The following is a 141,348-nucleotide window of genomic DNA, read 5'->3' as shown; positions in this document are numbered from 1 at the left end:
GAAGCATTGGTCATGGTTTTGGCATGCAATTATAAAATAATAAAGCAGTTAAACAACCTGAAAATCACCATACTGGTACTCTGGGTGATGTAGAATAATAATCTGGTGGAGTTTTCAGAAAACAGTTTGATTTTAGGTTTTTATTAATTTTTAAAACTTGTCTGAATAGCAGTTATAATATAGCACTGGTCATGGTTTTGGCATGCAATTTTTAAATAATAAAACAGTTAAACAACCTGAAAATCACCATACTGGTACTCTGGGTGATGTAGAACAATAATCTGTTGGAGATTTCAGAAAACAGTTTGATTTTAGGCTTTGATGAATTTTTAAATCTTGTCTGAATAGAAGTTATAATAAAGCATTGGTCATGGTTTGGGCATGCAATTATTAAATAATAAAACAGTTAAACAACGTGAAAATCACCATACTGGTACTCTGGGTGATGTAAAACAATAATCTGGTGGAGTTTGCAGAAAACAGTTTGATTTTAGGCTTTTCTTAAATTTTAAAACTTGTCTGAATAGCAGTTATAATATAGCGTTTGTCATGGTTTTGGCATGCAATTATTAAATGATAAAACAGTTAAACAAACTAAAAATCATCACAGTGGTACTCTGGGAGGTGATTAACAAGAATTTGGTGGAGTTTGCAGAAAACAGTTTGATTTTAGGTTTTTATTAATTTTTAAAACTTGTCTGAATAGCAGTTATAATATAGCACTGGTCATGGTTTTGGCATGCAATTATTAAATGATAAAACAGTTAAACAAACTAAAAATCATCACAGTGGTACTCTGGGAGGTGATTAACAAGAATGTGGTGGAGTTTTCAGAAAACAGTTTGATTTTAGGTTTTTATTAATTTTTAAAACTTGTCTGAATAGCAGTTATAATATAGCACTGGTCATGGTTTTGGCATGCAATTATTAAATAATAAAACAGTTAAACAAACTAAAAATCAGCATACTGGTACTCTGGGTGATGTAGAACAATAATCTGGTGGAGTTTGCAGAAAACAGTTTGATTTTAAGTTGTTATTAAAATTTAAATCTTGTCTGAATAGCAGTTATAATATAGCGTTTGTCATGGTTGTGACATGCAATTATTAAATAATAAAACAGTTAAACAACCTGAAAATCACCATACTGGTACTCTGTGTGATGTAGAACAATAATCTGGTGGAGTTTGCAGAAAACAGTTTGATTTTAGGTTTTTATTAAATTTTAAAACTTGTCTGAATAGCAGTTATAATATAGCGTTTGTCATGGTTGTGACATGCAATTATTAAATTATAAAACAGTTAAACAAACTAAAAATCATCACAGTGGTACTCTGGGAGGTGATTAACAAGAATGTGGTGGAGTTCTCAGAAAACAGTTTGATTTGAGGTTTTTATTAATTTTTTTAACTTGTCTGAATAGCAGTTATAATATAGCACTGGTCATGGTTTTGGCATGCAATTATTAAATAATAAAAACGTTAAACAACCTGACAATCACCATACTGGTACTCTGGGTGATGTAGAACAATAATCTGGTGGAGTTTGCAGAAAACAGTTTGATTTTAGGCTTTTATGAATTTTTAAATATTGTCTGAATAGAAGTTATAATAAAGCATTGGTCATGGTTTTGGCATGCAATTATTAAATAATAAAACAGTTAAACAACCTGAAAATCACCACAGTGGTACTCTTGGAGGTGATAAACCAGAATGTTTTGGAGTTTGCAAAAAACACTTTGATTTTCTTAATGTTTTAATTTGTCTGAGCGAGGTTCATATGCTAATATTAAACTCGAATAAAAGTATTGACAAAGATCCTTGTAGATAGTGTTTTCAACCATTTACTCGAATTTTCAAGAACAATAATTGCAGTCCTTGAGATGCTTTTCTGTTTCTTATCCTCGCAAAAGGAGCAAAAGTTAAAATCCAGTCCCCTATCTGTTCTTACAGCGCCGCCTGAAGTCGCACACGTTTGTTACCGTAAAAAGCCATATAGACGCGCAACGCAATTTAAAGCGGAGATGGCGTGACCGTGCTTTTCAGAAGCGCAGATGGCGTGACTGCAGTGAAGAACTGCTAAGGTGGTTGCGCAGAACTCACATAAACAAAAATAGTTAATACGAAAATTCTTAATATGGCTACATATTAGGGGTAGAAACATAGGCTGGTGTTTATTTGTGTATCTATCAATTGTTAAATGTGCATAATTTTTGCATGCAAAAAAACTGGTATAAAACATATCTAGCAATAGCATAAAAAGTATAAAATCTGTTTTTGAAAAATGTCAAAGTCAAATACCTTTAACAATGCAGAGAAAGGTAAATCCCAAATCTGCGCATGTTCCTGTGTCCAGCCGAGCGGTGAAATGTTGCGCACGACGCAAATAATAACCTGCAATTAATCATCTGATGTACAATAAGATGCGTGAACCACACATTACTGATCTATTTGCACACAAACTGTAACAATCCACTGCAGTCAATTATCAAATATCAATCCGACTGTTACCAAGGGCTTTCCAAACCACCCAATACCCATTCTCAATGCGCGCAACTCCTCTCTCTCTCTCTCTCTCTCTCTCTCTCTCTCTCTCTCTCTCTCTCTCTCTCTCTCTCCCTCTCTCTCTCTCTTTCTCATATCTTTCCACCTTGAACATCTCATCACGACAGTCTTCCTCGAACCAAAAACCGTGGGAATAATTTGGAGGTCTTTGGGGGTCTTTTCATCAGCTGTTCATCCTGCCAGGCGTGAGAAAACTGTTTCAATTATTTTCTTGCTAAAGCTGTGAGACATTGATGCGCAATGTACAGTAAGACAAATATATGACTGCGTTAGAGCATTAGAAAGATTTACAAGGTGTGTCCTTAACTCTAAATTTACAAATGTATTTAATTCAGTATACAATATGTGCTTTTATTGAGGAGTAAAGACAAGACATTATTTCAGTTTGATAGATATGCAGTTGTGGCCTTATTTACCGTCTAATTATCACGTGGTGTGATCATTTGATTAAAAAAGACTGTAATTTGTCAACAATATTCTTAAAACACCTAAAACAGTTATTGTTTCAAAGCATAGATGTAATGCATGTAATGCATAGCAGTGCATCCTTAAAAAGATATTACAAGGATTATGTAAACCAACCTAATTACGCACAAAAACAAATACGAATTTTTTGTGTATTGATTCCATTTAAATAAATAACTATTAAAAATAAATGTAACATAACAGACTGTTATAATTGTTGTTTATATGAATCATTTGATTGTGCCTTGTGGTTTAAAAAAAAAAAACATAAACAATTAAAAAGACATTATCACTGAGACTTTTCTCTATATGTGTTTGCTTTTAAAGAAATGTCCAGTTCACTGGAGAGGGTGGTAGCCCAGAAGAAAGAGGCCATTGAAGCACTAATGGAGATGTTTGAAAGGGGAGCTGAGGTTCTGGCCAGTGCTGTCGGAGAGCTGTGTCCTCTTTTTGAAGTTGCTGCCCCAGTTTTGAGGTTGGTCCTGGAAAATGTGGAAAGCAAGGAGGTCATTTATGTGAAAGATCAGTTTCTAGCTGTCAGGAGCAAACTGGATGTGATCTCGTCGCAGTTAACAGACATCGATTGTGAGATTAGGAGGAGACGTTTGGATTCCCAGTACTTCTCTGTGGAGGAAAATCTGCGGAACCAATTCAGAAAATACATAGACATTCTGGAAGCCAAACCCGAGTACAAAGAAGTCAAAAAACGCTTGTTCTTGGAGCATTTCTTAATAACAGGAGGAGAGAAAAACCTCTGTGTGCTTCATGATGCTTTGATGGGAAACGGCACATTTGGGGAGCCGATTCTGGATGTTGTGGAAGAATACGAGGCTAGAAACAGAAGGGTGCTGGAAGACTTCTGTGTTAGGCTGAAGGAGCTTCTCTGCCTGGGAATAATCGCTTTACTGGGATATTACTTTCTTTCTCAGGGTGAAGAGGTGGAGCAGGAGAAGGTTCGAGAGTGGAGCAGGAAGATCCAAGAAATTGAGATGAAGATGAAGGAGACCATCGAGAGATGTGTGAATTTATTTCCAGAGCAAGCTGAACTGGACATCAAGAGACTTGTGAAGGAGAGAGAAGATGCAAACCTCCAGGATTTGCTTAAAGAGCTTCTGGATTTCCTGGTGAAGAAGTACGACTGGGTCAGCTGGTCCATCAGAGTCATTACTAAAGAGAGTAAATTTAGCAACCTGAGAGCCGGACAAAACTTCCAGTGTGTGGCCGGACAGAAATATTTTGAAGTTTCTCAAGGAAGTGACACCAACCTGGTGGTCTCCTACTGCAGCGACCCACAGCCTGTACCTGATGAAAACATTAAACAGATGATGGAAGGTCCTGTGAAGAAAGGCGATCCCAAAACTGCAGTGGAGCTTCTGGAGAAGCAGTTATCTGGGTTTTTGGTTCATGCCATCAGTCGTCACAAAGAGAGCTTTGCTGTGTCGAGTTTTCCTGAAGAATGTCACTACTGGGAAAAACATAAGAATGTAAATCTGTGTGTGCATTCAGAATAAATGCATACAATTATTATTCAATTATAAAAACATGTTTAATGCAAATACAACTACTCTTAAAAAAAAAAAAAATGCATGCATTGCTTTTTGTTGTAAAGTCCATGAACTAAAATGGCAAGATTAGTTAAGTAGTAAATAACAATGCTAATTGTTTTACATTATAGAAATAAAAAATACTGTCAAAGAAGAGTACTTTTCCATTTAGCCTGTATGATAACCTGCTTTAGCTTAACCAGAACTGACAGAATCTGTTCCCCATCAGCCATATAAAACCCCCACGGGTTCTCAGGAAACTAATGCAGTCAAAGAGCCCATCTTGATGCTAAACCAAAACATACCCTTATTCGTGTCAGTTCAATTCATGTCAGTTCAAAGTTCAATGTGGCCAAGAATAATTCAGCTACAAAGTGGTTTACCGGTTTAGTGTCGTTTAAAGATTACAACCATTATTTTATCTAATATTTGTTTCCTGTTTGTAAGATATGTTTCACATTAACATGACTCACAAGCAATTGTTGACATTTATTGCTATTAAACTCGCTGAAGTGGACACATATAGCACTTAAAGTCTGGTCTAATTAAATTACTGTATTTGTACGATGCTCAGCGTTTTCTGTCCAGGGTCTGCCGTGATAGATGGTGAGTACCGTTTTGCTCTGTTAATAGTGCACTGTGATCAGCTCTTTAGCTCTTCAGATTCAGTTTGGTCAACAAATCGTCATTTTGCTCACAAAAGGATCTTATGTTACAGTATGTGGTTTTGCCGAAATAACTAATGATCTCATTATGAACTCATTAACCTGCTTTGACAGATTTTGAAGTTGACATTTTCTTTTTGGAGAAAAAATCAAAATGGACTACATTTTAATAAATGGTTTTGGACTTATTGTGAATGATTCAAGTAACATGAAGAGATTCCCAAATGTCATTATTACAACTTTGTAGAAATATAAATCATCTTCTGCTTTTTTTAACTATGCTTTGAGTTTAGCAAAGTGTCTTTGTGCACAATTTTAACTGGATTGTTGCCATGCGTTATAGTGAAAAAAATCTAAAATTACTTAAAGAGCACCTATTTCATTGCAAAAAAATGACGTTATTTTGTGTATTCGGTATAGTGTTCGTGTGGTTTATGGTTCAAAAACACATTATTTTCCACGTATCATATTTTTGTAGCTCCAGATTTCCCTCTTGTTTCCTGAAACGCACGGATTTGTACAAATCACATCGATTTGAAAAGCGCTGTGTCCCTGATTGACCAGCTAATCTGTACGTTGTGATTGGTCTGAATACCTCTGACGTCAGAAGGAAATGTGACGCTCCTTACCACAGACTGTAAAAAAAGATGGACGACGGGCGTTCGCTCTCTTCCATTGGTGAAAAGTGAAGCCGCCAGTATCCCGGTACAGTGCTGACATCTTGGGTCTTGAGTCTGCGCAGTAGTGATTTCGGGACCAGTGCTGCGCAGTAGTGAGCAGGAAGTAAAGCCGTGAAATCAAGACCCCGCCCTCGCTCTTGCAGAATGCGAATATCACACGATATCACAGCTGTCAATCATGACGTGACACCACCGTTTTTATATCATTAAATAACTAACTAAACACAAACTTATTTCGAAAAAAACATTTGAATTTACATCAGCGTGATAAAACTACAGTAAATGACAGAAACCAGCTTCGGAAAATAGATAATTGAAGTGTAATTAATTTTTTTAGTTGGTCTCAAGTCCCATTGAATAACGTGGGGAGGCGGCTTTACGACCTATACTGGGACCAGTCACTGGGGGGCGATCGAGACGTTTTGGCTTCACTTTTCAGGGCTTGTGTGGCACGCTTGCTCCTTACCATGTTTGAAACCCAGTCTCACCCCATGTCGTCAATATTTGACGACACTTGACCATTCATCAATATGTGACGCGGAGGGTATACCTTTCGCGTCATTTTTTGACGAACTGGGGACTTCAATACTATTACGTCCGTTGCATTCTCTTCTCCTATTTTCTTACCAATTTCGCGTCGGTTTAGGGTTAGATTTACATAATGACATCCCTACCCAAACCTAACTCTAACCCCAACGCCAGGTGACAACTGTTTCTAACCCCAACGCCAGGTGACAACTGTTTAATTTCGCGTACACTGTTTAATTTCGTGTACACTGTTTAATTTTGCGTAATGTAACCCTAAACCGACGCGAAAATGGTAAGAAAATAGGAGAAGAGAATGCAACGGACGTAATAGTATTGAAGTCCCCAGTTCGTCAAAAAATGACGCGAAAGGTATACCCTCCGCGTCACATATTGACGAATGGTCAAGTGTCGTCAAATATTGACGACATGGGGTGAGACTGTGTTAAAGATTCGGTCACAATGCAATGCTAAAAGGAGTTAACTTACAGCCTGAGTCCAAAGCGGGAGGAATTATGATAATGTTGGCCTTGTCTACATCACCAATCCCAGGAAGTAAACTAAAAAGAGATTATTGTTGGAGATGATAACTCGCGTCATCGTTTACTTTGGGTTTTGTACCTTCTGCTTACTGTTAACATGTACTAATACACGTTTATACCAAGCCCCTAAGGAGAAATTGGAGTAAAAAATCTAACGTTTAGTTTCATGTGCTCACGTGAAACTTTCGCGTGCTCACAAGAAACCTTCATGTGCAAAATTTTTGTTAATAGTTTCACGTGCACGTGCGATAGTTTCACGTGTGCGCACGATAGTTTCACGTGCGCAAGCTAAACTAAAAGCGATAGTTTCACGTGCGGACGCAAAATTAAACTTTATTTAATTTTTTCTCCATGTTCCCTTAGGGGCTCCGTACGTTTACAGAACAAAGGAAATGAAAGATTGTGAATCGGACAATATGTGCCCTTTAAATTGCAAGTGGTAACACTTTACCAGAGGCGTATAATAGATTTACATAAAAGTCAATTTTCAATTATTCATACTTTATTAGTGTTGTTCTTTGGAAAACATACATCCCAAAGCATATTATCATAATTTTTAATCCACTACATTTCATAATTTGAAGTTTTTGGTTTATATTTAATATTTCAGTACATTAAACATCTAGTAATTTTTTGTACTTTTACTTAAGTAAAAAGTACTTTCGTACATTTACTCAAGAAAGTAAAACTTCACAATTTTTATGTTATAGGTATTAAATAAATTTTAATATTCAATATTAAAGGAATACATAGTATGATTCTATGCTTGAATGAAGTGAACATTTTTAGTAAAGTATTTTTTCCCAAGACAAACACTCTGATAAAGCACAGATGCTTGGAAAATGTAACTAAAATACTTAAGTAGTATACATCTCTGCACTTTACAATAAGCTTGTACTTGTAAATATCAGTCAATATTAACAATAGCCAACAAAACATTTTTTATGCCCAAAATCATTTGGATATTAGCCTAAGAACATTTTCAATGAACATATTTTGTAAATTTCCTACCTTAAATATATAAATAAATGTCTTTATCATGTCAGATGTGTGGCTAAGGACTTTATCTGGACAACTTTAAAAACTATCTTCTCAATATTTAGATTTTTTTAGATTATTAAATATTGTCCCATCCTAGCCATATATCAGTGAAAGCTTATTATTCAGCTTTCAGATGATGTTTAAATCTCAATTTAAATGAAATGACCCTTGTGACAGGTGTTGTGGTCCAGGGTCACATATAGTGTTGGTGTCATATAGGTCGAAAACCAAAACTCTAATTCAGGTTGATAAATGGCGTCTTTATTTTTTTAAAGATTTTGTTATTTCATGTTAATTGTGAGTATTACCCCACACAGCAAAAAAGTTTATTTCATAATATACAAAAAATGGCCAAAAATATGCTGAAATATACTTTACAAAATATTATTTTTTACAAATTATTATATTTGTTATTATATATTATTATATTTACAAAAATTTATTTTTCACCAATATATTTTTTGATCCTTTTTGTATATTTTGAAATAAATTTTTTATAGTTAATTTGAATTTCTCAACCATTTCATTTTACTGTTACAGAGATTGAATGAGTCATTAAAAGAAGCTCTTATATATTTATTAGTGGTTGAGGCTTCTGACCTGGTTGGAGCTACAATATTGATCCATGTGGCTTCCAGCTCAAATAACAGTGGCTGAACCGTAAACCTGACTATTAACAGACCGAAACAAATATATATGATTCCAGTATGAGAAGTTATGCTTGAATTCAATAAGTCCCAAAAAATAAAAATATTTTATTGTTGTACACATTCTCTTGGCAGAGGGCGCTAACAACCTTTTTAACTGAGTGGATGCTGACATTACTGTAATGTATTGACTAATGTATTTTCCATGTACTAATGTCATGTATTCACAAATGGATGATGTTAAAATAGACACTGGGCTGGCAACAACTTTCCAAAAACGTTAATATTCGCTGTAATCCACAAACACTTATGGGAATATATTTAAAATCATAGTCTACAGCCTTTCTTTGTTATAAAATGAAAATAAAAATAGTCAAAGAAAGTCAATATCAATATTTAATAAACCAATAAGTGATTTTATAAAGCCCAATGCCAAAGGCAGACTATCAATCCCAGGATGCCTCACTCAGGCTGAATCTGCCAATCACAGGCTGAGTTAATAACATTACCTTTTCATCAGAGTGGACCATCGACCGCTCTCCTGCTTTTAAGTGGCCTGATCTGATAAAACGCATTAAAACATTTGTACTGTGACACACACCGGCTCACCCTCCGCATTAGATTTGTCCTTCTAAGGTAGATGCTCTGAATATTTAGCTTGCAGAAAGAACTTTGAAGCAGATTAATCTTCATCACAAAGTGATGATGATGATGATGATAAACATGCATTTCTGTCATTATAACTTGGGCATGTAAATGCAGAATAATTGTAAGCTGACTGAGAAGGAGAAATCCATCTGTCTTTGACTGTCTGCATGTAAGCACGCGTCAGCAGTCTGGAATCTCTCTGTCTCAATGTTTTCTTTCTCGTGGTGAGATAAGCTTAACTCTTCTGCTATGTTGACTTTAAACAGTGTGAGTGCCTCCTCAGCACTGTCAGTATATCTGCATCTCTTCTCTGCCTGCCATCTGCTTCCCTTCCAGTGTCACAATATTATAAACACCAAGAATTTAGCCAAAGTCTGCACATAAGAAAGAAGCGATGACCTGTATGAAAAAAATTACAGATCTATATTTATATATTAATTATCAAATAAATTAAGTTATTAATTATATTATATATGTATGTTATAGATTTAGGGCAGAAGGGCCACAGAAAAGGACACTTTGACACTTGGTCCGGTGGAGCTGGGGATTGAACCACCAACCTTCCGGTTTGTAGACAACCTACATGAACCACTAGGCCACTACCCTATGGCTTATTTAAAACCCAACTGTTGGGTTTGTATACCCAACAATGGATTAAAACAACCCTGTATTTTCTGTAGCATAATATACACTTTGGGTTGCCACACCTTATTTAACTTCAAATTCAAGGACCTTTCAAGGACTTTCCAGGTCAAATACCCTCAAATTCAAGGACTAAATGTGGACACATTTCAAGTGAGAGCAAGGTTACATCGTGTTACCTTTGAAGATACATTGTTACAGTTTCCTTTCGAGGGAACTTGCGCTGCGTCACTGCGGTGACACTTTGGGGACGCCTCCAGGGGTAAGTGCGTCTGAATGTGTATATCAAATTCAACCAATGGTGAGGCTTAATGACAAAGACAGGGTGACGCAGGAGCCAGGAAGTATATCGCTATCTGAAATATTGCCAAAGACGGCGTTTCAGGGAAGCAAAAAGTATGGCAAGGGAGACGCAGTGTCTCATTCCCTTCTCAGTGTACAACAGTTACATACGTAACCCGAGACGTTTTCATGTGTCAAACACAATTATGCAAAAAAGCATTTTGGTATGAATCAACATTCACATACAGAAGATATAAGCATTTAAAGCTAACAGTTTAGCACGTGTACTTAAAAGTATAAAAAGAATAAAAGTTCTTCTTGCATAAAATAGATTCAAGCACTTTCTATGACCTGTATCTAAATATGTTTTCAAAAACTTCCCAGGACCTTGAATTAATTTTTTTCCCTCAGATTCACAAACTTTTAAGGATTTCAAGGACATGTGGGAACCCTGTTGTGAAGAACCTTTTCAAGCACCTTTATCTTTAAGAATATAGTTTATAATATTGTACTCTATATCTTATTTTTGGTTTATTAGAAATTATTTTCTAGAATAGACATACTATTTTGTAGAAGAATAAATATCCCATCATAAACATAAAAATAATTCAATAAAAAATTGAATATATGTCACTAATTGTCTCTGCTGCCATCTGGCGGGTCTATAAAGAACAGCACCCAACGTCAGCATCACTTTTGATTGAAGGAAATACTTTGACAGATTGCACAATGAGTACTAATTGTTTTATTTTGTTACATAATATCTAATTATATGTAAGTGTGTGATGAGTTATTTGTTACATAAAAACACTTTGCCACGTTGCACTCTTAACCCGTTGGGGCGTTTCCCAGACAGGGCTGAAGTCTAGTCCCAGACTAATATGCATGTTTGAGCTAATATGCATGTCTTAAATAAAAATATCTTAAATATATCAGTGCTGTTGTTTTGACTCCAGATGCACACCAATGTTTTTTTAAAGGTATGTTTGTAAAAAACACTTAAATAACTAAGGTTTTATTTTTTTTGTTGCATAACCTGCAGATGTCATGAATTATTTTGTAAGTATTGTTTTTATTAAACATAAAGATATCAGTAGCTACATCAGTAGTCTACCTCCCTTTGTTCTACTTATTTTTGGATGAGAGTTTAACTGTCTGGAGGTGAAGGGCAGAGAGACGAAGTGTGAGAAAGCACAGGAAGGAAATAAACTTCAACACAGTTCATTGTAAAACACAGAAAGTTATTGCTATAGGAAAAATACTGATATCCAATGAATATGTGTGAGAAATAAACAAATATAAAGTTATAACAGCACAGACTGTAGTGATGATGTGAGACCCAGAAAGACTTTGCATTTTTGCTTTAAGTTTATAAACTAAACAGTTAAATATTACTTATAAGAGAAGATAATTTAAATTGATGCAATTGTGCATAAATTTGTTTAGGCATCTTTCAGTGCTTTAATGCTTTCAAAAAATGTATTTTTATTATGGGATGTAAATTAAGTTAACGTTAAAGTCGTTAACATCTATTGATGCTGCTTGTTAGCTTTAAGAAGGTGTTTTGCGTCATAGCTTTTACTATATTGTGTATTATATGACTGATGGGACACCTCATTCATTAAGTAAATATTTAACGTTCATAAGCAAGTATAACCTGAATGCCGAGGATGCTTCTGTTTTTCATTAACCACAAAAACCGTCAGTAAACACAGCCTTTCCTCCAGTCCCTTATCTATCTGTGGCAGTATGGTTCTTGGCGTGATGTTATTTTCATGGTGGAAAATCACGTGATCACCAAAGTGACCCTGGATTGAAAACCCAAACAGATGAGCAAAAATGTCCTTCAGACGAAAACTGAATGCAATGTGGGTGCACGTGCTTAGACACCTTATTTTAACTCTCAACAATGAATCATCCATGGTAATGAAATGAAACATGAAATGACAAACTAAGGTTAAATGACAACTGATCATTAATTCCCTTCTGCTGCCTTCACAGAACAACACAATCCAATGCAGTGACCTTCAGCTTTCATCACCGTCTGGCTTGTAATCACATTTTCAATTTGCAAAGGACTCAAGGGTTGAGGTTTTTAAAGGGCAGAGAGGCCTGAATGCAATTAATAGAGACATGGATCCACATTACAGCTAAACATTGAGGGTGAAGATGGGAACTACAACACACCTTTTGACTCAGGGATTATATTATACAAAGATTTTATTACATAATGAAATGACCACAAAACAAGTCGCATGGGTTTATTGCAGTCAAAATTATCGATATTAAGTAAACATATTTTGTAAATTTCCAACCGTAAATATATAAACACTTTATTTATCATTAGTAATATGTGTTGCTAAGGTGATTTTATAAATATTTTGATATTTTGCACCCACAGAGTCCAAATTTTTATTTATTACCTTTATGGTTTTGTGAGTCACAAATGTGTTTAACATGTTTAAGAGGGTTATTTTTAAAAAGGGGGGTTTTGCTGTTTGCTGCCCCTGATGATGTCACAGCACATGCAGCCCCCATAATAAAAGTCTAAAATACAGGGTATACTAAAAATATACCATATAAACTTTTATGCATTTTAGTATTAAATGCATTGTGTTTTAAATGCATGCAAAGGATAATTCACAAAGAAAATACATGTGATTATATATTTAATCATTGTAAATTCCTCTGAAGCTGGCTATAGAAAACACAGATATTACATCTGTCATTATAACAGACTTTGGCAAAGCGACATTTCTGCATAGTTCACTAAAACCTCACTGATGTCTGTGATCTGGAGGCAGATGTTCACTGACACAGCATGTTAAAGGAGGAAACGATCTGACCGCATAACTTTTCCTGACATTTTCATTAAAATAATACTCAAATCAATTTAGATTATTACAATTTCTAAAGAAAATGCAAGTGCATGTGCAAAACTCACCACCACAATGCTGTGATAGATGGTTTCTATGGCTGTTATTTCTTAAATATGGTATTGTGATATTTTTATTTATTTTTTGCTATCAATATGATGACATGTTGGGGCAGATTTAATATTTAATTTATTTAATATTTATTATTCTACTGCAGACCTTTGAAATCATCTTGTTTATTTTTTGCATTTTATCTCAGTGTTATTTTCAACAACTTTATTCAACAATACTGACACAATCAAATGACAGCACGTGGGCAGACTTTTAACCGATTAATCCTTTAAAACAACACAGTAATAATAAGCAAAATCCCTTATTGAAAGATACAACAGATCTGGTTTCCCTTTCATGTCAAAAGTTGCTTGTTGACACATTTAAATGAGGCGTGCGTTGAACCTGCACAACTGCGACGGTGTGCCAAAGCGCATTTTAGTACCCACGTGATGCAATTCCTAAGCAAGGCCCACCTAAATCATCGTTTTTTTCGGTTAAGAGGACAAACCTGTCTGAATAATCTCAATTTTACGGTTAGTCAACATAGCCTGAAGCCAATTCCCACAAAAATTAATTCACAACATTTATCCTAAAACTTTCCAAGCGACTTGCCGATGCTTGAATTTCGTAAAAAAAAAAAACAGGACCGAGTTCACTGACGTTCATTGTCTTCTGAAGAGATTCATAAAATAAATGTCTTGCACATCAGATTTTGCTTATCTAATGATGGCATCTATTTGAACCAAAGTGACCTCTTGTGGCAGATCTGTGTGCAGCCATGGTGACACACTTGGCAATGGCAAACTAAAGTATGCATTAATATTCTGAGCATGCTGGACATGCACCGTCCTTAAACAATTAACAAAGGTTAGTGGTTTATCTCATCCATTGCAACAATAAAACACCATGTACAATACATTGTGCACAAATATATCATTACCAAATTGTTTCGAGATACAGTTGCAGGTCTGCAAATAATGTATAAATAATCCAAATAATAATACAATAATGACGATAGTGCTGTGAATTCAACTTAAGATGTTAGGTAAGTATTGTTTTTATTAAACATAAAGATATCAGTACATCAGTAGTCTACCTCCCCTTGTTCTACTCTCAGTTATTTATTTTTGGATGAGAGTTTAACTGTCTGCAGGTGAAGGGCAAAGAGACGAAGTGTGAGAAAGCACAGGAAGGAAATAAACTTCAACACAGTTCATTCTGAAACACAGAAAGTAATAGCTATAGGAAAGAAACTGATATCCACTGAATATGTGTGAGAGATATACAAATCTAAATTTGTAGTGATTCATAGTGATGGTGTGAGACCCAGAAAGATTTTGCATTTTTGATTTAAGTTTATAAAATGCACAGTTAAATATTACTCATATAAGAGAAAATAATTTAAATTTATGCAATTGTGCATAAAGTTATCTGGGCATCTTTCAGTGCTTTAATGCTTTCAAAAAATATTTTTTTTATTATGGGAAGTAAATTAATTATTAAATTAATTACTAGTATTTAATGTATGTGTAAAGTCGTAAACATCTATTGATGCTGCCTGTTAGCTTTTAACAGGTGTGGTGCGTCATAGCTTTTACTATATTGTTTATTTTATGACTGATGGGACACCTCATTCATTAAGTAAATATTTAACCTTAAGATAAAAAAAAAAACATTTCTGTAAATAAAATGTCGATGGCACCGCAAGGCTGTTTATGGTAATGGGCTCTTTATGGAAATGTTTCCTGATCCATGCTCGCTTACTGATTATTATGCTCCAGCTCCACAGTGTTGTGCTATTTTGAGCACATTTGTTTAAAACCTGACTGATTTGCATAGTGCAACATGTAACAGTGACATAAGGAATTAAAATGTAGAAGTACCAGAGTCTCTGTAGTCCACGACAGGCTCCTACTGTTCCTCCACAGACGAGTCATTGCATGCCAGCGTGTCACAGCGATTGCTGCAGCACAAAGGAGCTGCATTTGACCGCCTGCCACGCCGGGGATGCACAAACAGTGAAGTCTTTCTCTGCGATGTGACGGAAATGACCTCGAAGAACCGTCCCTCCCTAAGGGCAGTACATGCAAATTTGTGTTGCTCCCCAAGGTCCCCTAAAAAGACAAAAAAAGGGAGAATTTTACAAACATGGAAGTTTTGATGTGAATAAAGTTATGATTGAAAACATTTAAAAAGTATATTGTTGTAAAGATGATCCGTAGCAGGGAACACCAAGCAGGATTTTTTCAAGGAAAGGTTGGAATTAAACACCATCATGTCATTAAATTAAATGCTGAGTTTAGAAGCAACTGTTTACAGGATGTTATCTGCCTCCATGTCTGTCCTTCATCTCTCCGAGTGGGCTCTGAGGAATGCTGGCAGGGGATGGAGTTAATCCAAAGTGGGAGGGTCACAGGGAAAAGTCTATATATACATGTGGACCATGAGAAGCTGGTGCTTTAGACACAGTTGGACTGCATGTGCTGGAACATTAGAAAACACATTTGTATACTTCAACACTAACGGTAAGTCTTTTTTCTTCCTTTTTAATCCTAATAAATATGTTCTCTTTATTTTTTTTATTTCACAATTTAAAAAAAAACTTTATGGTGCCAAGGCAAAGTCTTTTTTTTACAAAGGCAAAAAGATAATACTAATAAAACGTTTTGTTCACAATTTTGATGAACATTTGATGAGGACATTTTATGGTAATCATTTTATTAGCAGGATGTTGTGCTTAAGTCAATATTGGCTTTCATGGATCTCTGAGTTACAGAGGATTACAAATAAGGGATGTGGCTTTCAGCTTTTTAAAGAGCAGTTGATAGTTTCCCTTCCTCTTTTTCAGAACCAGTTGTTGGTTCTTTTTATTTTCATGTTAAAACCATCAAAGCACTGAGTTTCTACACCTAGTATTAGCTTGAATTTCTCTTTCCTTTGAAGTCATTTTTGTCTTAAATCGAAAACGCCCTGGAGTTTTAATTTCAAAATCATCATAATTGAAAAGGAGGACTTCGTTGTATTGTTCAGTAAGTATTTTTTTTTTTGCTCCTAATTCCTCTAAGATCCGCAAGCTCTCATGAAAGATGCATTGTTGAGCCTCCATGATTTTCATTTTAAATCCTATTGAATTCTCCTAATCCCTATTTTCACCATCTCTAATCTTATTATATAAAAGAGCTAAATTGAGTCTTTGATCATGACTAACATCTTTATGAAATCTAAAGTTTACCCTTGTAGATTAATTTTTTTCTATTTTTTTAATGTAAAAGATCTTTTTGTTGAAAAATATATAGTTTCACTAGAGAAACAAGTGCATTGGTTAAAAATCTCAGTCTCAGATCTGGGTGTGCCTTTTTCTGTATATTGAGTCTTAGGAAATTAGATATCAGTGTGAGATCATCTCCCTTGTGTAATCAAAGTGCCCAGAAACGTCCTGAAATGCTTAAACAGCCAGAGAAATATATTTTCTCAGCAACCTCCCCTGAAAACATCTGCCTTACAACCGGGGTTTACTGTAAATGCTGAATTATTTTCCAACTAGAAAGAAACTCTCATATATTCACAATGACTGTGTGCTCATTATATTTTAATGTGCACTTTGAACCATTGTACACATTAGTGTTTGCTTTTTATTCTTACTTAGCAGACACCTGATCCTACTGATCTGCTTTTATTGTTGTATAATTTGCCGAGACTTTACGGGCGGGGTGTAATGTGGCTCAGGACAAGCCTGAACAAGACCAGAAATTTTTCCTTTTTTCTTCGTTTGATGGCTCAGGTCCATGGAAAACATGTTAAAAACAAGCACAAGTAACTTCACGGATATCTTTCCTCCCCCCTTGTGGTCTAACTGTCCAATTCATCTCGGGTTACTCTAAAGGTCTCGTTTTAGGAAAACAAATATGACCCTTGCAAAAGGCTGCATTGATTTTGGTATTGATTTGATGCTGTGGCTTCCAGTTTATGATATATCTGCCTCGATCTGTTACAGACAAGGATAGGAAGGACTTTCTCCTTTGATTCAGAATGAGTCGGGTGGAAGAATGGGTGCTGGAGAACAGGAGCAAGATCGAGAAAGGAGTGGAAATCATGGGGCAGGGGTGTGAGGTTTTAGCAGCCACCGTGGGACAGCTGCACCCCATCCTGGAGGCCGTGTTCGTGGCCTCGGCCGAGCTCCTGAGCAACCCGGAGGGTAAAGAGGCCAAGTACATCACTGAGCAATTCGAGAAGATCAACCAGAAACTCGAAGGCATCCAAGACGAAATCGACAAAATAGCTTTGGAGCTGCAGCGGACGTCCATGAACAAGCAAAACTTTGACAGCGAGGCGCAGATGGTCAGCCAGTACGAGAAGTTTCAAGACTTTGTCAATGCTAAGCCCAAGTTCAAGGAGAAAAAGAAGGAGAAGTTTTTGAGCCAATACGAGAATACGGGTGCAGATCTGAACATCGATTCCTTGTACAACGCAGTAATCGGAGAAAACACCTCTGGAGATCCCATGCTTGACACGGTGGTCGCCACTGAGCAGCGGAGCAGAAGGCCGGTGGAGGAGTTTTGCGCCAGGCTAAAGAAGCTGTTCGTTGTGGGAATTATAGCAGTCATGGGTCACGCTGCCCTGAAGGAGGGAGCTGTAGGCGAAGCCATGGTCAAGAAATGGCAGGATCGCATGGAAGAGGTCGAGAAACGCATGAAGGCAGCCGTGGACGAATGCATCGAGAATTTCCCAGAGCAGGCTAAGATGGATGTGGAGCGGCAACTTGTGGATCGCCAAGGCTCGGTTGACCCAGAGTTCACTTCATTTATACTCGACCTCCTCGCCAAGAAATACGACTGGGTGTGTTGGTCGGTTCGGGTCTTCAACCACAGTGGCCTGTTCTTCTGGAACTGGCTTGCCGGCAAAACGTACCAGGGAAGGGGAGGAGGTGGCAACTTTTTTGATCTTCTGACCCCAAACAACATCAGAATCGTTGTGTCGTTCAGTGCAGACCCGAAACCGATCAACAAGAACCAGGTGCTGGAACAGATTGAAACTCAGAAGTTAAAGGGTAACATGATGTCTGTGGCTCAGACCCTGTGCGACTCTCTTCCCAACACCGTGGTGCACGCTGTAAGCCGCTATAAGAACGTAGAGGAGAAAAACAACTTTCAGCCAGAATGCTACTACTTTGCGAGTCACAAAAAGGCGTATTTCTGCATTCATTCTGAATAGATGTGTGAAGACTGGAAACATACAAATGGCTATCAGTCTTCAATATATTTCTGTTATCAAAAGTATGATTGTATTAAACTGCACAGCATTAGATAAGACAAAGATCCTGGGAATTCTCGCCGAAACTTTATTTTGTTGCATACCTGTATAACATGTCTATGACCAAACATTAACGCACTCATCATATATAAATGATGTAAAATTATCATTAGACGGTTTTGTTATCAGTTGGTCTACAACGGATTTGAAAAAGCCATTTGTGGCTAACAAGAAAGTGGCTGGGTGCATTATAATGGCATTTATTGTTAGCCGTGGTGTTTACAATCAGAAAGCATATCAGTTAAACTTGAGAATGTAGTGAAATGTCTTAAAAGGGGCAGAGGGCTTTACTGAAAAGATGTTATTTTATATTAAATATACATATAGTCTCTGTAATCCATGATATGTAATCACAAAATAAAAGAAATGATCTAGGAATTTGTTTCAAACAATCACTAGCGACCCAAATATCATGGGGACTTCATAAATGTACCATATGACCATAGTTTCTGCATACTAGTTAGCCTACTACATTAATTGTAACTACAATGAGAAACATAATTTGGTATTATCCTACTGACACAAAAGACTCAAATTCGACAAAACGATAGTTATTTTCTGCAGTTCGGTCCCTACTGAAAAATCCAGCAAAGACCAGCATAAGCTGGAAGCTGGTTTTAGCTGGTTTAAGGTGGAAATAGCTGGTCTAAGCTGGTCTTTCCAGCCTGGCAAACCTGGTGGGTCAATTGGTCTTCCAGCATGACCAGCTAGCTAGACCAGCTTAAAAAGTGTCTTAAACACAGCAAGACCAGCTTGCTACACCAGCAAGTTCAGCTAAACCAAGCTGGGAGACCAGCTAAAACCAGCTGGTATTAGTTGGATTTTTCAGTAGGGATACTATACAGCAGTAACAATAGCACCCTTACGGAAATTAACCATGGTTACTGTAGTACAACCATGGTTTTGCTATTACGAATAGTAATAAATACATCAAAAACTATCGTTACTACACTTTTACCACAAAAAACATGGTTAATTTTCGTAAGGGCACCCTTATGAACAATAACTAGTTGTATTATGGTAAAAGACAAGTAGTCTACCATGTTTTGGAGTACTGATTATTGTGTGTATTTTCATACCTGTAGCTTTACCACACGTCATGGTTAAAGTGGTAAAACTGTAGTAAAGTGGTGTATTGAATGATTACTACTAGCAAAACCATGGTTTTACTATGTTTTTTAAACCATGGATATTTTGTGGCAACCATTATTTTACTACAGTAACCATGGTTCATTTTCGTAAGGGTAAAATATGATTCCTGTAATTCTTTGAAAATTAACCATTATACTACAGTTAAAAAAAACATGGTTACTGTAGTAAAACCATGGTAACCACAAAATAACCATGGTTTTGACAACCATAGTTTTCAAAAAACATAGTTAAACCATGGTTAGTGTAGTTAAACCATGGTTTTGCTGATAGTAATCAATACACCAAAATACCATGGTTACTACAATTTTACCACAATAAAACCAAGGTTAATTTTTGTAAGGGAAGACCTTGTCGACCATGACTTAACTAGAAGTAGCTTTAAATTATTGTTACTGCAGCAAAACCGTGGTTAAATTAGAAAGTTACAATGATATTTTGGCGGAAGCTGACGTTACCATGGTAAATGTTCAGACTAGTTAAAAGCAATAGTTTAGATTCCTCCCGTATATCTGAAGGGTGTGTCGAGATAGAGAAGAACCGACACGTGATCAGAAGTTACTGCACACAGATCAGCACAAACTTGTGTTTTCTTTCATTCTTTGCCATTTCTGGTCGATTTAAGGTGAGTTTGGTTCGTAACAGTAATATTACAAACTCTTAATCGTGAATATAATGTTTCAGTTTGTGTAGTTTATGCTCACGAGCGCTAAAGTTTCTGGGCGTTTCTCTTCAGACCATAATCGTCTTTTTCTTCTCCTGTCCCGTGTCCTTTCTCCAGCTCGTGACGTTTATATTCTTTAAAAACCTAAGTAGTTTGGTCAGTAACCGATTATTTACGCAAAAAACAAACTCTTTCGTTGTACTTCTACCGCATTATCGTATCTGTTCCCAAAAACTCTGAGGGTTTGTTTGATCGCTGCTGCGCCCTAAACCAGGAAGTGTTTCGTATGACAACACGCAATGTAACATTGTGTAACTTTACCGTCTAAAATATAAACTAAATGAACTTAAATGATGTGAATGATTAACTTTTTTGTGTTTGAGGGACACAGACGTACATTATCTTCGGCTTGTCGTGCACGCATCTCCATTAAATCGCAGGCCTGTGAATACATCCTGCTATGCAACTTTAATGCAGAGCTTTAACACAACTATTGTTTGAGATTCTCGTTAAAGCCAGTGATTAAAACATACAGCATATGGGAATTAGCAACACTAAAGACTTGTGGTTTATTATAAATATAAAGTGTTGAGAGAAGAAGCTGACACGATGCTGTTTTTCCTGGTCTTGTTGTCATGGTTACTGAAGTGCTTTGGAAAAACGTTCTTGCTTAGCTAGTTGAGCTACCTTGTTAATTTCCACCCCTACCAGAATGTTCACGGAAAACTAGGGCTGCACGATTCGGAGAAAAAATCTAATTGCGATTTTTCTGATCAAAATTGCGATTCGCGATTTAAAGTGCGATTCATTTGTATATAATAAAAGAGGTACATCCAGGTTTGTTGTGGTGGTTTTAATAGCACCAAAGAAAGATGCTGTGCTACTGTTTATTTAAAACCTCTTAAACATTGTACCAAGTTGTCTGCAGGACTTTGCTATTCTGCAGACACACTTTTTTTTAATCTAAGAACATTAAAAAAAATACAATTTAAATTTTTTTTTTTGAAAGTTTTATTTAAAATAACATATAGGCCAATGTATTTTGGCTGTCACTACAACAATGCATCTGACAAGCAAATGTTTAGTTTTTCTTTTAATCATAAGACTATACTCATCTTGTTTTACTTTTCAGGCATCTGTAATAAGTGTAAATATATTAGTTATTAGAATCTATGATTTAACATAAGCAAAAAATACAAATAAAAGACTGCACAGTCCTCACTGTAGGATTTTAAATGTGGAGCTGCAGAAGCTTGTTCAGTTAAGAGTAAGGACTGATTTTAATTTTTGGTGTGTAATAAACATTTCTGACACAGAAAGCACCAGGTTACTGTCACTTTAAGACACAAGACAGCTAAACTGCTCTGCTTCAATATAGCCTACTGATAAACATCCAGCTGTTTATGTTCACTTAGACAAGAAAGAAAACTTAAGTTTAGTGATCACGCGTGTGCTGACTGCTCTCTGTGTGCGCGCTTCATGAACCCTCATGCCTGTAAATATTCAAAGCGGTGCAGATGTGCGCGTGCAAGAAAGTATAATGTACCTGTTTCGTCTGCTGTGTTCCGGGCTTTAATGAAACCTGCTTATAGTCTGATGAGGCGCTTGCCATTGTTTGCGATGCATGACAAGAAACGGACGTATATACACCTTTCTTTAAGTCCAACATTACACAAAAGGGAAATGTTTTCGCGCATTTCTGTCCTTTCATTTGCCGGTTAATGAGTTATAATGCGTTTTTAAAATGACTGAATCCAAAATCTGCCAACTTCATGACATTCCGCGTTGTGCAGTTAATTCCATTTATATGCATTTCGCGATTCTGTCCGTGTTTTCCGCATCGCGGAAATCATATGGCCGTACACTTTGTTGAGGAGTTGAACTGCTGCTCGCGCTCATGTTTTCCAAATGGTGTGATGACGTGTAGTCAGCACCTCAGTGTTCATGCACTGTATTGGTCTAAACTGCATCAAACGTAAAATGCGCATGAAGCGAACTGTCAAAAACTGCGTACTAGATGATTGTTATATTTAATAGTTTTGAATCGAAATAATCGCATTTCTTGCGATTCGAAAATCGCATCCATTCACATCGCGATTTCGGTTTAAAAACGATTAATCGTGCAGCCCTACGGAAAACCTTAAGCAGTTTTGGCATATCCCATTATACTGTTGTGTATATGATAAAGGTGTATTTAGACTTTCTGATACTGTGTCAGATATACACAGCGTCTTTAGTATTGACTCTCTGATCTTTATTACCATAACAAAAACACATGAAGTATTTTCAGATGTGTGACTCTGCCTTTGAAAATCCAGTTAAAGTCATTTTTACTGTACATAAAATCATCATACATAATGTAAAGAACATTCTGTAAAAATATAAAATTGATATCTTTAACATTAACTGAGTAAGGTCATGTCCGTGTCACATATTCATTGTTATAGTTTACCGCATTTAAAGTGATGTGTGCAGAAACAAAACACACACACACACACACACACACACACATAACAAGTTCACTTCTGTGGTTTTCATTTACTATCCTGTCATTAAAACCATCCAAATAGTTAAGAAAAATAGTTTTGTAACAAGTAATTTAAACACATTTACAGCATTTAGGCATACAACTTTAGATCAAAAGATCTAAGAAACCTTTAGGGAAAACATACTTAGTTCTCCCTTTAAAAGTTTTGTTTTGTTTGGCTTGCTTTGCTGTGTGTTACATAAGGGAATCTCATTGAACTGGTCAAACTGTTTTCAATTGAAATGCCTTTGTGTTGCATTGCAATTCTTTACTATGACATGTTGTGTGGTAAGGTGAGTGTGTTTCTTTCAGTGTTTGAATGAACGCATCTGGCCCGTTTCTTGTGTATGGGTGTGGTTGTCAGACACTTAATACATCTCTCAGCATGTGTACATGCACCTGGCTACAGTATTGTTGTGCTTTGCTTTCCAGGAGCAGTTGTTTGGTTTATAATCTTTTTTTTATTTTCTGTACTTTATTAGGTGAACCCACCTGGATTCGAATTATCCACTATTATCCACTACAGGAAACCAAGACTGACACGCGTAAGTTCTGTTCATTCACTCAATGGAGAAAGAAACCCTGATTTACTGAAGATTTGAACGTGCACGTGCTAACATGATTTAGCAATGGCCGTCATTTAGGATAACTATAGACCGGCTGTATACTTGAATTTGGTTACATGTTGTTTTTGCCAAACATAACTTTTGAGATATATGATATTTCATAATGTAAGCAAAGTCGATGATGATTACAAGGTGCTTAGTTTAATTAATTAATTAATTTCATTTATTTTAGGCTATGTAGACGACTTTTAAATTTTCACTGAAAGGCTCTATTTAGCCATCTGGGCAGTGTTTGGACAGCTATTAGACGTCTTTAAAAAGGAAAAATTGAGTGTGCTTTCAGGTTTTGTGTGACCATGAAAGTACAAAGCATTTTAAAGATATCTAAAAGGCAAGCCTAGCCTATGGATTGTCACACTGCAAAAAATGACTTTCTTACTTAGTATTTTTGTCTTGTTTTCAGTCCAAATATCTAAAAATCCTTAAAGGTGCCATAGAACGTAAAACTGTATTTGGCTCAGTGACAAAGACGGTTTGGCAAGATGAGAAATTCAAAAATTTGCACATAGTGTATTTATGTTAATTTTATGCAATAAAAACTACATTTGCACCATTTTCATGAAAGTTAAGACTAAATTGACCTGAAAATGTCAAATGGTGTAACCGTCAATTGCGCCAAAGAATGAGAAATATCAAATATTTTATCCACCTTGATGGCATGTAAGCGTAATCATAAAAAATCATTTTAAAATATCATTTTATTAGTTCTTTCTAAATGAAAATTTTAACGCGTTTCTGTAATATTTGTCATGACATATGCTTAAAACCACTCTGTTTTCTAAATAATTTTGACAAATGATGCAAAAATGTCTGTAAAAAAATCATATTACACTAAACTAGATGATTATATTTGATTCCACCTTTTTTTAAAGAATATATTTATATTTTCAGTTAAAATCATACTAGTTACACCAATTGACACAGACCTGTTACACCACATTGACATTTTTGCAATTATCCCCAAATATTCTTTCAAAATGAAATAAAGTCAGAAATTTTAGACTTGGTCCTCTAAAAAGAGAGTGTATGCAAGTAATATGCAAATTTATTTTGAAATTTTAACCCTTTTACATTTAATTGAATCATATGGACACAAAATAATTGACGTCACGTCATTGACCCTTTTACTTATTTGAATAATACGAGCTCTGTACATGGTAATAACATATTGTGAGCCTCAAACGCATTTGTTTCCTCCTTCTTATGTAAACCTTGTGCATGCAAAAGACCACTGAAAAACAGGCCAATCTCAACATTACAGTCGATATGTATGCCACCAACATTAAATCACACATTAAATTAAGTACAATGTTGTTACAATGCTAGAAACAAAGTAGTGTCTGCTGAGTTTGCGCTATATGCTAGTTAATGCTAAATGCTAGCATTTAGGCTAAGTTGTACTATTACCTTTACAGTTGCGTTTTGCAGGAACCACAAACTTACCACTCAGAAACGTGCATTAACAATCTCCAAACAATTGATTATTCCTAAATTCAGTATTTTCGTCTGATACAGACTCAAACATAAGGTCTGTTTACACACACAGAGCTACTGAAGGAGCTGCTCTGTAAAACAGCCAATCAGAGCAGAGCTCAACATTATTATTCATGACCCTTTTAAATAAGGTAATAATACATCATTTCATTCTAAAGGGCAAATCCTAGGGTTGTAAATGGACATGTAAAACTGTCTCTGGATTATTTTTGCCCCATAAAAATTGAACATGTTACACTAGTCAACATTAAGAAAAAAGTTCAAGATTCTTTTGCTTGTTTTAAATTTTTAAATATTTGTACTGAAAACAAGACAAACATACTAAGTAGGCAAGTCATTTTTTGCAGTGTCATACTAGAAAGCCCTGGTATATGTCCAATGTGCTGCAGGGCCAACATTTGGCACAAAACCCTTCTCTAAATACGGGTGTGTCTAACTATTTGCACGTGTGGCTATTTGCACAATTATTCTTAGTAAATCGCCAGCATGCATGCAACTTGTTACGTTGGTATTCACGGTAATGCCTTTTTTTTTGTATATGTTATTAATTATGTACAATCCTAAAAATTAAACTGTGGTGTTTTAAGCTTACTCTTAATCATTTGTTTTCACAGATATTTTTGGCAATCAAACTTTTGAAGAATGGCCGAACAACTACAGAAAATTGCACAGAAGAAGGATGTCGTGGAGACCGTGATGGAAGTATTTGAGCAGGGAGCCGAAGTGATAGCCAGCGTCGCTGGAGATATTTTCCCTGTTTTTTCCATCGTGGCTCCTATTGTAAAGCTGGCGCTGGATAACGTAGAGAGCAAAGAGGCACAGTACATGACAGAACAGTTTCAGAAGGTACGAGATCGCCTCGAAGCCGTTTCCGAAGAGATCCAGCAGATCAACGATGAGATCAAAAGAAGCGGGATAGATGATACCTACTTCTCTGTGGAAGAGAACCTGCTCAACCAGTTCCGCAAATTTATGGAGGTCCTCAATGCCAAACCTAAATTCAGAGAAGTCAGAAAGAAGACTTTTCTGGAGCACTTTAAGAAGACAGGCGGTGACAACAACCTCCACAAACTGTATAATGCGGTAACAGGAGATAATTTCTCAGGAGAGTCTGTGCTGGAGATCACGCTAAACTATGAGCAGAAGAGCCGCAGACCGGTGGAGGAATTTTGTGCTATGCTAAAGCAACTGTTTTGCATCGGTTTGATAGCTTTAGTGGGACACGCAAGTCTGGAAGGCTATGGTGAGGAAGAGAAGTTGCTTCAAGAGTGGGGCGAGAAGATGAAAGTGGTCCAGTCTAAAATGATCGTTGTTATCGAAGACTGCATCAACAGCTTTCCCACGCAGGCTGAGCTGGACTCCAAACGTATCGTGAGAGACCACAGCGACAAAAGCAACCAGCAACTGGCTGACATGTTAATCGAACATTTGAAAAAGAAATACGACTGGGTGTGCTGGTCGGTCCGTGTCTTTAACTCTCCTACGGGCATGTTCACCAGTAAGAAAGACTTTCATGGTTTGACGGGAAAGAGTCGATTTCAGGTGCCGACATCTGATGACAAGTTAAACGTTGTGATCTCGTACAGCGCCTCACCTGAACCCGTACGTAAAGACCAGATACAGAATCTGATCTCGGAACAGAAGAAGCCCGCCATGACGGCGATGGCCGAACAGCTTTTTGAGACGATCCCTGTTTGTGTGGTTCATACGGTCAAGAGCTCATGTAAAGATTTGGGCTTCTCCTGTAGCTTCTCTGATGAGCTGCACTACTATGAAGAGTTTAAGAATTTCTGTGTTTTTCTTCATTCTGCCTAAAGCCAGCAGGAAAAAATAATGTCATGGTCAACAGCTAAACAGATGTTTGCAACATGATACTTTAGTAAACCTTAAAATGACAATACGTAACCATTATGTGGTTATGACTTAAGGGCCAAAACATATTTTTGTGACAACTGCGAGTTTAAAAGCTCTGAGTGATATACTATTCACTTTCTTTTTATACATTTTTAAATAGTCATGTTTCTATCCATGCTTCTCTAAAGTTGTAAATCAGTGGTTTTCAAACGTTTTGCCCTGCAAGCCCCCCTCCCACCGTGTATTCCTTTGCGCCCTACACAATTTATTATTTTAATAATTGTTAATTAATAATTCCTTTGAAATCTGGATTTATTATAAAAAAGTATTTTATAAAATGTCATAAACTGCCCCCGGCACCATCTTGCGCCTCCCGAGGGGGGCGCGCCCCATGGTTTGAGAACCACTGCTGTAAATAAATACTTTTATTATTTAAATTATGTAATTTTATATTTCCAAAATTCAAATCTTTGAAAGCTATTCAAAGTGCTCAACAATAGCATAAAGGTAATCTAGTTACTCATGAGAACAATTGAGAAGCTCAGATGCAAAACCGCTAAACGCAGCCCAGTCACACGAAATTACGTACCTATAGTCACGTATTTTTTGTTTAATTATTTTTCGTGATAATGTCACAAGTCTTTTTGTGATCGTATCACGAATTTCTGTTTATGTGTCATTGTCACGTATTGGTTACTCAACTGTTTGGTCCTATTTTCTTACCATTGTCGCTTCGGTTTAGGGTTAGATTGACATAAAATGACATCCTTACCCAAACCCAACTCTAACCCTAACGCCAGGCGACAATGTTTTGAAATTAAAAAATAAATCAGAAAAAATTGTATAAACCAATACTTAAAGTGACATCCTAACGCAAAAACCAAATCTAACCCTACATCGAAGCGAAAATGGTTTGAAAATAGGAAAAAGCAGTTGAGTAACCAATACGTGACAATGACTCATAAATAGAAATTCATGATTCGATCACGAAAAAACGTGAAAATTCGTGATCATATTCGTAAAAGAATCAATGCAAAATGACCATGGTCCCTTGTGACTATTTGAATGTAAATACCTAATATCTGGTTCAGTTTCTTCATTTTTACATTCTGTGAGGTTTTTGCCAAAAAAAGCTTGCACCACTTAGAGGGTTTTGCAGTGAAAGACAGTCAAATTTGTTAAATACAAATAAATTGACATTTGTGTAAATAAGGCCTTTCAATTTCTGACTAATAACCTTTTTATTGCCATTTAAGTGAACCTTAACATAAAAGCCTCATAAAAATGCTCATTTACAAAAAACATGCAGACGCACTTAAGGGTTTTACATCTGAAGTCTTCAATTGTGCATTTTGAGAAAAAAATATATGTGCTTTGTATGTTTGAACAGATTTTGGTCATAGTCACACATTTACCCTTATTTAAGGCTTTTTCAAAACTGACACATTACTTCATCTATTTCTGATCTAAACTAAACTGTTTTTGGCTGCTTTACACGTTGGTCAGATCTGTGGAAGTGGGGGTTTCTAGTATAGAATAAACTGCAAAGGGTTGTCGGGCTATGCAAGAGTGAGGTAGATGTATGAAGAGATGTATGCACATCATACAATCATGTGCTCTTTTATTTTAGTGCAGACCAGCTATATCTTTCCTGTAGTCTTGCAGTAAAATATCGAACATTAAAGTTATCTCGAAATTAAAACTGATGCTGATTACTGTCTTTTTTTACCATATTTAATATTATATAATTGTCCTCAATTCATTGATTAATATTATTTCAAATAAAAATAAATGTTGTGTTTGTAATCTTTTATCTTTCCCCTCAAGCCATCAGGCTCCATTCAGGTATCCAATATTACTTATCAATACAAAACCTACTATTATTATTATTATTGCTATTTTTTTAATAAAAATCTTTTATATGTGTGTGTGCCTGGTAATCCCTAAATTTTGGTTATGAAATGATATACAAGTATTTATTTTGACATTGTGGGGACGTTTTTTGTACCCAATAAGGAGACAAGCTTGTAAATCTTTTGGGTTAGGGAAAGGGGGTAAAATTGACAGTTTATAAAACAATTATGTCTATGGAGAGTGCCCCTAAAAATTGAAACTGTGTGTGTTAAACATTTTCCCTTTTCAAGCAGTCATTGCATTGATATAGAATCAGTCCATCGCATTATTGGATTTAGACACTTCAAAGATTCTGTTACAGACGGTTTCTGGTGAAATCTGATAACATGAGCTCTCAGGAAAAGTGAAAACATTTCCATAAATACTTTGTACCACACTTCTTACAAAGCAGCAGTATATTGATATTCCTCAAACATTCTGCTTAGGGGTTTATTTGTCTGTCTTTATATATCTCCACACTGAATTATAACCGCATATATTATTTTATTTATACCTAATTTCACTATAGTGAGGTTGATACCACTCAATTGGGAAGAAGATGTGTCTGTAGCCTGATCTCACGAAAATTTGTACGTTACTATGAAGGTAAATTAGCGCCTAAAATATTTGCATGCGCAGGATAAAATGTGTACGTGACATTGCAAGCATAAAATAAATTTGCACACTGTAAAAATACTTTGCTGCCTTAAAATTTTTTGTTGAATCAACTCGGATTTACAAGTCATTTCAACTTACTGTTATTTATCTTGACTATTGATGAGTTGTTATAACTACAGGTGAGTTGTTGTAACTTATAAAATTAAGTTGACTTTTCTCAACTATATTTTATAAGTTGTGACAACTCATCTCTGTTGAAATAACTTTAATTAGTTGATTTAACAAAAAATTTTAAGGCAGCAAAGTATTTTTACAGTGCATGCGCAAAAACAGTTTTGTAAAAGTGTAAATTAAGTTGCAAGCGTAAAAAACAAGTTTTGCATCATTGTACTTTTAATTGTAAGTGTAATTCATATCTTGTAAAACTGAAATTTCATATTTATGCTAAATAAGTATGAACTGTATGCCTCAGACCTCAGTTTTTCTGCGCTTACACTTTTGGCACTGTTTTTCTGAAATACTGCCAAAAGTACTGCAAGTCTGCAAACAGTGGTGTGCAATCAAAAATATTTGTTTTATGAACGGCAAATATTAATTATTTGTGCAGAATCTGTTTCTGTGTGTAAAATAAACCAGCTGTAAATGACTTGTTGCGTATGGAGGAAATAACCCGACATCTATTATTATACAAGATGTGTTAATGTTTTTTATAAAATCTTACATGATGTAAAAACAATTATGTAAAAAATCACCTTGATATATTTAATATTGACCGAGTACTCTTTAAAAAAATGCTGGGTAATTTTCAACCCAGCATTGAGTCAAAAAGGGACAAGTCCAGCACCTGGGTAGAAATGAACCCAGAAAATGTTTATATTTGACCCAACAAAGGCTTGAAATAACCCAGCATGGGTTAAACTACAACCCAGCGGGCTTGAAATCAAGATTGAAATCAAACTTTGATGCTCCTGATCTCATTATTAGATTATAAGACTTTAGCCTGGATTGCACAGAAAGAGTCACATAAAAATAACACTTTCATGTATGCGTTTTAGATGACAAACTTCATTTTCCTAAACAAGTGTATTGTACTTCCACCTTTTAACTCAGTGAATCACTGTATAAATAGATTTACTGTGGGCGAAACACCCATCATACTCTGTAATTATGCACAGAAACCACATATGCATCTATTATTATCCCAAAGATCCTCCCTATAGTGCAGCGGTCAAAACAAACCTGAAAACAAACTAGTATAAGAGTTTGTGTGACCTGAACACACTAGCCTATGAGCTAAAATCATGTACAGGTCTTGAAATGGGAAAAAACTTCTAACATATATTAAATAATTGTGGGACGAATTTTTTGAGCTCCTGTCGAGGGCATTAAGCCCCTAAACATGACTTGGTGCTAAACGAAATGTGATTGGTTGCTTTACGTGTCAGTTATATGGTCTCTTGAGAGGTCCTTGAAAGCGGCCATGGTTCCCAGACCTTCAGTATGTAGGTCTGGGTACACAAGACTACCCATAATGCTTCAAAGTTTAGCTATTAGCGTCTTCTCTTAAAAGATCATGGCTCCTTTGCAGTTTTCTGCTAAACCACGTCTTTGGAAATCACCTCTATAAGTTAGGGTTTTCCCAGTTTAAAAATACTGAGTTAACCCTGTGTGGGATGGGACTTTCAGACTCTATAGGGTATTTAACTGGACCAAAATTTGTGTAAAGCAAGATGAGTCTTAGTAATCGTGCATGATGTTGGCTTGTTTTATTATAGCCATGAAACATGATACAGAATGATCACTGATTTGTTTTTTAGCTATAACTAAAAACCAGTATAATGTTGTCACTGGTTTCTCTGGTAAGGGCCTGCTTTGATCTTTGGAAAAATGCAAAAAAATGGCAACAGTGTAACAAAAAGTGTCTAACGTATGTTAAGTAATTAGTAATTAAATACTTATTAGTTCTCATCAATAGAAATAAGGCCCACCAATAACAAAAAGCTTACCGACTGCATTCATTTTAAGCTTTGGGAAACGCAAGAAATTACTTTTTCATGATTATGATTTGGCCACAGAGCCTCACATTGAGTCCGGCCCATCAGGTGACCTCAGGAACGCAAAAAAACATCACGTGCATCGAGTCGGTTTCGCATGAGATGCAGAAATACACTGTGTTGCCATTTATCGCCTCAATGTTACCTTAGTTCTTCCCTAATGCGGTCTCTATTGAAATAATTTCATTTCGAACAATTTTATCTGGGAAAAATCTAATAAATGCAAGATGGTGATTGGCTCCAATGATGCACACAAGCTCATGATTTGATGCATACATGGAAATACTTTATAGGCTGAGGTTCTTCCTGGTCTAACAAGTTTAGTGCAGCGAGGAGAAAAGTTTGCATTGAAGGTAAGCACGGTTCTCACGAGAGGAACCCATGGCTTTTAAGGTCTGCATACTCAATTGATGATTGTCATGTGCCTAACCAAAAATAAAAATCAATGGTCTATAATGAGTCTTTAATGTATTTGGATTAAGTACTTTTGCTTAGCTCAGGGGTAAAGTACTGTATTGCCAAAAAAGTAGTGCAAAAGTCACAAGCAACACACATACTGATAAAATATTTATACCTTCTAATGCACTGTAAGTCATTAAAGCGTCTACCAAATGCATAAATGTAAAGTAAGTAAGGTAAACACATCTAAGACTAAAAATATCTGACTCTCATCATCCCCAAAATATGCAATTTTTAAAGATTTACAGATTTAAAAAAAGCAAATTATCAAAATAACAAACTTTTCTTTACAGACTTATTCCTCTTTTCTGTTTCATCTTTCTTCTGCTCTCAATATATAAACTCTAAATTAATATTGATTACATTTCTGCACATTCCGAGATTCTGTGCTTGCGGTTTTTACTGTGATTATTTTATTCTGTGTCAACCCAAGTACAAAATCTTCTGGAACCGACAAACCCCTTTGTGTGCACTAACATGCTTGGCCAATTGAACTGTTTCTGATTAACTGAGAGGCAAATAGTCTTTAAATCAACAAACAAAAACAACAAGTTTCTCAATACAAATCTTAAACAGCTTTCATTCTAATAGCAAACTCTCATAGCACATAAACCATACAGTATAAATCACATGATATAATCACATCATCACACAATGCGTCAGACAGCTGTTATGAAGTAAAAGTGAGAAGTGGTCATACGGTTAACAGGAACAAGATGCAGATCAAATGCAAATCTGTTCTCTTTTAAACAATGAAATATTGTAGTGTGTGTCAAATGGTTGTTGGCATCATTATTAATGTTTAAGGTTACTGGTGCATCTATAAAGTGTCTTAGTTTTCTTTTTGCATGCAGAAAATAGCAGCCGTGAGAAAATAGGCATACACAATACATGTTGTGCCCAAAATAGCTTTGTATCATATTACAGTTTCATCATGTGAGGAGAAAAAAACAGGGATTTCAACACCATTGTGATCCACTGAAGCATAACCACGGTGCTAAAAAAGCTATCTTGACATCTATTTTGTTTGAAAGTAGTTTTGTTTGTTTCTGGTAATGACATCTGAACAACCTTTATCAAAACGCATCGATGTGGGAGTACAAGGTACATTACAGTATGTCAGTTGGGGGGGGGGGTTCCTGTATTAAAGGTGAATGTGTAACTTTTAGATGTATCTCTTGACAGAAATATAATATACACTCACCTAAAGGATTATTAGGAACACCTGTTCAATTTCTCATTAATAATGGAATATCTTATCTACCAATCACATGACAGTTACTTCAATGCTTTTGGGTGTGGTCCTGGTCAAGACAATCTCCTGAACTCCAAACTGAACATCATAATGGTAAAGAAAGGTGATTTAAGCAATTTTGAGAGTGGCATGGTTGTTGGTGCCAGACGGGCCGGTCTGAGTATTTCACAATCTGCTCAGTTACTGGGATTTTCACGCACAACCATTTCTAGGGTTTACAAAGAATGGTGTGAAAAGGGAAAAACATCCAGTATGTGGCAGTCCTGTGGGTGAAAATGCCTTGTTGATGCTAGAGGTCAGAGGAGAATGGGCCGACTGATTCCAGCTGATAGAAGAGCAACTTTGACTGAAATAACCACTCGTTACAACCGAGGTATGCAGCAAAGCATTTGTGAAGCCACAACACACACAACCTTGAGGCTGATGGGCTACAACAGCAGAAGACCCCACCGGGTACCACTACTATCTCCACTACAAATAGGAGAAAGAGGCTACAATTTGCACAAGCTCACCAAAATTGGACAGTTGAAGACTGGAAGAATGTTGCCTGGTCTGATGAGTCTCGATTTCTGTTGAGACATTTAGATGGTAGACTTGTTACCACTGTGCAGGCTGGTGGTGTAATGGTGTGGGGGATGTTTTCTTGGCACACTTTAGGCCCCTTAGTGCCAATTGGGCATCGTTTAAATGCCCCGGCCGACCTGAGCATTGTTTCTGACCATGTCCATCCCTTTATGACCACCATGTACCCATCCTCTGATGGCTACTCCCAGCAGGATAATGCACCATGTCACAAAGCTCGAATCATTTCAAATTGGTTTCTTGAACATGACAATGAGTTCACTGTACTAAAATGGCCCCCAAAGTCACCAGATCTCAACCCAATAGTGCATCTTTGGGATGTGGTGGAACGGGAGCTTCGTGCCCTGGATGTGCATCCCACAAATCTCCATCAACTGCAAGATGCTATCCTATCAATATGGGCCAACATTTCTAAAGAATGCTTTCAGCACCTTGTTGAATCAATGCCACTTAGAATTAAGGCAGTTCTGAAGGCGAATGGGGGTCAAACACAGTATTAGTATGGTGTTCCTAATAATCCTTTAGGTGAGGTTGTATATGTATATACCGGTATAGGATACCGGAATACCATGATACCGGAAGTATTTTGCAATTGAGGCAGCCCTTAAAATGGAAGACTCCCTGATCAGTGCTTTGACTACTAAACAAGTCTGAGACGATGACGTGTTTGTCCTGTGGTCGCTACCATTTGCGTTTTGTAATTGAGGGGTGAGCTGTTGGTTGCAATTTGCAATCTCACCACTAGATGCCTCTAAAATTGACACACACCATCTTTAACATGCCAAAAAACTGTTGATTTGCAAGTGGTTTAATATTGATTTATTAATCCCTAAACTATTAAGTTAAATCTGATGGTACATTTTGCAGATAATTGACAGTCTTTTCTGAACATATAGGCTACTTTGTAAGTACCATATGGATTTATTTTTAAAGCATTACAAATATTTAGCCCTCAATATATTTTAATCTAAGGAATATATATTCACGTCGCATTGAAAGAAAAACTTTGTGATAAACCTGTATACATAAATGTATCGCATATATTTATAATTAAATGACAAGATGCAGATCAAAGGCAAATCTGTTCTTTAAAACAATGAAATATTGTAGTGTGTGTAAAATGGTTGTTGGCATCATGTTTAAGGTAACTGTTGGTACATATAAGGGTCTTAGGTTTTTTGTTTTGGATGCAGAAAATACCAGCCATGAGAAAATAGGCCTACAATACATGTTACGCCCAAAATAACTTTATATATTATTTTAGTATTATATTACAGTTTCATTGTGTGCGGAAACAGAGATTTCACCACTCCACTGAAGCATATACGTTGCAAAAAAAACGACATTGACATTTGTTTTATTTGTTTCTGAAAATGACATCTGAACTACCTCTACCAAAAACACATTGATGTGGGAGTGCACAGTACAGTTAGTTGGGGGCGTCCTGTATAATGTGGTTTAATCCTGATTTATCAATCCCTAAACTATTAAAGGGGACATCATGAAAATTTAAATATTTTTAAATCTTTTTAAATATTTAAGTGCTATAATTGATTCTATCAACCTAAAAATATATAAAAAAAAACAACCCAGTAGTTTTGGTAAACCATTCTCTGCAAGCATGTGAAGAAATAGGTCATTAAAAGTTGGCTCCCCTTGTGATGTCAGAAGGAGATAATACTGCCCCCTTAATCTGCACTATCCAACCACAGCACTGCCATATAGTGCAGAGATTTGCTCAAAAGGACACACATAAAAAGGGCTCATTTTTGCTCACACCTACAAAGTGGCAATTTTAATATGTTATAATAAATTATTCATATGATATTTTGAGCTACAACTTCACGTATGTACGGGACACCAAAGATTTATTTGACATTTTAAAAAGGTCTTGTGAAATGTCCCCTTTAAATTAAATCTGCTGGTGAATTTTTCTGTATACTCTTGCAGAAAATTTACAGTATTTCTATGCAATATAAACTTTTACTATGAGGAATCAGTTGTAAACACTGTAAAAAAAAATGCAGCATGAGGTTAAAACAACTTGGTTTTGCAAGTCAGTTCAACCTACTATTTTAAGTTTTGGTTTGTGAAAAGTTGACATAACTTATAAATAATTTTGCAATGGTTTAATTCCTTTTTTTAAGTTAACGTAACAAAAAAATATATGAATTTGACAAAAATGCTCCATTTTTTTAACTGTGTGGTAAAATGGCTTTTCCGAACATATACAGTATTTTGTATGTGCCATATACATACATTACATATAGGCCCTACTGGTCAACATTTAAAGTGGATTAAAAATGTTCATCAAAGTTGTCCTAAGATGACAACTTTTAAGAAAGGTTTTGATCCACTTCAAATGTTGACTAGTGTATATAGTGTGACCCAATCTGTGAAAACCCAGCTAAAGTCATTTTACAGTTGTCTACATAAAAGCATCCTACACTCTAAAAAAATATTGCTAAACAACAAAAAAGCTTGTTATCGAGGAACCATTATTATTGCTATATATTCAATTCAATTCAATTTTATTTATATAGCGCTTTTCACAATTGTTAATTGTTGCATATATCACCTATAAAGCCCCTTTGAAGAACCATACGGGGGTGATATAGTACCACTATAGCACAATATAGTTCTACACAGATGCTACATAGGTACTACATAGGTGCTGTATGGCACTTAAAATGGTTCCCCTATGATTATGAGCCAGTGAACCACTTTTAGTGCTATTTAGCACTGTTTGTTTTAAAGTGTACATAATGTAAAGAACATTCTGGAAATGAAAATATAACCTTGATATCTTTATATTGACTTAGTAGATCATGTCAAAGATTTAAATCAAACTTTGATGCTCATCTCATTTTAGATTATAAGACGTTAGCCTGGACGTCACACACAGATCATGTATTTATTTTACACGGCTATATTGAATACTTAATCCTGATTGGTGCTGGGGTCAAATTTTTGTGTAGCCTATTGAGTGTTGAACAACAAATTAAACTGTTTACATCTCTTGCATTCTGCAGTTTTTTCTTTTTAATTCGCGAGTTTGCATGAACATGTAATCAATAGGGAATGAGATAAAGCATATTTGGTATGCTGTCCAGAATATTAGCCCAAATCCAGAGTCCCCGCTCTGGGATAGATGTACCAGCAGAGAGTGAGGCGATGGGGTGTAAAACTGTCACAGGACAGAGGATTGCATGACCATGTTCCTCCCAAACTTAGTTAAATAAACTTTATATAAAATAATCAACAATATGTTGTCTATTTATTTATTGATTTGATAAAAAGTTTGTGCAGTAAGCAGGATAACATACAGTTTTCAAAAAATAAGTGCTTCACTTTGGGGATTTACTTTAAGATAATGACTGTCAGTATACTTTATAGACATCAACATATGCTAATATAGAGTAAAAGAAACTTCTTACAGGTACATAATGTAAATTAAAAAAACCAAATAGATGCACATTAAATGTTTTAGTTGCAGTCAAGGATTTCTTGTCGAAATCTTGTTTTCGGTCTCAAATCAAAGTTTTTTGATCGAAGTGACTGATAGTTAAAGTCATTTGAGCCCAAGCATAAACAAAGACTTGAATTTATAAAAATCAAATTAAACAACAAAGAGAAAAGTGTAAATGAGTACAGTAACAGAGTTTAGAGTTGATTCATTTGTATCAAAGCTTACAACTCTATACATCAAATGGGCTTATGGTGGAAGTTTTACCTTTTCTTAATGTTTATGTCAAATTTTGTTTGGTAAATAAAATTTAGCACTAAACATTTATCCTCTGACATTGACTGGGTGTCTAGTTATTCTTCCTCAATATCCTGTCGCCACCTAGTGGCCAAAAAAGTAATTTTAAAACAATGCCATTTTGTTTCTGAAATAATCATTACATGTCAGATGAATTCCATACCATAGCAAGCCACATAAAGGCAAGGTTAAATTATATTTAACAGTATATAAAATAAACTTGTAATAAGCAAAAACTAGATTAATTTAGAGTCAGCTTTGAAAGCAGCGAACAAATTCAATCATGAATATAAAAAATGTTCTACAAAGTGAAAATATTATAAAGGTGCTATCTGTAACATATGTGCAAGAGGTCGATGCTAACGTGATCTAATTATTTATTCTTAAAAGCAGTAAATAATCCACCTCAAAACCCTTAACCTGTAACATGAGAATTGTGTTGCTTTTTCATCCATGTTCATTGTGTTTCTCTAGCATGCAGGATTGCAAATAGCGTCCTCCACGAGAGGTTTGTAAAGTTGTGGGTCCTCCACAGACTGTAAAACCACAAACAAACATTAGCATCTCTCTTAAATTGTCATAATCAAAATAGATGTGATTGTTTGTTGTAATTCTGGTGATATTTAATACCTGTGCATCCCCGCTCTTCTTGCACAAAGCTTTCAGAGTCACGACACAGAAGCTGATGGTTACGCAGAGCTGAAGAACTGCCAAAACTATCATCATGATATTTACACCTCTAAAGATCACCTAGATGTGAGAAAAAAAATTGGTGTCAGAAGGGCTATAACACATATTATTTTCTTCTATGAGTACTAGCTATAATCCAATATGTGTAGGGTTCATTTAAAAAAAAACTATAATAATAATATAATAACTATAGCTCGCTATTACAAATGCATTAACAGCATGTTTCGTTCACCTGACTGAGATTTTTGTAGTACAGACACATTTCCTGATCCCTGCTCCGTTCAGGGGACGCTGTTACAGGATAACGTGAATAATAATCAACAGCATCATCATTACAGTATGGATAGTTGTATGGAGAGAAGTTTGTTGCCAGATCCACTGAATGCAACACAACAGCTGTGATCGCCAGCGCAGCACTGATTATGTTCAAAATCACTGCGATGACCAACTGTAACACACAAACAATATAAACTGATGATACTGAGAAAACAGAAAGAGCAATAAAAAACTTAAAGGTCACGTTTTTCCTGATCCCATTATTCAAACTTTAGTTAGTGTGTTATGTTGCTATAATAGCATATAATACCTGCAAAATGATAAAGCTCAAAGTTCACTGCCAGGCGATATATTTTCTTTAACAAAATTCCCATTTTAAAGCCTACAGCGAACGGCCGATTTGGACTACAGCCCTCTACTTTAATGACATCACTAAAACAGTTTTTTTGACTAAAGTCCGCCCACAGGAATACGTCAGTCGCCAGCTAAACTCAAACGGCTCTGCTAAGCTAAGCTGCTGTCAATTCACAACACACTAAACAAACTACACAATCAGAACTTAATAGGTATTTCTGAAAAAGGGACTTCATAAAACAAGAAAGACATCAGCCCGTTTTTAGGACACAGGTAAGTACATTGTGTGAAAAATAATGTGTTTTTACACGTGAAACATGAACACATGTTTTGTGCACTGTAAACATAATCAAAGCTTAAAAAATACAGAAAGAACGGGACCTTTAACAAACAAAATGTAAGTGATAAATTTGACGCTTACCACACACGGACTGGGAAACTTTGCAGCAAGAATACTCACGATTCCAACTGCAAGAAACTACAACACAAAGCAAACAAATAAAAATATGAAAATACATCAATTGAAATCAAATTTGACTTTCTTTAGCTGCAAAACCCTCTAAGTGCATGCAAGCTTATTTTACAAAAACCTCTACTTCTGAAAAAAAATATCCTAGACATCCTAAAAGCCACTTACTCATGAGTCCATTTAAATGTATGAGATCATCTTTTACTATTATTGTCCCATGTAGTTTATGTCTTGAATGGATTTTACGGATTTAAAAACATAAGGATGAGAAGAATGAGATTAATCTTACCATACCACCGAGCCAAAAAGGTGCTTGTGAGTCCCGAATGAAGCTATAGTACCAATAGATGCTTACAAGAAAAATTCCCATTGCGATATTTAAGATTCCCACGATCATCTGCACAATCTGTAGAATTGGACAATATAACCACAGCTGCTCAGCATACTTTTTTTAAGCAATAAGGTACATGAGACTGTGTTATATTGTTGTTGTACATATAGTTTTAAGTGCACATAAAAAAGATTTTGGCTGTCATATATAATGGCTATCAACCAATTAGCATCGAATGCTGGAAATTACCCATTTCAATACAAATAATAATAATAATCAAAAATAAAGTTACTCACCCCAAGAGCTGTCAGAGTTTCTGTCAGTTTTCCTTTCATATCGTGAGCTACAGAACACACAGGACTGTAGCACAGGGTACCCAGAATCTGACACAGAATGGGCCATTTACTCTTTGGGTTTGTGCTGACGGTGATAACAGTCACCCCATCACCTTTAGACATTGTCAGAGACATCCTGATGCAGACAGAAGTCAACCCTGCTGTGTGGGACAAGCAAAGTATTATCAGAACACAGTGCATGCATGCTTTTATTCATACAATCAACACAAATCTTCAGGCTATTTTAAGTTGAGGAGAAACAAGCAAGGCACATCTAGAGAACATATTTGTTTGGGGCAAAAGAAACAGGTGTGTGTGGGGCTAGTTTTTATTTAATAATAATAATATTCTTTTTTCAAAATCAATTTTTATCTATCTATCTATCTATCTATCTATCTATCTATCTATCTATCTATCTATCTATCTATCTATCTATCTATCAAATAGATTTTCATGCTTAACATGTCCACCATTATTGTAAGGGCTGCACAATAAATTGATTTAAACTAGCCTGTTATGATAGGCAAGAGGAGACAGGTGAGGAGATGATGGACAGAGTAATGTACGGACTTCTTTTGTAAGGTAAATATGTAATTTTTACAATGTTTTTGTGATGTATGAACGCATATGTCATAAAACAAGTAGTCTTATACTAATACTAAAAGTAGATACATATATGGCTCAAATTTATTTTATTAAGCTAAATATGTTACAGCTCCCATGCTCTTGTCTTTTCCTTCTTGTTTTTCCCTCTTTTTCCTTCTCTACAATCCTATCACAGCCTCACATGTGATCGGAGATATATGGATAGTTAGAAGATTTTGCTAAATAACTTGTTTATCCTTTTCTAATATGTTGCAGGCTCATTTATTGCACTCAAAAAATTGTTTGTTCAATCAACATAATTGAACTAAGGAAAAATTTTCCACGAAATTAGATTAGGCTTGTACAACAAGAATACAACAAGTTAATTTAAACAAATAATATTTTGTTGCACCAACTTAATAAATAGATTTATATTGGTAATAAAAATATCTTGTTCAATAAACTAAATTCAGTTTAGGAAAACTTTTCCACGCAATTAATTTGTTCAACAAAAACAAAACAAGTTCATTCAAGCAAAAAAGTCTAGTTAAACCAATTGTCAGATTCTATATAATACTAATTAGCATAAGCACATGTTAGCATGCTAATGACACATTGGATGAACATGTGAAAAGAAACTGATCTTCAAACAATCATTAACACAGTTAGTGCTTTTTAAAATAACTACATATGTCACATCCACAACTTAACCACAAGCGCCACTCTTCTGTACAATGGTAACCAAACAATTTGTAAAAATATAACACAAAATCTTCAAAATCAATAAGATAAACCAACATTAAACACTATAAAGTGTTTCTCTTTACCTAAAAATGCATAAAATAACACTAAATTAAAAAAATTACTCTCCAAAGGCAGTTGCATGCAAAGCATGCTGGGAAATACAGATTCACGGCCCAGTAAGTAATAGCAACAAAAATCACTAATGTGGTCCCAATATAAAATCATTGAGTTCATGTAATTTTTTTAAATTTAAGCAGATTGAACGTTATAAAAATAGGTTGAGACAAAAAAAATAAAAAAATTGTGTTGTATTAACTTGTTTCATTTAAGTAAATTAGACAAGGTGCAAAAATATATTTTTTGAGTAAATAAATAATAAATTGCTAAAACTAAATAATATTGTAATATTGGGCTTGATTTTGAAGCTGCAGTTGCTTATTTGTCTCGCGGGAGTTAGCAACTGTGCAAGGGCACATCAGAGACATCAGCCCTTTTTGATGACAGTGAAAACAGCACTAGAGAGATAAGCAAATTGTGGGGAAAAATAATGCGTTTTTTTACACGTAACATTTAAACACAATCAAAGCTTCAAAACACAGAAAGAACGGGACCTTTAATGCACACACAAGCACAACCATCTCGTGTGCCAGTCTCTTTGCTAAAACTCAATGGCTGTTTCTTAATTCTAAGAACGCAAAGAACGGACTTGCGTTCTCGTGGAGACTGGTCTTGCCAGGCGACCTTGGAAGAACGAACTCAGAAGGTCGCGAGAACCCAGAACGCACTTGTGAGAATTGAGAGGTGTGTGATCTTCCTGTTGGTCACGTGACCTCCCTAGATTTCAGCGCGCAAGTCTACACTCGATGCATCCTCGATATCAAGAACACATCCGGGTATTTTCACGCGTCCTCTGTACTTGCGTTCTTGATAATTGGAATTGAACGTCGCCGGTTAGTGATGACGTAGAGCGAGGACACAAGGACGTACTCTTTGGAAGCAGTAAAATCATTCATGCAAATCTGCGAATTTAGATTTAGTATAGACGGTTTCAGCAGTAACAACATAAACAAGCCGCTGTCGCGGTCCGCACGTAACTTCCGGTAAACTCCGCTAATAATAAATAACAACGAAGTACTTTAAACGTAGTTTATTTATATAACAAGCAAAAAAAAAACAACAACACAGAGATTACCTAGGAGACCAAAACATTTGTTATTTTCGACGAGGAATTTGTTCAAGAGATCAGTTTAGCAACCAGTCAGACCATTAAAAAAACGAAACCGGAAGTAAAGTTCGGATCCAGACGTGTATCACGTGCGTCCGATGAAACCGTCTATAAACGGTGTTAGTATGAAATACTACCTAAAGTATAATATAATGTTAAAATGCAGGTCTGTTATTTCAGCAAAATGTAAGCAGTAAGCAAATAGTTATAAAACTCGGGATTTTAAAAGAGCATAACATGATAACAATACCAAACCAGTGTGTCTTAATGGAATTTTATTAATTGATATACTGTAACTTTTTAACTACCTAACTAGTTATGAACACACTGAGAACACAGTTAGACCTTTAGGTTAGGTTAAAACATATCATGCTAAAATTGAATTCTGCCTGTATAAGCCAACAAATATAAACATTAAAGTATTGTTTGTTTGTTATAAGTTTTTTTTAAGCAGATGTTTGTAACCAAAATAAATATAAAATATATTTGATGGTTAAAATGTTGCTGGAGTTTTGTAGGAGGAAGCCCACAGTTACAGTAAAAGCAAGCTGAACAAGGAAGTTTTACAGGTAATGTTACGTCACACTTTTGTTTATTCACAAAGTGAATCTAAGAGTTTTGCGGATCATAATAATACATTTCAGATGAAAACTCACCGTGTTCGTATTTTAGTCCAGAGGAAGTTCAACTCTCGTCTATGAAGTCTTGTTTAGAAATGTTTCTCGATGTAAACACCTATCAAGTCACGTGATTTTAGATAAACGTCGACAAAACGAATTGTTTAACTATTTGTGTGACAGCAACTTTTGCTTCGAAACTTTTTGTAATTTTATGTTTTGACACCAGATGGAGCTCATCCTCAACTGAACCCTTTAATCAACCATCAATCACAGATGTATTCATGGTTATAATGGGAATTGCATTGTTTTAACCCTTATAAATGCATGAATGTTTCCCCAATCATTAATACATTCAGGTTTTAAGTGACTAGGGATGTTTATCTAACACGATTGGCTCTCTAAACTGCCCAAATAGTAGAAAACTGTATGAATAATTCAGTAATTCCAGAATGATAAATTAAAGGATGTGTTGTAATACTTTGACATTTTAGTCATCAAACAGATGTTAAAAATGTACAGGGTTGAAGTTCCACAATAATAATTCAGTCAGAACATTTGTATCAAATCATTTCAGTCCATCAATTCATTCATGCTTTCCAAACCCACTTATCTAATACAAGGTCAGTGTCAACCACTAAATCATTGTGTTGTCCATCATTTTAGTCACTATAACAAAGGATAAAACCATGAAAAATTTAACTAATTAATTCATTTTGTTTAACTAACATTACTTTATTATTTTTAACTTAGACTAACACATCACGTCCTTAGTAACCCTACACGTTACCTTAGATTAATAATAATCAGATATTATTGGACATTTTTGTGTGTGTGATCTTTTGTTAAATTGATTGATAGATTGTGGAATACTAAGCAGCTAGAGATCTAACTTTAAAAAAATGAATGAGGGGTAGGGAATGATGCATTTAAGGGTTAATGGAAACCGTAAAGGTCAAAAATAATTGATTAAGCATATGATTACACAAAGCACATTTAACATGCACATAACCTTTCTGTTCTTAGTAGTAAAACATTTTTTCAGCCTATAAACAGATGAGAAAGATTTTTTCTTTTCAGAACCTTTTACTGGTTAATTGGGAACCAAAATTGGTTCTTCTATTGCCAGGAGGAACTTTAACTTTAGCAACTTTATTTTTGATAAAGGATTTTTGAAGGATTGAACCATTAAACGTAGAATTTGAGCCAAAAGGCTAAATATTTTAAAAATAGTATAAAGGTGTTATCAATAAAACAAATAAAAGAGGGTGATGCCAAATTTATTTTAAAAATACACCTTTAAGTAAAACAACAAAAAACTGCAACTTATTGTATTGCAAAAAAAAAACATGATTCTGGTCATCAGCTTAGTGTGTTTATTGAGAAAACCTTTAAACATTCTGGCAGGAGCCTGACAAGTGGAATCAGGTGTTTTAAGGAGACATAAAATATTCTGGGAGGGGGGCCAAGGGCTGGAGAACCACTGCTAAATAGCTTATCCTGCACCTCAACTGTGTACTCTGCACTGAGTCAAATCAACCCCACTGTTAGGTTACCTCTCCAAGGACACCTTTTGGACCATCATCAGGACTTTTCAAGAGGATAAGTTATACAATTTTCTGGTGAAATAAATTTTTATAAATTTATTTTTATTGTGTTTAAATTGTAAATTATAAATAAAATGTGTAATTTTATTCTAAATTCTTAGATATTTTTTTATCTATTTTGAATTATAGCACATAGTAATTTTATTAATAAAAAGTAAAGGGGATATCATGTTTGCATGTGTATGTTTAATGTTGTTTATTTGACATCTGCAATAAATAAACAACAAAATGAAATAAATAACATTAAGATCATTTAAAAATTTATATTAACCCATTAATAAAGTAAAAATAACCCAATTTTTGAATAAAAATGAAACTAACCTTTGTGTTAAAAACAACCCATTTGCTGGGTTAAAATTAACAACCCAACTTGATGGGTCAAGTTTGCCCAGCACGTGGTTTGTCCTATATTTACCCAGCCATTAGGCTAAAGACAACCCAATTTGGGTTGTTTTTAACCCAATTTTTTAGATACTTAATCTAAAGAACATTTTGTGAAATTATCACCTTAATATCTTTATTATCGATTAGGTAAAAGATTAAACAAATCAAACTTTGATGCTCATCTTATTTTAGATTATAAAACTTTAGCCTGGACTTCACAGAAAAATCATGAATTTATTATTACACGACTGTATTGAATACTAGTGTGTAGTTATGCATTCTCAATGGCAAGTATAATATCATGTCGCCACCTAGTGGTCAAAAAAGTAACTTTAAAAGAATGTAATTTTGTTTCAGAAATTATCATTACATGTAAGATGAAAGCTTGATTAATATCATATCAGGCCATATACAAGTGAAATTCAATTTTACAGTATATTGGATATACATGACTACTATAAATGTTATAAAATATTATAAAAGTGCTATCTATAACATGATGCAAGAGGTCGGTGCTAACATACTCTAGTTATTTATTATAAAATGCAACTCTACTGTAACTAATCCACCCCAAAACCCTTAACCTGTAACATAATATTGTGTTGCTTTTTCATCCATGTTCATTGTGTTTCTCTAGCATGCACTGCCAGTAGCGTCCTTTACAAAAGGCTTGTAAAGTTGAGGGTCCTCCACAGACTGTAAACCCACAAACAAACATTAGCATCTCTCTTAAATTGTCTTAATCACAATGGATATGATTGGTTGTTGTAATTGTGGTGATATTTAATACCTGTGCACTGCTCTTCTTGCACAAAGCTTTCAGAGTCACGACACAGACGCTGATGGTTACGCAGAGCTGAAGAACTGCCAAAACTATCATCATGATATTTACATAGGGCACCTAGAAAAAATCAGTGGCAAAAGACAAAAAGACCATAACACATAGAAGAAAGATAATATGAGTACTAGCTAATTCAATATAAAGTGAGTATAAATCTAAACACGCGCTTAGGGTTGATTTTTTATTAAATTGCAGCTTGCTATTACAAATGCATTAAAAGTGATAAACGTACTGAAAAGTAAAAATCACCTGACTGCGATATCTGTCGTACAAACACAATTCCAGCTGCTTCCTCTGTTCAGGATCTCTATAACGTGAATATAATGTGTTATAATAATAGTCATCACAGTATACATAGAAGCCCGTCTATGAGGGTAAAATAACGTCAAAAACATTTGCATGCGCAGGATCATATTTGTGAGTGACATTGCAAGCATAAAATAAATTTGCGTGCGCAAAACCGATTTTGTGAAGGTGTAAATCAAGTTACAAGCGTAAGAAAACAAGTTTTGCATCATTGTACTGTTAATCCTAAGTGTAATTCATGTCTTGTAAAACTGAAACTTCATATTTACACTAAATAAGTATAAACTGTATGCATCTGACCTCAGTTTTTCTGCGCTTTTGGCAGTATTTCAGCGCAAAAACCGTGCCAAAAGTGTAAGCGAGGGTTAATATCATATCAGATGCATACAGATGCATACAGTTCCTACTTATTTAGTGTAAATATGAAGTTTCAGTTTTACAAGACATTAATTACACTTACGATTAAAAGTAGTATGATGCAAAACTTGTTTTCTTACGCTTGCAACTTGATTTACACCTTTACAAAACTGTTTTTGCACATGCAAATTTATTTTATGCTTGCAATGTGTAGTTAATTCTTACAAATTTTATCCTGCGCATGCAAATCTTTTAGGCGCTAAATTACCTCGTTGCTAACTCCACTGAATGCAACACAACAGCTGTGATCGCCAGCGCAGCACTGACTATGTTCAGAATCACTGCAATGACCAACTGTAATGCACAAACAATATAAACTGATGATACTGAGAAAACAGAAAGGACAGTAAAAACTTAACAAACAAAATATTTTGGTGCTGTTTAGCTGGTGGTCCCCAGCTTACCAGCACCATATGGAACAGCATGGGAATTATGCTGGTCTATGCTGCTGGTCACCAGCAAACCAGCACCAAAACTCAACATTTGCTGGCCTTGCTGGTATGCTGTTTTTTCAGCAGGGATTACAGCTACGACAGGGCAATCGCCCCATTGTGGATTACTTTCAAGATTTTCTGGATTTAAGCAACCAGGTAGATTTTAATGATGTTGCACTAATGGACATTTTCTGATTTGAACCGTCTAATGCCATTAACACTGCACTTGGGTTCTCATTACGCTCGCCTCTCAGTGGAATCCTTACAATATATATGAAGAGTTTGATTGTAAACTTTATTTTTATTTTTCAAAAATCAAATTTTTTGATTGTGCATTTCAATTAATATGATATTAATATAATTAGAATTAATATCAATTAAACTGCAGTTGGTTTGTTTTGAAAAAAATAAAAAACATGTTTTGACAAAAAAACTGCGTTATCTGGTTAAGGAACCAAACTCTTAATATATACTGTATATAATTGCCCCCCCGCCAGAATATCTTCCAGCCCACCCTTTTGTATTGCTGGGAAGAACCTGCTTACCACACAAGGACTGGAAAACTTTGCAGCAAGAATACACACGATTCCAACTGCAAGAAACTACAAGACAAAGCAAACAAATTAAAAAAATGAAAATACATCCATTTGAAATTTGAAATATATATATATATTTCACAAATGTTACTTTAGACATTTCAGTGTTAATAACAAATTTGACTGCTGTAGCCGCAAAACCCTCTAAGTGCATGCTTTTTTCGCAAAAACCTCTCTGAAAAAAAATATGTATAAGACATCCTAAAAGCCACATACTCAAGTCCATTTAAATGTTGGAGATCATTTGCTATGATTGTCCCATGTAGTATACGTTTTAAATGGATTCACATTTTCCTACATAAACTGACATAAGGATAAGAAGAATTAAATTAATCTTACCATACCACCAAGCCAGTAAGGTGCTTGTAAGTCCCGAATGATGCTATGGTTCCAATACATGCTTACAAGAAAAGTCCCCATTGCGATATTGATGATTCCCACTATCATCTGTACAATCTATAGAATAGGACAATATATGTAATATAGGTTTTACCTTTTCTGTGATGGTTGGGGTTAGGGTTTGGGTTAGGGGAAGGGAATAAAATATACAGTTTGTATGGTATTAAAACCATTACCTCTATGGAATGTCCCCATAAAACATGAAAACCAGAATGTGTGTGTGTGTACACCAATTATTATTTCTCTGTGGGTGCTCTATATATTTATATATTTATAACAGTTACTCACCCCAAGAGCTATCAGAGATTTTGTTAGTTTTCCTTTCATATCATGAGCTACAGAACACACTGGACTGTAGCACAGGGTACCCAGAATCTGACACAGAATGGGCCATTTAGTCTGTGGATTTGTGTTGAGGGTTATAACAGTCACCCCATCACCCTGAGACATTGTCAGAGACATCCTGAAGCTCTGAACAGACATAAGGCAACCTTGCTGTGTGAGAAAAGCAAATCAGTAAAGGACAAGCAAAATATTACTAAATATATGTAGGGCAGTGTGTGGTGTTGTCCACAAGATGTCGCTATGAAACTGTTGTGTTGGGGCATATTCCAGTTTTTTATGGCTGTATGAGCCTCTTAGCATACCTTTATAGGCATGTAGTGCGCCATCTTTGCTTCAGTTTTTCAAACTTTATTCAACAGTTGTCAGTTTGACAACCAAAAAGGCTTGGTACAAAACAAATACATTTTCTAAACAGCAGACAAGCATGGTACTAAAATAAATAAATAAATAAAAGAACACATGACATAAGGACAAAACAACAAAACAAGGAAAAAAAAAAAAATTACAAAAGACACTTTCTGAATTAGGCAATAAATTGTGTTGTGTTTTAGAAGTGAAGAAAATGTACACTTCTTTTTTCTTGCAGCGTGTGGGTAAATATAATTGTTTATATACTGTAATATATGATTTTGGATGCTTCAGTATCACTGTTTATAATAAATAAAAACGGGAGTTTTAAAATACAAAGGGCGCAATTTCAATGATTAAAGTAATAATATTACATAAAAATAATTGTCCTTGTTTCTTTACTTTTAACTGTGTTACAGTTTTTTTTAACATTCAGGCTATGTTATGTTTATGTAATCAATGAAAATGTTTTTCATTGTTTTTTATTTTATTTTACCAACAACTGTAAACATGAAGTATTGTTTGTTTAAATGTAAGTTTTTTTAAGCAGATGTTTGATACCAACATAAAAAAACATTAATATGTTTGATGGTTCAAATGTTGCTGGAGTTTTGTATGAGGTAAGTTAAAAGCGAAGTTGTACAGGTACGTCACACTTTCGTTTATTAACAAAGTTAACCTAATAAGAGTTTCGCGGATCATAATAATTTATTTCAGATAAAAACTCACCGTGTTCGGATTTAGTCCAGTGGATAGTTCAACTCTCGTCTATGAAGTCTTGTTTAGAAATGTTTCTCGATGTAACAACTTACCAAGTCACGTGATTTAGCTTAACGTCGACACAACGAATTATATGAGTATTTGACAGCAACATTTACTTCAAAACGTTTTGTAATGTTATGTTTTAACACCAGATGTTTTAATATATTTAGTCGTTATAATTGGGAATTGAATTGTGTTTAACCCTTAAATGCATGAATGTTTCCCCAATTATAATACATGGTTTTAGTGCGATGTTTATTTAAGAGTGGCTCTCTAAACTGCCTAAAGAGTACAAAACTGTCCTAATATTTCATTAACAATTCCAGAATGATCAATTAAAGCATGTTTTGTTATATTTTGACATTTTAATTTGTCATTTAAACAGATGTTAAAAATGTACAGGGTTGAAGTTCAACAATAAACCAGCATCAAACCAGCATGGGAATTATGCTGGTCTATGCTGGTTTGATGCTGGTTTAGCTGGTGTTCACTAGCAAACCAGCACCAGAACACAACATATGCTGGTCTTGCTGTATGATGGTTTTTAGCAGGGTAATTATTCATTTAGAACATTTGTATCAAATAATTTCAGTCCATCCATCCATTCATGCATTTTCCAAACCCAATTATCGAATTCAAGGTCAGTGCCGCCCACTTAACATTGTGTTGTATATCATTTTAGTCACTATAACAAACATAAACAATTATTTTGTTGAAATTAAAATTACTCTATTATTTTTAACTTAGAGTATCACATACTGTAAATTTAGTGTATATATCACATATATCTTTAGTGACACTATACACTTTTATATTTTTTCGAATATTATTGTCCCAAATTTACTCTGTATCATGATCGTCATCTAAAAAACGCGAGATAAGGAGAAATCGCCTTGATTTTAAACACACCAAGCTGCTAGTGTACTAGCGAATGTAAACATAAAAAATAACATTGAATGTCTCTATTCAATTTCTGTTCATTTTCATCTGCTTTTGCTGTTAGGTGATGTGAAGCTCTCATCTTGCACAATTATCTTAAAAATATCCTTTGTGTGATACACCATGGTTTTTAAATCTTGTAGTGTGAGCATGTTTAAGATTTAACAGGAGACAGTCTGTCAAGATTCTCCTTATGTGTGTGCTGCCTTAAACCAGATTTTATAATCTTTTTAAAATCCTGTGTGAGCCCAGTATAACGCGTTTGGCGCGTTCTGACGTAGGCTACTGTTCAAATCCACCTCTTCTACTCTACACAAAACAGCAGCGGTTGGCAGGCAGAAAAGCAATAAATTACCATAATAAATCATAATGGCAAAAAGCTAAAAAATTTAATTTCAGGAGTTTTTAATCTTTACTCTGACACTGTCTGAGACATCCTGAAAATATGAATGGACAGAAGTGATGGTGTTCAATCTTCTTACAGGTGTTTATGAAACAAAAGAAGCATATAGTCAGATTTTATCAGCAAATAAAATCATAAAGTACAGCATAAAAAACATTTGGAAGATTTTACAATAAATTATAAAATTTGCTTATCAAACAACAATGACTGCAGTTTTCTTGTTGGCTGCATCAATGCTCTTGTAGGAGGAAAAACACGCTTGTAAAAATCCACCTGCTGTGCTAGTTTGCTGAAAAGAAGTAGTCGAAATTCAGGTCACACACGTCTACTTACTACTTATTATTGTCTACTCTTACTTTTTTAATACCATGTGAATTTCACAGATTAGGAAACACAGTAAACCCATAATGTGTACCTTAGGTGTAATTGTAAACAACTATAGCCCTGAAAGAAGCTGGATTGTCTTAGTTTGTGAAGGGCAGAGCTGTTTTATCTCTTACAGTAATTTGCATTCCAATTTCCTTGTTGTCCTCTTGAAATTGAAAGAGACAATGTATAATGCATGTCACTGAAGACAAAAGCAATGTACCATACAATAACAAAAACTGAGACAAACAGGACTGTTAACTTCTACACACAGGTTGCTTACAAATAAACATGGGCGTCAGAACCCAAAAAAATGTGGGTGGCTCCACAACATTTACTGGAAAAGATGCCATTTTATTTTATTGTGGTGCCTTTAAAGTTGACATGAAACGGAAGTAACAATTGTTTTAATTTCCCATGGTAATGTTTAAAGGTAGGGCCGCGGTAGTGCTGGAAAATGAATTTGTCCATCGAGAACTGATTGGATCATTTGAAGTTGGGTCATGTTGCTAATAGAGGGTATGCACGTGACATGTTCCCTTTATAAATCATAGATCACCTGCAAGTGTGCGTACATGAATCATCCTCAGATCCCTTCAAGCCCATTCTCCCGTCAAGCTTGTTTTTTTATAAATCACAACCTTTGTGTGGGAACTAGCGTACGCACGTTTCCAGACCCGTTTTGTGCGGATGCACGCTTTATAAATGAGGCCCCTGGTCTCTGACTCAACGGAAAAAAGGTTCATACAACTAAAAAATTTGCTGCCGTGAAGCTCATCAATTCAATTCAATTCAATTCAATTCAATTCGATTTATATAGTGCTTTTCACAATTGTTAATTGTTGCAAAGCAGCTTTACATGAATAGATGTAGGGGAGAACACAGAAAACAAATAGATAATATAAGAAGTAGAATATAGCGGCTAAGGTTAAACCGTACGCGAGCAAGAAAATAAGAAAATAAGTCTAGTTTTTAGACCAAAAATATTCAATTCAAGTGATTTTGTGCATAAAACAAGTAAAAAAATCTGCTAATGGGGTAAGCAAAAAAATCTTGAACATTTTTCTTAAACACTAAATTCAAGAAAAAAAAATCAAGAAAAATTTGCTTACCCCATTGGCAGATTTTTTTGTTTGTTTTATGCACAAAATCCCTTAAATGTAATATTTTTGGTCTAAAAACTAGACTTATTTTCTTGGGTCGTTTTGCTCATCAAGAAAAAGCATCTTCATTTAAGATTTTTTAGATATTTTTACTGAAAACAAGAAAAAAATACTAAGAATTTTTTACTTGAAAATCATTTTTTGCAATGCATAAGTTTAAATGTTGCGGTTAAAATGACTGCTGGTGGCCGTTCTAGTGTTAAAAGTGCATGATAAGGGAACTCAATTTTCTCCCCATGTTAGGTCAAGAAAACGCTGGAAAAAATAACAAAACACAGTTTAAGTTAAACGTTCAACACTGCAAAAAATGACTTTCTTACTTAGTATTTTTGTCTTGTTTTCAGTAGAAATATCTAAAAATGCTTAAAGCATCTTAAGCTTTTTCTTGATGAGCAAAATTACAATATCTTGGGGCGGTTTCCCGGACAGGGATTAGACTAGTCCTAGACTTAAACACTTTTAAGAGCTCTCCAAACTGAAAATAACTTGCACTGACATATCTTAAAATACATCAGTGCCCTTTGTTTTACCTCAAAATGCACACAGGTAATGTTTTTAGTAAGGCATGTTTGTTAAAACTAGTTATATTTCCTAATTAAACTAAGGCCTAGTCCTGGATTAAGCTAATCCTGGTCCGGGAAACCGCCCCAATAAGTAATACAATTAAATTACTATACAATTTAAGTGAAATTGTCCTTAAAACAAGCAAAATGATCTGCCAATGGGGTGAGAAAAAACTTAATTCAAGTAAAATTTTCTCACCCCATTGGTAGTCAAAATACCATAAAAGCGCATGATGTTATGTAAATTAATATGAAAAAAGTCTCGGCTGTGTTTAGGGCCCTTTTAAGATTCTTTTCATGGGGCCCGAAATCCTTAGCAGCGCCCCTGGCCGCAGCACCCGCAGCACCTCCACTTCCCGCGGCCATGAATCCTTCAGACATGACATGTCAACAGAGAAATTGAATGGTATGGCACCATTTAAAACCTCTTTAATCAAAAAGAAAATGAACACCATCAAGCCAGCAGAAGGGTGCCTGTCCACCAGACTTCTGAATTTGGAACAAACCAAAGAGAAAATCACAATGCAGCATCACCCTCCTCCAGGACCATGTGAAGAAGAATTTCTGAGAGGACAGCATCTGGCAAATATTGGGTATTATAAACAAACCGAAACATTACTGCAATTTCCAAACTTCACAGTCTAACCTCCCTAAAAACAGAAGTGCATCGTATGGGAGCAGGTAATACTTAAAACATGTATAACGCATGTGCCATAAAGCTACTATAATAGTAAGTGAGGATAAAGACTTTCAGTCTCTGCTTCTGTCTTATTGAATGTGCTACTACCATCAAGATGTTCAAGATGTACTCCGATGTTCTGCACTTTTTTCTCCAGCCTTTTTGTCCCCTCCTTGAATGCTTCCAAAATGGATGATGTGCACTGCTTCTTCCTAAAAATAAAAAACAAACAAACAAACAAATGAATTCACTTAAGTTAGTAAGATTTTGGAAATTTCTGAAGACAGAAATAGAGGAGTAGTTGTTCAAAGAACCGTTTTGTCAATTGTTCTAGTAAAACGAAAAAAGAATCAATAAGTTGATGGATATCCAACAGTCAGACATGTATTTAGCATTGAGTCCAGAGAAAATTTAAAGTTTTGATATTACTTTTTCAAATTATAATGCATAGTGCTAGTAGGCCTAACATCCATACGCAGCACAAAAGTCTGCCATCGTCCATGAATTCAAAGTACAGTGGATAGCAGCATTATCTAGGTACTTCCTATGACAAGACCCCTGTTCCAAGATGCCGGCGGTTTTGACGCATGCTTAGAACCCCAAGGTGACCTGATCGTGTATATATATTTATGGATGCCTTGCCTTGGATGCTGCCTAGATCAGAAGGCAGCGTTTTAGAGATTTCGGATGCAGCCATAGAAGGTAAGCATGGCTCTCAATGAGAGGAACCCATGGCTTTTGTTCGTATAAGATCTGAAAACTCAATAGATGACTTATCATGCGACTGACCAAAAAGAAAAAGTCTAAAGTAATGAGTCATTATATATATATAAATTACAAGTACTCTTGCTCAGTAAAGCAGTGCAAAAAGTTAAGGGTTTAAACCCAGGGAACACACATACATAAAAATAATATACTGTAATGCACTGTAAGTCACTTTGGATAAATGTAAATGTAATGCAAGTGAGGAGAAAAAGAAAAGATATGACATTAAAAAAATCTTTGACTGTCATGTCTACATCATCCCCAAAAATATGCCATTTGTAAAGATTTACTAAAGAATAACGCAAAGTATTATGATTACAGACTTTCTCATTTTCTCTTTTTTCTTCATTCTGCTCTCAATATGTAAACTCTAAAATCATATTTATTACATTTCCTCACATTCCCATATTCTGTGCATGTTCTTGATTATGTTATTCCATGTCAATCCAAGTACAGAATCATTTGGAACGGGTGACAACCCCCTTGTGATATGTTTCTGATAGTTTCTCGATACAAATCTTAAACAGCTTTTATTCTAATGACAAACTCTCATAGCACATAAACCATATGATATAATAACATCACACAATGCGTCAAAGTGAAGTCAAAGTGAGAAGTGGTTATATAGTTAACAGGAACAAGATGCAGAGCGAAAGCAAATCTGTTCCCTTTCAAACAATGAAGTATTGTAGTTTGTGTGAAATGGTTGTTGGCATCATTATTAATTTTTAAGGTTACTGTTGGTACATCCATAAGGGTCCTAGTTTTTTTTTTACTGGGTTAGATGTACCGGCAGAGAGTGAGGCGATGGGGTGGAGGAGGGATAATGCATAAAATTGTCGCAGGACAGAGGTGAGGGACAGCTAAATAGTGACGCTGATTGGTTGGATTACATGACCATGCTCCTCCCAAACTTAGTTAAATAAACTTTATATAAAATAATCAACAATATGTTGCCAATTTATTTATTGATTTGGTAAAAAGCTGTGCAGTAAGCAGGATAACATACAGTTGTCAAAAAAATAAGTGCTTCACTTTGGGGTTTACTTTAAGATAATGACATATGCTAATATAGTGTAAAAGAAACTACAGGTACATAATGTAAATTAAAAATCAAATAGATGCACATTAAATGTTTTAGTTGCAGTCAATGATTTCTTGTCAAAATCTTGTTTTTTGGTCTCAAATCAAAGTTTTATATAAAAGTGACTGCAGATAGTTAGAGCCCAAGCATAAACAAAGACTTGAATTTATAAAAATCAAATTAAACAACAAAGAGAAAAGTGTTGAGTACAGGAACAGAGTTTAGAGTTGATTCATTTGTATCAAATCTTACAACTCTATACATCGAATGGGCTTATGGTGGAAGTTTAACCTTTTCCTAATGTTTACATTAAGCTTTTGTTTGATAAATTAAATTTACATTTATCCTCTGATATTGACTGAGTTTCTAGTTATGCTTCCCAATGGTAAGTATAATATCTCAAAACAATGCCATTTTGTTTCTGAAATAATCATTACATTTAAGATGAAAATAAAACATTGATTAAATTTGATTTAACAAGGTTAAATTCTATTTAACAGTATATAAAAATAAACTTGATTTATTTAGAGTCAGCTGTGAAAGCAGCGAACAAATTCAACTCATGAATATAAAAAAATGTTCTACAATGTAAAAAAAATATTATAAAAGTGTTATCTGTGGCATAAATGCAAGAGGTTGATGCTAATGTGCTCTAATTATTTATTCTTAAATTCAGCTCTAATGTAACCAATCCACCTCAAAACCCTTAACCTGTAACATGAGTATTGTGTTGCTTTTTCATCCATGTTCATTGTGTTCCTCTAGCATGGAGGATTGCAGCGTCCTCCAGGAGAGGCTTGTAAAGTTGTGAGTCCTCCACAGACTGTAAAACCACAAACAAACATTAGCATCTCTCTTAAATTGTCATAATTACAATAGATGTGATTGGTTGTTGTAATTCTGGTGAAATTTTATACCTGTGCATCTCCGCTCTTCTTGCACAAAGCTTTCAGAGTCCCGACACAGCAGCTGATGGTTAAACAGACCAGAAGAACTACCAAAACTATCATCATGATTTTTACACCTCTATAGATCACCTAGATGTGAGAAAAAAATCTGTGACACCTAAGAAAGATAAAACTAGCTATAATCCAATATAAAAAACAACTTGCTATTACAAATGCATTAACAGCGTGTTTCGTTCACTGATTGAGATGCATGTAGTACAGACACATTTCCTGATCCTTCCTCTGTTCAGGGGACGCTGTTACATGATCTCCATAACGTGAATAATTGTCGTCATCACAGTATGGATAGTAGTATTGATAGATGTTTTTGCCAGCTCCACTGAATGAAACACAACAGCTGTGATCGCCAGCGCAGCACTGCTTATGTTCAAAATCACTGCAATGACCAACTGTAATGCACAAACAATATAAACTGATGATACTGAGAAAACAGAAAGGTCATGTTTTTCCTGATCCCATTATTTAAACTTTAGTTAGTGTGTAATGTTGCTATAGCATAAATAATACCTGCAAAATGATAAAGCTTAAAGTTCACTGCCAGGCGATATATTTTCTTTAACAGAATGCGCCTTTCAAAGCCTAGACTGAAAAAAATTATTCATTCATTTACCTAATTTTTTAAAGAGTAACTAAACCCCAAACCAATTTTTTTTAGTTAATGATCTGTAAGAATGATGCTTTATTAGTGCTGTTCATTGATTTTAGTAAGTTTTTTGACATTTGGATATAAAGTGTTTCAATACTACAATATATGGTGTAAAAACGTCTGAGTGCTGCCCTCTTGAGGTTGAACGGTGGCTACTGCAGTTGAATTTTCCTATTGGATGTTGGGTCCAAGAAATGACTCGTGACGTAAGCAGGTTCAAGCTCACCACGCCCTTGTTACGATCTCACCACACACTTAGTTCGTCCCCTCTATCTCCGTTGGGATCTGCCCACTTTTCTTGCATTTTTCAAATATTGCAGTGGGTGGAGTCAGGCTCTGACCAGGGGTTTAGTTACGCTTTAAGGTATGTGATTGCAATCAATTAAAAAATTTACATTAAACTACATTTAAAGTGACACTTTAGTTTTCAACCTTAATAATATATTTTCAAGACTCTTGTGATGGTACATCGACTTAAAATAGGTTGAATGACATGTCTACCATAGCCTGACAGGGTCTGTATCGCTTTTACTCGTACTTTTAAACTTGGGGTTTCGGGTAGTAAGAAAACTACAAAAATTTGCTTTACGGCATACGTCACTTCCTCCACTTCCTCAAATTTGGACGTGAGAGCGCAACTATTTATTTTCCTGATGTTTTTGTCATGACCGAGCATATCGGTACTGGTAAAGTTTAAAATATATTTTGTTTGATTCGGTAACGCACGAGCTAGTTATATTTAGCCTATAAGACATCTAAAACAGGTTGCATTGATACACTGCAAAAAATGATGTGTTAATTTTTTACACATTGTGTGTGTCATGCCATTTAATGCGTTATTTCATGTTAAAATAAATGAAAGGGACAATTAAGTTGTGCATCACTAAAAACAGTGATGGGAGTAACGCGTTACATTTAATTCTATTACTATAATTCCACTACTTTTAGCGGTAAGAAACGCAGTTACAATTACTGAAATTTAAATGAGTTGGTTACTTGTGTTACTCTATTTTGTGATAAATGTCAGGTCACGTGACCCGCCAGTGGCTGCCCCTGCCAGCCAGTTGAAGATTGAACCTTTTACACGTGAAACATGAACACATGTTATATTGCGCACTGTAAATACGATCAAGGCTTCAAAAACACAGAAAGAACAGGGCCTTTAATGCACACACAAGCACTAACCATCTTGTGTGCCAGTCTCTTTGCTAAAACTCAATATGTAATCTTTGGAAGCAGTAAAATCATTTATGCAAATCTGCGAATTTAGTTTTTTTTATATTGTGCAGCACTTCTTATTGTCCGTAATGAAAAGTACAGTTTAACGGGGCATGTTGTCACACTAAGATGTCAGAATAAAAATTTTTTAGTGTCCGTACTATTTACAGACACTGTGCTATTATGAAATCCTACCTAAAATGAAATATAATAATATACTTAAAATGCAGGTCTGTTATGTAAGCAAATATGATAAAACTCAGGATTTTAAAAGAGCGTAACATAATAAAACATACAGATATAACCGTCTAGTAGAAATTGAATTTTATTAATGTAAATACTGTAAATTACCTAACTAGTTATGAACAACACTGAGAACCCAGTTATACCTTTAGGTTAAAACCATAGGTTAAAACATATAATGACAAAATGTAATTCTGCCTGTAGCTCAACAAATATAAACATGAAAGTTTTGTTTGTTTGTTGTAATTTTTTTGAAGCAGATGTTTGAAACCAACATATACATTTTTAATATAAAATATTAAATATATTATGGTTGAAATGTTTCTGGAGTATTTGTATGAGGAAGCCCACAGTTACAGTAAAATGACATTTTACAGGTACGTTATGTCACGCTTTCGTTGTACAAAGTGAATCTAATAAGAGTTTCGCGGATCATAATAATGCATTTAATATGAAAACTCACCGTTTACATATTTTAGTCCAGAGGAAGTTCAACTCTTGTCTATGAAGTCTTGTTTAGAAATGTTTTTTGATGTAACCGCTAACCATGTCACGTGATTTTACCTTAAAGTCGACACAACGAATTATTTAACTATTTGTTTGACAGCAACATTTGCTTCGAAACGTTTTGTAATGTTATGTTTTGACACCAGATGGAGCTCATCCTCAACTGAACCCTTTACTCAACCCTCTATCACAGATGTATTCATGTATTTAATGGTTATAATGGGAATTGCATTGTTTTAACCCTTAAATGCATGAATGTTTCCCCAATCATTAATACATACAGTATTCAGGTCTTTAGTGACTCGGGATGTTTATCTAACACGATTGGCTCTCTAAACTGCCCAAATAGTAAAAAAATTCTAATATTTCAATAACAATTACAGAATGATAAATGAAAGCATGTTTTGTTATACTTTGACATTTAAGTCATCAAACAAATGTTAAAATGTACAGGGTTGAAGTTCCACAATAATAATTCAGTCAGAACATTTGTATCAAATAATTTCAGTCCATCAAACCATTCATGCTTTTCCAAACCCACTTATCTAATACAAGGTCAGTGTCAACCACTAAACCATTGTGTTGTCTATTATTTTAGTTACAATAACAAAGGAAACAAAATGTAAAAACATTTTGTTTAATTAAGATAAGTTTATTATTTTTTAAAATAGACTATTACATACCTATTAGTGACCTCTAGTGACCCTATATACACTTTTTACTTAAATTAATTATAAAGCAGATATTATTTGACATTTTTGTGTTTGTGATCTTTTGTTAAATTGATTGATTGATTGAGGAATACTAAAAAGCTGGAGTTCTAACTTTAAAACATGAATGAAGGGCAGTGTAGGGAATGCATTTAAGGGTTAATGGAAAATATATAAGGGTCAATGCATATACACATAACCTTTCTTTCTGTTTTTAGTAGTAAAAAATTTTTCAGACTATAAATAGATGAAAAAGAAATTGTTATTTTCAGAACCCATGACTGAAAGGGTTATTGGGGAACCAGAATTGGTTCTTCTATCGCCAGGAGAAACTTTTAGCAACTTTATTTTTGATAAAGAATGTTTAAGGATTTTATCATTAAATATAAAATTTGAGCCAACAAGCTAAATATATATTTTTTTAAATTATAAAGGTGTTATCTATAAAACAGATGAAAGAGGGTAATGCCAAATTTATTTTTAAAATGGCCCTTCACCTAAAACAACAAAAAACTGGAACTTCTTGTATTGCAAGACATTGCTTTTTCATCCATGTTCATTCTTTAGCATACGGGATTGCAGTAGCGTCCTCCACGAGAGGCTTGTAAAGTTGTGGGTTCTCCACAGACTGTAAAACCACAAAAAAACATTAGCATCTCTCTTAAATTGTCATAATTGCAATGGATGTGATTGGTTGTGTTAATGCAATACCTGTGCAGCCTCGATTTTCTCGCACAAAGCATTCAAAGTCAAAGCAAAAAAGCTGCTGGTTACACAGAGCTGAAGAACTGCCAAAACTATCATCATGATATTTACACCTCTATAGATCACCTAGATGGGAAAACATCACAGTTGAAAGACTAAGATCCATAATGCCTACCACTAGAACACTAGCTCTAATCCAATTTAAAATTAATTTTAAAGCTTAACTAGTATTCGAATTATGTCAAAGATTATTGGGGTCCTCCCTTATTTATATTTTTGTGCTTTATATGGGACCCCTTAATGCTTAAAGGAGGTCCGGGACCACCCAACAATTCAGAACACTGTGCGTAACATTCGTTAAAACATATCAGCTCACTACTACAAATGCAAGAAAATCTGATACCGCAAACTTCCATTAAAATGTACAAAAAGAAAAAAACTTGATTGAGATGCCTGAATTGTACCTGATTGTACAGACACATTTCCCGGCCCTTCCTCTGTTCAGGTGATAGTACAAGATCTCCATAACGTGAATAATAATTGTCATCACAGTTTGGATGGAAACCCGTTACCAGATCCGCTGAATGCAACCCGCCAGCCGTGACTGCCAGAACAGCACTGACTATGCTCAGAATCACTGCGATGATCAACTTTAACACACAAACAATATAAACTGAACAATATAAAGTTAACAAGCTAAATGTAAGTGATAGATTTGATGCACACTTACCAAGCAATGACTGGGAAACTTTGCAGCAAGAATACAAACGATTCCAATTGCAAAAAACTACAGGACAAAGCAAACAAATAAAAACATGAAAATACATAAAAAGAACTAAATAAGATCATCAACGTTTGAGATCATCTTTTAATATTATTGACCCATATAGGGCTGTGCAATTAATCATTTTTGATTTCCAATTTCAAGTTTTGCTTCAAACAATTACAAAAACAAGATAATCAATTATGTTAACAATAATTGTGCGATTAAAATATAAATTATGCTGCTAGACCAATGGGTTTGTAAGGCACCCCTGCTTTGACATGTGTAGTTAATTGCAACACTTACTGAAATAAATACAAAAAAATAACAGTGAATATGATTTTTCCCATAATCAAGCAATGTAGTTTACGTCTTAAATTGATTCTCATTTTCCTACATAAAGTGATATAAAAACATGAAAATAATGAGATTAATCTTACCACGCCACCAAACCAGATAGGTGATGCAGTGTGCAGAACGTTCCTATTGTAATCGTAGGTGGTTACAAGAAAAATTCCCATTGCAATATTGATGATTCCCACTATCATCTGTATAATCTATAAAATAGGACATTATATATAATATAGTTTTTAGTGTGTACACCACCACCTCATAAGCATACCATCTACAGCAATAATTCAAGAGGTTGTGCTATATTATAAATATAGTCATGGCAAAATTAATGGGCATTGTATATAGTCCAGTTTTTAGTAAAGTTTTGAATGACGTATAACTTATAAATATGATGATAAAAACACAAATGATTATTCCTTTATGCGTGCTGTGTAACAATTATTAACATATCAAAAATAAAGTTACTCACCCCAAGAGCTGTCAGAGTTTCTGTCAGTTTTCCTTTCATATCGTGAGCTACAGAAAACACTGGACTGTAGCACACGGTACCCAGAATCTGACACAGAATGGGCCATTTACTATCTGGGTTTGAGGTGACGGTGATAACAGTCACCCCATCATCCTGAGACATTGTCAGAGACATCCTGATGCTCTAAACAGACACAAGTGATGAAGTTCAACCTTCGTTGGTAAAAATAGACAACCTGCTGTGGGACAAGCAAAATAGTAGCAGAACATAATGCATACATCTTTTCTATTTAATGGACACATTTTCAGGCCATCTTAAGTTAAGAATATACAAGTAAGGCACTTTTAAACAGAAAACATAATAAGTTATGGCCGAAAGAAACAGGGCTGTCACGATTATGTATTTTGGCTGACGGTTATTTGACTAACAAATTACGACGGTTATGGCGATTAATTGCCTGTTTTATTGCTTTGACATTTAATTCTCATACATTTTTTTGTTCACAGGCGCTGCAGCTCCCCCTTGTGTTTTTTAGAGAGATGTGCAATCATTGCAGTGATCTGAAATCATCACGATGAGGTCAAATAATGGCGATGTGATGATTATTTAATCATTGTTACAGCCCTACCTGATAGTGATATAGTTGACAGACAATTTATTATTATTTATTAAAGAATATTATTCAGCATAGGGTTGTTTTTTAAATCAATATAGAAACTTACTGTCGAACAAACAAGCTTTTGAATGTGTCCACCATCCTTACTGTCCAAAATAAATGAAAGAGTTTAATGGGGCATGTTGTCACACTATAGGCTGTTGGGGGCTGCTTCTCATTGACACAAATGTTTACTGCAGTGTCAGTATGAAATGTTTTTTCCACACACTTATCAGATATGGACAACATTCAAAACTATAAAAGAAAACACATCTTTGTGATATAATTGAACTCTGCCTGTATGCATTCATGTGTGGTATGTCAGGCTATTAACCCAATAACTATAAATATGAAAATACATAAGCACTCACTGCTAAAAAAAATTTAAAATAGGATTGATCATTATTAAAATGTTGTATAGGTTTTGTAGGAGGAAACTCACAGTTACCGTCTGCTAAACAAGGAAGTTATTGAGATTTGCAGGTTCACATTTTTGTTAATTCACAAAAGTTAAAAGTATGAGATTAAAACTTGCGGATTAAAAAAATTAAACTCACCGTGTTTGTACTTCAGTCTTGAAGTTAAATTCTCATATAAAGTCTTGTTTAGAAATGTTTCCAGATGCAGTCACATGATTTTAGCTTAATGCCTACACCCTATGAATTGTTTGAATATTTGTTTGACAGCAAAACTGGTTTTCAGTATTACATGTACACCGTAAAAAAATTCTGTGGAAATTACAGTATTACGGGTATTACTGGAAACTAGCTGCCAGTGACTTACTGTAGATTTTACATTTATGTTATTTACTGGCAACAGTTTGTTCAAAGTTAAATGAACATGAAACATTTTTAGTCTTTTTATCTTCTACAGTAAGCTACTGGCAACCAGCTGCACAATTACAGCTAATTTTTTGCAGTGGTTTGGGAGAAGACTAAGCATTTAGGCCTGCCAATTATCATTATGAATGTATAAGGCAGCCTCCAGCCCTCCTCCTCTCAATCTCCTTCTTTACTGCTCTCTTTCTTCCTGCGCAGTTCCTGTTGTTGTGAAACAATTCATAATGATCTGTTTTGACACCAGAGGGAGCTCATCCTGAAGTGAACCCTTCAACCAACCTTATATTAATACCATCACAGATGTTTTAAGGGTTAGGCTATTTAATAAAAACTAGCTATGGTCTATGTGCCTTTGAAAATGTAAAAATCACTACAAGGTTTCTTCGCAAACAAAAACAAATAGTTAATCTTAAAAAAGTTTTGTTCTAATAACAAACTCTCATAGCACATAAATCATACAGTTTAAATCACATGATATAATCACATCATCACACAATGCATGTAGTAAAAGTGAGAAGTGGTCATACGGTTAACAGGAACAAGATGCAGAGCGAATGCAAATCTGTTCTCTTTTAAACAATGAAATATTGTAGTGTGTGTCAAATGGTTGTTGCCATAATTAATAATGTTTAAGGTTACTGGTGCATCCATAAAGTGTCTTAGTTTTCTTTTTGTATGCAGAAATTAGCAGCCATGAGAAAATAGGCCTACACAATACATGTTATGCCCAAAATAGCTTTGTATCATCCATTGAAGCATAACCACGGTTATGCTTCAAAAAACTATCTTGACATCTATTTTGTTTGAAAGTAGTTTTGTTTGTTTCTGGTAATGACACCTGAACTACTTTTATTAATACACAATTATGTGGGAGTACACAGTACTGAACTTTCTGTATTATGTGGTTTCTTCCTGACTTATCAATCTCTAAACTATTAAGTTAAATCTCATAGTGAATTTTTCTGTACTCTTGCATAATCTTTCTAAACTTTTACTATAAGTATTCAGTTGTAAATCACTGTAAAAAAAAAATGACATGCAGCTTGAAATTAAACTTTAAGTTTTGGCCTGTGAAAATTTGATATAACTTATAAAATCAAGTTGAAATTGTTTAGCTTAATTTTTTAAGTTAAAGTAACATAACAATATATGTTGATTTGACAAAAATGCTGCATATTTTTTACAGTCTGGTAAAATGGCTTCTCCGAACATAGAGAGTATTTTGTAAGTACCATAAACTTGACCATACATTATATAGTAGTCAACATTTGAAATAGTGTCCTAAGACAAAAATGGGTTTTGGCTATTGGTTTTTAGACAACTTTTAGGAAAGGTTTTGATCCACTTCAAATGTTGACTAGTGTACATTATGTTCCCCAATCTGTGAAAACCCAACTTAAGTCATTTTACAGTTGTCTACATTAAAGCATCCTATATAATGTAAAGAACATTCTGTGAAAATATAACCTTGATGTCTTTAATATCGACTGAGTAAGATCATATCAAAGATTTAGATGCTCATCCCATTTCAGATTTCACAGACTATTGAATACTTGATCCTGATTGGTGGCCAAAGTTTTGTGTATTGAATGCTGAACTAACAACAAATGAAACTGCTTACATCTCTTGCATTCTGCAGTTTTTTCTTTTCATATAAAATATTTCAACTCAACAATATGTTGTCTATTTATTTATTTGGTAAAAAGCTGTGCAGGATAACATACAGTTGTCAAAAAATAAGTGCTTTATGTTGAGGGTTATTTTTGAGATAATGACTGTCTGTATACTTTATAAACTCGTTAAATGGCTGGGTTATTTTTGACCCATAATGGGTAAATATTGGACAGAACACGTGCTGGGTTAAAAATTGACCCAATGCGGAGTTGTTTTAACCCAACTGCTGGGTTATTCTACCCCATGGTTGCATAACAACAACCCAACATTGGGTCAGTTTTAACCCAGCACGTGTTTTCTTTCTAGTATTTACCCATTATGGGTCAAAAATAACCCAGCCATTTTTACAGTGTAGATATCAACATATGGTAATATATGCAAATATAGTAACATTATTACACGATGTAAATTAAACATTCAAATAGATGCACATTAAATTTTTAAAGAATTTCTGTTTTTTGATCTCATCATTTGGTTTGCCATTTTGGTCACCTGATCAAAGTGACTGTAGATAGTTATAGTCATGAGCCTATATAAGCCTAAACAAAGACTTACATTTACGAACATCAAACTAAACAACAAAGAGAAAAGTGTAAAGGAGTGCAGTAACAGAGTTTAAAGTTGATCCATTTTTTCAAATCTTAAAGGTTTTCATTTAAACTCTATACATCGAATGGGATTATGGTGAAAGTTTTACCTTTTCATAATGTTTACGTTAAGCTATTGTTTGGTAAATTCAATTTAGCACTAGACATTTATCCTCTGACATTGACTGGGTGTGTAGTTATGCTTCCTTAATGGTAAGTATAATATCCTGTCGCCACCTAGTGGCCAAATGTGTCATAACAAAAAATGCCATTTTGTTTCTGAAATAATCTTTACATGTAAGATGAAAGCTTGATTAATACCATATCAGGCCACATACAGGCGAGATTCAATTTCACAGTATATAAAAAATAAACTTGTCATAAGCAAAAACTAGATTTATTTAGAGTCAGCTGTGAAAGCCGAGAACAAATTCAACTCATGCATATTATAATTTTTCTACAAAGTGAAAATATTACAAAAGTGCTATCTGTAACATGTGCAAGAGATCGATGCTAATGTGCTCTAGTTATTTATTTTAAAATGCAGCTCTACTGTAACTAATCCACCTCAAAACCCTTAACCTGCAGTGTTTTCATCCATGTTCATTGTGTTTCTCTAGCATGCAGGACTGCCAGTTGCGTCCTCCAGGAGAGGCTTGTAACGTTGTGGGTTCTCCACAGACTGTAAAACCACAAACAAACATTAGCATCTCTCTTAAATTGTCATAATTGTGATTGGTTTGTTGTAATTCTGGTGATATTTTATACCTGAGCATCTCCGCTCTTCTTGCACAAAGCTTTTAAAGTCACGACACTGAAGCTGATGGTTACGCAGAGCTGAAGAACTGCCAGAACTATCATCATGATATTTACACCTCTCAAGATCACCTAGATGTGAGAAAAAAATCTGTGTCAAAAGACAAAAGGACCATAACACATAGAAAAAAAGATAATATGAGTACTAACTAACCCAATATAAAGTGAATAGAAATCTAAACACACGCTTAGGGTTGACAATTTGATAAAGCAAAGTACTGGCATTGAAGAAAATTACCTGATTGAGAGGTTTGTAGTACAGACAAATTTCCTGATCCTTAATCTGTTCAGGGGATTTTGTTATATAATCCTCATAAGGTGAATAATTATTATAACCGCAGGATGGATAGAGCTCTGCTGCCAGCTCCACTGAATGCAACACAATAGCTGTGATCGCCAGCGCAGCACTGACTATGTTCAAAATCACTGCAATGACCAACTGTAATGCACAAACAATATAAACTGATGATACTGAGAAAACAGAAATGGCAATAAAAACATAAACAAAATGTAAGTGATGGATTTAATGCACACTTACCACACAAGGGCTGGGAAACTTTGCAGCAAGAATACACACGATTCCAACTGCAAGAAACTAAAAGACAAATAAAAATATGAAAATACATCATTTAAAATCTAATTTGACTTGCAAGTACATGCAATCTTAGTTTGCAAAAACCTCTACTTCTGAAAAAAATATATAAGTATATAATTATAAGTCCATTTAAATGTATCAGATCATCTTTTACTGTTATAATCTCATGTAGTTTATGTCTTGAATGGATTTTACATGAACTGATTTAAAAACATAAGGATGAGAAGAATGAGATTAATCTTACCATACCACCGAGCCAAAAAGGTGCTTGTAAGTCCCGAAGGATGCTAGAGTACCAATAGATGCTTACAAGAAAAATCCCCATTGCGATATTTATGATTCCCACGATCATCTGCACAATCTGTAGAATAGCACATAATATATATAATACAGGTTTTTTTACCAGTGTGTATACCAACAGCTCCTCAGCATACTTTTTAAAGCAATAAGGTACTGTGTTACTGTTGTTGTACATAGTGTGTTATATGTAAATGATTATTCCTCTATGGGTGCAGTGATGCACATTAAGGTTACGTGAAGAGATTTGAGCTGTCCTCTATCTTTAAAGAGCACCTATTTCATTGCTAAATCTGTGTGATTGTTGTAGTCCAAGAAAAGAGATTTACGTTGGAGATGATAACTTGTGTCACCGTTTACTTTGGGGTTTGTACCTTTTGCATATCGTAAGCATGTACTAATACACACTTACACACCAAAGGAAATGTAAAAACGTGAATCGGACAATAGGTGCTCTTTAATATATAATGGCTATCAACCAATTAGCATCGAAGACTGAAAATTATCAATTTCATAACAAATAATAATAAATCAAAAATAAAGTTACTCACCCCAAGAGCTGTCAGAGTTTCTGTCAGTTTTCCTTTCATATCGTGAGCTACAGAACACACAGGACTGTAGCACAGGGTACCCAGAATCTGACACAGAATGGGCCATTTACTCTTTGGGTTTGTGCTGACGGTGATAACAGTCACCCCGTCACCCTGAGACATTGTCAGAGACATCCTGAAGCTCTGAACAGAAGTCAAACTGCTGTGTGGGACAAGCAAAATATTATCAGAACACATTGTGCATACATACTTTTATTCATTAAATAAACTCAAATCCTCAGGCTATTTTAAGTTGAGGAGAAACAAGCAAGGCACATCTGGAACCAACAGAAAACATAGTTGTTTGGGGCAAAAGAAACAGGTGTGTGAGGGGCTAGTTTTTATTTCAGAAAATATTATTTAAAAAAAAAAAAAAAATCAATACATTTCCGCATAGGTACTTATGATCTATACTAATATATCCAGCCAAAATATATGAACATGTCCACCATTATTGTTAGGGCTGCACAATAAATTGCTAAATAATGCAATGCATGATATGCAAAACAATAATGCTTTAGGTATGTTAAGCAAAATTGAAGTTATATAACAAACACATTTCACATTCTTTCTGACTGTTGACCATCTTACAAACATTAATGCAAACACAAGCACTAACCATCTCGTGTGCCAGTCTCTTTGCTGAAACTATGACTATACGTAAATGTTTTAAAATGTTGTGCAGCACTAATTATTGTCCAAAATGAAAGGTACAGTTTATTGGGGCATGTTGTCACACTAGGTGTAAATACTTAGGTAATATGTCACAATGAAAACTTATTTTTAGTGTCGTGTCCATACTATTTACAGACACTGTGTTGGTATGAAATACTACCTAAAGTAAAAAAATTATAATATACTTAAAATGCAGGTCTGTTATTTCAGCAAAATGTAAGCAGTAAGCAAATAATTATGATAAAACTAAGGATTTTAAAATAGCATGAAAAAGAAACAATACCAAACCAGTGTGTCTAGCAGAAAAATTTAAATACTGTAACTTTTTAATTACCTAACAAGTTATAAACAAAACTGAGACTGATAATTCTGATATGAGATATAATTGAGTTCTGCCTGTATGTCCCTGCATACCAACACAAAAAAGTATTGTTTGTTTGTTTGTTTAGATGTAGAAGTTTTTTGAAGCAGATGTTTGAAACCAACATAAGTATAAAGTATAAAATACTTTTGATTGTTGATGTTTCCGGAGTTTTGTGGAACGAAAATCACAGTTACAGTAAAAGCATGCTGAGGAAGTTTTACAGGTAACGTTACGTCACACTTTCGTTTATTCACAAAGTTACGCGGATCATAATAATACATTTAATATGAAAACTTACCGTGTACGTATTGTAGTCGAGAGGAAAGTTCAAGTCTTGTTTAGAAATGTTTCTCGATGTAAAAACGTATCAAGTCACGTGATTTAGCTATCTGTCGACGCAACGAATTATTTAACTATTTGTGTGACAGCAACATTTGCTTCGAAACTTTTGTAATGTTATGTTTTGACACCAGATGGAGCTCATCCTGAACTGATCCCTTTAATCAAACCCTCTATCACAGATGTATTAATATATTTAATGGTTATAATGGGAATTGCAGTGTTTTAACCCTCAAATGAATCAATGAATGTTTCCCCAATCATTAATACATATTCTGGTCTTTAGTGACTCGGGATGTTTATCTAACACGGTTGGCTCTTTAAACTGCCCAAATAGTACAAAGACTGTCCTAATATTTACTGAACAATTCCAGAATTACAAATTAAAGCATGTTTTGTTATATTTTGACATTTTAGTTGTCATTAAAAATGTAGAGGGTTGAAGTTCCACAATAATAATCCAGTCACCATAATAGTCAGAACAATTGTATCAAATAATTTCAGTCAACCCATCCATTCATGCATTTTCCAACCACTAAAACATTATGTTGTTTATTTTTTTTTTGTCACTATAACAAAGAAAAAAGCATGACAAAATAATTTTGTTTAATTAACATTACTTTATTATTTTTAACTTAGACTATCACATACCAGGTCTTTAGTGACCCTATACACTTTTTACCTTAAATTAATGATAAAGCAGATATTCTTAGACATTTTTGGTTTGTAATGTGTTTAATTGTTGATAAGACATAGATTGAGGAATAATAAGAAGCCGGAGGTCTAGCTTTAAAAAAAGAACAAGGGGGAGGGGATGGAATGATGCATTTAAGGGTTAATGGAAACTGTTAAGGTTAAAAAAAGAGTTAATTAAGCATATGATTAAGCACATTCAACATGCACATAACCTTTCTGTTCTTAGTAGTAAAAAATGTTTTCAGACATTTGAAGGATTTTATCATTAAATGTAGAATTTGAGCCAAAAGCTAAATATTAAAAAAAAATTATATATATATATGTTATCTATATAAGGCGATGTCAAATGTGTTTTTAAAATACCTAAAAACTGCAACTTTTGTATTGCAACACATTGCTTTTCATCCATGTTCATCATCCAGGAGTGCCAGTAGTTTTATCCAGGAGAAGTTACCACAAACTTCCATTAAAATGAGCTGAACACAAAGAAATCCACCTGATTGAGATTCCTAAAGCACAGACACATTTCATGGTCCTTCCTCTGTTCAGGGGATGGTATTACAGATATCCATAACATGAATAATAATTGAAGAGTTTTGTTGCAAAACAAGGAACAATTTATAATATTTTTGGAACAAAGGGGTAACAAGTGCCACTTTAATTTACAGCCCGCAGATGTTGTATTTACTCTTTAACTATGTGAAACAAGGGGGTAACAAGTGTCACTTTAATTTACAGCCCGTAGATGTTGTATTTACTCTGTAACTACATGAAACAAGGGGGTAACAAGTGCAACTTTTTTTTTTCAGAAATCTCGTTTGGTTGTGCATTCCAATTAATATCAATTCAACTGCAGTTGGTTTGTTTTGATTTAAACCTTCATAACTTAAAAAATACAGCTAAGTAGCACCATAAAACAAAATAATAACATGATAACATAATAATAAACATGTTTTGACAAAAATGTTAAAAACGGAGTTATCTCGTTTTGCAACGAAACTCTTCAATTGTAATCACAGTATATATAGAAACCTGTTGCCAGGTCCACTGAATGCAAACCGACAGCTGTTTTAATTTTTTTTATTAATGTTATTTCAAACCTGTATAATAAATGAACATTATACAATTTGTCCACAGAAAACAATATCAATAAAAGTCCATACATAATTCTTGTAAACAATATATGTTCAAATAGGGCCGGGATAAATAGAACCATATTTTTCCCAGCCCCTTGTACAATTCACACTGCAACTAATACATGATTTAATCATATTCTTTGCACAACGTCCCTAAAATACATATTTGTTAATCCATGTCCCATTTATTCCAGTTATAACAATAAATATTTTTGTACAAAACCAAAAAAAATCTATTTTTTATAGTTAAATAGCTTTTAATATTTGCATATTAAGCATTTTTAAACACTCTGACTGCCAGAGCATCAACGACAATGCTCAGAATCAATGTGGAGATCATCTGTAACACACAAACAATATAATATAAACTTAAACAAAATGTAAGTGATAGATTTGATGCACACTTACCTTGCAAGGACTGAACAACGTTGCAGCAAGAATACACACAAATCCAGCCACAAAAAACTACAAGACAAAAAAATATATATATATAATATAAAGACACATTCTGAAAGATCATCAATGTTTGAGATCATCTTTTACTATTATTTCCCCTAGTAGTTTACGTCTATTATGGATTAACATTTTCCTGCATGAAGTTATTAAAAACATAAGGATGAGAAGAATGAGATTAATCTTACCACACCACCAATAACAGCACTCTTGTTGTCACTTACAAAAAATCCTATTATATAGATCATGATGATTCCAACTATTATCTGTAAAACCTAGAATAGGACAATATATGTACAAGATGTACACCACCAGTTGATAAGCATTCCTTCTTAGGCAATAATTCAAGAGGCTGTGATATATTGTAAATATAGTCATGGCAAAATAAATATGGGCATTGTATATAGTCTAGTTTTTAGTCCAGTTTTGAATGCCTTATAACTTATAAATATGATTAAAAACACAAATGATTGTGCAGTGTAACAATTAATAATGTCAAAAAATCCAATTACTCACCCCAAAGAATGTCACAAGTTTTGTCAGTAGTTCTTTCATATAACTGTAGCAGCACAAAATACCCAGTATCAGCATTGCCAGAATCAACATGATGCTCTAAGCAGACAAAAGTTCAACTTTAATAGACAACCCTGCTGTGTGGGACAAGCACATGAGTAAAGACAAGCAAAGTATTAACAGAACGTAATGCATACATCTTTTTTTGACAGACAAATCTTCTATTTCAGGTTAATGATAAACAAGTAAGGCACCTTTTTCCAGAATGTATAGACAGAGAACACAGTAAGTTATGGGTGAAACGAGGATGTCTGATAGTGATATTGTTGACACATGATTTTATTACTTATTATTTATTGAAGAATATTATTCAGGATAGTTTTTGTTTAAATCAATACTGGCTATGCTATTACAATGGGAGCTGCCACACGTTTACTCACACAGTTTCACTATGATATATTTTCACACACTTATCAGATATGGACAACATTAACCCTCAATCGGTACTTGGGGTCTATGTGACCCCAAAAGACATTTCATTAGTTAAAAAAACTGCAGTTGTTGTAATGAGCAGCAATTAACTCATTAAAACCACAAAAGACCTCGTATTGGGTCATATAATGCAGCTCCCCTCATAGCCTTCTTGAAGAGCTAAATCAGGTCTGTAGAGCTGATGGTGTGACCTATGTAATAGTTTGGGATAATGTTCAGTTTCATCATGCTGGAATGGTCCAAGCATGGTTTCAGGCCCCTCCATAATTTCGCACCCTGTTTTTACCTACATACTCCCCCTTCCTTAATCCAATTGAGGAGTTTTCTCCAAATGGAGGTGGAAGGTCTATGATAGGCACCCTCACAAACAAGCCACTCTTCTCCAGGCCATGGATGATGCATGCAATGACATCACAGCAGATCAGTGTCAGGCCTGAATTCGCCATGCCAGAAGATTCTTTCAAAGATGTTTAGCGAATGAAAACATCCATTGTGATGTAGATGAGAACATGTGGCAAAATCCACAAGACCGGGTTGATGGAAACATAGACCCATAGTGCAGTGAGAATCACTTCCGTTTGCAGTATACTGTATTGTTGTTGTTTTTTTCTATTTTTGAATCTATCTAAAGTTGTGATTTATTTCAGTGAATTCCACAATACAGTATTTTAATGAAACCACTGTGTCTGTACTATTCTCTCCAGTCTCCAGTAAAATAATGAAACCTAAGTCACATATTTTGTAAAACTATATTTAATGATTGTACTAACAAATACACATTGAAACTATGGGTATCTTGTGTATGGGTGATGTAATGTTCATATGATATTTCATAAAAAATGCATTTTTTTGAAACAAAGGTTCTGCAAATGCAAGGCTTCTTTAAAAGATATGAACGCAATATGCAAAGTTCTGAACACTGGACAGCTTGTGTTACAAATAATGTTTTGAGTTTTGTGATGTCTAGAGTTTTGAAAAATGGCATGAAGGTTCTGTTATTAATGCAAAAAATATTGTAAAAAAATGTAATGCGCGGTGGTGGGATTCCAAGGGGCTGCAAGAACAGTAGTCAGTGATGAAATTCACTGATTTCACTAAGAGATGAAAAGTGCAGCCCAATTTGAGGCGGTCAATGGTTGCCGTCATTATATGCATCTTTCAACAAACCAACAGGTAAGTGTTGTATTTTACATTGTTTCTATTCTCACTTGACATGTCAATAAGGTCATACAGTAATGCATGTGTAGAATTTTTTGTTCCTCTAAAGGGACCCTCTGGGGGAAGAGGAAAGCTCCTCAGTAATGATCAATACTGTAAAACTTTTTCTGTTCTATCATACCGTACCTCCTGTAATCAACAGTAAAGGGAACGATTTGCTTTTTACTGGAATGCTTTTGAATGTGAACATTGCTGTACATGTGGACATACAGTTCCCAACCAAGAAATGTAGTGTAAAAAAAGGTTGATTGCATGTTTTGCATGCAAATACCTGTAAAACTGAAACATAAAAGTCTATGCAGTTTTTGTTATGTCATACCTGGTGCACTTTAATTGATTCCCTGTACCTTGTGAAGTGAAAAGAAGTGTTATTCTTTGACAGAATAATTTCATTTTGAATCCGATTTCCAGTGTTTTGATAAACTTAGTGTGTGCAGAGAAAGATGTGTTCTATTTTGAAATAAAGAGTTATATATATTTAACAAAATGTGTTTTTGAGAAGAAAATTCCATTTGGCCAATTGTGTTTTGTAGGTGTGAGTGTGTTAAGTTTTTAGAAAAAGTATCTGAAGTATGGTAAGGGCTTGTTAGCGATTTAAAAAAACTGTAAAACCTTCATGATATAATTTAACTCTGCCTACGCATTCATGTGTGGATTTACCTAATAACAATATATATAAAAATACATAAGCACCCACAGCTAAAAAACAGACATTTCAAATTCCAAAGAAGTTTACGCTTTATGGTTTTTGAAATGTTGCTTATAGGTTTTGTAGGAGAACACTCAACATTACCGTCTGCTGAACAAGGAAGTTATTGAGATTTACAGGAAGTTTACAATTTTCTAATTCACAAAAGTTAAAAGTATGAGAGTTTTGCGGATTAAAAAAATTTAACTCACCGTGTTCGTACTTTAGTCCAGAGTATACAGTTAAAATCTCATCTATAAAGTCTGGTTTAGATCTGTTTCCAGATGCATCAAACCAACTGAGTCACGTGATTTTAGCTAAATGCCAACACCCAATGAATTGTTTGAAAATATTTTTGACCACAAAACTGGTTTTCAATAATGGTTTTAAATGTAGCTCTAAACGTTTGGAAGGAGCTCAAACATTCAGGCAGCCTCTGAAGGTTTGGAGCACAGGTTCAGAGCTCCCTTCGAGGACAGCAAGCCAATTTTGTTACCATCAATCATTAGGACTGAATGCGCAGGGGCCCGTTTCAGTAAGGAGGTTCAACCAACTCTGAATACCAGAGTTTTCCTCATTTCATGGTTAACATACTCAGAGTTTGCACTTAACCTCCCTTCTGAAACCGGCCCCAGGTGAACGATTTAATATGATCCACTTTGACAGAGAGCTCATCCTGAAGTGAAACCTTCAACCAACCTTATATTAAAGGGACACTCCATTTTGTTTTTTTTAAATATGCTCATTTTCCAATCAATGGATTATGCTAAGCTATATGCTAACAGTGCTGGCGCCGGACCCGGAGATCAGCTGAATTGATCCAAAACAGTAAGAATCAAATGTTTAACGCTAGGGGAGCTGGAAAATTACACAATTAGAACAAAAACAAACTACACAATCAGAACTCGATACGGATTGCTGAAGGAGGGACTTCATGGAACAAGGAAGACATCAGACCGTTTTTAGGACAGTGATAACAGCGCTATATACAGATAAGTAAATTGTCTGAAACATATTTCATGTTTTACACATGAAACATAAACACATGTTATATTGCGCACTGTAAACACAACCATAGCTTCAAAAACACAGGAGAAACAGGACCTTTAATACCATCAGAGATGTTTTAATGGTTATTAAAGGGAAAATAGCTATATAATGGTCATTGGGTCTCTTAAAAAATACATTTATTGTTGTTGTTTGGTATACTAAGAGAAGCAGAATGCACAGAATTGTCCCATTACTTTGTATTTTAATATTTCTCTACATGTTTACAACACAGAGTAAACAACATATTTGTACAGAGTCACAATTTTTATTACATTCAAAAGAGCACCATTTCAAGACTTATTATGGCTTTAGGGGTTGATAATAAGTAAACTTTAGACTACATATTTTTACACATTTGTAACATAAAAAGAAAAAACAAGACTTGGTATTGGACATCTAAATAAAGTATTGCAATTATAGTATTAAATCATGTAGCAATACATATTTTGTTATATTTTTAGAAAAATGTGTTTCCCCCAACTTCATGTCATCAGACCACAATGCATGTCATAGAACCCGAAGCAAAAATAGGTCGTGTTCACACTTTTTACTGTCAAATTCAAAGTGCAAGGTATTAATTCAGAAAAATAGCTTTTTTTACCCCAGTTCTCCAGACTTTTCACTCAAATCTGTGCTCTCTAAATCCAGACCAACACTGCAAGATTATTATACCAGATTTTCCCCTCCAGAGAATCGGAGAGAAAATGGGGTCCTGGACTTTGATCGGTTCCGATGTTCTGCTTATTATTTCATTTTATTTTCTATTTTTACAGGGACAATGCACAATTAAATGTAATTGCACCAGAATTAGCTAAAAGCTAGTTTACATCTGCTGTCCCTATCATGTAATGTGTGACAAAAGTTCAAATCTTACACCTCCTGATGTACTCATAAGCAAATTGGGGCCCCCATCATATCAAACATGTTTGGTATTTAGGATTTTAAATCGCCTTGGTTTTAAACACACAAGGTGAGTGTAAAAAGCTTTCCAAGAAAAAATAGGAAAATGGGAAAAACAGACGTTTTATGACGTTTGATGATTATGACATCTGCTTGTAATTCATCCATTTTTATCCTCGTTGAGACTTAAAATGTAAAGCACTTTTTTATGATACGTTCAAACAACAATGCCGATCTCTCCAGCATTAATAACAGCTAGTGGCATCTCCTCAGACTGTAAATTTAGCCAAACAAGACAAACATTAGCACACAGTGCAGTATAATCACAGTTAATATGATTGTTTTTATTGTAGTAATGTAATAATATAATACCTTTGTACACCCATCCGTTTTGCACATAACTTTCAAAGTTAAAACACAGAAACTGACAGTTACACAGAACTGAAGACCTGACAAAACAGTCATTATGATATGTACACCTCCAAGAAAAACCTATAGGTGGATAAGAGTATATAATTAATTTAATTTAAATAGCATGATATTTTATTTTTTATGTTTTTTATAAATATTGGTCCCTAGCTGACCGGGGTGGTAGGTACCCTTTCAAAAGATACACATTTGCAACTAAAGAGTTAATATAGAGGTAAATATTTGTACCAAAGAGTGCATATTTGTGACTCAAATTTACATACTGTTACCAAATGTTACATATAAGGGCCTTTTTAAAGGGTACTGCCCCAAACAGCTAAGGACCATTTTTATTGACAGTGTACAATACATTGAATGCTATGGTGAAGGGACAAACGCACATCTTTCAAATACAAATAAATGAAATACACGTGTCAAAATCATTACCTTATTGAGATTATTGTAGTATTCACAGGTGTTAATGTTAATTATATCTTCTTGGGAACGCATAGAGTAATTTAAATTATAATAATAACAACTGTCTGAACTTTCTCTCATTGCCAGATGTAACACAATAGCTGTGATCGCCAGAGCAGCACTGACTATGTTCAGAATCACTGCAACAATCAGCTGTAATGCAAAAACAATATTGCTACATAAACGGGTGACGCTCAACAAAAACTGTAGAAAATAATGTAACACACTTAATACACACTTACCAGTCCAGAACTGGGATACTTGACTGCAAGAACACACACAATTCCAACCAAAAGGGACTAAAAGGCAAAGCAAAACTTTAAATTGAAATGTGAAAAGATTTTGAATTTTTATTGCACCTATTTTATACTTGGTTTGTTTGGTTATGTTTGCAAATCATAATAACATTTAAAGCGTAACTAAACCCCTGGTCAAAGCCTGACTCCACCCACTGGCAATATTTGAAAAATGCAAGAAAGGTGGGCAGATCCCAACAGAGATAGAGGGGACGAACTAAGCTCGAACCAAGTGTGTGGTGAGATCGTAACAAGGGCGTGGTGATCTTGAACCTGCTTACGTCACGAGTCATTTTTTGGACCCAACATCCAATAGGAAAATTCAACTGCAGTAGCCACCGTTCAACCTGAAGAGGGCAGCACTCACTCGTTTTTACACCATATATTGTAGTTTTGAAACACTTTATATCCAAATGTTAAAAAACCTACTAAAATCAATGAACAGCACTAATAAACCATCATTCTTACAGATCATTAACTAAAAAAAGTTGGATTAGGGTTTAGTTACTCTTTAATGATTTTTAAAAGCCACATGACTTTAACCCAACTCATTTCAAGTGTAATATATAATCTGCATAAACTGATTTAGAAACCTAAAGTTGAACAGAATGAGAAATGAGTCTTACCATACTGCTGAACCAAAAATGTAAGGCGGCGAGGCCGAAACAACACAATGCAATATTCACAACACCAACTATTATCTGTACAGTCTTTGAAATAAGAGAATGTGTATCAGATTAATACCCATGGGTCTAAAATTATTTTGTAAAGCTGATGAGATTGTATAAAATATCAACTCACCCCAAGAGCTGTGTGGGTATCTGTAAATGTCTCTTTCATATCCTAAAACACAGGACATGTTAGACTAAAAACACACAGATTAGCTCTCTGAAAATATCATAATCACGGTCTATGTAACTGTGCAGTACCTTCACACCCTCACTTTGCTTGCGCACAGACTTCAGAGTCAAAACCCAGAAACTAACAGCCATGCAGAATTGAAGAACTGAAATGACTATAGTTGAAGCATCTAATCCTCTGAAGGGCACCTAGAAGTGGGAAATTATATGTGAATTTATAGGAAGTGATACCCATAAACATATTGGATATACTGTAGTGGCCAAAAAGAATGTCCAACTTTGAACAATTCACATATTTACCCTTTTTTTTTTTATATATATATTTTATTAAAGATAAAAAAAAATTTTTGTTGCAATGGTGTGTTTGAAGTATAAACTGAAGCTCAGCTTAAACAAAACACATTACGACAAAATATAACTACAGAATCAGCAAATATTAATAACATATACAATTTAAGTCAATGTCTTAGTCAATAGCTTCAAATAAAACCCAGATTTCCTAAAAGCGTGCCGCGGAGATGATGTATTTTAGTAGGCTAAGTTCGGAAGTTAATGGGTCACTGGTTCCCTCTGTATATTTTTTAAGTTCAGGTTCAAGTTCAAGTTCAATTGAGCTTAACATGTGTGAACATACAGTGGAACGAAATTTCGTGTCTCGCAGGACCACGGCGCTACATAAATAAACAAATGTAAACATAAAACAATAAAACATAAAAAGTGTTTTTTATCTCAAAAATAAGCTCTGTTTCATAAACGTTATGACGTTTTGTCCAATAAGATAATCTTCACAGATATATAAAAACATTTAGACTTCAAAATTAAATTCATAAAAGTTGTGTTCATCTGAAAACATGCAAGTGTCATAAATGTTTTAAACATTTCAAATTAGTGTTTTCATTTTACATATAAGTGATTTAGTGCAACAAAAATAAGTTAAAAGTCTTACCAACTTCGCCAGGCAAAGTGTAACAAATAAGAAGAAGGCAAAGCCAAAGCCAGCCAATGTCAAATTTATGACTGCAAATAATACAATCTGTTGAACAAGGTAACAGTAAGGTTTTATAAAGCTGATGCTATTGAATAAAATATGAAAAAGATATCAAACGTGTTTCACTCACTCTAAAAGTTGTCTGGATGTCAGATTCATTTTCTTTCATATCCGGAGACACAGTCCATACTATACAGTCCCATAAAGCACCTAGAATTTGTAGCCAAATGTGCCATTTGCTTCTGGGATTTAAAGTGACTGTAAAAACAGTCTCATCTTCACCCTGAGACACTGTCAGGGACATCATGAAGATATGAACGGACAGAAGTGATGTTGGTGTTCAATCTTCTCACAGGTGTTTATGTAAGAAAATAAACATACAGTCAGATAATAATAAAGTACTGCAGAAAAACTTTATTAACAAATTATAAAATATGCTTACATTGTTTTCTTGTTATCTGCATCAACGCTCTTGTAGGAGGGAAACACGCTTGTAAAAATCCACCTGCTGTGCTACTTTGCTACGAGGAAATAGTCGAAATCAGGTCACACGCGTCTACCTATGAAATTTCTAATTGTGTGTACTCTTACTTTTTTCAATAGCATGTGAATTTCACAGATATTAAGAAACACAGTAAACTCATAATGTGTACCTTATGTGTAGTTTTAGCCCTGAATAAAAGCTGGACTGTGTTGGTGGAGGGTGGAGCTGTTTTATCTCTTACAGTAATTCACAAGTCTGATTTCCTTATTGTTGTCCTCTTAAAATTGAAAGAGACCATGTATAAACTGCATGTCATTGAAGACATAAGCAATGTACCATACAATAACAAAAACAGAGTCACAATGAAATATAAACATAATTATAGTATCAGTAATAATCAAAAGGCACAATATAAGGTACCGTAATATAAAGATGTACAAATGTTTATTTTTGCAACATCAAAGTGAAAATATACATCACATCAATTTGAAAGTTAAGCACAGTCTTAAAAGGGATGATAATAAGAAAAGATTTAAGAAAGCTTTCCTGGACAGGGTTTATCTTATAGTCCCAGACTAAAATGCATGTCTTTAAAAACACCTTTACTGACATTTCTTAACATATATCAGTGCCATTGTTTTGTCTCAAGATGCACACCAGTAATGTTTTTTTGTAAGGTTTGTTTGTAAATATTACTTAAATGTCCTATTGTAACTGACGCCTAGTTCTGGATTAATCTAAACCCTGTCCGGAAACCCGCCCCTAAGAGATAAAACATCATAAAGCAATAAAATCACTTACATAAAAAACTTTTTTTACGTTATATGTGTTGAGACAAGTCACATGTTGGTAGCTCGGCCAATAGGATTAGACAGAGCCCTACACAATACTTGTATCACAAAATATTATGACACAATATATCATTAGGGTCCAATAAGTAACCTATTTCCAAAACAGGACCGTTAACTTATACACACAGGTTGCTTACAAATAAATACACAAAGAAAGGTTTATGCTGAAGTGCTCTAGTCATTTATTTAAAGGATTATTTAATTTTTAAAGGATACAATCATTAACATTTTAAGCATAATTTGAATTCTTAGATCAATACTTTAATGAATTACAAAAACCCGAAGTTGATTAAAAAATAAAAAGTTGAATAATAATGCACTTTTGTGTGTGTCTCTTTTCTCTCTAGCATGCAGGAATGGCAATGGTATCTTCCAGAAGTAGTGGTTCCTCCACAGACTGTAAAACATTAAACACACAAAACGGCTCTTTGACAATATCATGATCACAGTATTGTTACTGTGGGTATGTGTTTTTATGTGGCTGTTGTACCTTCAAATCTTCACTCTTCTTGAACAAAAACTTGACAGTCAGAACACAGAAACTGATGGCTACGCACAGCTGAAGAACTGACAAAACAATCATCATGATATCTAGACCTCCAAGAAACATCTAAAGGGGGGGACAAAAGTCACTTTATAAATATAAAAATCAAAATACAACATTTAATTCAGTGTTTCTCAAATATTTGGGGCCTATTGGGGCCTATTTGGCATGAGGTTAAATAAAAATGCTTTTCTAGGTATAAAATGCATTTCTTTAAATCTCCATGTTTGAAAGAAATTTTAAAGCTTTCCACTATCAAAAAAAAAAAAAAAAAAAAACTAAGAAAACCACCTGATAGAGATGCTTGTATTCCTCACAGCTTTTCCACATTTGTTCCTTTATTGAGGAAGGTGTAGAGTAATAATCACTGTTATAGCTATAGCAATACAAGCCGTGATCACTCGCCAGGTCTACAGAATAAAGCACAACAGCTGTGATTGCCAGCGCACCACTGGCTATGTTCAGAATCGCTGCGATTACCACCTGTAACACACAAAACAATATAAACAATACAAACGTTATAAAAACAGAACTGTCGAAAACTCAGCTCAAAATGTAAATTATAGTTTCGATGCTTACTTACCAGACAAGGACTGGGAAACTTGGTTGCAAGAATACATAGGATTCCAATTGCAAGAAACTACAAAGCAAAGGAAACAAAGTAAAGGGAATAAAACAAGACAAATAATTATAAACGTTTTAATTATATATGGACTAACTCACTGTCTTACATCACTTACTGAAGAAATATGAACAGAACATAAGACCGCACATAAATCTTACCACGCCACCAAGCCAAAAAGGAGCTTGAACCGTCATAATGTAACGTTCTATGAAGAGGGTTGCAAACAAGATTCCCACCACAATATTTATGACACCAACTATCATCTGCAAAATCTATGGAACAAAAAATAGTTTTTACTGCATGCAACTTCAAAATGAAAAACTTTTACCCAGCTAGCACACCTACATTGTACTGTACAAACATACATGCTAGTACAAAAAATATTTTTTTGAATATATTTAAGAAGTGGATTGGACACAGTATGACATTCCAGGGTTTATTATTTAATTTTTTTTTTACATATTTGCAATGATGTGCATGAATACATTTTGTTAATCCCATCACTGTGTCCATACCCATTTTGTCAAAGTTGCTACGGTGTAGTCTGCAAAATCTATCTTTTCAGACCCTTTAACACATTTAAACCACCACATCAAAGATATTATTTATGTAAATGTGAAACCAATCAATGTAACTCACCCCAAGAGCTGTCAGAGTTTCTGTTCGCTTTCCTTTCATATCGTGAGCTACAGAACACACAGGACTGTAGCACATGGTACCCAGAATCTGACACAGAATGGGCCATTTACTCTTTGAGTTTGGGGTGACGGTGATAACAGTCACCCCGTCACCCTTAGACACTGTCAGGGACATCCTGAAGCTCTGAATGAAGAGAAGTGATGCAGTTCAAATTTCCGGCAGGTGTTAGTTCATGAAAAAAGCAAATAATTACTGTTGCATATTAGTGAGTATACATTAATTCATAAAGATAATACATTAAGTGTTTATTTAGACAACAAGGAAGAAAGCATCTCTTTAAAACCATCAGAAACCATCACAGGAATAAATCGAATAGTTATAACTGGAATTGCATTGGTTTGAAACAATTATGGTCTCGTAATGTTGATGGTTTGCATTGTGATGTTATCTGGCAGATGGAAAAATACAATTAAATCGTACTGGTATAAGACACAAAACACAGTATGCTACATAAAGGAATTTGTGATGGCTTTAATGGAAAACAGTTGATGATTTATAATGGAAGTTATAATGGAAATCTTTTTTTTTATAATGGAATTAGGCAACATTTCAAAAAATAACAATAAAACAATTTTAGCCACCGTTTTTGATGCAGATCTGTATTATTTCATTTATCCTCCAAAGCAACATCTATTATTCGTGAATCGTGATCATCACAGGTCGAAATGTATTGTTGAATCCATTACATTTTTAGGAGGAAGTGCGCACAAAAAATACCTGTGTTATGAAGGATATTTCTGGAAAATAAGTCAGCTTAGCGCCACTTAATTTTAATAAAAAATATTTTCTTTTAACGTTTTTATAATGTATCTTAAAAAAATTCAGTCAAACTTACCTTGGTTTTCACAGCTGCAGGTAACAGAAGGTGCGTGGATCTCCTCTTTTCTGTTAAGGCGAGGTTTTATGACTTCATGCAGTCTATTTCCTGACATTGCATATCCAACCCTTAGTCAAGGTCAGAATTTATTTAGTAACACTGTGCTGATTATTATTGTGGTACTGAAAAAAAAATCTGATTTCTGATTCAGTATTTAAATGAGCAACCCAGCTACCAAAAAAAAGTTCTAAGAACGTTCCCTTAAAGTTCCCATCATTCCCAAAACCATTCTGCCAACATTTGTCCCGTTTCTTGACGTTCTAAGAACGTTTCTGGGTTGTCTGAACGTTAGAGGAATGTTACATTCTACCATTTACAAACGTTATGACATTGTCATGTTTTTTAATGTTCACACAATGTTTAAAACAATAACTGTTTTATATATTGACGTGTTTGCTTGTTATGTAAATGTTGGAGAAACATTGCATTTTATTATTTTAAAACATTATTTCTGAATTTTCTCTAAAAATATTGCTGTAGAAAACACAATTCACTTACCGTATTAGGTTAGGTTGATGATTTGTTTTATTTTAAGTCACCATTATTGTGATTAGTGTTTGTTTAAGTTGGACTCTTGACCCTTGCCTTTTTGATTGCTAGTATTTCCCTGTTGTGTTTACTTTGTGTTTAAATAGGGACATTTAATCATAATATAAAACTTGTGGACCTTCCTGCATATAAACTGAACAGAACAGGTGCGCCATAGCACCTTTGTGCTGTTTAATGATTTAATGATATTGCATACTGTTACCAGGATTAAATGCATAAAATAACCTATAATATAACAACACATAACTTATAACAAAATATCGATTGAAGATACAAAGTCAATAAATAATGTGTAAATATTATATCCCAAAATCTGATTTTATTGGTATTGCATGTCCAATAATTCTAAATGCAAAAGGTATTAAATGCTTTATTGAGATAAAAGAACACTTTAAAGACAGTTTCAGCAGTAACAACATAAACAAGCGGCATCCGTGGTCAACACGTAACTTCCGGTAAACTCCGCTAAGAATAAATAACAACACTTTAAACATAGTTTATTTATATAACAAGCAAAATAAACAACGCGTAGATTACCTAGGAAACCAAAACATTTGTTATTTTCGATGAGATATTTGATCAAGAGTTCAGTTTAGCAACTAGTCAGACCGTTAAAAAAACTTAAACCGGAAGTAAAGTTCAGACCAGACGCGTATGGCGTCACCGCACGTGCGTCCGATGAAATGGTCTACACACACATATTCAGATCAGTGTGAACAATAAGACCTAAAAAAAAATGTTTAACTTTTTTTAGCAAACAGGACATTTTAATAAAATTGTTTTAAAAAATCTAGTTTTATTTATTTTTTATATATAAAACATTTAAAATCAAGGCCTGTTTGTGGGTTTGATCTCACCATGCAATCAAATCAATGTATCTACAGTGAGAACTATATTACTATAATCTTTTTTTATGTATACATCTGATACATTTTAGATGTTTATCATAGCCTATTTTATTTAAAGCACCCAGAGACTTTTGACGACTGTGAGCTCAAAAAGCACCTGAAGTGTATGATGACATCATCAGCTCCTTTCTGTAACGGACCATGTTATCCCTGCTGAAAAAACATACACATTCTAATGGTTTTTATTACAAAAACCAGCATAAACCATCCATTCATATCAATTACAATGTATATGATGGTTTCTGTTATTTTACTCGTGCGATAGATAAACACTGATGTTGTTTTACCTGAATGAGTAACACGCTACACCTGCAGTGGGCGCTGTGGGACAGACGATGCGCGGGTTCGGGGATCTTCGACTCTTTTCCTCGCTGCTCGTTGGCGCGATGAAGTAATGAAGTAAAAGAGGAGTAAAGATGGCGGAGAACAGCGGCACGGATCCGGCCGTGGAGACGAACACCGAGGAAAATGCCACCCCTAGCGCGACTATCATCAAAGTCACCGTCAAAACACCCAAGGATAAAGAAGAAATAGCCATCGCCGAAGATTCATCGGTCGCACAGGTGATGTTTAAGCGTTTTCGGCGTTTCTGTCAGTCAGGCTCGTTAACACAGCGGCTGTTAGCTTTAGCACGCGAGCTAACAACTGACGACGGCAAACAACACGAGCCGAAAATCGCCTCAGTGGGCGGATAAACGGAATTGTATTTGTATCGTTACTAAAATGAGATTATTGTGAGCATTGTGGTCACAATTTTGTGGTTTTACTAATGTATATAAGGCGAGGTTTTGCAATTCTGTGTTGTCGTTGTGCAACAATCGGCCTGTTCAGATAGAAGGTTCTAGTCCGTCTCTTTTGATCGCGCTTTTTCCCCGTAATGACCAATATATTCGATTTCATGAGAATATATGGCTAAAGTTGCGATGTCACGTGCTTTCCCCGCCCTGTTAAGATGACAACAACACTTTTTGTGTCTATCTGTTTCGCTTTCATTGGCAGTGTTGCTATTTTGTTGGATGATGCTCATAAGTTACGTGATGTTGCATTTATCGTATTGTACGCGGTACATAACAACAGGTGCGTTTTTTTCCCTGTTTAATAGTTTAAAGAAGAAATTTCCAAAAGATTTAAGGCGAAGCAGGACCAATTGGTTCTGATTTTTGCCGGTAAGATTTTGAAAGATGGAGACACGCTCAATCAGCATGGCATAAAAGACGGACTCACAGTTCACTTGGTCATCAAAACCGCACAGAAGTAAGTGAAAGTGCTTGTTGAGAGTCACTAGTTTCATATGCAGAGTCATTTTGTTTTTGAAGATAATCTGTTGTGGGGTCACACGTGTATTTACTTTGATTTTAGGGCTACAGGTGCTGGAAGTTCGCCGACCTCTGCCTCTTCTGGTCCTGAATCATCACAGGGCAACAATTCCGGCACCACTAACCCTATCCCTGCTGGCAACGTGGGCACATCCCCGGGAGGACCGTCCCCTGCCCCGTCACAGCCAGCCAATATACTCAGTGAGATACTTTCTTTATTCCCCAAAAGTGTAATGTTGAAGTTTATGGCTTAGTTTCTGCATCAATGTTTCTGCAGGTGTAATTGGGATGTTTGTTCATTTTATATAAAATTTTCTGTCTTATTATTATAGATAACTTCTTTTATGTTAATCTTTGTAAGATAAATTTGTGATCTTAAAATAACTCATACCAGTAGCCTAATACTGGCTTTTAGTGTATTTTGAGCGGGTCTCCTCATGGGGGCTGACATACTGAGATCATGTGACCAGCAATAGTGGTCTTTATTTCAGTAACCCTAATTGTAGACCAAAAACACGTAAAGGATCAGTCCATTTTCTTAAAAAAATCCAGATAATATACTCACCACCATGTCATCCAAAATGTCGATGTCTTTCTTTGTTCAGTCGAGGAGAAATTGTTTTTTGAGGAAAACATTCCAGGACATTTTAATTAATTTTAATGGACCCCAACACTCAACACATTTTCAACGGACTGGAGTTTCAAAGGATTCTAAATGATCCCAAACGAGGCATTAGGATCTTATCTAGCGAAATTATTGTCATTTTTGACAAGAAAATAAAAAATATGCACTTTTAAACCACAGTTTCTCATCTATCTCCGGTCCTGGAAGCTAGGCAAAATCGCATAGATAATCGGAATCGATTTTCCTCGATTATGAACCCGATTTTGCCTAGCTTCTCGGTGAACTACGGGTCTGTGTAATAAATGCCGCTCCATCTGAAAGCAGCTGATGGTGATTTAATACTAATCACCGAACCGGCTTTACTGATGACACGCGCATGATAATCACAGTCGATTTTTTGCACAGCCCTAATGTGCGTTTCATATATGTAACACGGGACCTTTCCACGTCATTACACAATTACGCGAGGCCGCGGTGGCGCGTCACAGGGCCGGAGTTAGGTGAGAAGTTGTGGTTTAAAAGTGCGTATTTTTTATTTTTCTAGTCAAAAATGACAATCGTTTCACTAGATAAGATCCTTACGCATTTGAGATCGTTTAGAGTCCTTTGAAATTTCATTGGAAAAAACTGTTAAGTGTTGGGGTCCATTAAAGTCCATTAAAATGAGAAAAATCCTGGAATGTTTTCCTTAAAAAAATATTTATTCTCGACTGAACAAAGAAAGGCATCAATGTTTTGGATGACGTGGTGGTGAGTAAATTATCTGGATTTTTTTTAAAGAAAATTTACTAATTCATTAATCTTGAAGGCTCTTTACACCTGGTATTAAGATGTGTTTAGGGGGATCAGATCACAAGTGGATGACGCTAAAGACGGGTGTAAGACGTTTTGAGCTCGTCCACTTTCGACCACATTCAAAGGTAGTCATAAACACATTCGACCGGATTTCTTTTGTTGTGTAGACGAGCATGTGGTTGAATGTGTTTGAACAGACACAAAGATCACCTACTCTTTGCTTATTTATATAATGGAATGTACTAAGCACAATGTTGTACAAAGTTTTTTTTTACTTTTAGCGCGAACACACCATGTACAGCTTTATCTTTAGGCTTTTATTGATAAAAACCTAAGCAGCTGCTCTCCGCGTCTTTCATTAGTTTAATTTTGCGAGCGTGTGAAAGTTGCACAAGCTTATTTCATCAATTGCTCTGAAATATCAGAGAAAGCTTTGTACACGCACAAAACACTGTGCAGCATGTTTACTTACAACACAAGCAGCGGACTTTAACCTAATATTAGTTTGCGTCAATTTAAACCCATCATTTCTCCCTCTCTGGTTTAAATTAAAGGGACTCCCCACAGTCTTCAAAGACCACCCCCTCAAAATAATCAGGACAGAAGCGGTCGAAAGCAGACAAAAGTGACAGATTAAAATACCAGGTGTAAATGTGAATGTGTCTCTCTCAGCTACATATGATCCGATCGACAATAACGCATCTAATACCAGGTATAAACAGCCCATTGGTTGCTTGTAAATAGCAGATTTCTACAATGGCATTAGTACCTAAAAACTAACCCTAAGATCTAGATGCGTGCCCTGCACCTTAATTCAACATAATCTTTTTTTCTAGCTGGGTTTGGTGACCTGTCAGGCCTGGCCAATCTCGGAATGGGCTCCGCCAACTTCATGGAACTTCAGCAGCAGATGCAGCGACAGCTCATGTCCAACCCAGAGATGTTGTCCCAGATCATGGAGAACCCGCTTGTGCAGAGCATGATGTCCAACCCTGACCTGATGAGACAGATGATCGTGGCCAATCCACAAATGCAGCAACTAATGGAACGCAACCCAGAGATTTCACACATGCTTAACAACCCAGAGCTTATGAGACAGGTATGTTTGAATTGAGATTTTCCGGTGCGCTTGTATATTTCAAGGCCTTCCTATATTGTGGAAAACGTTAATTTTAAACTTTCTGTCTTATAAGACAATGGAGTTGGCACGGAACCCAGCAATGATGCAAGAGATGATGCGTAACCAGGATCGGGCGCTTAGCAACCTAGAGAGTATTCCCGGTGGTTACAATGCTCTTCGGAGGATGTACACAGACATACAGGAACCTATGTTTAGTGCTGCACGTGAACAGGTCTGAATAATCCTCCATGTACATATTTTGTTTTATTTTAATACTTATTCATTAATAGTGCTTATTTATAAATTGCATCTGTTGGACTACTCAGTCTTAAATCTCATTACATTCATGTTTATTTTAAATAGTTTGGAAATAACCCCTTCTCAGCCTTGGGTGGAACTGATAGCTCGGGGATACAGCCTTCTAGGACGGAAAACCGAGAGCCCCTACCAAATCCCTGGAGCCCCCCTGACGCCAACTCCACTGGGACAGCTACCACCACCAGCTCTACAACAACCTCGACCACACCCAGCGTGTCCAATCCTCTGGGAATTGGTAGTTCTAGCCTTGGCAATGGTAATAGTTGTTTGTTTATACATCATGGATGTCAGTTAATGAAAATATTAAATGTATTCTGTAGGGACAGGTATGATTTAACAGCATGTTTTAATGAACTAGACCAATCTGTATTTAGCTCATCCTTAAGCGCAAGTAGTATTGTGTAAATCATAGATTTTATTGTAGTCTGATTTCGAGTCTGTTGTTAAGCAGGTATGTTCAACAGTCCTGGCATGCAGAGTCTCATGCAACAGATCTCTGAAAACCCTCAGTTGATGCAGAACATGCTGTCCGCTCCGTACATGCGTACTATGATGCAGTCCCTATCCCAGAATCCTGACGTTGCCTCGCAGGTTGTTTAAGCGTTATCACTTGCTTTTGTGTTTTTAATAGTTTTAAAAAGCTAATCCAGTTGTAATTGCAACGTCTTTTTTTATTTACCGTTTTACTTTTATTGTTTTTTAGGTGTTGATGAACAACCCTCTCTTTGCTGGAAATCCACAGCTACAGGATCAAATGAGACAGCAGCTTCCTGTTTTCCTACAACAGGTGCGTCTAGTTGGATTTGCTATTGCTAATTTTTTGGATACCATTTCGATTTATTCGTTTTCTAATTAATTTGTATTAATTGGCTTGTTTGTCGTCTGACTTGTAGATGCAGAACCCAGAAGCCCTTTCTGTCATGACCAATCCTCGAGCCATGCGAGCCCTAATGCAGATCCAGGAGGGATTGCAAACTCTTCAAACCGAAGCCCCTGGTCTCATGCCAAGGTACAGTTTTGTTTATCAGCTACCATAGAAACAAGTAGGGATGGTGTATTGTCTCACAAAGGGTTGGCTTAAAAATCATATGACAAAACTATACGAAACAGGGTTCCCACGGGTCCTTGAAGGTTTGTGAATTTAGGTAAAAAAAATCTAGGCCCTGGGAATATTCATACATAGATACAGGTCATTGAAAGTGCTTGAATCTATTTTATGCAAGAAGTTTTCTGGGAAAAAAAATCCATATTATTCCCTGTGTAGTGTAGGATAATATTATAAAAATTCTAGACTTTTTAATCACACGTGCTAAACTGTTTGCTTTAAATGCTTATATCTTCTGTATCCGAATGTTGATTCATACCAAAATGCTTTTTTGCATAGTTGTGTTTGACACATGAAAACGTCTTGGGTTATGTATGTAACTGTTGTTCCCTGAGAAGGGAACGAGACGCTGCGTCTCCCTTGCCATACTTCCTGCGTCCCTGTAACGCCGTCTTTGGCAATATTTCAGATAGTGATATACTCCCGCGTCACCCGGTCTTTGTCGTTAAGTCTCACCATTGGTTGAATTTGATATACACATTCAGACACACTTACCATTGGAGGCGTCCAAGGTCCTTGAATTTGAAGTTAAGTAAGGTGTGGGAACTCTGAAGAAATAAAATGAACACTTGGCTCACCCAAAAATTTACGCACCCTCATGTTGTTCTAAACCTACACAACTTTCTTTCTGCCGTCGAACACAAGGATATTTTATAATATCTGTTAAACTACAGAGTTACGGTACGCATTGACTTTCCTAGTAGGAAAAACAGATTTAGATTTTCAGGTTTAGAACAATCTGAGGGTGAGTAAACAACGAGTGTTTGGGTGAACTATACATGCATGTAAAAATATATGTTGCATATTTTAAATTTGCATTGTTTCTTTCTAGTTTGGCGCCTGGTGGTGTCCCAGGTGGCATTCCAGGTGGCATTCCAGGTGCCATCCCAGTTGGCATCCCAGGTGTAAACGTGACCCCTGAGAATGCTCCGCCCCCCACCCAGGGCCCCACCCCCGCTGCTGGTACTAATCCCACCCAGCAGCAGCTCATGCAGCAGATGTTACAGATGTTCGCTGGAGGTGGAGGAAGTGCATCGGTACTCGTTAACTTTTAGTTTATAACTATTTTGTGAAAATTGCAGTCATGTTTCTGTGTGCAAAACGAAAAACCTTTTGTCATTGCGTTGCAGACTCAGACTCCAGAAGTGCGTTTCCAACAACAGCTGGAGCAGCTGAGTGCCATGGGCTTCATCAACAGAGAAGCCAACCTTCAGGCCCTCATCGCCACCGGGGGCGACATCAACGCCGCCATCGAAAGACTACTCGGCTCCCAGCCTTCCTAATTCCACCAACTGAGAGCAGAGCGCAAATGGAGACAATAAATGAACATAGTCCTTCATCACATAAAATCTGACAAGCCCTGCCTAGACAGAAGTCCAATTACTTCTCGTCTTTTTTTTTTTCTTTCTTTGTCGCTTCGATTGTTTGATCTCTGAATCATAATCAAATGGGTTTCAAATTTGTTTCATTGAACAAAAAAATAAACCACAATCGCTCTGAAACAACCTCACACTAACCCCTCATCACTAGTAAGATGAGACAAAGCTTACATTTGCTGAAACAAGTTTAGGCTACCGTTCCTAACAATTTAAACGTACTCACGTGAGGGCACTACTCACTGGTTAGGGGAGTTAAAACTATATGCTTGAATTCCTAGGCCAGAGTAATTCTTGTCTTTTGTGAGAATGCTTGGGTTTTCTTCATTTCTCCTCGGTTTCTCCTAAATCATGCCTGATCGAACCAGTATTTATTGCGAAAATGTAGAGCTTACTCTTTACTCCTTTTCCGCCCCTCTTCAGTTCACTTTGATTTGAGACTTCTTCAACATTTGTTGTTCTAATTGGAATCTAATAGATATGACCATGTTCAAGCACTATAACACAATGACTCTGATCGCTTACACTTCAAGTTGTTTTAGAAAGGAATGAATTTTGGAAGTTATATTCAATGTGAAGTCATCTCTTCGTTTACCTTCGCAAGAAGTGTAAATGAGACAACAGTAAAAGTTTGTCATGTGGGTAAGGTTGTAACGAAGCGTCAATAAAATATTTCTCAGCTTAACAAGCAACGATGAACGCAGAAGCCATTTGTTGTGGTTATATCTTTATGCTTTGATATAGGAAATACATTAGTGGCTGGATATTCAATCCTTGAGTTTATATAACAAAACTGGTTATTGATAGTGATGGTAGCTTTTCTGTGCACCACCAGCCATCTAATGAAACTGACAGCTGAGTTTTGGTGTGAAATAAAATGTGTTCGGTTTTTCTTTACATACACAATACACTCTTAATCTACGTTTATTGTTTTACATTTGTGAGTTGTGTTTACTGTAAGCTGGTTGATCAAAATAACAGTGAGAGGTGCTGCATGGCCATATACTTAACCTGTAACAAGATTTTAATTTTTGAGGACTGTATACAACATTCAAGCAACAAGAAAATTCAATTATACTTCAGTGCATAAATTGTGTTACGTTTGTTACAATGTAGGCATTATATGGCATTGCTACATTCTTTTATAATTATGCATATTGCTTAAACTAGTCAGCAGAAGTGTTTAACTAATGTACTCAAATATACAATGTAATAAGAAGACCTTAATAAAATCCCCAGGGTTCCCACAGTCATGAAAAAATGGAAATACCAAGTAATGTAGATTTCCTATAATGGAAGAAACAAATAAATTAGTTATAATAGTTTTATAAATAAGAAAAAATAAAACAATTTAAGGATATATAATCAGAATCCAAGTCAAATCTAATTACTAAAAACTGATTTATGCATGTTTGTGTAATTATAATATAAATTGTGGTGTTTTCCAAACAGGGTTTATATTAGTCCCAGACTAACATGCATGCTTGAGCCGTCTTAACTATAAAACTTGAAGTATAAAAACTATAAGCTTGCATTGACATCTCTTATCAGTGCTATTGTTTTGTTTCTAGAAGTACCCTAGTAATGTTTCTTGTAAGGTATGTATTAAATACTACTTAAATGTCCTAATATAGCTAAGGCCTTATCCTGGATTAATCTAAACCCTGTCTGGAAAACCTACAGGATCATCCGTAATCTCCCTCCTTTGTGAAATTTTCTGCAAGTCATAGACGCCACGTTTTTGTAGTTCGGGGGTTAAACTACATTTCCCATGACTCATCAGGCCGGAAGTCGGAGTCAGCTGACGTTCGAGTTCTGCATTTGGAAGTTGGTTGCTAAAGTCTCGCTGTCATTTAAGACGTTTATTGGGTTTATTGTCTTTTTTTTTGTACATTATGTTGCGTCCTAAAGCATTAACTCAAGTACTCAGTCAAGCAAATACAAGTGGAGTACAAAGCACACTGTAAGTATATGAAAACGATCTTTCTTCACGTGATTTTAGCTTTAGCTGGCAAATAAATAGATGGTAAACAATGTGTTGTACATGCTTGTTGTTGTTATAGTATTGAAATATTGCACTTGATTTCCTTTTTATAACTGGTTGGGAATTAACAGTATTGTTGACATGCCTGTTAAATGTTGTTATGATATATTATATGCGTTCATATTCATACTTTTCCCTTAAAAAGTATTGGGACATAATAACCACAAATGTCTAAATCTGTCTAAATGTAGCCTAATTTTATGAAATACTAAAAAATATCAATAGTAGCCTACAAGCAAATTTCAAAGTTTAAGTAAAAAAACAAACAAACCCATACAGCAAAAAATATAATTTTTAAAAATATTTGAAAATATACAAAAAAATGATAAGAAAATATATGTGCTGAAATATATTTTGAAATGTGTTTACAAAAATGTTTTTTTGCCAGTATATTTAAAAATATATTTGAAAAATAAATAAAGAAATAAGCATTTATATTCACGTCGCATTGGAAGAAAAACTTGTAAATATAACAAGTTTAAAAAAGGTAAAAATTAAATATTATTTTAAACTGCAAAAATATACTTATACATTTTATATTTTATACATACTTATACATTTTATTAACTTTTATATTTTAGTCGGGAAAAACATGTTTTGCCCTATGGGTTGTAAAAAAAATTGTTGTATGGGAACTAAAAAATACAAAATAGATGTGATGAGACGACATTATGTTTGGTTTTGTCATTTTATATTTTGTGAGAGAAATTTAAGTCAGTCTTATGTGTCCAAAACATGTCAAAATCAGATTCAAAAGTGTTGCATTAATTCTGTGTTATGTTGTATTTAGACTATTGAATAACGAAGGCTCTCTGCTGGCCTATTCTGGATATGGAGACACAGATGCAAGAGTCACAGCAGCTATCGCCAGCAACATCTGGGCGGCATATGACAAAAACGGGCACCAGGCCTTTAATGAAGACAAACTGAAATTCATTCTGATGGATTGTATGGTAGGAATAAAACAATTGTGTTATTATTGTGCTGATAATTATAATTCAAGTCTGATCTAGAGACAACGATTAGCCTAGGTCATGTAAAGGTCTACCAATAAACAACAAAAGCAACATGCATCAAACATGTGTGAACAAATTCAGCACAGCAGCAGATTATTTATATATCTATAAATAAGAGTATTCACTCACCTAAAGGATTATTAGGAACACCTGTTCAATTTCTCATTGGTGTAATGGTGTGGGGGATGTTTTCTTGGCACACTTTAGGCCCCTTAGTGCCAATTGGGCATCGTTTAAATGCCACGGCCTACCAGAGCATTGTTTCTGACCATGTCCATCCATTTATGACCCCCATACCCATTCTCTGATGGCTACTTCCAGCATGCAGCATGTCACAAACCTCGAATCATTTCAAATTGGTTTCTTGAACATGACAATGAGTTCACTGTACTAAAATGGCCCCCACAGTCACCAGATCTCAACCCAATAGAGCATCTTTGAGATGTGGTGGAATGGGAGCTTTGTGCCCTGGATGTGGATCCCACAAATCTCCATCAACTGCAAGATGCTATCCTATTAATATGGGCCAATATTTCTTAAGAATGCTTTCAGCATCTTGTTGAATCAATGCCACGTAGAATTAAGGCAGTTCTGAAGGCGAAAGGGGGTCAAACACAGTATTAGTATGGTGTTCCTAATAATCCTTTAGGTGAGTTTATATATAGAATTGAACATGGTATTTATTGTCCCCATAAAAAGATTGTAATCTAATGTTAAATACTTTTCCTGAGACTAAAAGACAAATTCTAAATAGTAATACACTGGCAGACAAATGGTCCCAAGCTGTCACTGCATGGGCATGACCCTTTAAAAAGGTCCTAATATGCACCATTTAGGTTTGGTGCCAATATGGACCTTTGAGGTTCTAAAATGTACTCTTTACATGCAAATGTGTACTTTTTAAAAGGTACCATTGTTCTGACAGTGTACTAAAAACAATACTAATATGGCAAAACAATTTAGGGGTTTGTTGGTCTGCAATGCTGATATTTCAATAGTTTTTGTCATTATAATGCAATGCATTTTCTCTTCCTCTCTTCAGGAGGGAAGGGTGGCCATTACACGTGTCGCAAACTTATTGCTTTGCATGTACGCCAAAGAGACCGTAGGATTTGGCATGCTTAAAGCCAAGGTGAGACACACGATTTATGAACTATCGATTTTCGAAAAGCATATAAACAAATTCACCTTTTGGTTTCATGAGCAATCGTAAAATGACTGCATGTTATGTTTGCAGGCCGAAGCTTTAGTGCAGTACCTTGAAGAACCACTAACACAAGTGGCAGCATCATAAGGAGTTTTTATTCTTCTGAAACATGTATTTGTGTACATTGAATTCTGATCTTTAAGATGTGGAGATATCATTTTTATGGCTTTATTTATTTGTCTACATTATAGGTTGAGTGACCATCACACTTTTCATAAGCATAAATTCATCTGAATTGCAGTTTTTTTATTTTCTTGTTTCTTATTGCAGTCTGTGATCAAGTTGCATCTAGTGCTTGTCCGAATAAGTATTACATTTCTTTCTTGTTTTTTCTGTTGTTACTGTTTTTCTTGCCTCAAATAAATAAATAAAATAGTTACTTTATGCTCATTGCTTATGTTGACTTTCAGTAAAGTTAAAACCTTAGGTTCTACAAAATCTGAAATACTTTATTGTAATTGTAGTAATAAGTTCACCAAATATTACACATACATATAAACACATCTAAAGAAGAAAAATCATCCTGCTTTAGACATTTGTTTAAAGATACATTTTTATCACAGAAAGCTAGCAAATCATCAAAAATATGTAACATAGGAAGGGATTTTTCCAAGGTAACCGATCTCCGGAAGCTCGGCGTAAAAGAAAAGGTGATTGCGCCTGAGGGGGGAGGTGCACGGTGTGAATGTCCTCTTTTTATTGGCTGAGCAGGTGCACTATTACATCCAGTTTCATGTGACTGCACCTGCGCTCGCCCTACCTGTTTGACCTGACTTCAGCTCACCTGAAGCCCCGCCCACCTTCCCCCACTTACAGCACATCTGATAGCGGAACTGCTTGGCTAAATAACAGGACTAGTTCCTCGTACAAACAAGTGAACTGTTCACCATATACGGTTGAGTTTGACTCATGTATTTAATTGATTTTCTGCTATTCTAAACCGACAGATGCAAAATAGTGGGGTGGAACTTTTTGACAATTTATTTTTTATGGGATTGTGACTCATGCAGCACTTGTAGTATAGATTTGTAAAGAGGTGCTACAGAAGAGGAAATATGGGGTCTGATGAGGCCTACAACTTTGTTTTCAAAGGTAAGTTTTGCCAAGTTTCTATCAAGTATTTTTGTGTTATAGCCCTGCACATATTGAAGAATGCATAGTATAGAGACAACTGTCATCTCATACTTTTCATGCCAATGTCATGTACCCGATGACACATAAACGACACCTGATACAACCTTAAACGGTCATTTACATATTTGTTATTTGTTTTATTAATGCATTCCACAAAAACATTTAATGGTTTGTGCAGTATGGCTGGTGCTTTTTTTTAGAGAAATATGCGACAAGGAAATTCTGATCAATGTGCCTTTTGCACAAACAAACTAGTTTGCTGGTGGCTGGGAATATCAATACTATATTTTTTAAATGTATTTTGTCCTATAGGTGGGTACAGGGCACGAAATCTGACATCTGAAAATCTGACACATTGCCATGACAACAAGGGTGTGTTTACACAAGATTAAGTTAGGTTACTCAGTATAGGAAGGGAAATAGTTGTACCTGTTAAAATTGTTCAGAGTAGTTACTCAACTAAAAACCACCAACCTCCCGTGTGTTGTAATCGTAATCATAGTTGTGTGCGTGTTGAAATATTTAAATTTACAAAAAAGAGAAGGAAGTCTTTAATGAGGTTGTCAATGTACAAGATACAAGAGCATGTCACAGATATATTTCCATTACTTGATCTTACCGTTTAAACCAGACGTTTTCAATCCTGCTCCTGCACACCTTCCTTTCTACATGTAAACAGTTTTGTAGACAAAACTATATATTATTGCCCCCTTAGGCAAAATATTAAATCCTCTCTAATTTGTAAGTTGCTTTGGATTAAAGGGTTACCTAAATGTTGAATCAAAATTCAAGTTTTAGCCGTTTGGGTTGGAGATCAGGACCCCCAGTTCAGACGCACAGCACTGCACATTCACTTTAGTTCATATCTGCTAAAAATGTTGATGATTTTAATCAAGCGTTGCATAAGGAAGAAATACAAAATGTGATGTTCTGTACCTTTTATTTGCCATGATATAAATCACTCCAATTCCAGTAATTTCATAATTGTCCAAGGTGGAGTGTTGATTTTAGTGATGAAATGTTTGAGTCATCCAGGTTGCACCTACCATAAGCCAGACTTGCATGCAGGGAGTGCTGGACAAACTCATCCAGTGTGGTTGTTTTTCCCAGTAACACCAGGATTAGTTTTATCTCTACATTCTTAAAAATACAGGAGCTTCCCAATGACATAGAAGAACCATTATGGTTCCGTAAAGAACATTTAACATCTGAAAAACATTTCCGTTTTAAAGAACCTTTATGGTTCCTCTACAAAATGGGGCTAAAAGCTTGTAATCACAGGGAACCATTTGTAGAGCTACATAGCACCTCTTTAAAACAATAAGTGGTGCTAAAGCATGACATGAAAGCATGAAAAATGGTTCACCTACGATTACGAGCAAGTCAACGACTTTGAGTGCAATTTAGCGTCATTTTTTAGAGTGCATCGCATGGCAATTTGTGCGTATTTTACGAGATGGCTTATTTTCATGAATTTGTACGACCACATTCGTAAATTGTACGATTTGCCTTGACCCCTGTGACGTTGAGGTTACGGGTGGGGGTTTATTATTGTTTTTTTTAATGATAATTGTACGGTTTTGCACGATTAACTTAATAATAATTTATACGAATTACCCAACTTTAAGGGCATCTCAACTTTTAATGATGCAAGTGCAAAAGTGGTATTAAATGTTAACTTTTAAGGAAAGATTCTTACTTAATAAGAATCTTGAAAAAATATAATTATATCTAATATAATATATAAATACATACGCACGCACGTATGCACACACAGTAAAAAATCTTGAATCAACAATCATATTTACAAGTTATGTTAACTTACTATTATTTATCTTGACTAGAGCTGAGTTGCTACAACTTTTATAAGTTATAACAACTCATCTGTAGTTATAAAAAGCTCATCTCTAGTCAAGATAAATAATAGTAAGTTGAAATGACTTGTAAATCTGAATTGATTCTACAAAAAAAATTAAGGCAGCAAATTTCAAAAATTTTGAAACTTGGTTTTGCAAGACAATCCAAAGTACGATTTTAAGTTTTGACCTGAAATAGGTTGACATAAAAACTAGTTGAAAAAACTTACATTTTTATTTTAATGTAACTTAACAAATTATGTTGAATTGACAAAAATGCTGAATTTTTTACACTGTGCACTGAAAAAAATACTTTACTGCCTTAAAATTTTTTGTTAAATCAACTCAGATTTACAAGTAATGTCAACAGAGATGAGTTGTCACAACTTATAAAATATAGTTGAGAAAAGTCAACTTAATTTTATAAGTTATAACAACTCACCTGTAGTTATAAAAAATCATCTCTAGTCAAGATAAATAATAGTACGTTGAAATGACTTGTAAATCCGAGTTGATTCAACAAAAAATTTTAAGGCAGCAAAGTATTTTTTACAGTGTGCCTATAACAAAAAGTTGGATGCTGTAGGTTTATGCTCATATTACATTTACATTTATTAAAGTTTAAACATCAGATTTACTACTGCATTTGGAATAATGCATTGATTGTAATTGCATTGTTTAATGTAAAAAATATTACACATAAGATCATATTAATTAGATAAATATTAAATGTCACCCTCTTAGTCACAAAACATTATTTGTGGTTGTTAATATGTTGTAATATAATATTAATGTTTCAAAAATACCCACAACAGCCAAGGCAAGATTGCATGCATCTGACTAAATCATCCTGTGAGTGTTTGGTCCTTTAATTCTCCACTAATCATTGACTTTACACAAACAGACTATGCAAACAGACCAGTCCCTAAACATTCATTGTATGAATGGGCCAATTGAGTAGGCAAACTATGCCCCCCTGTTTAGATGACTTAATGACCTTGATTCCAGGTACTGATCAGCAGTGTTGCGGATAACGCATTACAAGTAACGTGCATTACGCAATAATATTACTTTTCTGAAGTAACGAGAAAAGTAACGCATTACTTTATAAATGTACACATTAATATTTGAGTTACTTTTTTAAAAAGTAACGCAAGTTACTTTTCATTTTAATTAATTCAATGGAAAAAACTAAACTCATTGAGATGGCAGGCCAGAGCTTCACATTTTTGCGATGGAAATATGCAATTTCTGAACGCCGAACTTTTCAGTCATAAAAGTCACCTGCCAGGCCTGAACGAGATCAAGCCTCAGCCAAGTAAGAAAATGTAACGCAAAAGTAACTTAAATGTACGTAAGCATTACTTTCCATGAAAAGTAACTAAGTAACGCAATTATTTACTTTTTTGGGGGAGTAACCTAATATTGTAATGTATTGCTTTTAAAAGTAACTTTTCCCAACACTGCTGATCAGTTCTTGTACAAACGTCTTTTTTATTGCAGTTGTTTTGATTGGAGAATCTGGTGTGGGTAAAAGCAACTTGCTGTCACGGTTCACCAAAAATGAATTCAATCACGACAGCCGCACAACCATCGGGGTAGAATTCAGCACAAGGACTGTGCAGCTGAACGGTCTCACCATCAAAGCTCAGATATGGGACACAGCCGGGTTGGAACGGTATCGGGCCATAACTTCAGCGTGAGTTATGCTTGGCATACCTGACAAATGATGCTGAAGAATAAATACAATTATTATAATATCCAAGTGCTAATAAACGTACTAATATTGATAATACGCTTGTATGCAAATACAATACATTTTGAATATATTTAAATAATAATAATAATAATTTGACAACAGTGGGGAAGCATGTTGCATTAACTATATAAGTTTTAACACTAATCCTGCTTTCATGTCCCAAAAGGTATTATAACAGTCATGCATTTATTGTGAATAATTTCAGCTATTACCGTGGAGCAGTTGGAGCTCTTCTGGTCTATGATATTTCAAAGCACTTGACCTATGAAAGCGCCGAGCGTTGGCTGAAGGAACTCTACGATCATGCAGATCCTCATATCGTGGTGATGCTCGTGGGCAACAAAACAGACCTGGGAGCAGTACGATCTGTTCCAACAGAGGATGCAAAGGACTTTGCAGGTATTTATTTAAGGGAGTTCATTGACTTAACTAGTGCATGTTTGTTTAATATAATTTTTAAGCTCTTTTTTATACTTTTAAAGTTTATATTATATGTTATGGCCTGTAACACCTTGTGATCCATAACCAAGTGTACCTAATCCTAATAAGTAAAAATGTAACAATTTGAAAAAGCAGAAAAAATTACGAATTTGCACACCAAATTCATAATTGTATAATCACCCATATGATCATAAATCTTTGTCCTAATATAGAAAAGAATGGTCTTCTGTTCATGGAAACGTCAGCGTTAGAGTCAACAAATGTTGAAGCAGCATTCAACACTGTCCTTACAGGTATACTGTTTGTTATGAAAACATCACACAGTATTTACATGTGTTTCTTTCTCAGTCTAGCTTGACACATGATTTCATTGTCATAAATACAATTCTATTCATTTCAGAAATCCATAAAAAAGTGAACAGCAAAGAAGTGACTCGAGGGTCTTTAAATGCCGTGACACTTTCCTATCCTAAAGCTCCAACAGAGGATACACAAGAGGAGAAGAAGTCCTGCTGCAAGAACATCTGATGGAGCTTTCCTGATGGAACGACATTATGAAAGTCCTTGTGTAAATTCAGGGTGCAGCGTATAGAGCTTAGGAGGACCCAGTGTCTGTCAGCTCTCAGAAACATCCTGAGTGATAAATAATGAAAGGAAATAAAACCATTTCATTGGCTGATAAAGCCATATGAATATTACCAATTAAAGGCATTTTATGTGTTTGTCAGGTTTGACAAGTATAAATGCCAATTTTATATAAATATTTCCTCTTATTTCTTTGCAAAAACATTTTTGCATGAATATTATTTTATTATTAAATTGTTATTTAATTACACATTTGAATTCATTTTTTTTATGTTATAAGTGTGTAAGATTCCCATTCATGCAATCATTTCTGCGTAATTCAACACAAACAATGGTAATAATTAAATATAGCAAATAAACTACATTAGGTAAAATATTCTGTTTATTTAAAAGTTTTTTCTTTATTATTGTAAAGAAATCAATAAACTGTGTATTAAAAATGCCTATATAAGTACTGATTTTAACTTTATAAACCATATTGAATATGTAACTTTTATACACCATAATAAAAATGTAAGTGCTTTTGCGATAATAGATTATTGCTGATGCTCAATATATTATTGGTTATTGATGGAAATATAATATTTTTTCCCAGTGCAAATTAAAGGAGGACCATGCTTTAATAATAATAAAAAAACATTCAACAGTCACATCTTCATCGGTTCATGTTTATAAAGCGTAGTAAAACAATCATTTTTGACAAAATGTGAAAACCCAGCTTAAGTCATGTTTTTGTGACATACTGTTTTCTAAATCATCCTAAACAATGTAAAGAATATTCTGTAAAAGTATAACCTTGATATCTTTAATATTGGCTAAATAAGATCGAAATTGAAGTGAAACCAATAACTGAAGTCGAAATTTGAGTACGAATATGAGACTTCAGCCTGGATTTCAAAGACAGGGTCACTTAATAATAAAGCAATAATCATCAGTCATGAATAAATTATAATATAATTTAAAACAATTTGGATATCATTCTCAATTATTTTAAAGGGGACATTTCACAAGACTTTTTTAAGATGAAAAATAAATCTTTAGTGTCTCCAGAGTATTTATGTAAAGTTCTAGCTCAAAATACCATATACAATTTATTATAACATGTTAAAATTGCCACTTTTTAGGTGTGATCAAAAATGTGCCGTTTTTGGGTGTGTCCTTTAACATGCAAATCATGAGCTAATCTCTGCACTAAATTGCAGTGCCGTGGTTGGATAGTGCAGATTAAGGGGTGGTATTATCCCCTTCTGACATCACAAGGGGAGCCAAATTTCAATGACCTACTTTTTCACATGCTTGCAGAGAATGGTTTACCAAAACTAACTTACTGGGTTGTTGAGGCACTGGGGACCACTTAGAGAGCTTAAACATGGAAAAAGTTAGATTTTCATGATATGTCCCTTTAAATAGGGGGGTTCTGAACTGCTCCAGAAAACACATTTTAAGGCTGACTCAAAATTCCTTTACAGAAACATGAACCGCATTAGTTAAAATGTTTCTTTACATATCAGTTGAATTGGTATTTAATGACATTTTGAATCGTTCACGAGCCTTCTAAATGAGGTAAGCTGCATTACATGGAAATGAGTCATCATTGGCTCCTACGTGGCATTTTCAGGCCCTATCAAGCGTGAGTGACGTCAAAGCTACGTTGCTAAGAAATGTGCTCACCTGATGCACGCCTGTGTTTTTGCGCATTTTTTTTCCTAATTTTGGCAGTGGTCCGTCATTAAACCTTATATTTCTCCCACAAAATCATCTTAAACATACATTTACATAGTTGTACTTCGCGTTATTTTTTCGCAATGATAATTATATGTACACACCTGTGACGATCATTACCTGTACGGAAGCCGCTCACCGTAACGCATTTTACTGGCCCTCACGGTGACCGTCGTGTGATTGATACGCTCCCGGCCAATCAGAATGCAGGAGAGGCGGGACTACGGTTCAGCACCATGACGTGGTTGTTGTTTGCCTGAAGATGAGGCGAGTCGAAACTTACATTACGTAGTCCACCAACACCGTATGAAAGTTGACCATCTTTAAACTTTCTGCTTCAGGATTTCATTGTATATACTGTTCGACATTCGCGAGTTGTACTATATGATTTTATGTGTGACTTTTTGAGTGTGTTATAGCACGCGCGTAACGTAATGCAGCGCTCGTGATTAGCTGCTTCGTTTCATGGACAGAGTTTCTTTGACTTCGCAATAAATATATGTGCAATACGAGCAAAATTTCTTTAACTTTAAGTGCGCGGACTTATTATTGAGCCGGTAAGAAGATTAAAGTCATGACGGGTAGAGAAGACGAATACGACTATCTGTTTAAAGGTGAGTTACCAGCACCAGTTGTCTTTCAATTGCACTCCACCATACATTATCTCTTCCTGATATTTCATGTCAGTGCTGTAGCTTGGTTTCGTGCATTTTGCTGTATTTTACTGGTAAAACATTAATTTACACGACACCATTTCATGTTTCCATTACTTTGAAGGCATACATTTTAATTAATTAAAAATCATATTTCCTCATTTGAATTCATTGTCGTCATGATTATGCAAATACCCACCATTACTGCTACTCACTGGGTATGTTGTTTAATGATGCATGCGAAGTCAGATATCGAATAACAATCATTTGTAAAAAGTTTTTATACATTTTTATTATACAGTATATATTATTAAATAATCCAATGATAAATTTGATGGGATTTGACAGATTTCCTTTATAAGTGCAGTTAAACCGGTAAAACCTGTAATAAAACCAGGTCTTTCCCGAATATGATTTAGCATTTAAAGGCTTTTTTAAAAATGACAAAGATTATAAGAGCATATTCATTTTATTCATAATGCATGCCTATGTATAAGATTAGATCACCTATATGTCCTATATATAGATTGAAGACTTCCTGGTTGTGTTTTAGGAACTGCACCCTTGCTGTTAGATCATGAATGAATCACTGCTGTCAAATAACTGCTCAGTATTTTAAGTTTAACATAAATAGGTTTATAAGAAATAGTCTAACTTAGAACAATATTTTATTATTGATTTGTAAGTATATTTGACATGCCTTTATGTTGGTGCGTTGCCAATACTGGCCAGTGGTGACTTTGTTATTTATAATAAAATAAATATAATTTATTTCATTATTTACTTCCTTTCATGTCATTCTGCAGGTTTTTATTTCTTTGATGAATTTCGGACCTACTGGTCTTTACTTAAAATGCTATCATATGGCTATTTTTGTTCATATTTTACTAAATGTCTCTTTTGCTATTTCTGTATGAGAATTAGTAAATAATGAAAACATAAAAAAATGTATCATTGTTCTTTTAAGCTCAAAAACCTCTAAATAGTCTTTAAGTGGAAAAATATTTACAAACCATGACATCAGATAAAATTCACCTTTAAATCACATTCGTTCTATTTTTGCATCCATCCGATTCCGAGAGACATTACCGGTATTTCGTAAGTCTGCCTGTGTGGGTGAAAAGGGAGTTGCTCTTTAATCTTGCCCTGTTCGCTCATTGTTAAAAACAGCTTTGTTGAAACACACCCTCTGTGTGTGAAATATTTGACTTTTAATTGCGGTTGTGTGGTGAAGAGAGGCCGGTTCCCTGCCTCAGCACAAATACATAATCTGTTTGAATGAGTCTCCTATAACAAAAGCACACACAATAGCCTATAAAAGCAACCAGAACCAGTTGATCTCACGAACCGTATCGTCTTCCTCTGCAGTGGTGCTGATCGGTGATTCAGGTGTGGGCAAGAGTAACCTGCTCTCTCGCTTCACCCGAAATGAGTTTAACCTGGAGAGCAAGAGTACCATTGGGGTGGAGTTTGCCACTCGCAGCATCCACGTGGAGGGCAAGACCATAAAGGCCCAGATTTGGGATACGGCAGGACAGGAGAGATACAGAGCCATCACATCAGCGTTAGTATCATTGTACTTTTATTAAATAATCTTTTTATTTAGTTTATTCATCATGATATTTGTGAAACTATTAACTGAATAAATAAAGTATTTTTTGTCTAAATTCAGTGTATTTTTCTTTACTTCCTTTGTTTGTTTTTTGGCTTTGGCATCGGTTTAGTAGGCTTTGAGAATTTGGCATTAAAGTGCTTGGCGCTTGGATAATGAACAGCTTGTAATGTTTCTTACCATCTTTTAAATGACTAAATGTTATTGTTTTTTTTTTCATCTAAAGCAGTAGAGTCTCTTTATTTTGAGAATGGATGATTTAAATTTTTTTTGTATGTGCAGGTATTACAGAGGTGCTGTAGGAGCCCTGCTGGTCTACGACATCGCCAAACATCTGACTTATGAAAATGCAGAGCGATGGCTGAAGGAGCTGCAGGATCACGCTGACAGTAATATTGTCATCATGTTAGTAGGGAACAAGAGTGACCTGCGCCATCTGAGAGCCGTACCTATGGATGAATCCAAAGCGTTCGCAGGTTAGTGTCTTACTGTATTTATCGGTGCTAAACAACATTCTCAAACTACACGCTTCTCGTAATTTGAAGTAATAAAACTGTAGTCTGTTTATTTAATGAACATTTTAATCAGAGCAACTTTCTAGCAAAAATAATGGCTATTGAAATAATGTCTGTTAGCATTTTATTGGAATAGATAAATTTGTGCTTAATATACAAAAAATGAAAATGGATTGGTTTAATTTATATACATAACCCTAATTTATGCTGGGTTAAAACTGTATACTTGTGTTAAGATGTCAGGGAATAACAGATTATGTTTGTGTTTGATAGAGAAGCATGGGCTTTCTTTTTTGGAGACATCCGCTCTGGACTCTTCAAATGTTGAGCTCGCCTTTCAGACTATCCTCACAGGTCAGTCCTACAAATTAACTAGATATGTCCTAGACTACAAAAATATGTCCAGATCGTATAAGGCAGTGGCTTCAAACTTTAGGGCAGTGGTCTCCAACATGGTGCCCGCACGGAGTCCGAGTTGCCCGGCCAAGCACATTATATTATTTGCCTCAATTTTAATTTTTATTTATTACATATTTTTTATATTAGCTTGGCTTTTTATGCATGTTAACATTTTTAACAATGATAAAACATATCAACAAGTAAGAAATTTTTTTAGTAGACTATATCAAAAAAGTACCCCTACAGTTTGTTTTATCTTTTGTGGTAGCCCTTGCTCACAAAAAGGTTGGAGACTCCTGCTTTAAGGTATCTTGAAACCTTTTAAAAACTTACATGGGTTTTATTGTACACCAACCAATATAAAATATAACTTACTGTGCAAAAGTCTTAGGGCACCACCAGCAAACTTGGTGTTTTAGAAATTTTAATGTCCATCCATATTTATTTTTCAATCTATTTTATTAAGATACAAACAGAAAATAGAGGAAATATGTACAAAAAAATTAAAAATTAAATTTTCAGGACTAAATGTCTTCTTTAGGCATCGTCTGTGTTAAGTTGTGACCTCTTTTGGCACTAAACACATCTTGAGCGTTTTTGAGCAGAATGATGTAAAAAAAAATCTATTTTATTTAGGTTTAAGAGATCCTGCAGTGTCCTGCTATTGCTCAAGTATAAGGGGAGTTTACTCTAAAAGCTTGACACATCAGTTTACATTTTTATACAGTTTTTAATACTACACACACATTTCCTGTATTTTCTGGATGTATTCTATTAAAGAGTCTGAGAAACAATTATATATGATCACTGTACAACAAATATAATTCTGGCATGGCCTAAGACTTTTGCACAGTACTGTATATTGTTTTTTATTCATGTTATACTTTTATCCTAAATAATAATTTTATACATACAAGTACACAATATAAATACAATAAATAATATATAAATAATAATATATATATTCGAAATGTTTAGAGATTTAAAAATATAATCTTGTTACTTATTTCTTAATTATTAATTCTGTACTTCCCGTGGACTGATTTTCGTATTGCATTTATCTTTTAATTGCTATTTTACAGTAATAGGAATCTAATGAAAATTATAATAAAAAAAGGAAATGACAAAGAAGACACATTAGGGTAATGAAAATTTGGGAGCACAAGTTTAAATGTCATGACAATAATGTCACGATTCAGAAAAACCTAATGGCAATGGTTCATAAAATATGAAACTGAATTGACTGTGACCTACTCATGTTTTTGTTTTATTTTAAGATTGATATAATTTGATATAATGGGACTTAATCTAGTAATATTCACATTATTTATGAATGCATATTCACAGTACATTCATGAATTAAAAGACAACAAAATTCACTTTTAGGTGCTTTAGTATCACCACTAGATGGCACCAAACTCCATGCAACAGATAAGCAATACACTAGAACTGAAAGTGTGTTTTGAGGTCAAACTTTGCCATTCAGACGTAGTTTATCTGTTCATTTTGACCTCAAAATCATTTTCAGTTTGTCCAAATAAAGACTTGCACGTCAGTTGCATACCTACTAAAATTTACCTGTAATACCCATCTGTGCCCGACTCTCTCTCTCACAGAAATCCATCGTATCGTCTCCCAGAGGCAGATGTCAGGGCGTGGTGATTCAGATTTCTCACCCAACTCCAAAGTGGTACCCATCACTGTGCAGCCGACACAGAATTCTGCAAAGCAGGGCGCCTGCTGTCAAAATAACTAAGCCGTCACAGCGCCACCACGGGGTTTAGGGAATATCTGGATTTTTCTGAGCAGGCTCTTGGGCTGGGCTGCAATACGGGTCGCGTGTGACCTAAAGCGCCGTATGCCCTCTGCGTGGTGTGGTTAACATATATAACAAACGTACTTAGTTATGCCTGGAATCAGCAAGAAAAAGGCTTCAAACTTGGAGAGGAATAGAAGTTGAGATTGAATGGATTTTTTTCACTGGGCTCTGTACATGCTTCTTGTTTCAGACTAAAGCGAGCAGTTAGCTGGGGCGCTCAGATCGCGACTGCTCTTATTTTTCTGCACTTTTGTCATAAACGATGCATACCAACCACGAGCTGGAATAACTTCATCAGAAAAAAAAATATATTTAGTGTAATAATACTACTTTTAATATGAAATATTAATTGTCGAATTGATAAAAGGGTGATTTGTTAAATTAAATTAAATCTTTTTTCTTGTGTTAACCACCACCTAAACGCATCTTTTAGACATGCACATCTATGAAAATTCAAAATGTGGTCTCTATTCAGTCAATTCCTACACGGTTAGAGCCGTTCTGTATTTATTGAACGCAAATATGACCTTGATATTCTGTGGTGTGTTGTGATGCTTCCTTATACAAATGTTTTTCTTTCCATGTACTATACTATTCATTGGAATTTCTTAAGGGCTTCTCCGGCCATTTTGCATTTCGGCAAAGCCTGTCTGTACTCGTGTTTCTGTCAGGAGAGAAATGTTAATTAAAAACAGCTATATTTGTAGAGTTTAACAAAGGATCGCATACTTAAATTCAGGGTTGGGAATCGTTTTTTTTTTATTTTAAAAAATAAAAAACTTGAAGTCAATCAGTTGCATGATTTTTGTTTCGTCGTTTATCGTCGAATGTTTGCAATCTTTCGGAACAGAAAGTCTTAAAATGTATAAAAACTTTATAAAATAAAACTTTGCTCTTGGGACCATCAACACACCTTTCTTTCTGTATGGAAGGATGATTCATTGAGGTTTCCCATCATCCCGTCTGAAATAAATTTTTTTGGCATATGCATTGAATAGATGACTTTTGAACAGGCCATACAATTTATTTTTTTATGTGATAAAATGATCTTTGCTAACCAAATCATTCAGGAACTACAGCTGGTATCGAATCCTTACCATTTTTTACTAGTGGTGTAAGAAAAAACAGTTTGTGTGGCAATACTATACCGAGACTCACAAATGCAATACCGATATTTCACAAATAAAAATCATATAATATTCATAGCAGATGTTTCTTTGGAGCTCTGAACTTAAACACAGGAAGTGCCACATTTTTTTTTTTTGCTGAGGTTTGCATGTGGTGGTGTGTTCTCAATGACAGCTTTCCTAAAATGATATCCTATTATATTCCTAAAATAGGAAAAATCCCAACCTGGGATACAGTATCGCAACACATTTCATCATGTATCGTGATGCGTATCGTAAGCCCTTATTTTTACGATCCCCATCCTTAATCATTTTAGAGAACCAACACCTGTCTAACATTTTAATACCGGTCTTATTTTTTGTGCTTGAATGAAAGATTGGCCTTATTGGTATCGTTTTTTTTTTTGTGTAATGAGGCAGTATGTAGTTGTCTAAGAGGAACTTTTACGACTGGGTGGATGCACAATGCATATTATATTGCAAGCCAGATGTACTGATGGCTTTTGAAGCCCTGCTGAGGTTTTCTTACTGGAAATGAATTCCTTGTTGCCCACCCCTGTTATCTGCTACGTGTAACCCGAAGAGCATCACATCTCCTGAGACCTCACTCGCTTCGTCTTATTTCTTGTCTTTTTAATATCGTTTTGGTGTGGTTTTATATGTTCAAAGGTGTGTTTGCGGCGGTATTCATGTCCTCCGTGTCTCTCTGGGGTTATGTTTCTACCTGTATCTTATTTTCGCTGTTTATTTTAATCAAATACACAAGTGCTTCTCTGTTACAACTTGCCTGTAAGATTTATGCTAATGCCGTCAATCTGTTAAGCTGAATTTTAGGCGTTTAACTGGAGTCGTTGATAATTAATGCTTTGGGAAGATTTTGTCATCGTGCCTGCTCTTTTCCCAGTGGGATCCTTTGAACACAAGCTCTAGAAACTACAAATACATTTTCTAGGAACATGGCCGTAGGGTCGTTCGAGTGCACGAGACTTGATAGGTGCAGAAGTGGGGAAACTTGTGTATTTAAAGGGATAGTTGTCATTATTTACTCACTCTCATGTAGTTACAAACCTGTATGAATTTATTTGTTCTAATTTACACAAAGGAAGATATTTTGAGGAATGTTTGTAACCAAACCGATCATGAGCCCCATTGACTTCCATAGTATTCGTTTTCCTACTATGGAAGGCAATGGGGCCTCTGATTGGTTTGGTTACAAACATTCATCATCTTCCTTGGTGTTCATCAAAACAAAGAAATTGATACAGGATTGTAACAACATGAAAGTAAATGATTTTCATTTTTGGGTGAACTATCCCTTTAAGCAACGTGATCTCATGAGCATACGTGTGTATTTTTAAGTTTCAGTGTGGTTGTACCATACGTACATTTACTTACGTTTAAAACACAATGAAACGTATAAGCTTTACAAACATACAAATTTGTATGCAAGTTATTCCTATTCATAAATATTAAAATTGCAGGCATTGGCGTTTCTTACTCATATTAATGACATGTTTTCAGTCATATTTTCTGACTTATTTAAGAAAGTTTACCTATTTACTTAATGAAATGATTATGATATTCAGAGAATTTCACAATATTGAACATTTTTAAACTTTAAAATGAATAACATTTCTGTATTTATTTAACTATTTTTTTAATATTTAGTTTGTTTGCCATGACACACAAAAACGCTTTTCTCCTATGCTGTCTTCTATGCAATATGTTGTTATTACTACTAAACAATAATTACACCAAAATACAATATAAATTCACAAAAGATGTTACTTTTATTCATTTGCTGTAATCCACATCTTTAAAATTCATACGATTGTGAGGAAAAGATCCAAATTCAGCCCTTTATCCAGCAATCTTGATTTGAGTCCTCATCAGCAACCGTAAAGTGAGATCGTGCAATTGTTATATACGTAAATTTGAATTCAAATATTGCGCCTCAAGAAGCTTTACGACACAATGCTTTATGGCAGTGATATCAAAAGCTCATTGGCTCTTTGCGTGCCACGTGACATTTGCATCATTTCCATTTTCATTGGTGTATGTTTGAAATTAAAAAAGCGCGCCATGACAGAGCGAAGCCGGATCAACGTTATCTTGGATTAATAACTTTAAAGGGATAGTTCACTTTAAAATGAAAATTCTGTCTTCATTTACTCATACTCATGTTGTTCTAAACCTGTAGGAATTTCTTTTTTCTTATGAACACAAAACAAGATATTTTGAGATATGATGGTAAACACACAGCAGTAAGTGACCATTGACTTCCATAGTAGGAAAAAAATATTTTTGGAAGTATTGTGATAAATGACTTAAGAAAATATTTTGATAAATGATTGTAAGCACACAGTTGACGGTACCCATTAAATTCCATCTCATTTTTATTCCTACTATGGAAGTCTATGGTCAGGCACTTACTGCTGTGTGTTTACAAACATTTCTCAAAATATCTTCTTTTGTGTTCATCAGAAAAAAGAAATTCATACAGGTTTAGAACAACATGAGGATGAGTAAATGATGACATAATTTTCATATTAAAGTGAACTATCCCTTTAAGATTTCTCTTTACATTACTTCATAAACTCCTGAGAGGACCGCAGCTGCACATCGTCATTTTAACTACTTTTGGTACTGATTTTAATATTCACAATAAATAAGTTGTTGTGATTACACCTATCTGTCTGCTTTTTGTAACAGTAACGTTAAATAATTTTAATAAACTGTTTTGCGTAGGACTGTAGTGGCTTAAAATATCTTTTGAATGCTATATTGTTACCAAAATGTTCCTAAACATGTCTGTCCGTTACGTTGCATAATATAAAAATAATACATTATGTATTTCGAATTTTTTTATAAAAAGTGTTCGGGTTTAGGGTAGGGTTAAGGTCGTAACATATCGCTAAAATGGTTAAAGGGAAATTATACAGCAATCTTTATGGAATGAAAGATACATAAATGTTTTGCTTTTTTTTAGAAGTAAAAATTTAATAATGCTACGTTTAAATGTTGTAAAAACCTCTACATTGTACTTTTAAGCATCTATTTAAACATATTTAAAACACAAATTATGTTTTTTTATAGGTTACAAGTTAATATGTATTAATAGTGAGACCAGGCTGCTTTAAGAGGGTTCTCATATCTTTTTACTAAAGAATTTCCATGAATGCTTTCCAGAGATTTTGATTGCTTGATATTGAATATATAAATTATTTGATAAAGACTGCTCTCATAAGAACGATTTCTGGTTTAAGAACTGATCATAATTTATAATCACTAAAGAAATTTCCACGACTTTCCGGATGTTATTAATTTCAATGACTTTTCCAGGCCTGGAAGTCAGAATGCTCTGATTTTCCAGGTTTTCTGTGGCAGTGGGAACTCTGATTTTAACCCTGTGATTGATTTACTTTTAAGACACTATGGGCCGGTTTCCCGGACATGGATTAGACAAGTTCTAGACTTAAAAAAAGAGCTGTTCAAAATGAAAACAACTTGCACTGACATAACTTAAAATAAATCAGTGCCTATTCCTTTGCCTCAAAATGCACACAAGTAATGTTTATAGTAAGGCAACTATATTTCCTAATTAAACTAAGGCCTAGTTCTGGCTAAAGCTAATCCCTGTCTGGGAAACCACCCCTATATTTGGGAAGAGAATACATTTTTAAATAAAGTTTTTGTCTGGAATCACTTGATGTTGTATTGAAACAGACCACATGGTAGCAGTGACAGATCCTTCTGTTGGTTTTATTAGAAACATTTACAATACAATTTCTCGAAAATAACAAATCAAAACTAGTATGGCATAGATGCATTGATCAAATATCGAAAAAGAAACTCACAAAAAACATGTTTCGAGGAAAAAACCTGCAATTTGTGTGCCTCCTGTAGACACTATACTGAATAATGAAATGTAACAACTTGTGGAGTTTCGGCTAGCCTCGTCTATGATATGGCAAACCCCTCGTATATCAACAATAAATCGAACACTAGTACCAGAAAATGCTTGACCAAACTAATACACTATATGACCACTATGAGAGTTGTATGAACCACTTCTACTGTGCTGGAAGCTACCAAATACATATTGTCGGACCGGAGTAACTCAACCCAAGTGAGGTCACCGAAGTGACCGTCTTCATCCCCCCTCCCTGTTCCTGTCTGACTGAAATTGAAACCACTACACAACTATCATTGCCACCACAGAGCCAAAACAAAGTCGAGATGCGCGTTCACCATGAAGTATTGAGACTATGTTTCCCTTAGTAGTATAATCTTGTAAGTTCACTGCGTGTTTGAGACACTCTCGGTTATAATGAAAAGGAATCATTAGCCCTTGAGTGTGGTTTGTACATAAGCCTCATTTGTATGACAAATCTGCTTTCCGTTTAAGAGATGATACAAGTTACATGCAAATAACCGTATTACTGTGAATGTGCTTGAGATCTGCATCCTTTAAAACAAATATATAACCACAGATTTGAGGAAAAACAGATTTAGTGTCATGCATATTTTGGAACGATCGGTTGGTTACATTTAGTGAGTTTTGCATGTGTGTGCACGATCATTTTTCTATTTATCTCACCCTGGCATGTTCATTTGCTTCACAAGAAAAGCAAAAGAATAAAAAAAGGGAAAGGAGATATATGTATGGCGTTAAAGGTCGAGCACGCAACAAGTGCTGCTTCTACTATGCAAAAATGCGGTATCGAGGCACAAACTTGAAGTGACTAAAATACCCAAAAATCCTATAAAATATCTTCTGTCCTATCGTTAATGCACGCATTTAAAACGGCGCTAAAATATAAGCCTTTGAAACCCCACCCCACTCGTTTTATGCTGTCAGAAGTGTGAAAGATTTTTTTTTTATAAATAAAAATTCTCTAGTTTAATCATTTTAGTAGAAATCAACTCCATGCGTTTTAGAAATATATTAACTTTTTAATTTATTAATTAAAAAACAAAACGTCTCGAAGAAGTTACTTATAAATATGTTGGCTTCATTAAAGATATTCATAAATAACATCCAGATACTGAACTCTTCCTCTGTCTATGAAATAATAATAATAATAATAACAATAATAATGCATGTTAGCAAAATAGAATCTTACGAAACGGCTATAAGACATTTTTCCCTTTTATTTTGCTTTGTATAAATGCTGTGAGGAAGAACCAAAACAGTCATGGTGGTATTTCTCTAGACATGAATCTCATGCTCGATAAATAAACAAAAAAAGGCAAAATTAGACATTTGGGTTGGGTGGCCATTTCTTTACATTCAAATACATCATCTGCCCTTTGTACTACTATATCCAAAAGGCAATTATAATTGCTTAAGTGCATCATTTATATGTTCTCTGGCGATATTATGAAATGAATGCTGCTGTGGTTATAGATAAATGCATGCAGCTTTGATATCTGCTATGTAGGAACATATAAGAGTATATACTTTTTATCTAACCAGGCGAATAAAAACCTCAAGTAAGACTAAAATTATGGGAATGTGGAACGTAAGGTATTCGCTGGGTATTTTGTGCATTAGATACTTTATGTTGGGTCTGGAAAAATAAAGCGGTGTCATTATACACCGTTACTACTACATTAAAATCCTGTAGCACACATGTGGCTCTTATAATTTCCTTTCACAGATCTCAGCTGTTCAAGAGTAAATAACGCTCTGGAAAATCTTTTGTCAGCATGCACAACTAAAAAGAGAAGTTGTTGAATTGCAACTATTTAACAACACCACGAAATTACTGAAAATAGCAAACGAAAAAATTCACAGTGGTTCTTCACGTTCGACGACACATTCTTGTTAAACCTAAACTGGACGACCTCTCCTAGTTCATCCCATTTCCTCTCTTGTTTTTCGCCTGGACGGTTCATGTTTTGAATTAGGCATAACAATAACGCTCTTGTCATTCTGAAATGATGATCCGGCTTGCTCGCGGAGTTTACCTTAAATGAATTCGACAAATATTTCTTTAAAAACAGATTTTTCTCTGGCCTGCTTCTACTTTCGGGTGTTTAGATATTTATGCTTTCAGTATAGACTATAGTTTACAAACTAAACTATGGGAGTTCAGTCCCCCACTGATTGTAATATCCCTAATTTTTTGGTCATATATTTTCAAACGTTTGGGCGCTTTATACAATAATAAAAACTAAAGTGAAGACTATTACAATGTCAAAATTGCTTATATACTGAAATATATTTACGTAATGATATGCCTATGGTAGTAAGTCTATATTATATATCTCCCTAAATGTCAATAAATATAGTCTTATACTATCAAATAAATAATACTCAAAAAAGATTTCGCTGTGATTGGCTGTATAAAGTCTTTTACAATGTATCCCTTTCAAAGCCTGTTACGCTGCATTGAATAATTTCACACATCAGCGTCTTTTCCATTGATCCAGGCTACATTCGTTAAAATCTATTAGACGTTTTGATGTTTGGTTAAGAAACTAAACTATGAAGTGCTAAATTTCAGACTGGGGAAGTCACAACAGGCTTTTATCGTGTAAATGAAACGTTCATGGCTTCTTAGAAATTCTTAGGGTCGTCTACCACGGCAGTGCATTTTTTTTTGGATCGAAAACTAGGCATCTTGTTTACTATTAAAACAGTTATTGCTCTTCCCTGCGTACACCGACCTACTGACCTCAAAATGCTCTGAACGTTTTTAAATGCTGCGTGTGTGTATATATACACTAGACAAAGAAATGCTTCAGAATCAGATTCGAAAATAAGAGCTATTTATGTTTGCATAATCCATTTTATTTTCAAAATAGTTTTGGCTTTATAAACTGATCAAAGATACATTCCTTTCATGAACACGACGTGTCTGCTTTGATCAGTGCTGGCATTCGTAGAACCGGAGATGATGGTAACGGATTGATTCTTTGATACGTTTACGTAACGTTGTATTGTTGAATCATTTTAAAGCAAACTAAGCTGGTTTTCGAAAACAAAACAGCGCCATTTTAAACTTGTTCGACAGTGCAAATAGAATCAAACCAATGCGAAATATAACACAAGTGCAATATAAAGATAACATAAGCTGTCATGGATTTTGAAATCTACATGCTTTTTGATTGCGAATGCTGTTTGCCTTTTAAAAAATAAGGTGCTTTAGTTTAAGCCTCTTCAGTTTTGTCTCTTAAATTGGAAAGTTACTTAAAGGGACTTAATATATTTCAGTTTAAACAAAGTACCTTAATACACGGACACTTATAGAAAGTAAGTTTCTCAGACGACAAAAAAATAATCAATAAAAAAAAAATTATAAACACTGTCAGGTGCCAATACAGCCTTAATACATTGATTCACATGAGACAAACAACCAAGTAAACTTTCTGTAACAGTCAACTTATCATTAAAATTCAAAAGGAATATTTTAAGATTCGAATGGCTCAAATTGTTAAACAGTTTTTTTATTACAATCACAAGCTTACCCTAGCACATCTCCTACAACCGTACGCAGCCGGAGAAAACTGACCAGAACGCACTGGGTTTCAGTGGCTTGATTCTTTTATAGTGGCCTTTTTCCGCACTAATCCCCTATCCCAAAATCCCCCAGCCTGCGATGAGACGGGCAGTGGGTGTGTAATTTGATTCAGCATGAACGGCCACCAAATTGGGCGTTTTCCCCCCTCTTGCTTGTCAATTACAATTGTCTGATTTCACTGTGGAGTTCAAGGTTGTTCTCCCATTGGCTGCTTGCGACCAGGCAGGCCTGTCTCAAGGGGGTCACGGCGTGATGCCCCGCTCATGAAGGAGGAATCCATGGAAACTTCAATTTGAGAATAGTCTGAAAAGTTGAAGAAAATGCTTCGGAGTAAATCAAAACAAGTAGCGTTCGCTCCCTCCCTTTACGTCAGCCTCTCTCTCTCTCTTTGAAATAAAATCTGCTCTTGAATTTTTCCCCGATGGCAGGACAAAGGAGGCCCCTTTTCCCAATGGGAATAGCATGGCTCCGAGGGGCAGGGAGAGACCGAGAGAGACCGACAGGAGGGGCCCCAGCTGCACCCAAAGAGCGTTTGGGAGGGATGCGGCCCCCTTTGCTCAGGACGGGGCAGTCCGCATTCACGCCACTGTACGCGGCCCCTCCTTCTCCCGGCAGTTGCTTTGCACCTGGACTCTGATGTATGGCTAATTATCAGCTCCTCTTAGGGCAGGCCATGTTGGGGCGCTCCGGGGATTGTACTACCACTGCGACAAAACAATATACTCTTTGGGAGGAGCTTGGTGACTGTAGTCGCATAGAACAGTTGAAGGGCGAGCAGAATTAGAGCATCGCCCCCCAACCATTTAAAAAAAAAAAAAACTCAATTTAAAGTATGATATGAAGCACCTGCCTCTGTTACGACACAGTCACTTTGCAACTCAAATGTAGGGCCACGAGGACAAGCGAGTGGTTGCTTTACATTGTACTGTAGCTCGGAGTCTTGCTTTCTTTTGTCTACTGGGTCTATTCAGGATCAGATTACCGAAGCCCCTCCGTCACCCCACCTCCATCTCCCCTATTTTACTTCATCTCATGCCTCACGTTTGTAATCGGCGTTTTACCGTAAAAAATTATTTGTGAACTTACTGAGTGCAATTACAAAGAGCTTAATGAAAATAAGAGGCTACTGAAATGAATAAAGTTATAACTTCTGTATAACAGAACCCTGGATGCATTCCAAGGCTTTTGGGACGTTTTTTGCGAAAATACGGAAATTGTACCCAGTAAGACATTACACAATAGGCTCACTAGAGCTTTAGGGGAATAAAACACTCTGGATCTCCCTGTTTAACTCGTCAATTTTACCCGTCAGAATATTGATTAGCAAAGCAGATATCACGTTGGACTTCTTGATCAGCCCTATATGTATGAATTCACAATTGCATCATTTAGAACATGATCCAAATTTAAAGCCACACCGACATCAAGTTGTGTATCCAAGCATATATCAGCCCCTATTGGCCATTTCTATATCCTCTATTTCGCATAGACATCTAAGCAGATGTTTTTTGACAATCACTTCAAATCAGTTTTAAGGTGCAAAGATTTAAGATTCTAGTTTGCCTTCAAAAAGAATACTTTCTCTTTTGCAGAAGATGCTGGGATGTAAAACTATAAAAATTCAATCTTAGGAAATAAAAATATGATATTTGTATTAAACTAATAATGACAATGATATACTTCCCCAGCAAAGGAAAAGCGTAAAACGTTCACATTATTTCTCCCGTTGCTGTCCACGATGCACGTGGACAAAAGAGCACCAGTAAAAAATTAAATAAAATAAACTCAACTGAACATGCTAAGAACTAAGTTCTTTCCGTTTTAAAAAAAACTTTTATAAAATATATATATATGTATATATGTGTACATACAAAAGAAAAATCTGAAAATACTTTCCTCTTTTTTTTAGTAAACCAAGCAGTGTCTTCTAAAATATCTGCCTGTTTAGGTTTTGCGTTTTCTGAAAAATAATAATAAAAACGAACAGAGTGAATACTGACAAAATAAAAAAAGAGAGATCAACTGAATCTACAGAGTAAAAAAAAACCGCAAACAAAATAACAAACGAACTCTTAAGAGAATATTCGGATAGCCTGTGTGACCAGGGTGTGGCAGACGGGGCATTCCGGATGGTTCAGCTCACAAATTCGGATGGCGCACTCCATGCAGAAGAGGTTGTGACCGCACGGGACGAGGGCGGCCGTCACTTTGCTCTCAAAGCAGGTCATGCAGTCCCGGGCCACGGCAGGTGGCGAATCTGGCACGGGCAGACGGCCTGTAAATGCAGTGGTGGCGCTAGTGGGCTCGCTGTGGGCGCGGCGCGCTTGGGCATGGGTGGACCCGACCGAGTTGTTGACGGAGTTGCCAGTGCCACATGGGTCAGCCAGACCCGGACTCAGTCTGGTCAGAGGGAGAGGCAGGCCGCCGAAGCTTTTGGAGCGCTGCTGAGTGTAGTAAGCCACCTGTTTGGGATAGTCAGGGTCACCCCAGCTTTGAGTGCTCTCGGAGCCAAAGTAAGAACATGGCTTGTCCCCGTTGCCAGGACTTGTAAAGTCACCTTTACTGTAAATCCCCCCTCCTCCTCCTCCGCTTCCGACCACAGCGTCTGAGAAATTCTGGCGATAGCTGCTGGTGAGCGGCTTGCGCGAGGCCCCCTGTAGCCCCCACACCTGCTGCAGGCGGCTCTCCAGACCTCCGTTGCCACCGTCGGAGCCCAAGCAGTCATTCTCATTGTTGTGGTCGTGCAGCCCGCCCGTGCGGAAAGCGATGTGCGCCTCGATTTCTTCCCGAGCCCGCTCGGCGTTCCCCGGGGAGCCCGTGATCTCAAAGACGGGGTCACGGTCGCGGCTGGGAGTGACGATGTAGGTGCACGTTTGCTGTTGGATGCGTTTAATGGTCGAGCCTTTAGGCCCGACGACCAAACCCACGACGCGATAGGGCACCCTCACCTGTATGGTGGTTTGGCCGGGTAACGGTGCAGGGGGAGAGCCGTTGAAAGAGACGCCCAGCTTGTTCCTGGAGGCACGCAGCATGGAGAAGTGCTCGGCGGCCGAGATGATCTCTCGTCGGGCCAGGGCCACGTCTTCTTTGCGTCCGGTGATAAGGAAGACCGGTTCTTCACCTCTGACCGGAGTCTTGATGTAGGTGTTTGTCTTTGCACGCAGGGCTTTGATTTTGCAACCTGTTGAGTGGAAAAGGAGGATCGTGATTAAGGCTGCCATTCACATTCATTTTTGTTTCTAGGTCATAAGGTCACTTACGCAATGCACAGGCCCACACAAAACTACAACTGCAAGATTTCTGCAGATTTTGAACATTCATGGGTATGGATTTTTATATATTAAAATAATATTGATAAATGCTTTTAACTTTCAGAGGAGCTCTGCTTAACAAATTTTACAGCGTGTTTAAATGTATTTCACAAAATCATTGCACAGATTTCACCTGGGCATGCACATGTGTTTTTTGTAAACAATATAAGATATATCATTTTAAAATCCTAATGTTCAAATGTTTAATAATACCATTTGAACCAATTAAAGGTTTAATTTCATAATAAGATATTTTATTTAAAAAAGTTCAATGAAAAATATACGACGAAATGTGTTTTCATGTTTAATGAATACAGCCCAAAGTTTGTGTAATTGCTTTAATTTAAATAGCATACCGTTAGGACTTCTAACAAGTCTTCTTTATTATACTTAATACTTAGTAGTATTAAGCATAATAAATAACATTTTGCATAACACATGATCGGTTTTTGATATATCCTACTTGTGAAAAATGTGTGACTAGCTCTTAAAAACCAAAGTTGCCTGAATCCCGCCTACACTGCAAGTAAACAATGTGCAATGATCCAGGATTTGACAGTTAACAACCAGAAAATAAAATATTCAGCACAGATGAACACGAATTGTAAAATGTGCTTTGAGTTTTTCCGATTTCAACTGTTCTATAGTTGATTTCAGGACAAAAAATAAAAACAAATACGTCCACAACATGACATGACACCTGATCCGTCTCACACCTAACGCCTCTAAAGTTATTCTTGAGATATGAATTCATGACAGGACAAGACGTGGTACTACACAGATCTAATAGACGGTCTCATAAACAGCTTAGATCTGTTTATTAGCACATTATTGATGTCTTATCAAGAGTGCACCGGGCAGGCTTTGTCTGTCTATAGGCCTGTTCAGCAGACACAACTCTGCACACCGGCTTATACCTTATTGTGTACAGCAGAAGGTAAAAAATAACCTGGACGGAGTGTCTAACACTGACAGCAGGATACACAGCTGAACCGTCCCTCTCGCCGCAGGAGCACGTCTCCAAACTGCAGGTGAACGAAGCTCAAAAACCATACAACTAACACAAATAGGATAATAATAATATATTAATTTAACTTCATCATAATAATTAAATTATTCCTAATTTAACAATGTAGGAAAACAAATATTATGTTTTTCAGCACATGATGTAGCGGTGCTATCTGTAAGTGATGAACTAATAATGAGGTAAGGACCCTCATTCCAAATCCTCTTAATCAGCAAATATCAGTTCATGCACTTACACCCCACCTCACAGCTTTCTAAGTTACACCCCTTGAGATCAAGTATTCCTCTTAGAGACATGCAAACTACATTACAGCATCACAAAGTCATCATACACAGGGACTTCACTTGCTTAGGACGTTTATTAGTACAGTAACCTGGTAAAACATGGTTTTAATGAATGGACATAGTCTGGTCCCCTGAGCTGCTGTACTACTGGCAGACTGGGCGTGACTCTTTACAGTCTGACTCCCCAGATCCAAGTGTAACACAAAAAATTGCATGAAATAATTTACCTTTTTTTTATTCAAAAAGTCGTTTTTGATATTGCTATAAAACAACATTGTCACAAAAAAAATAAAACTGTTTTCACAACACACCACTACGTCTTCAACTTATTTAAAAATATAAACACAAAATGAAAATATGACCAAACTTTGAATTTCCTTCAAAGTCACGTCACTGTTTGTTTTTCTTTCCCTCTCTCTTTCTTTCACTTCGTATGTTACACCGTTCCCAAGGGTGCACAAACACGACACGCGCGGACTTTCAATTCTTTTGTTTGACAACATTGTCAAAATATCAACACTTTTAGTCCATTTCTTGATGTCATTGCTCCATAAGACTGTCTTTCGTCGAGCTTTCCTGAAATTTGAGCAGCAGCAGCGGTCAGCTAAAGTTATCCGACAACTTCTCTTTGTCTGATGTGACAAAAACAACGTGGTGCTGCATGAAGCCCAAACTACACAGGCGCCTTAAGGAAGGAGCGATACAATGTTTCCTGTCAACAAAGACGCTCGAGCGTTACAAAGTATCCAGTGCGCGTTTGAACTGTTAACCGTTTAACGTTCCATTATTTGAAAAAAGGAATTACGCGCGCTCAGACGACAAAGGAAAAGAAAGAAGCGCGTCTGCATGATGACACTGATGGCGTGGATCTGGAATAATGCGACCATGAGGTGCGCGCTGCTGACTTTGTTCTCTCACCCGCGTTTAACTTCAGTTCACGCTCCGTGTAAACGTGTACGTTTGTGTCATCAAACGCAATAATATATGCAACTGAATTGTGATATAGTTTTTGTTGAAAAGGGAGCACATTGTCCACCCTAACCCGCAGGAAAAATGATTACCACTCCCTTTTCTTTGTCAGTAACATTATACAGCGCTTCGGAAATATGCGAACGCTTAGCCTAGCGCGCATTAAGGAACGAGTTGGAACAAAAGTATTTGCGCTTACCTTGCCTCCCCACTATTTCGGCCACATGTTCGGAGCTTGGCACGGGGACGCACTCAGTTATGTTGCAGCCCCGTCCTTTGGTTTCGGTGGTTGAGCTCTCGTACAGGGCGCACAACTTGCTCTTCCCTTGTAACATCCCGGAATCGGTTCCGACTCCTCCGACGTGATTGTGATGGTTATTGTTACTCCGATCTTGAACTCCACCACCAGCAGGAGCCCCGCCGCTGTCCTCGCCCTCTCCAAGACCCAACAGCGACAGTTGGCCCAGCGCAACTCTAAGGGCACGGGAATCGTCTTCGTCCTCCTCGGGTGGCACCAGGAGACCCTCGCTGCCGAACCCGGAGCCGGCTAAATCCCCGCCGAAGCCCCCATTTTTCTCCATGATCCCTGCTAGAACCAGCAAGCTAGGCATGGCTAACAAAAGAGTATGAGACAAAGACACTGGCAAGAGACTGGATGAACAGCACCCTAGCCGCTACCCCGCCCCCTCCACCTCGATGCGAGTCCCCCCTTTGCGCTAGTCACGCCCATCGACCCGCCCCCTCTCCGATTCCGATAGGCACAGAGCGAACGGGACACAAGGCTGTCTGCGCCGAGATGGGCGGGGCTATGTGATGCGCCACCCCGTCTGGTTCGCGGAGTCCACGCCTCGCTGAGACAGAGCGAGTCACCCATCATCCATACATCCATCTATCCCGCAGCATGCAATAATACTTCTTATCTTATAGCAACCTCCCTCCTAATGTTTATACACCCAGAGTATCCATATTACGCAGTAAATATTAGGCAACATTACATTAATGGATAATATTCTTTTGTTATGGAAAATACGCGCGCATGTTATCAACCACAGCCAAAAGGAGACCACGTGCGCATTCAAACATTCAACGACCAGGCTCTGGCTTTCCGAAAAAAAAAACATCGGAACTGTTTTTGTTGTTGTTGATGATGGATCAAGACGCATAACATGATTAGAAATACGACCTTAATATCCGAGAGTCTTTTAGGTAAAACAATTCAAACATCTGTCCCCAATTTGAGTGAGAGTCAACATTTGGGGGTCCGCCCACCCAGTTTGCCGTTGGTTGCAGCGGGTCATTGAGTTGTTGCTTAGACCACCGTTGTGCACGGAGAGCAGTGACACTGGCTATGAGAAAAAGAGACAAGAGAGTTATCCGACAGACGCTGCGTGATCTGCACTGCACAATCCCTGCTGTTTTGATAAGAAAAAGAGAGCGCGCGCATTTCTCTCACACCTCTTAACAAAGACCATTCGTTTCCGTCTCTCAGACGCAAAGGGTCTTGATGATGCCACGCCTGGCGGCAAAGATGAAATCTGGAACAACAACAACAACAACAGCTACAAACACAACAGGCACAATAATGTATAGTTTGCAATCAACAGAGCTCGTTGATATTTTAGAAATGTTATATTTTATGAAGCACTTTTTATTCAGTAAATAATTTTTTTAACCTCAATATAGTCACATATGAACATTTAACAGCTAATATATGCCCTGAAAAGAAGATACAGTAAACAAAACTGTATCTTTGTGTATCATGATGTTTGTGACAACATGCCCCATGATCAGGACGTATTAATAAATTGTGTATCTTGGTCAACCCTTCTGTTAAACACTACACTCTAAAAATTGCTGGGTATCATAATTTTCAACCCAGCATTCAAGTCATAAAGGGACGAACCCAATTTTTGTTTCAGCTATAAACACATTTGGTTTAATTTAACCCAGCGACGGGATTTGTCCCAGCATTTGAAAATAATCCAGCATTTTAAAGAGCAGTGGTTCTCAAACTAGGGGCCGTGGCCCCCTGGGGGACCCTGAAATGGTGCCAGGGGGGCCCAGTGTTATGAGATTTTATAAAATACATTAATTTATCATGAATTCTGTATAATAAAAACTTAAAGAAATAAGGCTACTAACCAAATAAAGTTTAATTGGATTCAAAATTTATGTTTTACAATGTTTTATGTCATAAATTTTCTTTGGGGGGGCCATGAAGGGCACAAATGGGGACCACCATACACAAGGATAAAGTTTGAGAAGCACTGTTATAGAGTGTACCATCTTAATAGTTAACTCTTGTCTGAAAAGTACGACACTGTTTTTGTGGTGTTTACTTGTTTACCCAACAGCTATTACAAAATGATTGTTATCTTTATTCACAAAAATATTCTCATTCAAGCAGCAGGTGTTTAAATATAAAATAAAAATACAAACCACACATTGAAGCATTTGTGTAGCTGGAAATTTAACTTTAAAGGCGCAGTGTGTAATTTTTAGAAGGATCTCTTGACAGAAATGCAATAAAATATACAAAACTACATTATTATGGGTGTATAAAGACCTTTTTATAATGAATTGTTATGTTTTCATTACCTTAGAATGAGTTGTTTTTATCTACATGCACAAGGGTCCCCTTTAGGGGGTCGCACACCGGATGCGCAGCTCCGCGCAGTTCTAAAATTGTTTTCTATAAGTATACGCACACTGGCGCCGACAGGTGGGGCCTGTCCAGCTTTGTCTCAGGAAGTTGCTCAATTCCCTGTCACGCCACATAGCGCCACTCACATAGTTTAACATTAAATAACATCATATTTGTCCCAAATCATTAACGATTAGCATTGGCTGCTAACGTATATTTTGAATTTGAAGTAGACGCTATCTGACTAAGCTTGCGCTATTTAATGTGCACTTCCGGTTTACGATACCTCGGAGATGTCCAAGACGCGACTTGATGCGGCGCTGCGTGGTGCCGAGCTGCGCGTCCGGTGTGCAACCCCCTTTACGTGGAAGTCGCCATTTTGTGCCACCACGTTTTGACAGAAGCTCTTAACGGACAAAATTTTTTGTCTCCGACGATGACATGTTTTTCCTGTGGCGGCTACTGTAGCTTCTCTATGCGTTTCAAAAGCGAGGGGTGAGCAGTGGGCTAAGCTGTTGGTTGCAATTCGCAATCTCATCACTAGATGCCGCTAAAATTTACACACTGGACCTTTAAACCTTAAAATAGAAAAAATTTGCTTTGTAGCTCTGAGTTTTAAAGCTTTTGCATTTTATAAATGACAAATAGATGCATGTATTAATATTTAATATGTCCCTCTTTGCTTTATTGATGGAGTGAGATTTAGATGGCACAGACGTCACAGGTTCACCGTCACCTTAGCAAGATCTGAGACGTTCATAAAATGCATCTTATGTTTCAAATGAAGCAAGAAAGCCTGGCCTGTACAAATTAGGTACCATGTCGCAAATCTAAAATATTTCTCCCCGTCATAAAATTTTATTTCCGAATTATTTGCTGCTTATTTTACGATCAAATTAAAATAATGCCATATTGTTGTCCTTACCATATTCTTTAGGAAAGATATTTAAATTAGATCAGCTTTAGTATCTACACTCTCATCTGTAACTCTTTACATTGGTAAGCACATCTGGAATCGGCCTGTCTAACAGGTTGTCCACATAAGACTGCAGCATCAGACAATGATACGAGATGTACAGGAAGGGTGTTTCTCACACTCTTTGGATCTGTGCCAGCATCTTAGTCACAGTCAGTATGTCCAAAAGGTCATCTGCCTCCATTAATGGTGTCTGTTGGGAGCTCAAGGCCCAAATCAATATCAACTATGGATAACAGATCATGTTTCCCTTCAGCTCCAGCCTGTCTATGGGCCTGGGCCTTTTATTTGTAAAGTTTTTCATTCATTTCATTTGTCTTTTTTAGCGGGGCACACATTTGTTTACTCGAAGCATCTTTTGGCAGTCTGTGCTTTGCATTGTCTCTGAAGCCTATATGTCCAGATATATCATTATATTAGACCTACTACACCCACATTCTGTAAATAATGACCTAATATGACATCATCTAGTAGAGTGTCTTTGTCAGCACACAAGACTCACAGTGATGTGGTGTCATATCACAAAATAAGATGAATCAGTCGACTAAATCGAACCTTAACCTAATTAATACCAAACCATAACATTTACAAGCTGTGATATATATTTAAATATTTATTTACAGTATAAACCAAATATTTATAATTGCTTTATTTAATATGCATATTGTAGACTTGTTAGGGAAATTTTATCCATAAAACAGTAAATGTATGTTTTGATATGTTATATAAAAACATTTAAACATCTTCTTGAAAACATTTGTGTAAATGTTTCAATGTTTCATTAACGCAATTGTGTTTATTGATGTGGAGCTATTTTCAAAATAATTTACACAAAAATGTAGTTGAGGTGTGGTCTCCCCTAAATATTTATAACAACAACAATAATAATTATTCTAACAAAATGTATTCAAAATACCATTTTCTTATTCTCAAATGTACATATTTCTTATTTAAATATAATAATAATAAAAATAATTATTAATGATCAGTGCAGTCTCATATTTTCCTGCTTGTGAGCACTTTGACTCTAATGGCCCTTTCTCTTCCTCACTCGCACATGCTCACATAAACACTTGGGGGTTTACGTCGAGTATAAATGCTTCTGTGATCTGGGAATTCGAGTCAGGTGAGTATGACCTCATCTCTTTTTCCTCTGCTATGAGGTAATGTATCTCTCTGTGAGCCAATCATCAGAGGTGCTTCACCGATGACACACCCCAGTGATGATTCAGATTCTCAGTGTGCCACATGATGCCCACACCCTCAGGTGGTTTCATTGTATTGATGGACCATCGCCAAGGAAACAACCTCAAGTTCATAATGGTCCATTCTTTAAAAATGAAAAAAATATTATGTTTCGGTGATAGCAAACTTAATTCAGATTTTTAATCATTGCATGTTTTTTCAATGCATGCATTAACTTTATTTAACCATGACAGTATGGTTTGATTGCATCAGGGACACAAAATATTTATTTTCACCAGATGCAGGCAAAACAGATGGCATCTTTAGATTAAAGCATGTTGGTTACTGGTTCTTCAGACATTCTTGGTATTCCTTGGCTTTTCTGTTTACAAAACTACTTTTAGGCATGTTGAGATGAATCTTTAGGTCAGAATGATCTCAGTAGTGCATGAAAATTAGAAATTCAATTTTTGTGTGTACACACTTTTGATTTGTTGCATATAATAAATAATAATTTTATTCATATATTCAAAGTTGATTCAATAATTACACGTGCTGGAAAACACTGTTTTATGGAGTGCACTTATTTGGACTGTCACTGAACCATAACCAACAACAGGGTAGATCGACTGGCTTTTGTTGGTTGTAACCAGAATTGGTTTGTTGTTGTGGTTGTAAAAGTGTTAAAACACACCCTCTGCTGGCTGATAAACTAACTGCATGTATTTGACCTCGTGGTTGCCTTTGAGGAGTGTTTTCACATCTATATTTAGTCATATACTACGTAGGGCATTGAACTTTTGTCCCTAATAAATCTCACCAGTCTAGTTAAATGTAAACATTGAAATCCACTAAAAAAAATTATATCATAGATATATAAACCTCAAACAAACAAATAAATCTCATTAAAATATCTTCAAACATTGTTCCATCATTTGAGAATACTTGGATATTCATAAATGTTTCTGTTATTTATATTTGTTTCCCCAAAAGTCTATAAAGTAAGCGAATTAGTCCAAAGAAGATTTTTGCTCACTGTATAAATCTGGACATTTTTACAATAAACAAGGGTTTGAAAGATCCCAGCATGCATTGCAACAAGTTCATTGACATGGTTGATATTATTAAAATGCTGTTGTTAAAATTAAAATGTAGCATCAGGAGGTGGATAGCACAAATTTCCTCCTTCATGTGCCAAAAGAAAGGCTGTATATTGGAATGTGGGCAGTCCTAGGTCACGGTTATATTCCACCTGTGGACAAAAATTGATTGACACACTGTTATCTTTAAAATATGCTATAATACTACAATCTAAAATTTTTTTACATTTATATAGGATTTTTAAAAATATGTGTACTGTACTGTGTGTGTCTGTGTATATAAAGTAGACTTTAAAAATATGCAGCATTTTTGTCAAATAATTTTTTTTATGTTAATTTAACTTAACAACTTCAACTTAACTTCATGTTAACTTATAAAAACTTTAAATAGTAGGTTGAATTGACTTGCAAAACCAAGTTGTTTTAACTTCATGCTGCATATTTTTTTACAGTGTATGTCTTTACTTCTAGGAATCATTTTACATTCCTTCATACCCATACATTTATTGTAATACATGTTGTATTGTGCTTAGTTTTTATACATGGGGTTATTAAAGATTTTCAAGTCGACACAAAACTGGTTATTAACTGGAAAGGTTCTGTGCAGCACCTGTCTAAAAGTAACATGTAGAATATCTTATTTGTTGAATATGAGCATGATTTGTCTTAAATACTTTCTTTCATTACAATGATAAAATAATGAGGTATACATTTTGGTAAACAATTGTAATCTAGCTATTTATACACTGTAAAACCTAAAAGTTAATTCAACTCAAACCATTTAAGTAAACCGGTTGCATCCGTTTGTACTGTGAACTTAAACAAATTGAGTCATATGCAGTTATGCACTTATATTTAAGTTCACACTACTTAAATATAAGTGCATAATTGCACATGACTCAAGTTCACAGTACTTAAATGTATGTGTTTTAAAACTTAAATGGTCTAATGCAACCGGTTTACTTAAATGGTTTGAGTTAAGTTAACTGTTAGGTTTTACAGTATTAGTTTTATATGTCTTGCTGTTGTATTTGAAAGTCAGGAAGCTTCATGTACCAAAAACCCTTGTGTGTGTGTACACATTTTTAAGCTAATAAAAATCTATTAATATGAAAAATGAATTTTAGTTCTTTTTATTATACCTACACTCATTATACCTATTATAAAATGTCAGAACACATGTTGGGTTAAAATTGACGCAACCCATGGTTGCATAACAACAACCCAGCATTGTGTAATTTTTAACCCAGTATGTGTTCTGTCCAATATTTAACCATTATGGGTTAAAAATAACCCAAACATTTTTAGAGTGTAGTAAATTTAATATTTAAGGTCTCTGATACCTGAGTTTCTACAACAGAATCTGTTGAATGAGCAGAAATATATTCTCAGTTTCACCAGCAGAGGTCTCTATTTTCCAACGTTTCTATTTTCCAATGCTGCAAAGTTTGCTTTGTTTCCTGAGGAGGTGGCTTTTATCCCCATTATATACTTTTAAATGTTGATGCATGTATTACATTGCTGACTGATTGCCTTTATAAAGGTCTCTGTCACCGCAGTACTCTGGAGACAAACTGACAATAACTTTATGTGATAATAACCTGAATTTCAACTTAAATACCCTGAAAAGTTAATTCTGTCTTTGTTAAGTTTCTCTAATATCTGCTGTGCTGTTCTTATAAAATGTACTCAGCAAAATGTTTTTCTCTTTAAGTTAAAATAACTTGATTTAATGTTGATTTCTTTCTTGAAATAGGCTAGACGCTTCTTCATTCGTGTAATTTATTGAATAAATGGCTTGTTCTTCTAAACCACTTCATGAACAAGTTTTTTAACCCATTGTTAAAACATTTTTAGATCAGTGTGTTTGTTGATTTCCATAGACATTTAGACTGCATGATTGACCTCCTGCTCTGAGACAATTATGTTAACAGCATGTAAAAAAATTCTTTAGAACTTCTTTCTATTGGATACGACATACATTGACTAGTCATGTGGTATTGTGTTCTGATTGTTAGAGCATTACATTGAACTCAGTAAAGTGTAAAAAAATGTTGTCTGTCTTGTCTGTTTGACATGACAATAATTCCTCTTTCATGTGAGATTTGTTAAAGACAAGTTCCTTTAATACATGCACTTAAAAAGTATTTTTGGATGTTGTTATTTTCTCTTTTCTCAGTATAGCAAATATAATGCATTAGATAAAATCACTGTTTTAAGCCTGGAGTATGAGTATGATTTTTTAAGTACAAATTGTTGAATACTTTAAAGAAACTTATATTTATTACATTCATGTGATGTTTCTGAATTTAGAGAGGGAATCATTTCTCCCCCCACATGTCAATAATGATATGTGAAGTCAAGAAAGAAACTAAAAGTAAAATTGAAAAAGATTCAGTAGAAGATTGACTCGCTCATATACTCCCCAAAAAAAGTACAAAAGTTGTCACTGGGATGGTACCTTTAAAAAAAAGCAGGGTTCCCACACCTTAGTTAACTTCAAATTCAAGGACCTTTCAAGGACTTTCCAGGTCCAATACCCTCAAATTCAAGCACTAAATGTGGACACATTTCAAGTGAGAGCAAGGTTACATCATGTAACCTTTTAAGATACATTATTACAATTCCCTTTCGAGGGAACTCGCGCTGCATCACTGCGGTGACACTTTCTGGACGCCTCCAAGAGTAAGTGCGTATGTATATCAAATTCAACCAATGGTGAGGCTTAATGACAAAGACAGGGTGACGCAAGAGCCAGGAAGTATATCGCTATCTGAAATATTGCCAAAGACGGCGTTACAGGGAACCAGGAAGTATGGCAAAGGAGACGCAGCGTCTCGTTCCCTTCTCAGGGAACAACAGTTACATACATACCCTGAGACGTTTTCATGTGTCAAACACAACTATGCAAAAAAGCATTTTGGTATGAATCAACATTCAGATACAGAAGATATAAGCATTTAAAGCGAAACAGTTTAGCATGTGTGATTAAAAAGTCTAGAATTTTTATGATATTATCCTACACTATCTATCTATCTATCTATCTATCTATCTATCTATCTATCTATCTATCTATCTATCTATCTATCTATCTATCTATCTATCTATCTATCTATCTATTTTTTGCATAGTTGTGTTTGACAAATAAAAACGTCTCGGGTTACGTATGTAACTGTTGTTCCCTACGAAGGGAACGAGACGCTGCGTTTCCCTTGCCATACTTCCTGCGTCCCTGTAATGCTGTCTTTAGCAATATTTCAGATAGCGATATACTTCCTGGCTCCCGCGTCACCCTGTCTTTGTCGTTAAGCCTCACCATTGGTTGAATTTGATATACACATTTAGACACACTTACCCCTGGAGGCGTCCCCAAAGTGTCACCTCAGTGACGCAGCGTGAGTTCCCTCGAAAGGGAACTGTAACAATGTATCTTAAAAGGTAACATGATGTAACTTTGCTCTCACTTGAAATGTATCCCCACATTTAGTCCTTGAATTTAAGGGTATTGGACCTGGAAAGTCCTTGAAAGGTCCTTGAATTTGAAGGTAACTAAGGTGTGGGAACCCTGTATCTAAGACTTGCACAGTTCTGTATATCCTCAATATTTACATTATTTCTGTATATTTAATGCTTTATAAAGTTATGTGCTATTTCCTCCAAGTCAATCAAAATTGGTTAAGTGGATGTTTAACAGTGCTAATAAAGACCAAACACTTTTCAGTTGTTAATTTAATAAACTCTAATAAATAATTTAATAAAATGTATTTTTAAACTTTATATTTCCAGTCTTCAAAGCTGTTAATATTGTGAAATGTTAAGGTTCAATGAGCATTATTAAAAAATTACGGTAAATTAACTTAAAAAAGTGAACAAGAGCCCAGAACTGATGAAAACTCTTTTAATACTGTTTTAAAAGAAGTGAGCATCTGGGAAAAGTAAACAACTTTCAAAAACAGCAATGTGTTTATTAAGGAGCTTATTCAGGAGCTGACCATGTCAAAATAACATAGAAAATCTTTTTCCTATTTCCAATCAAAAGAAAAGAAAATACACAAGACTTAACTGCCTAAACAAAAACAAAGTTACTGTTTAAACAAAAGTAATGTCAGACTCCTTACTTTCCCAATGCTCAATTTTTTACATTAGGGTCAGGTTAAGAGGGCAATCCAAGATCAGTATCATAAAACATACAAAAGTCGAAAACACCAAATACAGTTCCTTTAACAATAACTTAATAAAACAGTTTCACAACACAAGATCGCTCTCAGAGGAAGTGAACCGATCAGCTTGCAGATGCCAATCATACAATGTTCCTATAGACAATACAGGCCGGTTGCCTGGACAGGGATTAGACTAAGACCCGAGCTTTGGTTTGTCTTTTTTTCAGATTTCTACCAGCTATTTTGGGGTTAGGAAGAACCAATAAATATAATAATAACCAAATACAGTATTTTTCTTTGAACATGATGCAGTGTTATGTCCACGTAGGTTTCAGTTGCAAAGATTTATGGTGCAAACAACAAAAAAATGTGATGTCCATGTATGTGGTCATCCAGGTCTTAGGGGGTTAAACTATGGACTAGTCCTGGCTTAAGCTAATCCCTGTCCGGGAAACCACCCCAATGATCTTGTATTTGTACAAGTTGGCTAATTCAAATAAGTTCCTATGAAGTGAAAAAAAAAACATATGATTGTAAAAAAACATGACTGACATCCCATCCCTATAGACCAAAACCAAATTGTCCAAAATGTGTTTTTGATCTTACAACAAAAAAATCTAAAGGCAAAAACATAGTATTACCAATATCGGAGTACAACCGAAAGCATATAGTTAAATACATTTCACATACTCAGAAGTAAAGAGAAATTATTCAGGGCATTATCTTCTGCATTACTGTATTTCCTGATGAACAACATTTTTTCCTCAGTGCCAACAGACTCTCATATAGTTTTTGTTTTGTGACTCACTGTTTATCTAGAGAAACTCCCTCCAGATTGTGCTAAAGGTCTCTGAGAATAAAAGCGTCATCTGAATGTGGAGGATAGTTTTTTCCCCAAATTAATGATTCATTCATCAAATAAATAAAAAATAATAAAGTGATTACATTGCACATATGATTCAGTATTTACCGTGTAACAACAAAAAGTAATTTTGAGGAAGGCTTCCTTCTTGTTTCTCTATACAGAGAAAATATCTGATAACTGACTATCTGTCAACTTTCTTACCTGAATAAACTTTTGTTATTCAAGTCATGTCAACCTGCAACAAGATGATGAGGTTATTGTGTTTGGTTAACCCTGTAATACCACTGCCAATAGACATCAACAATGTAACTGTGCATTTTTCTGACAAAAATACATTAAGGATGTTTAGGCATTTTCACATATTTAGTGATTCTCCCTCCCTCGGTGTTGATCTCTTTATATTCCATCTGTTCGTTCCTCTCATTATAGCGTCTCTGAATCACTTTTCCAGTCTCTGGTAGAGGGCAAGGAAATGACATTAGGGACATCTTATCATTCAAGTTTGGTCCTTTCATTTGGACAAATGGTGCCTTTCCCATTTCCCTATTTTGAGGCGCAGTATGTCGATAAATTGGTAGATAAGGTGTTTTGAAATCCATCTTAGGTGACGCAGATACTTGCTGACCCCGCCTTGGATTTCCCATCATTTCATTTCTCTGTGGTACAGTGACGTCTCTTGGCTTAATGTCTATTTTTGGAGGCGATACAGGTTTCCTAATGTCCGGGATGACTGCTGCTGGAGGATTTCCCCTGATATCATTTCTCTGTGGTACAATGAAGTTCCTTGGCTTAATGTCTGTTTGTGAACCCGAAGCAGCTGGGATGACTGCCGCTGGAGCATTTCCCCTTGTTTCTTTTCTCTGTGTTACAGCGTCTCCTGGCTTGCTGTCCTTTTTTGACACTATTCCAACTCTCCTAATTTCTGAGATGACTCCAGCCATAGTAGCTCTTAAAGCTGGATTGGTCTCCACCATCCTGGACACCACTTTGCAGTATGCATGATCTTTAAGAGTTTCTTGAATTTTGGTTTCAGACACATATTGAGTCGGTAACCTGACCCTGAGACAGAGTTCAGCGATGATTTTACCCATGGCCCAAACATCTGAACGCTTGTCACGAACTTCACCCATCTGCAGGACCTCTGGAGGTGAATACGCTTCGTTGCCCATATTTTGTGCGGAGCTGAGCCCATTCTTTAAGAACTTTGCCAGTCCCATGTCAATGATCACGGCACGATGGGTTTCATGCTCGACCTGAATTGAAGCAGAGAGATGTTTCTTTATTCATGTCAACCATTTACTGTAACATTTGATCCTTATAGTCTTTCCTTTATGATGGCATTACTGAAGGAACTGTGGACAAAGTCGCTTTCAAATTTTCTAGTGTCTTTCTGATCGTTGATATCCATAATAATTGAAATGCTTGCACACTTTTTGTAAGCCACAATTTGTTAATTTTTTTTAGAAATTCTAGCAGCAAGATCTGATACAATGTCGATCCCTAAGGTATGAAATGAATCAATATTTGAAGAGTTTGGTTCTAAAACGGGATACACGGCATTTAAAAAAAAAAATTTACGGCCAAAGGGTCAGTATTAAAAAGTAAATTCTTAATTTTACGCAAAATCCAATATCCGCGGTGTTATTCTGTCATCTTTCCAAACCTCGACAAATGCCAGTCCTCCTTCTCTGCAGAATATAATAAATCTGCTTAACCAATCACAGCACACCATTCCACGCATTGTAAACAATAATGACGGAACTTTGAATACACACGGACTCCTAGTTTTCTACTTTGTACTTCATGATCAACAAACAAACAAACAAAATAATACTTTTGATGGCAATGATAAACCTGTGGTGGTTTTCTGTGGCAGGGAAGAAACATAAGGGGCCCTATTTTAACGATCTGAAACGCAAGTGCGAAGCGCAACGCGCAAGTGAGTTTGTGGGCGAATCTTGGGCGCTGTTGCTATTTTCCCGGCATGAGAAATAACTCTTGCGGCGGGCGCAAATCAATAAGGGGTTGGTCTGAAGTAGGTTCATTATTCATAGGTGTGGTTTGGGCGTAACGTCAAATAAACCAATCAGAACGCTATCCAACATTCCCTTTAAACGCAAGGGCGCAAGTTCCATGGCGGGTTGCTATTATTATGACGGATTTACCAGGTGTACGCCAGGAGCGGTTTACAGCCGAGGAGACCAACGTTCAAGTTCGTGTATTAATATTTTTAAGTGTAACAATTTATGATTTGCAAAAATAACTGTTGCATCTGTGTAGATTAGATGCAAAGTGTGTGCGTGTTGTGCACGCTATACATTATGGTCAAGCATGCGCCCTTAAAATAGCATAATGAACAACGCGCAACGCGCCACTGACTTTAAACTTTTTTTTCTGGTCAGTGGCGCAATTGTTTTTTGAAACTGCAAAATAGCATCAGGGATGGTTTGCGCTGGAACACGCCTCTTTTTTGCGGTGAACCGCCCAGGGAGCGCAAGTTCATTCCCTAGTTTGCCGACGTGCGTCTGTGGAGGGAAAAACCCGCTGTGCGCCGGTGCAAAATATGAATGATACATGCGTCACTGACAAAGTCAATTACGCTGGGTGCAAGATAGGGCCCAAGCTATCAAAATCGAATTATTTATGGGAGAGGCACTCGGGCGAAGGAAAAATGCCGGCTGTTGTTTGTTCTAACACGACAGCATCAAGTTTCTGTCATGCTAAAACATTGACCCCAGGGGATCTTATGAAAAACATTACATTATTTTACGAGAAGTCAACGAAAATCGAGCAGGACCAAAACATTTTACAGCTGATCGCTGTCAATAAAGTTCAGTGACGACGTCCCAAGGATGACAGCAGCAATGACGGTGTTTTTAATATGACAAAGTAAGTGTTTTGATTAATCCCATTAATGTTTATATGTTTCAAATGGCAATGATGAATGCACATTTATATATTGATTAACAGAAAATAGTGGTTTTCATCTTGTCACTTTTTTGGTATATAAAACACATTTTTACCCAAAATTGATTTATTTTTTGGAACCAAACTCTTCATTTAGTTCATAGCTTGATAAGCAGAATTCATGTTTGACTCACCATGATGTTATCAGGTTTGAGGTCTTGATGGACGATGTCTTTACTGTGAAGATGAAGCAAACCTTCACACATCCCAGTGATGATCGTGGCTCTCACCGCTGGATTCAACTGAAGATACACAAACAATTATTATTTACATTAACGCATTTGGTTGGCGCGTTTATCCAAAGTGGCATTACAAGGTATAAAGTTTTATTCACTGTGTTCAAACCCATGACCGTTTGTGCTGCTAACCAAATGCTCTGAGCTAAACAGGAGCTTTTCATTTCCACAATTACATGAACCAAACACTAGTCAAAAATGCTTATTTTATTTCCACTGAACTTTTGCATTTATGCTTGCATAAAATAATCAATATTGTGTTTTGCTTTGTTTTTGAGTTTTTTTCCAAAGGAACATTTCATCAATTCAACATTTTTTTTTTTTTTTGTGGAAATTACCTTTCTGTAAAATGTTCAAGTCTAATATGCACCACTGCATGTTTCTGTAGAAGACTTGAAATACAGCTTATGATTTTTTGGGGGTAAAGTTTTGGTGAGACACAAGTAGGCTACAGGTACCTGTACTTTGGAGCTTGCTGATTTAAAGATGGTTGTCTCGAGGTCTTCTCCAAAGATGAATTCCATAGGAATGTGCCACTTATAGTCTTTAAGCTCAGGTTTACCAAGAAGTTTTACTACATTGGGATGCCGGGCCTTACTGGGGATTGAATATTAAGTGTTCTGGTTATGCATTAAGTTTATTAAAGTAAAAGTAACAACAGTAAATACGTTTTATAAATATATACATACTCATATACTTTGCATTCTCTTTCCAGGTCAGATCTGCTGAGGAGACTTACAGGGACTCTTTTCATAGCAGCACATGAATCCTTATACTTCTCCATATATATTTTCCCAAAGCAGCCCTTAGCTAGGGTTTGTGTAGAGTATGCCATAGTGATAATGTTTTGATGTCAGCTGTCAACAGAAAATGTGAAAGTTTTAGTGAAAATATTTGTTGTTTCTGTTTTATGGTGAATCCGAGAAATAACTGGTTAATTCCCACAATAAAAAATTCTCAAGTCGTTTTGTTTGATTTTCTTTGCATGGAATATTAACATGATGTGTAAACTGCTCTCTATCTGTAAAATGAAAGTGGATATGGACCAGGACAGTCATAAAAAATAATTAATACAGACATTTTACAGGTTTACAAAATATATATTTTTTTTGTGTCAATTGAAAAACTTTGGGAAGTGTCAATTTAAAGGTTTTGGGGTGGTGTCCCGGACAGGGTTTATCCTAGTCCCAGACTAAAATGCATGTTTGAGCTGCTTTAATTTAAAAACACCTTGTCCTGACTAATTTTAATATATATCGGTGCCATTGTTTTGTCTCAAGATGCACACCTGTAGTGTTTTTTGTAAGGTGTGTTTGTAAAAACTAATATAAATAAGGCCTATTCCTGGATTAACCTAAATCCTGTCCGGGAAACCGCACCTTTATGTCTATAAAGGCTTATGTCTTATAAATGCATTTTTAAAAATGTCTTGCACATTTCAACATATCAGTGGCAATGTTTTGTCTCAAGATGCACAACGTATTGTTTTCTGTAAGATACGTTTGTAAAAATGACTTAAAAGTCCTAACTCAGGCCTATATTGAAAACCCTGCCTGGAAACTGACCCATTGGGTGCATCCCAATTTATGGGGAGGATCCTTCTAAGGATGCAGACTTTGAAAACAAGTTCATGAAGCAAACTGAAATGAGACGGTCTAATTTACAAAACAACTGAGACCTTTCAGACTTTTCAAAATAAATATGGAGCCAGATATTTTTTTTATTTTATTTAAGAAAATATGACACATTGATGCAGATTAAACAACCCAACACTGTAAAAAAATTCCGTAGAATTTTCAATGTTATTGCAGCTGGGTTGCCGGTAATTTACCGTAGATTTACATTTATGTTATTTACTGGCAAGAGTTTGTTCAAAGTTAAATAAATTTCAAATATTAACAAGTCTTTATCTTTACAGAATAAAACTATACAATAACAGCCTCATGCAAAGTATTCTGGGAACCAGAAATCGTCAGCAACCTTTTTCTGTTTTTTGGTCCAGATTTTGTTTCCCAGAATGTTTTGCTTGATGCTGTTTTTTAGTTTTACTCTGTAAAGATAAAGACTTGTAAATGTTTAATTTTCATTTAACTTTGAACAAAATGTTGCCAGTAAAAACATAAATGTAAATCTACGGTAAATTACCGGCAACTCAGCTGCAATTTCTACGGAATTTTTTCACAGTGAACAGTATAAGAAAATACCAACCTTAGAAATATACAAAAGTAAAGCGCAACATTCACAATATTGCAGCAATAATATTAATTCAAATCAATAAAACATAATTTATAGTAAAATAGTGACCTTTAATTTGCTAAATGTACACTTTTATTTTACTACAGTTCTGAATGTTTATTTCAAAATACTCAGATGTCACAGACATGCATTGAATCTTGGGATTGGCAGTGAAGGATCCATCTATGGATCCTTAGGTTCAGAGAAAATGAAAGCCACATTTGGAGGCTGCGTGTGAATCACGGCCCGGTAATGTCATTGCCTTCAAATATGGCCTTGGAAGGCCACTGCCCTGAATTGGGATGCACCCGTTAGTTGCCTGTGTTTATGGTCTGTTCCATGGGTCTCCAATGTTTTTCCTGGAGGGCGCATGTCCTGCAAATTTTAGTTCAAACCCTCAACACCTGCCTCTAATTTTTAGGTAGCCCAGAACAACTTGATTAGCAGGTTGAGGTGTGTTGTGCAGTTGGAACTGAAATCTGATGACAGGTGCCTTCCAGGAACAGGGTTGGAATAAGGCTTACAATAAAAATGAATACACCAAAACCAATATGTCCTCTGAATTAAACTGGATCAACATAAACCAGGTGTGCATGTCAAGATAGAATTATATTTTTTATATAAAATTATATATTGTTTATAGTGTTATATGGCAGAATAAAAAAGCTTGCGTTATTGCGTTCTCGTTATTAATTTAGCACGATAATTTTATCATTTTTACAACGCAATGTAAACTTTATATTAAACATAACAAGAGCATACATCTTGTAAACGGATTTGAAAATAAATGACCATGTGCTGAGTGCTGAATGTCGCGTCCTCGCGTCACATAGACGACATCTCCGACCTTGACCTTAACGCCGCGGAAAGTTTGATTTAATCTTAAATATCAAATGGTTCGTTCTCTCTATCATTATAAACGTCACAGCAAACAGCACGCGCAGGGTTTAAGGTACAGCTTACATAAACGTGTGTGTTCTTGTCAATGACGGCTACAAACACGCTCAACCGCGGGCTATGTGTGCTTTTCAAAGACGGGCAAGAAATCCGCGGAATTCCGCAGAGTTTTCCGCAAATTCGCGGGCGTGGATTCCGTTTGGGCTTGCCCATGACCTAGGCTATTCATTGTCTTAACTATAGTTATTAGATAATCAAATATGTCGTGTGGCACTTAAAACAATACACTATAAACATACACAGATTAAAGAAGTGTTTCATTTGGCTTTTAGGAAAAATATCAGTCAAACTTTTTGATGTCGGAGTGATTAAATTTAAAGTTTAATCTAAAAAAAAAAACATTCATAGATCCTATGTTGTCTTAATTGTAATAATAAACAGTATTGTAACACATTATAAAGTAGCCTACTCAGATTTTCATGGGGTGGTTTCTCGGATAGTGTATAAATTGAGCCAGAATTAGGCATTAGTTATATTAAGATATTCAAGTAGTTTTTACAAATACACCTAACAAAAAACATTACTGGTGTACGTCTTGAGACAAAACAATGGTACTGATACCTAAGATATGTCAATGCTAGGTGTTTTCAGTTAAGACACCTTGAACATACCGTCTATACGTTTCATTAAAATATAGTTTTATATTTAAGCTACTTACCGCTGTCTTTGTCTGATCTTCAAGCTCTTCAAATGCTGTGAAACCAAATCTGAACTCCTGAGGTCTGTTCAAAGGTACAGTGACGTCAGCACAACATGTGCTGAAAGGAATGTTACCAGACAGTCAGAGCTGAAACTGAAAACAACACGATAACACAGTGTTAGGACCCCAATTGTTGTCTAGGGCATGGATGTAACATTTAATGTAAAAAAAAGAAAATGTGTGCGCGAGTGCGCGGAAAAGTCAACAGCGCAAATGCCAGCAAAAAGGAGATTTATAATAATTATATACAATTAAAGAGAGAAATTTATAAGGATAGATATCAACTATCATGAAAAGTTGTTTATTATATAAAGTGACAATAATAATAAAATACAATAAACGTGATTAACAATATAACAAAACAAACAAACAACCACAAAATCCAGGGAAAAGGGACGAGAGTTGTGCTAGAGCAAATAAATCATCAAAACAGAACAAATCTAGGCTAGCAAACAAAAAGGAAAGAAAAAGGATTCAGCGTAGA

The 141,348-nt window shown here is 35.5% G+C and overlaps 15 protein-coding genes and 3 long non-coding RNA genes across 26 annotated transcripts in view; 7 read left to right on the top strand and 11 right to left on the bottom strand.

Annotated features, from left to right (window-relative positions):
- LOC135789166 (uncharacterized) overlaps window positions 1-2,545 on the bottom strand; it is a 28,196-nt gene extending 25,651 nt beyond the window's left edge. For both annotated transcript variants that reach the window (XR_012334769.1, XR_012334774.1), the window contains exon 1: window positions 2,300-2,545. This is a non-coding gene — a long non-coding RNA (uncharacterized lncRNA). The remainder of the gene's footprint in view (window positions 1-2,299) is intronic.
- Window positions 2,546-2,626: 81 nt separating this feature from the next.
- LOC135789168 (protein rapunzel) lies at window positions 2,627-5,426 on the top strand. 2 transcript variants are annotated; one of them, XM_065298852.1, is made up of 2 exons: window positions 2,627-2,748; window positions 3,356-5,426. In XM_065298852.1, exon 2 carries the CDS (start codon window positions 3,358-3,360, stop codon window positions 4,537-4,539), a length of 1,182 nt encoding a protein of 393 aa, XP_065154924.1. In that variant the 5' UTR covers window positions 2,627-2,748; window positions 3,356-3,357; the 3' UTR covers window positions 4,540-5,426. The 2 variants fall into 2 exon arrangements, with proteins under 2 accessions (XP_065154924.1, XP_065154925.1); XM_065298853.2 differs by having other exon boundaries at window positions 2,630-2,857.
- A 10,187-nt stretch (window positions 5,427-15,613) lies between these two features.
- On the top strand, window positions 15,614-28,500 carry LOC135789169 (protein rapunzel-like). 2 transcript variants are annotated; one of them, XM_065298855.2, is made up of 3 exons: window positions 15,614-15,699; window positions 23,307-23,369; window positions 25,559-28,500. In XM_065298855.2, exon 3 carries the CDS (start codon window positions 25,587-25,589, stop codon window positions 26,757-26,759), a length of 1,173 nt encoding a protein of 390 aa, XP_065154927.1. In that variant the 5' UTR covers window positions 15,614-15,699; window positions 23,307-23,369; window positions 25,559-25,586; the 3' UTR covers window positions 26,760-28,500. The 2 variants fall into 2 exon arrangements, with proteins under 2 accessions (XP_065154927.1, XP_065154926.1); XM_065298854.2 differs by lacking the exon at window positions 15,614-15,699 and adding an exon at window positions 19,859-20,258.
- LOC135789167 (protein rapunzel-like) lies at window positions 16,030-18,862 on the top strand. The gene is made up of 2 exons (XM_065298851.2): window positions 16,030-16,203; window positions 17,169-18,862. The coding sequence occupies exon 2, from the start codon at window positions 17,204-17,206 to the stop codon at window positions 18,383-18,385; it is 1,182 nt and encodes a 393-aa protein (XP_065154923.1). The 5' UTR covers window positions 16,030-16,203; window positions 17,169-17,203; the 3' UTR covers window positions 18,386-18,862.
- An 8,426-nt stretch (window positions 28,501-36,926) lies between the features above and the next one.
- Window positions 36,927-43,245, bottom strand: LOC135789171 (transmembrane protein 176A-like). 2 transcript variants are annotated; one of them, XM_065298856.1, is made up of 7 exons: window positions 43,088-43,245; window positions 39,839-40,038; window positions 39,501-39,617; window positions 39,164-39,220; window positions 38,345-38,560; window positions 38,053-38,172; window positions 36,927-37,958 (listed from the first exon to the last, which is right to left on the bottom strand). In XM_065298856.1, the coding sequence occupies exons 2-7, from the start codon at window positions 40,010-40,012 to the stop codon at window positions 37,893-37,895; spliced, it is 750 nt and encodes a 249-aa protein (XP_065154928.1). In that variant the 5' UTR covers window positions 40,013-40,038; window positions 43,088-43,245; the 3' UTR covers window positions 36,927-37,892. The 2 variants fall into 2 exon arrangements, with proteins under 2 accessions (XP_065154928.1, XP_065154929.1); XM_065298857.1 differs by having other exon boundaries at window positions 39,839-40,035; window positions 43,088-43,231.
- A 1,627-nt stretch (window positions 43,246-44,872) lies between these two features.
- LOC135789173 (uncharacterized) lies at window positions 44,873-49,566 on the bottom strand. Its single transcript, XM_065298862.1, has 8 exons — window positions 49,455-49,566; window positions 48,321-48,527; window positions 47,973-48,089; window positions 47,583-47,639; window positions 46,812-46,897; window positions 46,130-46,187; window positions 45,830-45,940; window positions 44,873-45,735 (listed from the first exon to the last, which is right to left on the bottom strand). The coding sequence occupies exons 2-8, from the start codon at window positions 48,513-48,515 to the stop codon at window positions 45,673-45,675; spliced, it is 687 nt and encodes a 228-aa protein (XP_065154934.1). The 5' UTR covers window positions 48,516-48,527; window positions 49,455-49,566; the 3' UTR covers window positions 44,873-45,672.
- Window positions 49,567-55,369: 5,803 nt separating this feature from the next.
- Window positions 55,370-57,422, bottom strand: LOC135789174 (uncharacterized). Its single transcript, XR_010547510.1, has 4 exons — window positions 56,925-57,422; window positions 56,568-56,806; window positions 56,367-56,486; window positions 55,370-56,272 (listed from the first exon to the last, which is right to left on the bottom strand). It is a non-coding gene; the product is annotated as an uncharacterized lncRNA (long non-coding RNA).
- Window positions 57,423-60,199: 2,777 nt separating this feature from the next.
- LOC135789172 (uncharacterized) lies at window positions 60,200-63,347 on the bottom strand. 3 transcript variants are annotated; one of them, XM_065298861.1, is made up of 7 exons: window positions 63,245-63,347; window positions 62,033-62,215; window positions 61,650-61,766; window positions 61,177-61,233; window positions 60,911-61,096; window positions 60,453-60,572; window positions 60,200-60,369 (listed from the first exon to the last, which is right to left on the bottom strand). In XM_065298861.1, the coding sequence occupies exons 2-7, from the start codon at window positions 62,204-62,206 to the stop codon at window positions 60,298-60,300; spliced, it is 726 nt and encodes a 241-aa protein (XP_065154933.1). In that variant the 5' UTR covers window positions 62,207-62,215; window positions 63,245-63,347; the 3' UTR covers window positions 60,200-60,297. The 3 variants fall into 3 exon arrangements, with proteins under 3 accessions (XP_065154933.1, XP_065154931.1, XP_065154932.1); XM_065298859.1 differs by having other exon boundaries at window positions 62,033-62,270; window positions 63,245-63,334; XM_065298860.1 differs by having other exon boundaries at window positions 62,033-62,267; window positions 63,245-63,334.
- Window positions 63,348-66,168: 2,821 nt separating this feature from the next.
- LOC135789176 (uncharacterized) lies at window positions 66,169-69,548 on the bottom strand. Of its 2 annotated transcripts, none has more exons than XM_065298865.1 (7): window positions 69,423-69,548; window positions 68,047-68,248; window positions 67,443-67,559; window positions 67,142-67,198; window positions 66,842-67,042; window positions 66,556-66,675; window positions 66,169-66,469 (listed from the first exon to the last, which is right to left on the bottom strand). In XM_065298865.1, exons 2-7 carry the CDS (start codon window positions 68,218-68,220, stop codon window positions 66,404-66,406), a joined length of 735 nt encoding a protein of 244 aa, XP_065154937.1. In that variant the 5' UTR covers window positions 68,221-68,248; window positions 69,423-69,548; the 3' UTR covers window positions 66,169-66,403. The 2 variants fall into 2 exon arrangements, with proteins under 2 accessions (XP_065154937.1, XP_065154938.1); XM_065298866.1 differs by having other exon boundaries at window positions 68,047-68,245; window positions 69,423-69,521.
- A 6,343-nt stretch (window positions 69,549-75,891) lies between these two features.
- Window positions 75,892-78,878, bottom strand: LOC135789175 (uncharacterized). Its single transcript, XM_065298864.2, has 7 exons — window positions 78,720-78,878; window positions 78,592-78,633; window positions 78,417-78,500; window positions 77,737-77,793; window positions 77,465-77,647; window positions 76,982-77,101; window positions 75,892-76,883 (listed from the first exon to the last, which is right to left on the bottom strand). Exons 1-7 carry the CDS (start codon window positions 78,780-78,782, stop codon window positions 76,827-76,829), a joined length of 606 nt encoding a protein of 201 aa, XP_065154936.1. The 5' UTR covers window positions 78,783-78,878; the 3' UTR covers window positions 75,892-76,826.
- Window positions 78,879-79,532: 654 nt separating this feature from the next.
- On the bottom strand, window positions 79,533-80,192 carry LOC135717724 (uncharacterized). The gene is made up of 3 exons (XR_010520354.2): window positions 80,081-80,192; window positions 79,769-79,983; window positions 79,533-79,683 (listed from the first exon to the last, which is right to left on the bottom strand). It is a non-coding gene; the product is annotated as an uncharacterized lncRNA (long non-coding RNA).
- A 443-nt stretch (window positions 80,193-80,635) lies between these two features.
- LOC135789177 (uncharacterized) lies at window positions 80,636-84,407 on the bottom strand. Of its 2 annotated transcripts, none has more exons than XM_065298868.2 (8): window positions 84,217-84,407; window positions 83,677-83,786; window positions 82,782-82,964; window positions 82,301-82,414; window positions 82,101-82,157; window positions 81,809-82,000; window positions 81,464-81,583; window positions 80,636-81,370 (listed from the first exon to the last, which is right to left on the bottom strand). In XM_065298868.2, exons 3-8 carry the CDS (start codon window positions 82,953-82,955, stop codon window positions 81,317-81,319), a joined length of 711 nt encoding a protein of 236 aa, XP_065154940.1. In that variant the 5' UTR covers window positions 82,956-82,964; window positions 83,677-83,786; window positions 84,217-84,407; the 3' UTR covers window positions 80,636-81,316. The 2 variants fall into 2 exon arrangements, with proteins under 2 accessions (XP_065154940.1, XP_065154939.1); XM_065298867.2 differs by having other exon boundaries at window positions 82,782-83,558; window positions 84,217-84,406.
- Window positions 84,408-85,560: 1,153 nt separating this feature from the next.
- ubqln4 (ubiquilin 4) lies at window positions 85,561-92,765 on the top strand. The gene is made up of 11 exons (XM_065298869.2): window positions 85,561-85,738; window positions 86,278-86,429; window positions 86,535-86,692; window positions 88,748-89,010; window positions 89,105-89,263; window positions 89,395-89,605; window positions 89,801-89,940; window positions 90,053-90,136; window positions 90,243-90,358; window positions 91,287-91,491; window positions 91,585-92,765. Exons 1-11 carry the CDS (start codon window positions 85,592-85,594, stop codon window positions 91,735-91,737), a joined length of 1,788 nt encoding a protein of 595 aa, XP_065154941.1. The 5' UTR covers window positions 85,561-85,591; the 3' UTR covers window positions 91,738-92,765.
- Window positions 92,766-93,536: 771 nt separating this feature from the next.
- Window positions 93,537-96,487, top strand: lamtor2 (late endosomal/lysosomal adaptor, MAPK and MTOR activator 2). The gene is made up of 4 exons (XM_065298872.2): window positions 93,537-93,793; window positions 94,665-94,827; window positions 95,933-96,022; window positions 96,128-96,487. The coding sequence occupies exons 1-4, from the start codon at window positions 93,726-93,728 to the stop codon at window positions 96,182-96,184; spliced, it is 378 nt and encodes a 125-aa protein (XP_065154944.1). The 5' UTR covers window positions 93,537-93,725; the 3' UTR covers window positions 96,185-96,487.
- A 428-nt stretch (window positions 96,488-96,915) lies between these two features.
- On the top strand, window positions 96,916-102,122 carry rab25b (RAB25, member RAS oncogene family b). The gene is made up of 5 exons (XM_065298870.2): window positions 96,916-97,189; window positions 100,591-100,786; window positions 101,052-101,245; window positions 101,500-101,580; window positions 101,688-102,122. The coding sequence occupies exons 1-5, from the start codon at window positions 97,153-97,155 to the stop codon at window positions 101,813-101,815; spliced, it is 636 nt and encodes a 211-aa protein (XP_065154942.1). The 5' UTR covers window positions 96,916-97,152; the 3' UTR covers window positions 101,816-102,122.
- A 1,708-nt stretch (window positions 102,123-103,830) lies between these two features.
- rab11al (RAB11a, member RAS oncogene family, like) lies at window positions 103,831-109,382 on the top strand. The gene is made up of 5 exons (XM_065298873.2): window positions 103,831-104,208; window positions 105,616-105,811; window positions 106,142-106,335; window positions 106,648-106,728; window positions 108,390-109,382. Exons 1-5 carry the CDS (start codon window positions 104,169-104,171, stop codon window positions 108,527-108,529), a joined length of 651 nt encoding a protein of 216 aa, XP_065154945.1. The 5' UTR covers window positions 103,831-104,168; the 3' UTR covers window positions 108,530-109,382.
- Window positions 109,383-113,454: 4,072 nt separating this feature from the next.
- Window positions 113,455-124,994, bottom strand: mex3a (mex-3 RNA binding family member A). The gene is made up of 2 exons (XM_065298874.2): window positions 123,039-124,994; window positions 113,455-120,429 (listed from the first exon to the last, which is right to left on the bottom strand). Exons 1-2 carry the CDS (start codon window positions 123,448-123,450, stop codon window positions 119,321-119,323), a joined length of 1,521 nt encoding a protein of 506 aa, XP_065154946.1. The 5' UTR covers window positions 123,451-124,994; the 3' UTR covers window positions 113,455-119,320.
- A 7,634-nt stretch (window positions 124,995-132,628) lies between these two features.
- On the bottom strand, window positions 132,629-140,931 carry LOC135789183 (serine/threonine-protein kinase pkn3-like). Its single transcript, XM_065298875.2, has 5 exons — window positions 140,823-140,931; window positions 137,662-137,829; window positions 137,431-137,569; window positions 136,871-136,978; window positions 132,629-135,022 (listed from the first exon to the last, which is right to left on the bottom strand). Exons 2-5 carry the CDS (start codon window positions 137,805-137,807, stop codon window positions 134,105-134,107), a joined length of 1,311 nt encoding a protein of 436 aa, XP_065154947.1. The 5' UTR covers window positions 137,808-137,829; window positions 140,823-140,931; the 3' UTR covers window positions 132,629-134,104.
- Between the last annotated feature and the right edge of the window lie 417 nt (window positions 140,932-141,348).

This window comes from Paramisgurnus dabryanus, chromosome 13 (genome assembly GCF_030506205.2).
Source record: "Paramisgurnus dabryanus chromosome 13, PD_genome_1.1, whole genome shotgun sequence".
Lineage (NCBI taxonomy): Eukaryota > Metazoa > Chordata > Actinopteri > Cypriniformes > Cobitidae > Paramisgurnus > Paramisgurnus dabryanus.
This window is presented reverse-complemented; position numbering and strand designations above follow the sequence as displayed.

Coding starts and splice junctions, on each gene's coding strand:
- LOC135789168 (XM_065298852.1), top strand. CDS start 3,358: ATGTCCAGTTCACTGGAGAGGGTGGTAGCCCAGAAGAAAGAGGCCATT.
- LOC135789167 (XM_065298851.2), top strand. CDS start 17,204: ATGAGTCGGGTGGAAGAATGGGTGCTGGAGAACAGGAGCAAGATCGAG.
- LOC135789169 (XM_065298855.2), top strand. CDS start 25,587: ATGGCCGAACAACTACAGAAAATTGCACAGAAGAAGGATGTCGTGGAG.
- LOC135789171 (XM_065298856.1), bottom strand. CDS start 40,012: ATGTCTCTGACAATGTCTAAAGGTGATGGGGTGACTGTTATCACCGTC. Junction 39,618..39,838: donor AAACTCTGACAGCTCTTGGG/GTGAGTAACTTT, acceptor CCAATTCTACAG/ATTGTGCAGATGATCGTGGG. Junction 38,173..38,344: donor ACTACAAAAATCTCAGTCAG/GTGAACGAAACA, acceptor TCTCACATCTAG/GTGATCTTTAGAGGTGTAAA.
- LOC135789173 (XM_065298862.1), bottom strand. CDS start 48,515: ATGTCTGTTCAGAGCTTCAGGATGTCTCTGACAATGTCTCAGGGTGAT. Junction 46,898..47,582: donor AGTTTTCCAGTCCTTGTGTG/GTAAGCAGGTTC, acceptor TGTGCATTACAG/TTGGTCATTGCAGTGATTCT. Junction 45,941..46,129: donor ACGACAGATATCGCAGTCAG/GTGATTTTTACT, acceptor GATTTTTTCTAG/GTGCCCTATGTAAATATCAT.
- LOC135789172 (XM_065298861.1), bottom strand. CDS start 62,206: ATGTCTCTGACAATGTCTCAGGATGATGGGGTGACTGTTATCACCGTC. Junction 61,097..61,176: donor AGTTTCCCAGTCATTGCTTG/GTAAGTGTGCAT, acceptor TGTGTGTTAAAG/TTGATCATCGCAGTGATTCT. Junction 60,573..60,910: donor AAATGTGTCTGTACAATCAG/GTACAATTCAGG, acceptor TTTCCCATCTAG/GTGATCTATAGAGGTGTAAA.
- LOC135789176 (XM_065298865.1), bottom strand. CDS start 68,220: ATGTCTCTGACAATGTCTCAGGGTGACGGGGTGACTGTTATCACCGTC. Junction 67,043..67,141: donor AGTTTCCCAGCCCTTGTGTG/GTAAGTGTGCAT, acceptor TGTGCATTACAG/TTGGTCATTGCAGTGATTTT. Junction 66,676..66,841: donor ACTACAAACCTCTCAATCAG/GTAATTTTCTTC, acceptor TCTCACATCTAG/GTGATCTTGAGAGGTGTAAA.
- LOC135789175 (XM_065298864.2), bottom strand. CDS start 78,782: ATGGCTGTTAGTTTCTGGGTTTTGACTCTGAAGTCTGTGCGCAAGCAA. Junction 78,501..78,591: donor ATACCCACACAGCTCTTGGG/GTGAGTTGATAT, acceptor CTTATTTCAAAG/ACTGTACAGATAATAGTTGG. Junction 77,648..77,736: donor AGTATCCCAGTTCTGGACTG/GTAAGTGTGTAT, acceptor TTTGCATTACAG/CTGATTGTTGCAGTGATTCT.
- LOC135789177 (XM_065298868.2), bottom strand. CDS start 82,955: ATGTCCCTGACAGTGTCTAAGGGTGACGGGGTGACTGTTATCACCGTC. Junction 82,001..82,100: donor AGTTTCCCAGTCCTTGTCTG/GTAAGTAAGCAT, acceptor TGTGTGTTACAG/GTGGTAATCGCAGCGATTCT. Junction 81,584..81,808: donor AATACAAGCATCTCTATCAG/GTGGTTTTCTTA, acceptor CCCCCCCTTTAG/ATGTTTCTTGGAGGTCTAGA.
- ubqln4 (XM_065298869.2), top strand. CDS start 85,592: ATGGCGGAGAACAGCGGCACGGATCCGGCCGTGGAGACGAACACCGAG. Junction 86,693..88,747: donor ACAGCCAGCCAATATACTCA/GTGAGATACTTT, acceptor CTTTTTTTCTAG/CTGGGTTTGGTGACCTGTCA. Junction 89,264..89,394: donor TTAGTGCTGCACGTGAACAG/GTCTGAATAATC, acceptor TATTTTAAATAG/TTTGGAAATAACCCCTTCTC.
- lamtor2 (XM_065298872.2), top strand. CDS start 93,726: ATGTTGCGTCCTAAAGCATTAACTCAAGTACTCAGTCAAGCAAATACA. Junction 94,828..95,932: donor TCATTCTGATGGATTGTATG/GTAGGAATAAAA, acceptor TCCTCTCTTCAG/GAGGGAAGGGTGGCCATTAC. Junction 96,023..96,127: donor TTGGCATGCTTAAAGCCAAG/GTGAGACACACG, acceptor TTATGTTTGCAG/GCCGAAGCTTTAGTGCAGTA.
- rab25b (XM_065298870.2), top strand. CDS start 97,153: ATGGGGTCTGATGAGGCCTACAACTTTGTTTTCAAAG. Junction 97,190..100,590: donor CTACAACTTTGTTTTCAAAG/GTAAGTTTTGCC, acceptor TTTTTATTGCAG/TTGTTTTGATTGGAGAATCT. Junction 101,246..101,499: donor GGATGCAAAGGACTTTGCAG/GTATTTATTTAA, acceptor GTCCTAATATAG/AAAAGAATGGTCTTCTGTTC.
- rab11al (XM_065298873.2), top strand. CDS start 104,169: ATGACGGGTAGAGAAGACGAATACGACTATCTGTTTAAAG. Junction 105,812..106,141: donor TACAGAGCCATCACATCAGC/GTTAGTATCATT, acceptor TTGTATGTGCAG/GTATTACAGAGGTGCTGTAG. Junction 106,729..108,389: donor CTTTCAGACTATCCTCACAG/GTCAGTCCTACA, acceptor TCTCTCTCACAG/AAATCCATCGTATCGTCTCC.
- mex3a (XM_065298874.2), bottom strand. CDS start 123,450: ATGCCTAGCTTGCTGGTTCTAGCAGGGATCATGGAGAAAAATGGGGGC. Junction 120,430..123,038: donor CGAAATAGTGGGGAGGCAAG/GTAAGCGCAAAT, acceptor TCCACTCAACAG/GTTGCAAAATCAAAGCCCTG.
- LOC135789183 (XM_065298875.2), bottom strand. CDS start 137,807: ATGGCATACTCTACACAAACCCTAGCTAAGGGCTGCTTTGGGAAAATA. Junction 137,570..137,661: donor AGAGAATGCAAAGTATATGA/GTATGTATATAT, acceptor TTCAATCCCCAG/TAAGGCCCGGCATCCCAATG. Junction 136,979..137,430: donor CAGCAAGCTCCAAAGTACAG/GTACCTGTAGCC, acceptor GTGTATCTTCAG/TTGAATCCAGCGGTGAGAGC.